The sequence below is a fragment of the Panicum virgatum genome, chromosome 8K (genome assembly GCF_016808335.1).
Source record: "Panicum virgatum strain AP13 chromosome 8K, P.virgatum_v5, whole genome shotgun sequence".
Taxonomy (NCBI): domain Eukaryota; kingdom Viridiplantae; phylum Streptophyta; class Magnoliopsida; order Poales; family Poaceae; genus Panicum; species Panicum virgatum.
In genome coordinates this window covers 14,057,095-14,201,273 of record NC_053143.1, presented here as the reverse complement: position 1 = coordinate 14,201,273, position 144,179 = coordinate 14,057,095, and the positions used below count along the sequence as shown (strand labels likewise).

Sequence of the window (144,179 nt, the reverse complement as noted above, 5' to 3'; positions counted from 1 at the left end):
TCATTATCTTGGTTTGGAAATGGAGTTGGTTATTGCTTCTTGCTCCATAAAAAAATATAAAAGTTACAAAAAAATGAGAGGAGTTGCCATGGTGACAAAGTTGAACTCTTCATTAACAAATCATTTTGGTAAGTACTCCCGATGTCCTGCTTTTGACATTAAACAAAGCCCTGCCGGGAGGTAGCCCGAGGATCACCAGAGTAAGTCTCATGGTGAGAGTAAAATTTTAGCTTCAATAAATTTTTAGAGCTCCCTGGTTCTTAAAACTGGTAGAGCCATTAGTTTGTTTCCATATTTTTGTTTTAGAATAAGCACTAGGTACAAGAACAAGTGTGGGGGAGACCTCTCGGAGCTTTCAAGCATTTACGCTCGAGATCACCCACAACACGTGCACAACACCGAATGAACCAGAATGCAACAGGCCAAGATGAACCAGAGCTAATATTGGACAGTGGAACTCCAGGTTTGCCTGACTAGCACTAGCCCCGCTCGTCTTCATTGCGACGGTTTGTGCACTCTACACCTCACTCTCCCCAACTTATGAGTTTAAATAAGAATATTCAAATCATTAAAATTAAACTCAAGGTTATCCTTTGGTAGTGTGTTTCTCTATGATTGGCTTGCATACTTTTCATTCGTAGCTAAGCCTGAGCTTGTGAATCATATCTTAGGGAACCCATAATTGTTAAGTTGTTGACTAGTGAGATATGGTTTGATGAAAGAATTCTTGCTTTATCTGCTTATACGTCTGGGAAACTTTTATCAAAAAGGAAAACCTCCATAGCTTTACAACTCCACGTGTTTGTCCTACCAAAGCCATATGTCAATCTTTGTGATGAAACCTTATACATATGTACCTTGTTGCTGCAATGAGCTTCATCAAACTTTGTGACCCTAGTGAGATGCCTTTCATACTTGCTTGATCAAGATTACGTGCACTCCACCAGCTAAACTTTTAAACGGAAAGTTAGCTATGCCATTTTTATCCATCCACAAAATAAAACTCCATGTTTAATGATCTCTCTCTCTTATCTCTCAAAAGAGGCATGGGCTATATAAAAAAAAAGAAAGAAAAGATGGCATGCCCAAGAAGCATGACGCAAAAAAAATAGGGACACATGAAGGTCCTAGTGATTAAAAATAATGGACACATGAAGGTTCAAGAAAAAAAATATATGTATATGATCATATAGCCATGCCCTCATCTTATCCAAATAAAGGAGAGAGAGATTCATGGAAAGGAGTATTTCATTCCTACCTTCCACTTTCCACACGTGTGCACAATCTTGATCAACTTGTATCATTCATCATCTCCATGGATCCATTGTTTGATTTTGCAATATATGTGACACAAGAGCGTGCTTCCATTTCTCCTACCATGAGCTCCATATAAGCCATCTTTAGAAGTAGGATGAAAAGAAGCAATGCTTTGGTGAGGATACATACACATTGAGAGACATGAGAGATCCTATTGAGAAGTAAAGCTAAGGTTGGTCTTTACAAAAATATTTTCAAAACTCTCAGTCATACAAGCAGGAAAGTGGAGGAGACTGAAGTCAGCACCGTTCCTCTCTTCAACTACCCAAACGATTATGGTAGACACATCAAAATTCACAGGTAAAGGTAAAGCTTGGAATAATTTGTATGCAAGTGTCATATCATATAGAAGGCGGGTCTGCCTTAGTTCTAGCCTTTACTCGAGGACGAGCAAAGAACTAAGTGTGGGGGATCTTGTTGACGGTCTATAATGACATAATCTGACCGTCAACTATCGTGCAATATGAGAGCATCGCAAGGAATAAATAGTAGCATAGGATGATTATCTAATGAATTCCACAGATGATAGTCTGAGAATGTGTGCAGGTGAATCTAGGCCAAAAATGCAATAAACTATCAAGTATGATCCAAGGTATAAATGATCAATCAAGTACAAGGATCAAATGGCCCATTTGCATCATCACATGAGAAGGAATGCAACTCACAAGCAAGGTGACACATCATCAATCCGAGGCAACACCTTCTCGACGAATTAGACGCATTCACGAGGATCCACGGCCCCACCAGAGCTACCAAACCACCTTAAGACAAGCCCTAACCCACATACATAAGATGGGGGCCCACCTAGCAGTGTCCAGACAAAGAATTGGGCCGTTCGGCCACCTTTTCTGGTCGGCCGGCCGACCAATGGTCGGCGCGTCTCGGGCGCTCCCTTCCACATGGCAACTCCTCATTCGATGCCAAGGTCGGTTCTAGGAGGCATGGGCCCAATCCCAGGGCTGAAGAGTCCATGGCACCCCCCTATATATATGAAAGGAGGGGGTAAGAATCAAGACATCCATCAAGTGCAACTTCAATCCTCCTCTTTGGTTTAGAGTTTACTAGCTTAGGGAGAGGGTAGAGGTACTCAGGAGGGGTGCCGGTTTGTCGGCGCTCTTCTCCATTTTGTACCTCTACGAGAGTAAGGGAGTAGTTTGGAAGAAGTGTCGGGGTGTTGGCACTCTTCTCTAGCTTGTACCTCTACGGATGCTGTTACATTCTTCGGTATTTAGTAAGCATTCATGGTTCCTATCTCTAGTTTTATACTTGGTATAGTATTTGCTAGTAGTGCTTGTAGTAGAGTGAGATCAGTTCTCTTACTCGCGGGTTCGTCGCTCTGTATTCGTACAGAGTGTTGTAGTTTGCTACGGGACATCATATGTAGTTAGACTGCAGTAGTAATCATTAGTGTAGATGTGGTGTCTAGGCTAAGGGTTATCTTTCGTTTGCCTTATATCCCACGATTTGTAGAGGTAGGCCATAGGTGGTGACAACCCAATTGGTCCTTCGTAATCCTCCACGTTCGGATATAGCGTAGACTGTTGGCCGGAGTCGATTGGCAGACCAGTTTAAGCCGGTGCCCAAAGCGAGTATTGTGCCCGAGAGATCGACCTTTGTGCCCGAGAGATCGACCTTTAACTCAGCAGTAGCACTATCTTAGGAATCCTCTCAGCCCCTTCAACCTGTCTTGGTATGTTCTTGGACTGACTAGAATAGAAGAGAGTGCACACACGTTCCCTATGGATTCGATAACCCTTGGAATACTCTGAGGTGAAAGCTACAACGGTATCCGTGCGTTTGCAGATTTATTCGTGATGCTAAAATACCCAACAATGACATCACCAGCTGTGCTCTTATCTAAATCCACCTGCATGGGCTGCACATCATGTTTCTTCTCCTTGACCCGATACTCTTGCCTTGGGGAACGAAGACGGACCGGTCCCTGACGAGACTGATCTCACTAGTTGGCGACCGGTCTGACCAGTGTGGGCTGCTGCCCCTGACCAGATTAGCAATGTCCCAACCGGTCGTGCACCAGTCATGTCAACCTATCAAACATAGGTCCTCTGGGTCTCCTCCCCTCTAGCGAGATGGTGGATGTGGCATCGGATAGCATTACATCCAAATCCCCTCATGTTCCCATGTCGGGCATGAAGAATCCGATGCCGGTGGCGCCCATGGCAATGTAGTATATACCTACTGAGGAGGGAATAGAGTAGTAAAATCACTCCTGCACTTGCTAGATTCTCCCCTGGGAGATGAAGGATTGCCTTGATGCGGAGGTGACCTTAATCTCTTTTTAAGTGGCCGATCCCTGATGAACGGCCTTTTTGTACTTGTTTATTAACTGACCAAAGGTGGGCTTCTGTTTTTCAACTCCTCCCTGCACCTCTGATTCATTCACCTTCCAAGTACCCACTTCTGGGCACTTGGGCTTGAATGTCCTTGGTCGGCCTTGAGTCTGACCGGTTGGATGAACCGGTCTGACCGGTCATGCCTGAGCAGCTGACCGACTCGTGTCTTGGGTGAACCCTCTTGCCCCTCAGGTGCACAACATTTGACAGTAATTTTTAACAACTCCTTGCCATCAGGAGTCTTTTCCAGCACCACTTCCCTGGCCAGAATCTTGTTATTAATATTTTTCAGCCTTTTTTCACCAATGGTTACATTTTTCCCTTTAGCTCCTTCGGCTTGCTCCGGTCGAATGAGCACCTTGGCGTTTTTCATATCAATGGTGTGGATAGGGAAGGTGCCTTATCAACCTTCATCTCAGGCAAAATCAATCGTCCTTCATTTATGGCCGATTGTACCTACCGACGAAAAACATTACAATCATTAGTCGCATGAGATGATGAATTATGCCACTTGCAGTATGCATGCCGCTTTAACTCCTCAAGCAGCGGTATGACATGAGATAATCGGATATAACCATTTTTAAGCAATTCACCAAATATACGATCACATTTGGAAACATCAATAGTGAACCTCACTTCATCCTGCCGATTCTTTTGAGTCAGCTTGAGTGAGCCTTCTATTAATTATGATGCTCTAGAAGCTGAAAATGACTAGTTGAAATCCAATGCCTCTATGCCTTACAATTCTTGTATTGCTTTGAATGATAATCTTGATAAGGCTAGGGATGAAATTACTTTGGTAAAATCAAATGCTTCTTTACCATGTGTTTTATGTGAGTCTTTACTTGATGAAATTAAAGAACTAAAATTGACTCACCCACATGTGTAGATGAACTTGAGCATGTTAGGGCTGAAATTTGTAAAATAAAGTCTATGCCTTGTAGCATGTGCTCTATGATTCCCAGTGATGATGCTTGCCTTACTTCTTGTGATATTCATGATATCTTGCTTGACGTAAATGATGATGCTTGTTCATGCGGACTTATTTGCACATCATGCATTGAATTGGAAAGTGAGGTTTTGGAATTGAAACAAATGCACGATGATATAAGCGCCAAGTCGGTTGAGCAAAATGAGATGAGTGCCAACCTTGAAATAGAAAATGAACTCTTGCATACCGCATATGCAAAGTGCATTGAGAAGGAGATGAATAATTTAAAAAATGCTCCATGTGGTACTTATGATCGCCTCAAGTATGCAAATGAGGTTTTGGCCAAAAGATGCAAGAGTCTTTATGCTAAGTCTTTTGATTCTCGCGATTCTTGTCACTCTGATGTTGGTGTTTCCAAAACTATTCTTTCCCAACCTGAGTTGGCTTCTTCAGTTGAGCGTGAGTCTTTGGATGTTAGCACATGTGGTAGTGCTTTGGATAGCTCTTCTATAGCTATTTCTAAGCTTGCTGCTTCTTCCGGTGTTGCCTAAAGTGAATCATTTGGCAAGGGTGCTTCTCACCTTTTTAGAACTCATATCGCTAAACCAAAGTTCCAATGCACCTTCTGCAAAAAAGATGGGCATACCGTTAAGTTTTGCTTTCGCCGTGTGAAGCACGAGTGACGTGTGCGTGCCAAAGCTATTAGGAAGCCATGTAGCCTTTCCTATGTCACGTGTGATTCTAAATTGGGCACCAAGTTGAATGTTGATGATTCTTGCTCTAAGTTCCAAGGGATTTCTCACTTTAATGAGAATGGTATTTCGTCCTCTCGGACCGTGCCTCCACATAGGCCTTTGTACCATTGTTCTTTTTGTGAGAAAGATGGGCATCAAGAGAGCTTTTGCTACCGGCATGCAAGATGCATGCGGCAAGCTCGTGCTTCAAGGCCTTTGGTTGTTCATAACCCTTCCAATGGCATGAACACTTGTGAGCCTAGTAAGAATCCGCATTTCATTGATGGGATTTATGACTCTTTTTCTAGTGGATTAGGCCATGACCATGGACATGCTTCTAGTTCTTCTTGTGCTGGTCCACGACATGGTTCTCATGGTGCTTGTATTGGATCTTCTCTTAAGACCTCAAGGGATCATTGTCGTTTTGCTAATGGTAGCTCTCGTTCTTCCAATCAAGTTGCTTCTTTGAGGCATGATTCCAAGAGTGTTTCAAAATTATCTCATTTGAACCAGTATTTGCATCATGCTAACCCACATGATAAGTTGAGTGCAATGTACGAAATAGCACGCTATAGCAGCGTAATAGCGTTTTTCAACAACTGCAGCTATAACACCGTTGTACTAAATAGTGCGCTATAGTGGCTGAGAAGAGGTCTCAGCTAATTATCATAGCCTGCTATGTTATACAGTGGTTGAGTGCATCTTTTACTCATGTGACCAAGTCTTGGGTTTCCAAGTCCATGCTTGCTAACCCTTCAGGATCCAAGACTCGGGTTTATTTGTCCTCTCGTGTGTAGGAACTGGGATACGGGTGGAGAACAGGAGCTTGAAGTGACTTGATCTTCTACTTGAGGTGATCAAGACTTGATGGTTCTCCACATCGTTTGGGTGGCCCTCCAGAGGCTTTGTACACTACGCTTTGTGAGTTTGACCCTTGTACACTTATGCTCACTTGTATATTATTTGCTTGTTTTGCTTTTGTATCATGATGTGAATATACCCTGGTAGGCTAACCACCTTTTGATGTTAGCATGTGTTATTCTTCTGTATATCTCGTCTTGCTAGCTTTGTAATATATGTTGGTGGATTAGTCACCTTTTCTTGATAGTGTGTGATCCACATGAACTTTGTGCCATGATCTCTTATATATGCTTCAAACTGTTTATATGGCATGTTTTTCATTTGATATCATTTTTGGTTTGCATATTTGTGTAGACTCTTTGTAACTAGTTGACTTGATTGCGAGCCCAAGATTTTATTCATTTAATTGGCATCATATTACAATGCTTTAATCCCTCACAATTGGTATCTTCATGACATTGTTTAACATGAGTTGAGCTTTAACTTGCTTTTGGGCTTGTCATGTCTTCGAGATGAATTTTGCTTCTTCTTTGAGTTCTCCCTCCTTTGTAATTGGTTTTGGAGATTTTAATTTGACTTTTGTGTCTCTCCTTTTCCTAGTTTTATTTTTTCTAGGTGTCTTCATTTGAGGGGGAGTTTGGGATAAGGACTTGTGTTGGTTTTAGAATCCACTTTTGATAATTTAATTGGTATCCATTTTAGTCCTTCAATTAGTATCTTTCTCATGGTACTCAATAGGGTCCTTGGACGTTCTTCACTAGCTTTTCCAGATTTGTTCCAAGGATTTGTTCAACTCCTCATGAGCTTTCTTGTTCTTGAGCTTAGCCCCGCCTCTTCTAACTTTGCAATTGCACGTGTGTCATTTTGTATACTTGAACTTTTTCTTTTGCTTTTGATTACTTTTGTGACATATTCATGCATTGCTTTGCATTTGTATCATAATGCCTTAGTATCATTCTGAGCTTCTCCTATATGCCTCTAGTATTTATCTATGCTCCTGTGAACTAATGCTTGTGGTGTTGGTGCAACCTTGAATTCTTGTGAGCTGAGCTTTTAAATTGAATCTGAATCATAAATGCTTATCACCCATGAGTAGCTTCTTGCTAAGTTTTGCTCTTGCTTAGGTTGCTAATTGTGTGATAGCTTATGTTTGGACATCATTTTCTTTACACATGGCTTATCATTGTACATGCTTTACTTTTTTAGAGGTAGTTTTGATGTTGAGATACACCTGTGCCAAAGGGCACCTCATAAACCTTGGTTGCTTACATGTTTTATATGAAAAATGGTCAAAAATATGAGTTTGCAAAAGACCTGATTGTTTACATGCTGTTTCAATTGTTTTTTTTTTTGCAAAACCCTTACCAAGTGTTGACGATCACTAACGACCCTTTTTGACCATCAACTCCTACACAAAATTCAACCATATTGTGGAATATATGCTAGAATAGGATTATTTATTAACAAATTGAACAGATGGTGTTTGAGAATGTGTGCAGGTGATTTTCAGCTAAATCTATAGAAAAAGTGGTGTGGCATGATCCAAGACGCGACGTTCCGACAAATCAGAACATGACACGTGTCAAAACATGGATTAGAGGGCCCACCAGAGCAAGAAACCGACATAACAGAGATCAAGACACGTGCCAATGACAAGTGGGCCCAGAGATCAACCCAACCAGAGAAGGCTGAGGTCGGTTGGGCCCACAGGGTGGCCGGCCGACCAGCCTGGTCGGTCGATCCGACCAGCCCATGGGCCCCACCGCCTCAAACCTTCCACATGGCGCTTGCTCATTGGATGCTTAAGTCGGTTCTTGGAGGCACACCTGCAGATCAAGCTCCCTTCGGTCGTGGCTCCCTCCTATAAATAGAAGGGAGGGGGTGAAGAAATGAAACATACACATCACACCACAACTCACCTTCCTTCTCTTGGAGCTTGGAAGTCTTCATCCTAGATGCTTTAGGCAGCCTAGGGGTGTAGAAGATTAGGAGGAGAATGAGGAGGAGTCGGGAGAAGTGCCGGGCTTGTCGGCACTCTTCTCCGCTTGTACCTCGACGGATACTTAATTGGTTGTAAGTATTCGAGTCTTCCTTATTTAGAAACAGAGTTTAGATTGCAAGTTATTCTACTGCCTTTTTATTGAATTGAGTGTATGCTTAATGGTAGCATATGATCCTAGCTTAAGACTCCGGATAGAGACGGATAATCTTGGCCAGGGTTAGAATTAGTACAGTAGAGCGTAGACGTGGTGTCTAGGCTAAACTTTACCACTTAGTTGTCTGATACGCCCACGGATTGAGAGGTAGCCGGCAGGTGGTGACAGCCCTGTCCGAGCCCGCGTAACCCTCCACGTTCGGATATTGGATAGAACATTGTTACATGAGCTACTGGCTTGCGAAAGCCAGTCGAAACCAGTAGTTCGAAGTACAAGGAGCAGAATCTCTTTTTCTAAACATAGGTTCTAAATCTTAGGAAGTCCTCTCTGTCCTATCCCTTCTGCACTAGTGTGTGCGTCCTTGGATGAGTCTGAACCCATAGATAGTGTACTCACATTTCCTAGTGGATACGATACCCTGGAATACTCCTGGGTGAAAGCTACGGCGGTATCCGTGCGCTTGCGGATTTTATTCGTGACGTTATAAAGTACCAACAAGCTTTCTGGCGCCATTGCCGGAGAACGGTAGCTACATTATCTTCGGACTCAGTCGTCCTCGTATCTTTTTCTTTTTCTTTACTTCTACCTCAACCTCCGCTATTCATGGAGAAGCTATCCCTTTTACAGCTCTCTCCACCCAAGAGCGAGTTCTATGAGCTAGCATCCTCTGCTGACCCAATTCTTTTCACTAGCTATGAACTCAGCTCAGGCTATATAGCCTTAGTTCAGGAACATTCCTTTTCAGGAAGGGATTGTGAAAATCCCTACCATCATCTGCGCGAATTTGAGCAAGTGTGTTCATGTTTAAAAATTTTAGGCATGACACATGAAACTCTCAAATGGAAGTTGTTTCCTTTCTCCCTTTTGGAGGAATCGAAACAATGGTACATTCGTGTCGTAGGATGTGTAAACGGAAGTTGGAGTGAACTTCGGAACATATTTTGTTCTGCGTTCTTCCTGCTTTCGCGAATATGTTCTCTACGAACGAAGATATCAACTTTCCGTCAGAATGATAAGGAATTGATCGGTGTAGCATGGGCTTGATTTACCTTATTGGTTCAATCAGGCCCTGATTTGTCATTAGCCGAGCATTTATTGCTCCAGCATTTTTATGCTGGTCTTGACAAGGAGTCTGCACTCTATCTCAATCTTACTTCTGGAGGATCTTTCGCTCATCTTACCCCATCCAAAGGCAGGGGAGTCCTTAACAAAATTTTGGATAGAACCTCTTTCGTTTGTATCCACGAGCTAGTTCCAACAGAACCCGAGATGCATCAAGAGGAACCCTCAGAAACCGAACCAGAACCCTTAGAAAGCCAATCCGTAGGTTCGACCTCTGAACCCTCTCCTGAACTTAAACCCGAAACACCAGAGGAAGAGGACTCTCTACCTCCGGAGTTTCTTCGAAGTATCGAGTACGATCTCTTTGAAGATTTCAGCAACACTTCACGATACTTCTGTGAGAAGCGACCATTGGTCCCTGTCATTCTTGTGGATCCCTCATAAGAGAATTATCTTCGAGTGACAATTCAAGAATTGACAACATTGATGAGCAATGAGTGGTTGCAAGAAGGAGAGCTATCTCTAAACCCAATTCAGCTTACCTTTCCGTCTTCATCATTCCGTTGCTGTCTACGAGATGAAAACGTGGACGCTCTCTACAATCCTATTGTTGGAGCCAATCTTATGTCGGATGAGTTTGCTTTAGCCTTTCTGGGTGCTAACAAGCTCACTCCAACAGATAGACAGCTCAAGAGACCTTCAGGTTCTCTTACAAACAGTTACGGGATACTCAAGGACGTGTCATTTTGGCACGACAATGTTAAGGTCCGATTGAATTTCCATGTTTTTGAAGATCTCAACTTCGATTTCATGATAGGACATCCTCTTAAAGCTCTCTTTAAGGATGTACCTAAAAACAGATGCCTAAACATCAAGATAGGGAAGGACACTCTCCACATTCCGGTGGACCGAGCATTAAAATGCTCAGTGGAAGATCTCCCTACTCTTGAGCCAATCGAGGAAATAATGGCCACTTTTGTTCTCGAGTCTCTTGACTCAGACCTCGAGGAGGATATCGAGGAAAACCCGGAAGAAGTCATCGAGGCAGATGAGGATCCTAACGAGACCTTTGAACTGCCCGAGAACGAAAAGCCATCACGACCTCCGATTGAGCTTAAGCCCTTACCTTTTGTGCTTAGATATGCTTTCCTAAATAGCGATGTAGAGTCTCCTATGATCATTAGTGATTAATTCTCAGAAGAGGAGACACACAAACTCATCGCTGTCTTAGAAAAGCACCGATCAGTCTTAGGCTATACCCTATAGGATCTCAAGGGCATCAGCCCCGCTCTTTGCACTCACCGAATCCCTCTCAATCCAGAGATAGCACCTTCTAGGGAACCCCAAAGAAGGTTGAACAATGCCATGAGGGAGGTAGTGAAGAAAGAGGTCCTCAAACTCCTAGATGCCAGAATCATCTATCCTGCTCCGCATAGTGAGTGGGTAAGCCCTGTTCAGGTCGTGCCCAAGAAAGGAGGCATGACGGTAGTGGAAAATAGCAAGAACGAGCTAATTTCACAAAGAACCGTCACGAGATGGAGGATGTCTATAGACTACAGAAAACTAAACAAGGCCACAAAGAAGGATCACTTTCCACTACCTTTCATTGATGAGATGTTAGAACGGTTGGCAAAGCACTCCTACTTTTGTTTCCTTGATGGTTATTCTGGTTACCATCAAACACCCATTCATCCTGAAGACCAAAGCAAGACTACGCTCACATGCCCATATGGAATGTATGCCTATCAACAGATGTTGTTTGGGTTATGCAATGCACCTGCATCGTTCCAAAGGTGCATGATGTCCATTTTCTCGGACATGATCGAGGAAATTATGGAAGTCTTTATGGACGATTTCTCTGTCTATGGGACGACCTTCGATCATTGCCTAGAAAATTTGGATAAAGTCTTGCAAAGATGCCAAGAAAAGGACCTAATCCTCAACTGGGAGAAATGCCATTTCATGGTCCGTGAAGGTATCGTTTTAGGACACTTGGTGTCCGAAAGAGGGATAGAGGTGGATAAGGCAAAAATCAAAGTCATCGAGCGACTTCCGCCTCCCACCAATGTGAAAGGAATCAGAAGCTTCTTAGGCCATGCGGGATTCTACCGACGGTTCATCTCGAACTTCTCTCAGATCGCTAGACCCCTCACAAGCCTTTTAGCTAAGGACGTTCCTTTCCAATTCACAGACAAGTGTCACAAAGCCTTTGAAACTCTCAAAAAGGCACTCGTCTCAGCTCCAATCATACAACCCCCAGATTGGAAGCTTCCGTTCGAGATCATGTGTGATGCTAGTGATTACGCGGTGGGGGCTGTGCTTGGTCAAACCAAGGACAAGAAGCATTACGCGATCGCGTACGCCAGCAAAACACTCACAAGAGCCCAGCTCAATTACGCCACAAAAGAAAAGGAGATCCTAGCAATTGTCTTTGCTATCGACAAGTTTAGATCCTATCTAGTGGGAGCAAAGGTCATAGTGTACACCGACCATGCAGCACTCAAGTACCTCCTCACTAAGAAGGATGCTAAACCGAGGCTTATCAGATGGATTCTCTTACTCCAAGAATTCGATCTAGAAATTAAGGATAAGAAAGGAGTAGAGAATTCAGTGGCGGATCATTTATCGTGCATGACCATTACCAGCACTCAAGAGCCGCCGATAAATGACTTCCTACGGGATGATATGCTTCTCAAAGTATCAGCTTCGCATCCCTGGTATGCAAACATCGTGAACTTCATGGTCTCAGGGTATGTACCCCCGGGGGAGAGCAGAAAGAAGTTGAACTATGAGAGCAGACGCCACTTATGGGATGCACCATACCTGTACCGAGTATGTGCTGATGGGTTACTCAGACGTTGTGTGCCTACGGCAGAAGGACACAAGATCATAGAAAGATGCCATGCAGCACCATATGGAGGTCACTATGGTGTATTTTGCACACAAGCGAAAATCTGGCAAAGTGGATTCTATTGGCCATCTATGTATGAAGATACCCGAAACTTCATCCAAAGATGTCCAAATTGCCAGAGGCAAGGAGGAATCACAGCTCGCAACGCGATGCCCCTAACCAATAACCTTCAAGTCGAATTATTCGACGTGTGGGGCATCAATTACATGGGACCGTTTGTCAAATCCCAAGGTTGCGAGTATATCTTAGTTGCTGTAGACTACGTCTCCAAATGGGTCGAAGCCATGCCATGCAGGGCTGCAGATGCAAAGCACGCCCGTAAGATGTTTCATAAGATTATCTTCCAAGGTTCGGCACACCAAGGATGGTAATCAGTGACGGAGGGTCACACTTCATTGACTCGGCCTTCCGACACTTTCTCGAGGAACTAGGGACAAGGCATAACATCGCGACCCCGTATCACCCCCAGACCAGTGGTCAAGCAGAAACATCAAATAAATAGATCAAGAACATTATGCAAAAGACTGTAAATGAAATGGGGAAGGGATGGAAGCTGAAGTTATCGGATGCTCTATGGGCATACCGTACAGCATACAAGACACCCATTGGAATGTCACCCTACCAGCTCGTCTACGGGAAGACTTGTCACTTACCCGTAGAGCTGGAGCACAAAGCGTATTGGGATATCCGGAAATGAAATGTGGACCTTGAACAAGCCAGAGAGCACCGCAAGCGCTAAATCTCGGAACTTGAGGAGTGGAGAGACAAAGCTTATCATAGTGCCTCGATCTATAAAGAAAGAACCAATAGATGGCACGATAAGCGATTGAAGCCTAAGACCTTCAACCCAGGAGACAAGGTACTACTTTTCAATTCTAGGGTCAAATTGTGTGGTCACGAGAAACTCCGAAGCAACTGGCTAGGACTGTACCACATCATCGATATTGCACCTCACGGAACTATCACAATACGAGATAACGACAGTAACACCTTTAAGGTAAACGATCAACATCTCAAGCTTTTCCTAGACCATAACAAAGCTCTTGATGAAGAAATAAACATGATCGACTTAGTTGATCACGCCTATATATCTAATTAAGAGCCACATAGGCCAAAAGGGGCAGGTGGGCCCACAATAACTAGTACATACTTAGCCCAACCTGTCGACCAGAGGAAGCTGGGGCCCACTGGGGCCCAACCATGGTCGGCCGGCCACCATGGTCGGCCGAGCATGGTCTGGCCCCAATGCGGCCTGTCTTCGGTGCTCGGCCTCTTCAGCCCATGTTGATCCCGAATCCGTCAGTCACGACGGCATTCGCGAGGAGAAAAGGAGGGTTCTCGTGCCCTTCATCCAGAAAACCTAAAACTCCTTCTTCTCCAACTTGTTTCCATCTACTCCAAACTCCTCACCAAATCCAACTGCATCCCACCATCGCTTAGCCATGGCCGGCGAGGGAACCCCGAAACCTATAGACATCGCACGAACTGCGGCTCGTCCAACAATTCCCTCGCCCTCCAACACGCCAAACCCTACTGTCGATGCAATCATGTTCAGCCTTTGGCAATGATCCCCGCCAGTGGGAACAGCGGGGGCCTGGTGGGCGCCACCCACCGGTCAGCCGACCACCCCGGTCGGCCGACCAGGGGGCATGACACCCAACGGCCCCGCTCCGCTGCAACGTCACCATCACCCATCAAGAAGGGGAGATCAGGGGCTTGTGCTCAGAGCCCTTACTAGAGGCCACCCAAGGAGATCCCATCTCCGTGGAAGTCGATCACCAAACAACTCTTCAAAGAGGATGCGGTGACGGGGTCCTCTGTGCCATCCCAGGAGATACCAGCCAGCCCGGCACCACAGAAGAACGGCTCGGTGTCTGGGCAGGGGGCAACCCCAGTACAGAACCCGGACACACAGCAGAAGAGTGTAGCCGGAAGTCCAGCCTCCAGGAGGCCAAGGTCCAGGTCGTCGCCACCCAAGCCAAAGGGCGACACTGCTCAAGAGGGACCCACCATTGCCAACCTCACCGCAATGGTTCATCAATTGCGTCTGGAGAACAGACGCCTGGAGAACCAGATTGCAGAGAGGAAGATCGAGGTGGAAGAGCTTCGGGACGATCTCCAGATCCTGCGTCGAGGGTTGAGCGCTAAGTTGAAGCGCCTTTATGAGGCTACAGGTCACAAGGACCTTTACTAGGATTTGCTTCTTAAGAAGGTCATTATCATAGGTTAGTTTGGGCGCTAGGTTAGGTTAATTCATTTAGGTTAAGTTCGGTTTAGTTAGCGCCCCAGGAATAATTTGTTTGTTTGAAAACTTTGGCTCCCCGGTGTTAATGCCGGTAGAGCCCCATTATCTTTTATATTTTGTTTTGTCTGTGATCGATGAGCAGGTCGAAAACAAGTGGGGGGGAGATCCCATGACGTTGCGCGTACGCATCACTATCATTCTCACACATCACGCACCATCCCACTCCGACTCCGGAGTTTGTATCGCCTCACTTGTTTCCTCCCAATAGCATTATTTACAACATGAGTACAATATCTGAAATATCTAAAGAATGGTTTAAAACATGCTAAAAGGGGTTCTTGATGAATGAATGCATAATTGTTATCCCAACTATGCTCAAGTTTGTGAACTAAAACTTTATAGGGAACCCATAATTATGTACTTGTTGACTTACGTGATATGCTCTGGCTCTAATTTGTTATTCTATACATGTTAACAAGCTTGGGGAAATTTATTTTTGAAAAAAAATGAAAATTAAGTTCATGGTCACACCTCCATGTACCTATTTCCTACCAGAGCCATATGACACTTTCCACATGAAACATCTTTTGCATATGTCTCTTGACTACGTGTTGAGCTTGATCAAATTTCATGACCCATCATGGTTATACTTTATTTGCATTTCTGATCAAAGGTTATATGCACAGATGAAACAAATACTCCATAAATATTGACTGGCAGTAGTATTAAAAAAATGAAAAGAGAGAGAGAAAAGATGGCATGCCAAAGAAGAATAACTCAAAGAGAGAGAGAGAGAGAGATAAAGAGAGAGAGAGGGAGAGAGAGAAAAAAGATGGCATGCCAAAGAAGCATGGCCTAATAAAATAAAGTCAGTCATAAAAAGGAGTATATAATTCTCTGTGCACTAACCTAATCAGTTTGCAAATACAAGTATGGTGCCTATGGATCCAATCTTTGATTTTGCAACAGATTCGAGTCAAGCAGATGCTTTTCTACCTTTCTTCCGTACTCCACATATATCACCATGTCAATAAGGTAGAGTAGAGGCAAGCCCTGGTAAGGAGTCACACAAGAGTGACATTGAGAGACCCATATAGGAGAATGAGACCATGAACAAATTTTGTTATGAAAATTCCTGCAAAAATCCCCAAATTTGGTAACATGGCAGCATGACACTTTAGGCCAAGATCATTCCGTTCTTCAACAATTACAGACATTGTGGTAGACACACTCAAGTTCACAAGCAAAGGCAAGGTATGGAATAACTTTTGTGCAGGATGTTCTATCAAGATGCCAAGGCACCTCAGTCCTGACCATTACTCGGGACGAGCAAAGGGCCAAGTGTGGGGGATCTTGTTGACGGTCACTAACGACCCTTTTTTACCGTCAACTCCTGCACAAAATTCAACCATATTGTGGAATAAATGCTAGAATAGGATTATTTATTAACAAATTCCACAGATGGTGTTTGAGAATGTGTGTAGGTGAGTTTTAGCTAAATCTGCAGCAAAAGTGGTGTGGCATGATCCAAGACGCGACATTCCGACAAATCAGAGCACGACACATGTCAAAACATCAATTAGAGGGCCCACCAGAGTAAGAAACTGACATGACAGAGATCAAGACACGTGCCATTGACAAGTCGGCCGACCAGCCCATGGGCCCCACCGCCTCAAACCTTCCACATGGCGCTTGCTCATTGGATGCTTAAGTCGGTTCTTGGAGGCACACTTGCATATCAAGCTCCCTCCGGCCGTGGCTCCCTCCAATAAATAGAAGGGATGGGGTGAAGAAATGAAACATACACATCACACCACAACTCACCTTCCTTCTCTTGAGGCTTGGAAGTCTTCATCCTAGATTCTTTAGGTAGCCAAGGGGTGTAGAAGATTAGGAGGAGAGTGAGGAGGAGTCGGGGGAGGTGCCGGGCTTGTCGGCACTCATCTCCGCTTGTACCTCAACGGATGCTTAATTGGTTGTAAGTATTCGAGTCTTCCTTATTTAGAAACAGGGTTTAGATTGCAATTTATTCTACTGCCTTTTATTGAATTGAGTGTATGCTTAACGGTAGCATATGATCCTAGCTTAAGACTCCGGATAGAGACAGATAATCTTGGCCAGGGTTAGGATTAGTACAGTAGAGCGTAGACGTGGTGTCTAGGCTAGACTTTACTACTTAGTTGCCTGATATGCCCACAGATTGAGAGGTAGCCGGCAGGTGGTGACAGCCCTGTCCGAGCCCGCGTAAACCTCCATGTTCGGATATTGGATAGAATATTATTACAGGAGCTATTGGCTTGCGAAAGCCAGTTGAAACCAGTAGTTCGAAGTACAAGGCGCAGAATCTCTTTTTCTAAATATAGGTTCTAAATCTTAGGAAGTCCTCTCTGTCCTATCCCTTCTGCACTAGTGTGTGCGTTCTTGGATGAGCCTGAACCCGTAGATAGTGTACTCACATTTCCCAGTGGATACGATACCCTGGAATACTCCTAGGTGAAAGCTACAGCGGTATCCGCGCGCTTGCGGATTTTATTCATGATGTTACAAAGTACCAACACCAGGTTGCTCTGCTGTTACATGTGCTTGACATAGAAGTAGGCTCATGGTTTCATTGAGTTGGGAAATGAGTAGGAATGCCTTGCATGTGTTAGCAATGGTCTTATGTTGAGAACTTGTCATCCTTATGTGAGCTTTTATGAACTTGTTGATCTTTGCCAGAGTGATCTTTTAGCTAGTTGCTTGCTCATGTGGTGATATATATCTAAAATATGCTAAACACTCATAACCATGCTTTTGCCTCCTAATTACATCATAATATTCTCATGATGGCTCTGAACACTTGCTTTTAACCCGCTTCTCATGTTTTAATTCACTTGTAGCATGTTTCAATAGTTTTGGTCTATTTGAGAAGCTTTGTAGGTTGCACCCTTTCTTTCATTCTCTCATGTGATTCTTGACGGTTGCATTGTCATCAAAGGGGAGAGTTTTTATGACATGTTGCATTAGGAGAGTTTTGCATTTCAGGGGGAGCTTATGAGTTCATTGCTCTCTTTCGTTATTTTGTCGATTATGCGTTCTTGTCTCGGTTGTGTTGAACCGTTGCCCATATCTTTGGGGACCGAGAATTTTCCAAGTTTATTTGGCAATTGTGATGCCTCTCATGCAAGTGACTTTAATATTGGCTTTTATGCGGCATTTGTTCACTTGAATATGAGTTTTACTTGCCTTTCGATCACTTGGATGATATTTTCGACTTTTGGCTCTCAAACCATTTCATGTGCTTTAATATTGTCAACACACTCATCAAGGGGGAGATAATGTGGAAATCAACTTGATATGAGCCTTGATTTAATAGTGATGAGCGTTCGACAAAATTTTTTAAACGGGTTTGATGGCATTTTGGGTGTTCATGAGCTTTGTTCATGTGTCTTTTGCTCTTTTGCTCTTGTGCGAGTTTGTGAGCTTTGTGAGACTCTGTGCGACATTTTTGCTCTATGCGAGTTGATGAGCATTGTGAGATTTTGTATATCTCTTTTGCTCTTGTGCCGGCTGTGTTGAGCTTTTACCACTTCTAGAGGAGCCGGCTTTTGGATCGAGCTTTCAATTTACACATGATTGGCGTTAAGCCATTTCTGCCTTTTTTTGAGGGATCATGTGTTTCGTCTCAGTTGTGTCGAGTTTTTGTCCTTGTCTTTAGGAACTGAGACTTCTCATTTTGGGAGATCTTGTGCTTGCCTTTTCACTTGGCTTTTGGATCACTTGAATGAGTTTTGTTTTTATTCTTCTTCCTTTAGTCTTTTTTATATGATGAAATTGTGTTGGGTGTTGTCAATGCACTTATCAAGGGAGATATTGAGGACCAATGGTGGTCACCCTTGGATGATGAGTGATTGACAACGTTGTGTGGATTTGATGTATCTCTTGGCTCGTGATATGCAGGTGTAGGATGCGGCATGGCGGTCGACGGCGCGTGGTGAAGATCAGGTGAAAGATTCATGCTGAAGGACAGTGGTGAAGGATGGACGCGAGTAGCCTCGGATAAGCGAAAGGTTCATGCGAGGGACGAAGACGGTGAAGGGTGAATGCGAGTAGGCCTGGACCGAGGGACCCGAGGAGGCCATGCGGAGCTATGGGCGGTCTACATGGTGCACGAAAGAGCAAGAGTACATAGTGATGAAGACGGCGTCGGCCAAGTCGGCGAGGACGATGGCGAGCAAGCGGCGGGCGCGCTCGAATGACTCGAAGGTGTTAAGGCTCGGCGAGAGGTCGGACACGCGTCGATATCGGCGGTTTGACCGGTTTGGCCTCAAAACCAGGAGTCAGTCACGTCGTGTAGCGGCGTGCGTAAGTGTTTGACTAATTTGGCCTTAAAACCGGGAGAGACAGGTTTGACCGGTTTGGGCCTCAAAACCGGGGGCGGACTTGCCGCGGTTAAGGTCCGGGCGAAGCTTACGTCAAGGCGAAGCGAAGTCATAAAGGCGGCGTGTCCGTCCGAGGCTTCTATAAAGATCTGGACCGTTTTGCCCCTGCGTGGATGTGTATCGAACTTAATAGCGTAGGGGTATTTTAGTCATTCGTCAGAGACTATATATTGTTAGGCATGGCTAGTTAGAGGGTGCTTTTGCCACTCTAGTTTTTCATTTGGACGTAGCTAGTCTCCCTCCTAAAATGGAAGCGGTCGTACCGCCGGTCTATATTACGGCTCCGCCGGACCGGCGGAGCCGTAATATAGGTCCGGCGGAGCCGTAATATAGACCGGCGGTACGACCGCTTCCATTTTAGGAGGGAGACAAAACCTGTATTGCTAGTTTTCTTTTTCTGGCATCACAATTTTTTATCATATCCCTAGTCATTGTTTAGTGCGCACTAAACAAGGTCCTAGCTCACATCTTGTCCGCATCGAGTAGAAATGGCATTAAATATTGCCTTTTAGATGTATTTATAGTATAAAAAACTGCTGATCAAAATTTTCTTTGCACATGTACTCTGTAGCATTCTATTGCTGGTAATTCATTCAAATCAACCAATACAATAAAGCAAATTTGAAGAACCTCATAACCAAAGTTTATATAAATTATGATCACATTAGAACATGGTCAAAAGCATTTACAACCGGGACTAACACTAGGGCCACCAATTCATCTCCTCCAGGTTAGGTAGTAACAGAGCTAGATCTGGAATCTATCTGCCCAGTTAACTTGTCATGACGCTGTTGATCTCGGACACAGACTTCGTTCCGGTACAACAAGTCGATTTTTTCCTATACTATTTTGTCAACTATTGTGAGGAAGATTCAGGCTAGAACTGCCTGGCGGGCTTGCAGCTGCTGCTTTCTGTGGTTTACTTCTTAAGAAATTCTTTGTGTACAGTGCTCCGAATACAATTGCCTGGTAATAGAGAAAGTTATTCATCACTGAAACAGAACAATGTAAGATGATTGGTGAGACACAAGATAGATGACTCACTGCACCAAGCCACTACATCCAGCTGAGAGGATGTACAAACCAGCCGCAGGACAGCAATATGCTCACCAGCTACAACATGTATGGACAACTATTGTTAGAACAAACAAAAAGTTAAATAATAGGAATATGCAAGAATACCACACTGATGAGATCAATACCTACCTGTCTAGTTGTCATTATGATAGCAAATGTGAGAGTCTCAAATGTTAGAATGGTGTAGGATATGAAGAACTGACTAGCCAGACAACCTGGAATAATACAGAATGTAAATTCCAGAGCAAAAGGATAAGTTGTCTTTGGTATTCAAACAAAAAAAATAGCATAGTTTTCTATGTGGGTGTGGGAGAGGAAAGTTCAAAAAATTGACACTATTTTGCTGATACATTTTTCCACAGCATTGGAAATTTCACGATGTCTATCCATCAATTTATTTCATCTCCATTCACCATGCTAACTCCATTACATCTATCCATCTATACTCAATTGGATTTACCTTCACATGGTCACTTGGAAAGGAGGAGCAAGCAATAGTGCAGAATTACAAATAAAGAGGTAAGCCTTACACTGTATAGGATTACGACTTCAGAGAAGCAATATGGATGACAAAACATAAAGTCCACAGCTGAATCAGATGATTATGGAGTATCAGATCTGTAAAAAGAAAGTAACAGAGATGTATAAACACAATCATCACAACTGTTAACATGTACTGAACTACTAATATATTTTAACAAAACATTGTTAGAATAATTGGATGAACAAAACTGCTAATCAAATTGCAGCATGTTAGTACAGGTCATCAAGCAATTACCAGTTAAACTAAGAAGACATGAGCACATTGTCGTGTAGAATATTTGGTTGTGTATTTCCATGTCATACACTTTGAAGAGTTTATCTATAAACGTGCTTGTGAACCAATCAAAACTACACATCCAGGAAACAAAAACATGGATCAAATTAGCAGCCTGAGTGTCAAAGGTGGCATAAGAAAGCAGCAAACCAGTGAGTTTTACAAGCCAGTAGTGCTATGTACAATCTGTATCTATAATGCAAGTCAATTTATATCTGGTTGTTTTATAAGCCTGAGTTTTATTCCAATTAAGCATTTTAGATGTCCATTCCAAGTAGTTTACTGCCTAATGAATTATATTGATTTGTATAATCTAAAATCATAATATGTCCTTATTCCCTCCCATATTGCCTAGGTGGGAACCGTAATTTTGCATAACAAAGTACATTGTTTTACCTAGTCATAACTATAAAAATTGCATAATCAGAACCATGTTATTGCCTATTGAACTATATTATTTTGGACAAAGATATAGAAAAACGGTGGACTTGTTACCCGCACCACCAAGATCGAAAACACAATAACAGAAGTGTTATGATTAGGTTCCGCTGTACTTTATGCAGAGTTAGTGTTTTTCACAAATATTTACTACATATCTTTAGTGATGAAATTTTCATACAAAACAATGCTAGACTAATAATGCACAATCTCCTTGAGTCCTTGTCGATTTAGCATAGGCAACCTACAAATAAATTCCAGTAAACCAAATGTTTAATCAATAAAATATGTTATTGTCTAATAAATACAATATTACTGCCTATACAGGATTACTAAATTGGTACTGAATAATCACTAAATTGCTTAGCTCAACTTAAATGCTAGACATGATATATATGAACATGAACAATCAGCAGGAACTGAAGTGGTCTAATATGTGATCTAAGGGGTTGAATGCTTAAGCAAAGAGGAAGAAGTGCGGGGATTTGCAAGTCAATTATGTCGCACTGCTCCAAAAATGTATCGGGAAAATAAGCAAGGAACTTTTGATTCCGAAAAAGGCAATTGCCTATTCATCTATTGGAACCTAGTCTATTTGTCCAGTGATTGTAATGATGTAAAAGATTTGGTTCCAGGAAAAATGAGAGTCCATTAGTTGTTACATGAGATGTATGAAAATGTTAAAGAAATTGCTTGAACTGGACATTTAAAATGCTTTCCGAATAGTATTTAAATGCCTACTTAATTTTATTGAAATGCTTCTAATAATGCTAGTAGAAAAGTTTGTGGGTCGCAAGCATCCAACATGTAGTTTTGCACTTGCTTAGTCAAGCCCCTACAATAGGTTCCTTTTTCTCCACCATCTAAAATGAATTGGTTTAAAATTGAATAAATATAGATGCAATTGCTTTGTCATTTTTTAGATATTTTTTACAAATATAGTGTTAATTTCAACTAGGAAAAATCAAATATAGTACCATACCTAGAAACATAAAAAACACATAGTGCAGAGGGGCTGTGGGGATAGTCTGTTGCCTCATGAGACTACAAATGCAAAAAAAAAATGATGAGGAAAGCTCACCTAGAATTCCGGCCAAAACATTACCTCCAACTAATCCCAGCGTATGTGCTTTGGTGCTACTTACAGAAGGCAACTAATAAACAAAATAAATTATGAGGAATTCCAACAAAATTGCTTTAATGAAGTGTATTGTTATGCCTCGTAGAATAATATTGTTGCTTATTGGGAACCATTATTATTGCCTCTATGGAACAATTTTATTGGGAACAATTTCTCCAATATTATTACCTAATTTAGAGCCAAGTTATTGGCCAATGAAAAATGGAATCGAAAGATATTCATTGTTCTTCAATTGTTCTGAACAAATTCAAGCTGCAGCTGCATGCATCTACAGAATACCAGTAAAAGCTACTTGATAGATCAAATGAGATGAACAAAAAGCATAAGAGCTAAAACTCATGTTATTGAATAAACTAAACAACTATTCAATTCACAGGCCAAAAGCAAGCAAGCCATGATTAAACAATGTAACCAGCAGTTGCATCACTATAGCATGAAAATGACATCTTGAAACCTTATTGATTGCTTAGCTGCTTCCTTGCCCAAGCTGATGAAGCAAGCAAGCCATGATTAAACAATGAAACCAGCAGATGGCAAAATCGAAGAAACAAGGTAGAGAGATGGATTCACCTTATTGTGCACCCCTCTTTAGGGCTCTCCAATTTCCACTACCCTTTGCATCAAAAATCATAGCCTGCTGATCTTTAGATATGTATTCATATAACTTCACAAGTCTAGCAGGGAATGCCCTGTATCCAATGTTCTGCACACATTTGGACAACAAAAAAAATACATAGGGCAGTCAGGAAAAATTGCCTAATAAGATGCATGAATTTGCTCTGCTAAAAAGAATTATTGCCTAACTGTGACTTGGGGCTATTGCATGAAAAAAGGGGGGAGAGGAGAACATACTGCATTGGATGATGCCGCACGGGCATGTCGTTGCTTCTGTGCTCTTGGCATTATAATTAGTGTGTGTTTCATAGAGACAAAAACTGCACATTACACAAATGAAGAAGTAAAATAATGGTGCTGGTGGTGCTGTTAACAAATGAATAAGCAAGTAATGGTAATAATGGTGTTGGTGGTGGTGTTAACAAATGAATAAGCAAGTAATGGTGGTGGTGGTGGTGCTGTGTGGGAGTCAATTAAAAACCTTGATCCATAGCGGGGAAATGTGCGTAGCAGGACAAGGTGTGCACTTATGCAAAATAAAACTATACATGTTCAGATAAGTGATGGCGCTGACAGTGGTGCTGTGTTCAGATAATTAAATCTGAATATGTTCATAAAAGTAAGCATGTATATAGACCACCAATTACAATGTTCAGCAAAAAAACCTTAACTTAATTGAAAAAAGCTGATAACTAGACATGCTCAGATTTAATTATCTGAAAAGAATACACAAATTTAGTAGTTCGGAAGCATCAGCAGATTCAGATTTAATTATATAACTTGTGAGACAAAAAAAGCTAAAAATCACAGAGCCATAGCAGTGCGGAAGCATCAGCAGGAACGCAGCAACATATTCTCATTTTCTCAGAGCTATAATAGTTCAGTTTTTGTCTTCTTTAATGAGCAACGACAGCAACCTGATGCTTACTTGTTGTTGGATTTACTTGTTTGAATTAGCCAATATTTAATCCATTCATTTGCCTGACCTTTCACGAGCTATTCAGTGCTCTAAGTTTTTCAATCCGACCTTTCAAGCTAATTCTTGTATGCTTGTTCGTGCTGATTGGCTAGTTCACAGTAGGAGCACACATCACAGTCTGACATCAGCAGCATGCTTGAAAATTTGATTTGGTCAGGATGGCGGGCATTGAGTTGACTCACCTAGTGAAAATTTTCCCCTGATCCGGTGTGAGCCTTCCCCTTGTGAGCAGGACTTCAACTCCACAAAACTGAAAAAATCAGACCCCAAAACACTTCACAGATGAGAGAACTCAAACGGAATCCAGTGTGGAAGCACTGGGAGACTGGGGAAATCGTTCACCTGTTTCAGACTTGAGATACCGCCAAACCCTCGGGGTGATTTGCAGTTCCAGTCGATCACGGACCCCCTGTAGATGTGCTTGCCAATGAGCTCCACCAAACCAAAAACAAACCAAAAGGATTAGATGCAGTGGGAGGGGGCGCATGGATTTGGGGGTTGGTTGGGGGGTGCACGGGGCATGACCTCACCTACACCGATCTGCAAAATTCCTGCCCGTCCCCCTCGATTTCAAATGACCTAGATGATAACCATCACCAAAAAACAACCCCAAAATCAAATCGCTGCATGCGTGATGGGGGTAATCAGATGCAGCAAAATGGGGAAAAACAACCGAAAAGGATAGGAACACCTCAGCGTGAGAAAGCCTCGAGAAATCAAACACTCCTGTGGACGAGAGACGTGGACTCGAGAGGGTGGTGCGCGGGTAATGCACTCACCTACACTGATCTGCACTTCCCTGCCAAAACTTGATTCTAAATGACCTCAACGAGGGGAGCATATGCAGCAAAATTCAAAAGAATGAACCCTAGAGGGAGTAGATGCAGTAAACGGGGCGGAAAAAAAAGGGCAACCACCAACCTGGATAGATTTGCGGTTTGATCCCACTCGGAGATGCTCTCGCGAGAGCCCAGATTCGCCCGCAGATGGTGGTGGATTGGAGCAAATGCCCCTTTGGCGGATGAGAGAGGAACCCTAGAGAGAGGGGATGAGCAGAAGAAATGACAGAGACGAAATGAAGGAGACGAAAGGGGATGAGGAGAGGAAATGAACGGGTGGGCAATCGATGCTTTGAATAAAAAATCTCGGCTGCTACTGATACGTGGGTCCGCCAAATCAAACGAGCGTGGGTGCGGCAGATGCACCCCGCCGTGCGACTGGACTAGGGCCGTGTTTGGTTTCATGAAAAATTTTCGCGCACGTTTTTCGAGAAGAGAATCTCGTACGCATGGAGTACTAAATGAAGTCTATTTGCAAAACCTTTTTAGGGACGGGTGTAACTTTTCGAGACGAATCTAATTGTTGTAATTAATTGATGATTTGCTACAGTGATGCTACAGTAACTATCCTCTAATCGCGCGGTCAAAGGCCTCATTAGATTCATCTCGAGATTTACAGGGGGGGTTGTGGAGGTGGTTTTGTAATTAGACTTCGTTTGATAGTTTAAATTTTTGGTCAAAAATGCTACAGTAAAAACGTGAAAAAGAACCAAACACGGCCTAGATTACGGCCGATTGTAATTAAGTCTTTACCTTTTCATTTTGCTCTTTTATTTTTCCTATTTTTGGATTAGGTTTTGTGTACAAATTTTGTTGGAGATTTGTTGGGAATGGAGGCCCTAACCTTCTTTTGTCCTCCGGGAGTCGAGATTTGAGTGATTTTGGTGTTCATCATCTTGTTCCTCAGGTTTTTCTTTTTCTGTGATTTTCGGGGTATTTTTTTGTACGATTTTCGATTTGCGATCTCTACTCGATCTTTTCGCAAACTTCTTTTTGGATCTGTTAATCCTTGAGGTTGCGAATATATGGCCAAGTTTCATCTCGATCCATTGAGTTAGGGAGGATTTTTGAATAAAAGTTTCGGGTGTTTTATTTTTCTACCCATCTTGTTCTTCTCGGTTCGTTCGTGAGCATCCAGTGAGGAGTGCGTGCGAGCAGCACACGCGAGGCGCGGCACGCAGCTCGGGGCGCTCGCCCGTGGCCCGCGACGCACAGGCGGCGCTCGCCCGTGGCCCGCGACGCACAGGCGGCGCTCGGCGTTTTTTTCTTTTTTATATTTTTAAAAAATCAAAATTTCAAAAATATATGTCTGTTTTGAAAAATTTCAAAAATACCCCCGGTTGCCCCCCATAGGGCAACAGGCCCTAAGTGTAATTTTTTTTCTAAATTCGCAACGAGATTCCTGGGCAAAAAAAATGCAAGGGAGCCTGTCGCCCACCCCAGGGGCGACAGGGGCCTGTCGCCCGTTGGGGGGGCGATAGGGTCCCTCCCCCTATATAAGCCCTGGCCGCCATTCGCCGCCATTCCCTTTGTCATTTGAGCCTAGAAATTTAGGAAAAAAGAGAGGGGTGAGAAGAAGCAAAGCGGTGAAGCTCTGCCGAATTGCGTACTTGTGATCTACCGGTAAGTTTCATATGAATCCATTGATATTGTGTAACAATTTAATTTAATTAGCGGATTAGCTGAATTAGATTTGGTGCTTTACAACACTCGTTTAGTATTATAATTTCAGTACTATTACAGACTTGTTTTTAAATTAATTATGAATTAAAATAGAATTATGAAAGTGCCTTATTGATCTTGCAGCATAAGGCAATGGCTGCCTCCAATTGTGGAGGATTTTCATAGACCTAAGAAAAATCTAGTATAATACTTGATATCATGACCCATCTTGTTATCAGTAAGAAGTTGGATCCGTTAGCGGATAGTACGATAGAGATGGTGATGTCCAAAGTAGTAGAGTTTAAAGATTTCACATTATTTCGAGGTATTACGACGCAAGATGTAAAGGGACACTTGCTAGAACGTCGGAATATATACATGAGAGTATGTGAACTAGCGAATCATCCTAATATCATTGGATTCTTACAAAGTTCTTGTAAGATATAGATGCGGCCAGAGGTGTATGAGATGCACATTAAGATAACTCTCATTCAGTTGTAATCCCGTCCGTTATTTCGAATCCATATTTATGAAACAGTAACATTATTTTTTAATTATATGTTAGGATTACCCCGAGGACACGGAGTTGATTAACAAAACGATACCAAATTTCCGTAAATTGGTATGTATCTTTGGTGGACTTATGCCGCAAACTAGACGAAGGAGGTGGATAAGATCTTCGGGTGATAGTACTTGGCCTGCGCAAGAACAGATGCCCGGAGGTTCGTCGAGTCATGCTTCAGCACCTCAACCACCAACTTGTGTTAACTGGGATGACGACATGGATGACTTCATGCCCTCCAAACCATGGCCTCCAACACATGATGTTCCTCCCCCTTTACATGAACCTAGAATCAGAAAAGAGACAAAGAGAAAGGCAAGAGGTTCGTCAAGTCATGTTGCACCACCTGCAGCATAAACTTGTGTTAACTGGGATGACGACATGGATGACTTCATACCCCCCAAACCATGGCCTCCAACACATGATGTTCCTCCCCCTGTACATGAACGTAGATCCAGAAAAGAGAGAAAGAGAAAGCCAAGAGGTTCGTCGAGCCATACAACACCACCTGCAGCACCACCATCTGTCAACTGGGATGACGACCTAGATGATTTCATGTCATGATCTATAACATATGATGTTCATCAGTTTAAGATGTATTCGCATTTAGTATTGTTAATGTTGTATTATGCTTGTATGTATGTCTCATACCTAACTTGCATTCACTGGACATGTACATAATGTCGAGTTTGAATCGTACTTAGTCGTAATGGAGCATCGAAGTATAAACATACCATCTATTGTATGTAATAGAAAATACAAGAGTGATCAGAGGCGAACGTTGAAGTGTATAAATAAGCGATCCACAGCTATCTCATTACAAATAAACATCAGAGATACAAAAATCAGATATATCTGACCACCCCTAGGGCGTCGGACCCTCTTAGCCCTCTGCTGGGCACGGACATGGCCCTCGGAACTTTTCATGTCACTAGAATACTAAAAAGCACACATTTAATTAATATAACGATAACAAATAAGAACTAAGAAATGCATTACATAATGTGAACCATCAAATTTTACATCATAATACAACGATAATGAAACACACATCACACATGCAGTGGCATGGCAGAACCCGTTGCAAACTACGGTAAACAGATTCCGGACTAACCTAACATGCCTTAGGTAATTTAAAAAAACAGAACAAACACAACGATGCAGCATGTCACTAGCACTAGGGTAGTCCTAGTAGCCGTACCCCCACGTAGCAAACTGCGTTGAGCCTTCTCCGCAGTATCCACCCATTGCAGGTGGTGTAGGCGGTGGTGCCGGAGGCGCAGGACCCTTCTTCTTGTCACAAGGGCAGTTGCAGTAAGGAATAGTGCATGGTTCATCATGTGAACCGGCAGCATTGCTGGTATCATCAACTTCGTTGTCTTTGTTACCCTCGCTCACTTCCTCATAATGGTTCACCTTGCATTCCAGATCAAAGATCTTTATCTGGAGGTACTCGATGAACTCCTGAACAGAATCAATTGGTGCAGGATCGACCCATGTGAATTGTAACAATTAAATTGATATATGGAATGAATACGTATTGTAAACTATAGGAACCAGGTCTTCAAAGGACCTGCTGCTCGCGGGGTTGCGGGTTGATCGGACCAGCTTCTTCCATGCGATCAACCAGGGCAAAACGGGCCTCCAGGTCATCCTTCCACGAGGCCGCCACCACACGCGGACCTACAGCCTCCCCGACGATAGGGAGGCCGAGGAGGTAGGCCACGTCCTGCAGCATAGGAGTCATCTCCCCACACGGGAGGTGGAACGTGTGTGTCTCCGGCCTCCATCTGTCAACAAGCACCGTCAGGAGGGATCGGTCGAGCTGAATAGGCCCAACCTCGACAAGACGGCTCAGAGTCAGTAGACCGGCCTCACGTAACCTGCAATAAACAAAATTGTCTAAATAAAGGAATACCGACGAATACATAAGTGATAAACAATAATATTTCATTACATACCTGTCACACCAATCGTGGTGTATAGAGATCGCCTCCCCGGGTGGACGAGAACGTAGCACCTCTAGGGCTCGGTGCTCAACAGCTGCAAAGTAAGACCTGTGGCTCGAGTCGATAACTGGGTCTAGCAAGGAGTCCATCTCCATACCTGCATTCAAAAATATATGAGAACACATAGATTCATATATGTTTCATACAAACTGGTGTCGTAATATTTATACATTACAGATAGGTTCGATACAAACTCCACACACGATTACTATATATTACAGATAGGTTCGATACAAACTCAACGCACGATATTTATACATTACAGATATGTTACATACAAACTGGACGAATGATTACTACATATTACAAATATGTTCGATACAATTGTGGATCATGACACTGAATGCCTTCCACGAGCAATTCTCGCCGATGGTCGTCTGAACGTAGGAGGTGCTCCATCTCTGGGATTTCCGGAAGGACCGACGTCAGCAGCATCATGAACTGCATTCTGAGGACACTTCTTGTAGTTGTGACCCAATGCTCCACATTGGCTGCAACGCTTTTGTGCCTTGCTTGCTTCGGACTCGTCCATACCATTCCGAATACGACGTGTCTGACGGCGGCCTTTGCCTTTCTTAGTGGCTGGATCAGGAATAAACATCTTATTCTCATTATCCTGAATGAAAGGCCCACTATTCCAATCCCGTATACCTCATGTCCCCAGATGGATATAGCTGCTTCCTTGCTGAAGTAAGGTGAAACAAATACTCCTGGCTGCAACCCAGACTCTGCACATGCCTCAATGAGATGCGAGCATGGCAAATGCAATAACTTAGACTTCATGCAGGTGCAAAAGGCTTTGCCATCTACTATAATCAAACTCTCCTGTACCACCCTATCTCTACGGATACCACGACCAGTTCTGTCCTTGCATAGAACCTCAAATCTATGCTCCATTGTACCTGTCGATATGACGCGGTGTAGTTTGGCCTTTTCAATCTTCTCTTGCATATATTGTATCACTCTTCTGCAAAACTGAATTTGGGAGTTGCTGATATTTATGCTTGCAGCCATGTAACGCTCTCTGAAATACTTCATGCACCCATACATGATGAACTCAACAATTTCCACAAGAGGAAAGGCACGACAAGAACGCATAACCATATTGAAACACTCTGCATGGTTCGTTGTCTGAATACCATACCGTATTCCGTTGGTATCATAAAGGAATGACCATTTCTCCTTAGGTGCACCTCGAATCCAGTATGAAAATAGCTTCTCAATTGAATCCCTAGCCTCTGTAGCCTGACTCGTGCCTGTTCCTGATGCCCTTACCATCACTAGCTCTGCAGTCAACTGATCAAGCATCTGCCATAATGCATTGAATTTTCTCTGTTGATTTTGAGTGCACAACCTCTTAAACAGGTTCTTAAGATCCTTGTTCTTGAAGTGGTCATAGAAGTTTGCACCCACATGCCTAATGCACCACCTGTTTTGGACATCGGGCCACAATGGAGGCGTTGTCGCAGTTCCACGTTGCAATTTCAGTATTGATTGCAGCAGACCTGCATGCCTATCACTAATAAGGCACACATCTGGACATGCAGCAACAACATGAACATTCACTCGTTCAAGGAACCAATACCAACTGTCTAAGTTCTCATTCACAACAAATGCAAATGCGAGCAGAACTATTTGGTTGTTGCAATCTACCCCGATTGCGGTGAGTATCTAACCTTTATACCTTCCAGTCAGAAATGTGCCATCAATGCAGATCACCGGAAGACAACACTGAAATGCTCTAACACAAGCACCTATGCAAAAGAAGGCTCGTTGCATAATTCTTTGCCCCCTAGTCACGGCTAGTACGAGGTATGTGTCATAAAAGCTTCCAGGATTTCTAGTAGCAACCTGGGATAACATACGAGGTAGGTTATCATATGATGCCTCGTATGTGCCGAACCGCATCTCGAACACCCTTTGTTTAGCCCGCCATGCCTTCAAATAACTAATGGTGTACTGGTAAGTCTGCTCAATGTGTCGAACAATCATTTTTTGCTCCTAATTTAGGTTGTCCATAATCAACCCATATATTTGCTTTGCAACAAAGTCACATGATATATTGCGATGCGAGGGAAGAACTTCTGACAGCAAACAAGTGTGCTCTGTCACAATGGAACATTTCCAGTTCGACTTCCATTTTCCCTTGAATGCATGTACTCACCATGGACATCCATCATTCACACACTTCACCTCATATTCTTTACTGCCAGACTTTATGACTCTAAATTCTCGTTTTAATGATATTGCCCATAGTCTCACAGCATCTTTTACGGCTTCAATGTTTGGATATGTTGCACCTTGCACTACCTCATTCCCTCTGTACTCCCACTCCTGATTTCGTACGTCTTCTGCGACATGACTGCCAAAACCATGCTCCTTCCACTCTTTTGGCAATGAGTACTGCTCGTCATCAGATGAGCCCTCATATTCTTCCATCTCTATTGCGGTTTGGTCTTCTGCCTCCATCTCATCCACAATGCTATGTATCCTCTCTCCCTCATCAGCAAGGCCATGTGGTCCCATGTTTTGGTTCTCTGTCAATTCTGACTCATCTTGCTCAACATAATTAGTCTCTCTTCGAATACTCGGAGTTGCTTGATCTGCACCATGTTGGATTTCATTTTGTGTCTTCTCCCGGATTTGAACAAGAATGGCCTGAGGCCACCCACGCTCTAGAGCTGCTTGCATGTACTTCTGCCAGTCATCAGTGCTGTGTATCATCATCAATTCCCATGAATCACTTTCTACCTCCCAATTAACAAGAGACTGGACGGTGATCACATGTGTCAACGGATAAACACCGAACCCACGCTGCAGCCACTTACATATGGAACCAAAACTCTTTTCCAGAGGTTTATCTATGGCGCTAGATGTGCACTTAAAGGCAGAAACATCTACTCCATTTGACCCATACAAAATATTGTAGTCACCATAAAATACTTGAAACTACATCTTACTCGACATATCTGTATATCACAGAATATTTATCGAGTTATACTCTTTACTTCACTACCTTATTCAATAATCCGTAAAAACTAAGTATGAAATTCAACTACAACGTATAAGTATTCATAACTACGTGATGACACTCAAATTTTATACTGCATATACCAAATTCTATTCTAAATCATAATTAATTTATAAACACGTCTCTAATAGTACTGCAGTTGTAATAATAAATGCGTAGTACTAATTTTCTAAACTAATTTACAACTACGTAACTAAAAACTAAAGTATCATTAAACTCCTACTTAAATGGTTCTACTATAGCACTAATTAAATTAAATTACTCTACAATACCAATGGAAAAATATATAAACTAAATGTACTAACCTGCAGATCACAAGTGATGAATCCGGCACGGCTTCGCCACTTCCCTTCTCCTCACCCCTCTCTTTTTTTCTGGATTTTTGGTGGAATTTTCGGGCTCAAATGAAAAGGGAGTGAGGGGTGCATGCTTATATAAGGGGGAGTACCCCGGTCGCCCGGGGGCGACAGCCCCCCTGCCGCGCCCGTGGGCGGGGCCCAGTGGTCGCCCGAGGGGGGGGCGACAGGCCCCCTGTCGCCCGTGGGGGGGCGACAGGCCCCTTTTTTTTTGTCAGGGACCTCGTTGCAAATTTGAAGAAAAAAATTACACTTAGGGCCTGTCGCCCTATGGAGGCGACCAGGGGTATTTTTGAAATTTTTCAAAAAGGACATATATTTTTGAAATTTTGATTTTTTAAAAATATAAAAAAAGCGCCGGCGCTCGCTGCAGCGCACCTGGCGGCGGCCGCGAGAACCAGCCCACAGACAGGGCAACGGCGCTCGCTGCGCACGCGCGGAACACGCGCAAGCGGAGCAGGCCGGCTCAGCGCCCACGGCCCACTCGTGGCCCAGCGTGGGAGGGGCTGACGCAGCCCAAGCGCAGCAGGCCAGCAACACAGCCATCGGGCCAGCACAACACAATCAGCCCGGTGCTAGCTCGAGCAGCTGGGCTGCGACGGGGCAAGCTGCCCAGCAGTGAATTCAGTTGACCTCTCTTTCCCCTTGCTACAGTTTCAGAGGCGAAACAGAGGCGATTTTCCTTCCTAGCGCCGATCTCGCTGGATTTCCTTCGCCTCCAGTGGCCCTTCGGTCGCCGGAGGGAAGGGAATCTTGCGATTTTGGTAGCTGGTGTGAATAACCTCTATTACTACTATAGTTTGCTAGGGTTAGAGTAGGGTTAGATTTCCTGGTGATGGCGTTGCCGGTCACCAGTTTTGGATCCCTCCATGGCGGCTCTGTTGGCGTCTGTGCAGGTGGTTTCGGTGACAGCGCTACGGAGGTTTGTTGTGTCGAGTTTCTCTGCCGTTGGTTTTGCTGGAGTGGCAGGTTCTTGTGGTGACCGTTGTTTGTGCAAGCTTGCTGATGGTGTCATATGCGGAGGTTTTGTTACCGGTGATGTTTTCTTTGATGCTTCCCTTTGCGCCGGTGATCGAATTCTCTGTGGGTTTATAGTTCGTCGACCCTGCATCCCTTGACAGATTGAATGGAGTGCAGAGGACTCAAGATGGCTTTACCGGTGGTGAAGATGACTTTGCTACTGGTGTTTTGTACCTCCAAGGGGGCTCTGGTGGTGCCAGGATTTCTCTTGAGAGGTTTTTCCTCCACCTTCTCGTGTGTACGGGTTAGTGTAGGCTCTACCAACTAGCTGAGAAATTGGGTTGGTTATCTTTTCCCATCGCTTCTGGTGGTTTTCTTTCCCTTCTGAGCGACTCGTCGTTCGGCGAGCCGGGGCTGTTGGTGATTGAGGCGCCAGATCCCCTGCTATCCGGCGATGATTGGCTTGTCTGTTCAATGTTCACAATGCATGTTGGAGTTACTGACGTGCTGCTCTTGGTGCCTCTGGAAATTTACAATGTTCTTCGTCGGGAAGGTGATCGGCTTCACGGGCGGCAGGTTCGACCGTCGGCGACGGGAACAACCGGGAGAAACTTGCAAAGATTTGGTCGTGATTTGTTTTACTTTCAGAATCATCTTTGTAAGTTATGGAATGTAAATTATCAGAAGCTTCTATGAAATATAATCCCGGTTTCCCAAAAAAAAAGCAGTGAATTCAGTTCACGTGGAAGCCAGAGGTATATTTATTCCTCTTTCTCCCTCTTCCATAACTAAACTAATTGATTATCTTTTGTTTTGCTAATTGTCACTATTGGTTATTGGCATGCTTAATTAATTTGTGTTAATTGGCTCAAATAGTCAGTCTTTGCATGCTTATTTAAAATGACTCTTTTACAGTGAGTAGCTCTAGATTTTTTTTGGTGAGACTTTTAATTGGCTTTTTAGTGAAGCTTTGCTTCTGTTTAGTTTTAAGTTGTGCTACTCTTTGTTGAATCATCAACCGCTTGCTTAAGTGAAGCTTTTCGTTGGTAACTTTGCTCAAGTCGATCGCTATGCTTTTCATCTACCTTGTGTCAAGCTTATGCCTTTTTGATTTATCTGTGCTTCCACTCTGAATCGTGATTTGCTCGAGTAAATTGTTTTTCGCTTGCTTCCGCTTTGCATCGAGTTTTGCCTAACCGTTCTTAGGGTGAGCACGTCATAAGTTGACTTGTGTCACTTTGGCGGTTAGAAGAGAGAGACGTGTTGAGTTGAATTGGGACACATGCCTTGTTCTCATCAAGGAGATTTTTTTTAAAGGTATCCCATTCACTCCCCCCCCCTCTCTAGTCGTCCATCCCGGTCCTTCTTCAATCTCTTGGTAACCAAATCTTCAATTTAGAAACCATTTCTTTGCATTGAACAATGGTTTTATTGATATGTAATCTTTGAATATGTTTTAACCTCAACGTATAGTTTCCGTCAACCATCTAACAATGAACGAGATTTTCTATCGAACAATAACAAATGGTCCAATTTATTTTAGCAAAAACCTAAATTTATATATAATCAATTGAACAAAGCTCATCACATAAGGGATCAGGTACTTGAGACAACACAATGATGCCACATTCGCGTCATGCATTGCTTGCATGTCTGTTTCTCTGTCCTATTCCTGTCTCATGAAAGTTGAGTTGTTCGTCGTCTGTCCGTGCTGCAAGAGCTTATAGCTCGCTTGGCTCTTCTACTAGTACGCCGGTAAGATGGGAGCTCTCCATGACTAGAAAAGCTCCGCAGCTCAGAGCTACAGCCTGGTGCAGAGTGCAGTACCAGTTGGGGCAGCTGTGATGACAGCTACTTGATCTGGATTGCTGCTGCCTCCTTTTCCTATGGACTTGGTAGAAACACTCGTAGTTCTCATATCCTACCTACGTTATATTTGGCTCTCTAATATACTGGTGGTATGCGTTTACAACTTAAAATATTGGATCGCTCACAATGATGAGACACGGTACATGTACGTGCATGTACTAGACAATAATCACTCAAAAAGTCAAGACTCTCCAAGCACTTAAAAAGTTTGGCGCAAAAAGGAAAATCCTTTACAAACACCACGTCACCACCTGACCAGTAGCACGCTACTGCCCTTGGGCTGATCTGCGCCCTCAGGCCTGTCTTTAACCATCTAAAGACCACTGATACTTCGAAACAATGTACTAATGCAGTGCTACTTTGAAAATATTATTGGCAGCTAGGAAGTTAATATGTTATACTCTTGTTGACTTATCTTTTTTAAACAATGTACTAATGAGTTTCAAGTGATTAGTGACATATTACGAAGCATCCGATAAGTGAGAACAGATAGGCAGGACCATCGACGCAACAACTAGATAAATCAGGTAGTACAACACAATTGAAGGAAATGTCAGGAAGTAGTAGGAAGCATGTGTGAAGCTGTAGATTATCATTGTAATGATCTCGTAACCTTTTTCCATGAACACATGCTCTCGGTAAGCTCCGAAAATCAATTTGATAGTGTTATATATCTTACATGTGTCGTACTCCTTCCATTCCAAATTATAGGTCATCATTAGCAAATCTAGATACATAGTAAAATGACATAATTTGGAGCGAAGGGAGTACTAATTTTGATCTCAGTGCAGTTTCCACACTGAGGTGGTTATTGTGACATGGTAAGACAGTATAGTACCATATTATATAGTGTAATGCTAGTAACTATACCATCAACAAATCCGAACAAATATTTTTACACAATGGAAACAGCGTATCTCTATGATGATCAAGAGTAGCTAAAGGCGGCACCTGGCGAGGATACTGAACCTTTCACATACCCATGACGAGTGTTGATTAGTGCTACTAAACTTCAGCTAGAACTACACAGCTGCTCTTGCTTGGTCTCATGACACATTGTCTGAGTTAGCACACAATAGTCTTCATCGCTAGATATGGATGAACTCCTGGTGCCTCTGTTTCCAACTTGATATAACTTGCTCACAAAACTTCCCCGTTTTTAGCTTGCCTATTATTTTGTCCCGGTCAGGGGCGGAGACAAGGGGGGGGGGGGGGCAGGGGCCTGGCCCCCCCTAATGCTCCCGTAGCACCATTATCAAAGGTGGAATTCATCCCAGCTGCAGCCTACGGCAAGACTGTTGGCCCCCTCAATTACTACTTGGCCCCCCCCCCAATGATCAAATTCTGGCTCCGCCCCTGGTCCTGGTGTTCTCAAAAGTGGAAAAAAGTGGTGGCTGGCATGCTCTACATAGTGTGGACATGGCTATGCCATTATATACCATCTTCGAGGAACTGTTGCGTGGGTGCTACAAAACATTGGATAATTACTCGAACTGTGAACCAGTCACTAACCACCTGGAGCTTTGATAGTAAAATAGACATTAAGTATGTGGATACCACGATGGTATTGAAGATATTGTGAAGGTATTTTTAATTAGGCCTGGAGGATGGTACATGGATCATATTAGTAGACTAGAGTGTGGATAGCTAGAGCTCAGATTCCTCACCTTCCTGAACACCGCCGTGTCCTTTATTACATCAATCTACAAGATGAAGGCTTACAATGATGAGGAAGTGGGTCCAATCAACATTGGAGTGGATGTCGTCCGGACGACAAATCCATCACACATTAGCTTCCTAAATGGTATTGATCAGCTCGTGGAGGCGGTTGACAGTTTGACATGTCAATTGTTGAGCAGTCGGATAAGATTCACCACTGCACGAATACCCATCACCGCCGGGTAAACAAACCTCATCAGCACCGGTTCTGAGCTCTGTTGGATCAAGGCCGATGGTGATGAGTTGAGCTATCACTACCGGTTCTAGACCCGGTGGTGATACACTTCTCAGAAAAAAAAAGAAAAATGGGACACTGCACCGCGCTGCGGCCTCCGCCACGTGCACTCTGCAGCGCGTTCGTCTTTGCGACACACTAGCCCATCTCCGCGTCGCCGCCTGTTCACTGTTTCGTGTCACGCCGCCATGGAGGGAGGAGGAGATGAGGCAGCAGTGGGTCAGAGGAGGGCAGGAGGCAGTAGCGGCGGGGAGACAACAACGGTGGGAAGAGAAGGGGAAGTGGTGGTGGCAGGGAGGAGTGGGAAGGCGGTGGCGGCAGGGGAGGAGGATTGGGAAGAGAAGGGGAAGTGGTGGTAGCAGGGAGGAGTGGGAAGGCGGTGGTGGCAGGGGAGGAGGATGAGGGAGGCAATGATGGTGGGGGAGAAGGATGCGGGAGGAGAGACAGGGAAGAGATAAGGATGAGTGATTGAGAGAAGTTAAGGGAGGGAGAGGAAGAGGGAGATAAGTATCGAGAGGAACACAATTAAAAAGTGGCAACAACTATCACCGTCGGTTCATGATTCTACCCGGCAGTGATATATATAGCGGACTATTATAGCTAGGTCATATTTTGAACTGGTGGTGATGCCCATCGAACCTTACCACCGGTTCGTAATATGTCTCGTCAGTGATATTCATTATCACCGTCGGGTCCATTAGAAACCGATGGTGATAGACTATCACCGTTGGGCGTATAAAACTAGTGGTGATGGGACGTTCGGAATAGTTTGTTCTATAGTAGTGATTAGGACATGTTGTGGCACTACTACAATAACTATTTTCCGAGGTGGTCAAAATCTATTTTCCGAGGCGGTCAACACCAAACGCCTCGGTCATAGGGTCGCGGTTAATAGATGATTTACGGAGGCAGTTTTTGCTGCCCGCCTCAATTAATCGAAAAAATTTTAAAAAAAAGAGAGAAAAAGCCCGCCAGCCCGCCAAGCCCATCGAGCGTCGCCGCCGCGCCCCGCTCCGCCGCCAACGCCCCGCTCCACCGCGCCCCTACTCCGGGCCGCCTCCGTGCTCCGTCGTCGGATCTGCCTGCGCCAGGGCTGGATCTGACCTCCCCGAGCGCCGGTCGAGCTCAAAGTAGAGGAGATCTGTCGCCACCCTGCTCCGCCGCTCTGGGCCGCTGCCGCTCCGCCGCCCTCCACGCTGGCTCGCACCGCCGCGACTAGAGGAGGGGGCTGGGCACTGCGCCATCGCTGGGGGCCGCTGCCCTCCACGCCGCCGCCGCTGGAGGAGGGTACCGGGACCGTACGCCGCAGCCACCGGCGGAGGGGGCTGAGCCCCGCACGCTGCCGCCGTCGGAGTTGGGGCCGGGCCTGGGCGCCGCCGCCACCGGAGTGGGGGGCCGGGCGCCGCACCTCCAGGGGGAGGAGGTCGTGTGAGAGAGAGAGAGAGAGAGAGAGAGAGAGAGAGAGAGAGAGAGGAGGGCAAGTGAGAGAGAGGAGGCGAGTGTGAGAGAGGTGGATGCGGAGTGAGGGAGGGAGTTGAATGATTTAAGGTTTGCTTTCTTTTATACGCTGGAAGTGCTAGTGGGCTTGGGCTAGGCCTAATTTTTTTAGGCAGATGCCTTATACATGTCCGCCTCCATAAATAATTAACCGAGGTAGTTAAGAAAACCGCCTCGATAAATAAGACAACCGTCTCGGTTAATCTATTTTGTGAGGCAGTTTTTTTAACCGTCTCGGTTAATAAAACATGACCACCAAAGTTAATCGCAGGCATTAACTGAGGCAGTTTTTTAATATGCCCGCCTCCGAGGCATTTTCAGAGCGCCTTGGTTAATTAGTTTTTGTAGTAGTGTGGGCCATTCAATCTAAGAGTTAAGCGCATCTCACCTTCCATTAAACCAACTTGAAGATCAATGGCTAAGGTAAGCTATTGACGTGTTTATTTAATTCGTGGAAGAAAAAAACCTCGGGTTCTAGCATGCAAGGCAAAACATTTGGCGTCTTCGCCAACCCATCTTTTTCTCCTATTTAGTCCAATTACTGCTGGCGAAATCATGTTTGTTCTTATTCATTCCACAATACAGGATACTACAACACGAAACTAAATAGTCATACACATTAATATATAGTGATGCAAAATCGAAAGGAAGTAAAGAAATTAAACTGGATCCAAGAGGGAACCTGAACATGACGATGGTCATTAACAACAAATAAAAGGCGTGCACATGAAGGAGACGCCGATCGACAACGCAGAAGCTAAACCAAAACATCATATGCATCAATCAGGGAACAATGTTGTAAGCTTTCATCCTGTCAATCAATGAGTTGAATGATTTGACGGCGTTCCGGAAGCCAAGGAACCGTGCTCCTTGCACGTGTTCATGCTATCGAGGAACTCCAAATCATTTGTTCATAGGCTGCGCTAGCAGTTGCTGATGTAATTTGTAGTTTGCCACACCTTATAATATATTGTTCAGGCTGGCAGCTTGCCCGTCGTAGTCCTCTTCCAAAAAAGAACAGGTTGTATATCTTCCCTTCTCAGCATTGTAAAATATAAAGGCACCCCTAGGTAAGTAATGGGGAAACTACCAACCTTGCAGCAAGGTTGGTAAAGAGATTAATCTCATCTTCATCTAAACCCTCACCAATCATATATATCACTCTTCTCATAATTTATTTTCATCCCAGCTGTTTAAAACAGGTTAGGATCCATTTAAAATTTCTAGCCTTACCCAGATTTTTTTCCAAGGAAGAGCACAGTATCATCAACATATTGCTAGCTGTAAGCATTTTAGTGAAAACATCAGCCACAAGATTGAAGAGAAGCAGGAGAGGGGATCTCTTTGCCTTAATCATTTACCAGTCTTAAAGTATGCACTACCCTCATCATTGAGTCTAATGCATAAAGATCCGTCCCTCACCACATTTCTCATCCAGCCAATCCACTTCTCACCGAAGCCCCGAGACGTTAACATCTCATCTAAGAAATCCCAGCTTACTCTATCATAGGCAGACACCACACTTAAAAATAATGATACCACAATTTTGTTATTTTGTACCTCATGAATAATTTCATAGGCAGACGCCACGCTTTCGAGTATATATCTACCTTTGATAATGTTAGACTGGTCAGAAGAGATGAGCCTGTCACACAGCTTGGTCAACCTATTGTTCATAGCCCTAGAAAAATTTTCAAGCTGCAATTAAGGAGGCTAAAAGGTCTGAACTTCTTCAGGCTTATTGCATTTGGTTCTTTTGGAATCAGAACAGAACCATAGTTGAGTCAGCCTCAAAGTTAGAGAAAAGAGCAATCCAATCCCCTTTAGTAGTATGCCAAAAGTGAGAAAAGAAAAGAAAGGTCATAACTTGCACTACTGGGAAACAGGCCTTCAGAACCAGTTGAAGAAGGTCATAGGTATCGATTTTCCAACCGGTACCCCCAAACCGAGACCATTGGCTCGGGTCTAGGATACCGGGTAATTCAGCCGGTGCCTTTGGCAGCCATAGGTACCGGTTGGAAAAACCAACCGGTTTCTTTGAGGCTGCCACGCTGATGTAAGCGTGCAGCCTCTTTGGTACCGGTTGGTTCCAACCGGTACCAAAGAGTTTCCCCATTTATCGCAAATTTCTTTTTTATTTGTTTTGTTTATTCTTTGAGAATTGCTATGCGTACCTGATCGAGCTATACAGTACTATATGTATACGTCCATCAGTCGTGTTAGAGTTCAAAGAATATTCAAAATTATCTAAAAATCAAAGGCAAGAATTTAATTAAGTTAGCTAGCAATTACAATATATATACAAATATACAAACAACACGACATCACGTTTAGAAATATTTATAAATATACAAGTCATGTTTATACTGCAGTTACTAGTCCCTCAAGAGTTTGAAGAGGAAGCTCTATTGATGTGTTCGTCATAGTAGAACTCGCCTCTAGGATCCAGAATCTCCTTCACAATGAATCCTGCAAGCTGCTCGCACACAGTGTTAATCCGATCAACATCGAAAGCAGCATTGTAGATTTGCGATATCTACCATATTTGAAAATATTGATATATATTAATTCACCATGTTAGTATAATTAATTGAATGTAGTTGAGAACGGTATGGACATACTCTGGCATCCTCCGAAGTTTCTTTCCCGCATTCTACTAGACCATATATGTAGTCGCATACATAGTACCCACACCAATCAATTGATATAACTTGCTATGGACGAACTCCTTGGCGTGCCTCTCTTTCCTATTTGATATAACTTGCTGATGACACTTCCCTGTTTTTAGCTTGCCTATTATTTTGTCCTGGTGTTATCTTATGTGGAAAAAAGTGCTGGCTGGCATGCTCTACATATATAGGGTGGGTGCTAGTGCTACAACTTTGGATAATTACTCAAAATGTGAACCAGTCACCAACCATCTGGAGCGTTGACAGCAAAATAGACATCTATCAAGTATGGAGATATTGCGATGACATTCTTAATTAGGCCCGGAGGATGGTACCACTACCGGAAAACCGACGTATGACAAGTGCCAGGGTCTTTGCCGAGTGCAGAATCTCGAGCACTCGGCAAAGGTACTATTTGCCGAGTGCCTACCAAAACGCACTCGGTGAACGACTGACCCTCGGCGGAACAAATCTTTGCCGCGTGCCGACCATATGGCACTCGGCAAACCCCCTCTTTGCCGAGTGCTGGCCTGTCGGCACTCGGCAAAGCCCATCTTTGCCGAGTGTCTAAAAAAGACACTCGGCAAACAGCATCACGTGCACCACACACGCCCGCACACGACCGTTAGCCTTCACGACCGTTATTGTTTGCCGAGTGTCCTCACAGAGGAGGACACTCGGCAAACACTGTCACGTGCACCGCACACGCCCGTTGCCATGACCGTTACCCCGTTGCCACGAACGTTCCCACGTTACCACGACCGTTACCGTTATTTTTTGCCGAGTACCAGCTAGTTGACACTCGCCAAACCTTGCTTCGCCTAGTGCCAGCTAGGGGCACTCGGCAAAGGTCTTTGAATGCCGAGTGTTATTGCCCGGGCACTCGGCATTCTAGAAACTTTGCTGAGTGTCTGCTTTGGCACTCGGCAAACAAAGACAAAAACTTTCTCCAACAACCTCCAAACTTTTTCCTCCATTTTTATACTACATATATAGGGTGGGTGCTAGTGCTACAACTTTGGATAATTACTCAAAATGTGAACCAGTCACCAACCATCTGGAGCGTTGACAGCAAAATAGACATCTATCAAGTATGGAGATATTGCAATGACATTCTTAATTAGGCCCGGAGGATGGTACATGGATCATGTCAGTGGAGTAGAGTGTAGATAGCTAGAGATCGGATTCCTCACCTTCGTCACGAACACCACCGTGTCCTTTATTACATGAAACTGGATCCAAGAGGAAACCTGAACATGACGATCGTCATTAACAACAAACAAACGGCGTGGACGAGACGCTGATCGACAGCGCAGAGGCTAATTAACCAAAGCATCAATCAGTGAACAATGTTGTATGCTTTCATCCTGTCAATCCATGAGTTGAATGATTTGACGGTGTTCCGGTCTTCCGGAAGCCAAAGAACCCGTGCTCCTTGCTCTTGTTCATGCTATCCAGAAACTCCAATTTGACACTGAACAAGGCATCGACAAACCACCAGTTAGCCACCTCGTGGAGCTGCGTCGGCACGAGCTGCTTCTCCTCGACGATCTCCGCCCACACGGCCTCCTTCCCGGCCATGGCGTCCGAGACCTTCACCCGCTTCTCTTCCCCCTCGTAACCTACCCACTCCAACCCGAAACGCCCAGCCAGTATCGGCCACAGCTGCTGCCGCCACCTGTAGACGTCCCCGTTGCTGCAGTTGAAGGCCTCGTTCTTGGCCATGGGGTCGACGGCCGCCCAGATCTGCTGCTCGGCGACGAGGTCCGCGTCGGATGCGCTGCTAAACCCCTCCCATGTCCCAAGCGATCCCGGCCACCGCAGCGGAACGCCCTCCTTGCGGCAGATGGCGGCGTACACGCACAGGCTGCAGACGATGTTCATGGCGCTCCGGGGCGACAAGCCCAAGATGAGGTTGGGGCGGTGCACGGACCAGCTGACGGCGGCACCCTCGCCGCCGCCGCGCCGGGCGAGGGCGTCGAAGAGCAGGTCCTCCTGGTTGTAGTAGAAGTTGGGCCAGTCGAGGCGCGGCATGTCCTCGGTGTATGGCAGGTCCAGCGCCGCGGTCCGGCCGAAGGCCTCCGGCGGGCCCATGTAGTGCTTGGTCCCGGTCTGGAGGGAGACGTGGGCGAGGGCGGGGCAGCTGGGGACGACGACGGCGAGGACGTTGCGGAGCATGGCGGAGTTCACCTCCCGGTTCTGCGCCTCGGTGGCGCGCGGGGACCAGGCTGCGTAGAAGACGTGGGTGACGTCGGCCAGGGCGCGAGGGCCTCGGCGACGGCGCCGGAGTCGGAGAGGTCGACGTGGAAGTGGGTGACGGAGGCCGGCGGCGGCGGGGACCATGGCGGAGGAGGCCGGCGGGAGAGGGCGTACACCTTCCACGGCCCGCCCGGGGTGCCCGGGAGCGGGAGCATGTCGACGAGGGAGGTGCCCACCAAGCTGGTGGAGCCGACGACGAGCGCGACGCTCCGGAAGGGCGGCGGCCCGGCCGCCGCGGCTACCTGCTGCTCGTCCTCGCGCTTCAGGGCGGCGCCTCTCCACCACCAGCTCCTGCTAGACGTCGTCATGGCCGGACTGCAAAACAAAATTAAACCGGCTGCTCTTGATGTCAAGTGGCGAACAATATGAACACAAATTAAGTGGGACAAATGGCTCTTAATTAGTACTATGTGCGCTTTAGTAAGTCCTGCAGTTGTTAATCTGACAAAGCATGATGGAGGACTGTATAGTTGAAAAAAATATGAAATGTCTTTCTCATGTGACGAAACGTTTTGTCCTGTTCATGCTGCGTCATCGTATTTGGGTCCATGTACTTAGACCTTGAGATTTTATCTTTTGCACGGTCTATTTATAAGTGAGTTCTTCCTATCGAATTACGCAAGAGGATTTGCATATCTTTTCATTAAGCATTTCAGCAGGCGTGAGCGCCGGAGCGAAGACGACAACAACAACCGAAGCACAGGAGAGCACGTGGGGCATATTCTAGACGACGAGATGCTTAGGAATATTTTAGTACTGAGCTCCTCAACCTTTGATAAACCATCCTGTTGCCTTTCAACTTGAAAAAAGATCTAAACTGCTCTTCAGTAGTACGTGACTGTAATACAGAAACAAAAGGAGGAAAGGGGTTTAGAAGGGAGGCCCAACCCCAATGGCCCAACCCGACAACTTGCCTCCCTTAGTCACATCCATACTCACAAAGATTCGGGTCGATGGGGTTGAGGGACGGGGTCGAGGAACGGGATACGGTTTTGCGATAGGTTTTTACAAGACAGGGATGAACATAACTCCACATTTTCGAGATGAGATCGGTCTTTCAGGGTCAAAGAACGGTACCCTCAACCTTGACCCCAATCCCCCCCCCTCGTCCTTCCATAACTGCTCTACCCTAATCCCCCTCAGTAGGTGCCAAATCCAAAGGGAAAACCCGTGCAAATCCACACTGTCGCTTCAAACAAAACCTTTAGGACTATGACAGATGCAATCTTTGTGGCCAGCACTCTGAAACCGTGGACCATCTACTTGTTTAGTGCTCTTACAGTAGAGAGGTGTGGCATCGTTTGCTCCTACCTCTAGGTTCGCAACACCTGGTTTCTAGCGCAACAGAGTTTGGCTTCGCTGACTGGTGGACAACATCTCGTAAATGCCTTGCAGCTTGCTCCTATCTCTGGGTTCGCAAATCGCAACACCCAGTTCCTAGCGCAACAGAGTTTGGCTTCGCTTACTGGTGGACTACATCTCGTAAATGCCTTGCAGCCGATTCTGGAAGGGCTTACGACTCCTTTGTTGTCCTTGTGTTTCGGTTCCAGGTATGGAAAGAGAGGAATTCCAGGTATAGACTACATAACTATATGTTTGACACAAAGGTAGTGATGCCTTGGGTGCTCTCGGGGTCCATAATCAGGTTGTGGGAGACTGCCACACCTGGTTTTTAACATGGTTTTAAATCACCGGCTAAGACATTTAGTGGCAAGGCTGCCATTACGGTGTTTAGCAGGTTATAGCCAGATTTAGTGGACTAAATGCTATAATGGTTGTCCTTCCTAGAATCTTGGCTTTTAAAAGAAAAGGCCGAATGGATAACTATATATGGATAACTATATGTATAATAGGATCAAGTTCCAACATATAGTGATGTTATAATGTAATAATCACCAACAATGTCACGAAATAGAGACCGTCACACTTGAATATGTTTGGATGATTTTATTATGGAACAATTTTTTTGAATGCGGAACAATTTTAATGTGAAGTTAGAACAATTGTTCCAACATAATAAAAAAATATTCTGTCTTCTGTGATGGATCAACTCCAAATCGCGTGCCTGACCTGGATTATTTCCAATAGAGAATGCGGATTCTAGTGTCTAGTGTGGCCCTAGATAGCTGCACGGCAAGGGTGGCCGCGGCACGACATGCCAAGAATGCGGTGGTCATGCTGTTCACGGCCTCATCCGCGCGCGAGCTGCAAATGGGCCGGGTTGGCCCTAGCTGGGCTGGGCTTGGCACCATAGATTTTTTGTATTCTTCTTTTTTAGATATTTATTTTTATCAATTTGAAAGCAAATGAAGAAATATCTAGATTATGCATTTTGAATCAAGAGAAGTATACAAAATCATTCCGAAATTCTGAGAAAAAAATCTCATAAATATTTTGGAACATGCACTACCAGAAATCAGCTATTTGCCGAGTATTTTCATGTTTGTCGAGTGCGTTCCATTGGGCAGAAAACAACATTTTTGTCGTGTGCCCGACAAAAAGCACTTAGGAAAGAGTGTTGTTTAAATCGAGGCCGAGTGAACTATGCCGAATGTGGCACTCGGCAAAGCTTTTGCCGAGTGTTTTTCTCGCTTTGCAGATTGCTAGTTGCACTCGGCAAATAAACTGTTTCCTGTAGTGGTGATGAGTCCAACTAAAATAATTGGAACTCAAGAAAAGATATTTTCAGGAATTTTGAAAAATACTGAATTTGCTCTAGGAAATTGAGAGTAAATGACAGCAAAATATGGATAATTCTCAGACGATTTAGATTTTGGATAAAATATTTAAAAAGATATTCATGTCTTAAATCAAATTTTGGGGTGTGATAGAACGTTCAGATTCAGCGTAATCTGCGAGACGACTGTTCCTTGGAGCGGAGGGGTCGAGGTCGCAAATTCCTTTCTTGAAATAGTTTCTTGTGTGAGTTAGGACCGGTTTAGCTAATCCTTGCGCTGCATATAGTTGGTGTGAATAGGTCCTCTGGACCAAAACTCCCTTCCTAATGAAACACGAGTGAAGGCAAGTTCTAAAAAAAATGATTCTGGTGTCTGCTAACTGAAGCAGAGCATCCGTTCGTTGGAGCTAATAGATTAGTTCCAACGAACAATGAGGTAGTATCTTTTATGGACATGCAAGATGGCATCATAATTTAGTATAACCATGTCATTATCAAGCTCTAACATATGTCAAGTGGAGAATAATATGATCACAAATTAAATGGGAGAAATGGCTCTCTGGGCTTTAGCCTCCATTTGGATCCATGGACTAAACTTTAGACCTAAAGTTTAGTCCATTATGTGATCCAAATAGGTGCATTAAAATGTAGACTAAAGTCTAGTTACACCTCAATTAAAGTTTAGTCCGTTAGTCCTCAAAACCCATCTAGTTTGGACTAAACCAACCCGTGAACTATGAAAAGACCAAACTACTCCTCGCTGTGTGTGTAGGCATAACAATAGTATAATCCAAGGGTAAAAATGACATTTCTATATTTCTATATATCTCACCTAAAGTTTCGTTCATAGATCCAAACTGGCGGGCTAAAGTTTAGTCACCTAAAGTTTAGTCCGGACTAAAATCTAGCCCTAAGTGATCCAAATGGGTCTTAGTAACAGTTTGTCAATTTAATGATGGAGGACTGTATAGTTAAAAAATATGAAATTGTCTTCTGGTTGATGTTCTCATATGAAGAAATGGTTTGTCTTGTTCATCATGCGTCAGTGTAGCAAGTTCATGTACTTAAGGCTTTGCCATTTATCTTTTGCACGGTGTATTACAAGTGAGTTGTATCGTACTGCAGCCTTCTACCTAAAAGAGTAAAAGACATCGCTGTAGGGCAACCATGATGGACGTTTTTGATAGTTCTTTTTCTATGCCAATTGCCAAGGGCAGAAACATACTTTGATATCTGTACCCATGTCAATGCACTGCATTCTGAAACCGATGTCATATCAGGATACAGCACGGGTGTCCACCATAACTTTCATAGAAAACCCAGTGACCCACTGATAATCAACAATGGCATACTTCATAGGTGCATATTCCAGAGATGCATATGCATATTTTAGTAATAATGAGCTCCTCAATCTATAATAAGAGCCTTCCGGGTGCCTCCATTTCCACTTGAAAAAAGATCTGAATTGCTCTTCAGTATTGACACTTGCCTCTATGAATTTAGCTTTGCGAGAAGTCAATGATGGAGACTAAATAAAGGTGGAACTTGGGTATGTTAGTATTGATCTCCGCCAGTTGGCCCAACAGCAAACTGGGCCCTTGACTCACATTCTGATCGGGGACGCCTAGCCCAAGATGAGGCTGATGGGCCCCCGTCGTGCAGCCCTATAAAGAGGAGATGGGGACTAGCGGCTCGTTGAACGAGGTTCATCGCCGCCGTTCCCACCTTCCAAACCCTAACCCGATCTCGAGAGGGGGCTGTCAGCGATGGGATGCCCATCGACGCCAACGTCCTCACTAGGACGTCCTCGTCGCCGAACGTCACTGCGCCCCATCGCTGACCGCCGCTGCACCGCAACACCCCCTGTACGACGTCACCACCACCGGCGCTCTCGGCATCACCCTATCAGCATCATCGTCAACTATGGGCCGGTTCTTTCTCCAAGAACCAGTGAGTAACCCCTCGATCTACTCCTAGTTGATCCAAAATATTCTAACAATGGTACCAGAGCCGATCTAGCAAGTAGATCGAGATGGGAAAAGAATCAAAGAAAGGATTTGGTCACGAATCGAAAGAATAAAGAAATCTTGAATTGGAAGATTCAAAGAAAGATAACCCTAGAAAGAACGGGGAGGCGGCGGAGCTCACCTGGGCCTCGCTGCCGGCCGTGGACGTGCGGGAAAGATCACCCAGAGGCGCCGGATCTCTGGCGCACTACCGTCATCACGCGGACAGGTGAACCCGAGCAGCTGCTCGGTGGACAGGCTTGGGCACCGCAGCAAGGCCGCTCGACGGCGGCGCACTCGCGCGAGGGCGAATGCGCACGACGGCGAGTGGGTCTGCGGCGGCGCCGCCACCAAACCCCTGTCCGGCTGTTTCCTAGCGGCTGTCCCTCTGTTGTCGTCTCTGTGCGCGCCATGGGGAGAGAAGGAGAAAGAACGGCGCGGGGGGGGGGGGGGGGGGGGGGGAGGCGGCTGGACTGGATCTAGCGGCGGCGTCCCTCGCCGGCGCCGACGGCCAAGGTGGCCGGTCGCCATGGGCGGCGGCTGCCGTGCGGCTGCCAGTGTGGGGTTTTTCCCCTAGTGAAATTGACGGGCGGCCGTCGGATGACATCCGACGGCCAGGAACGCCCGAGCGGTTTCGGGCCAACTCCTGGCCCATGTGGGGCGCCGCTTTCTCGGCCCAGGCCCAGGTTGCGGCCTGGGCGCGGGTGAGCGCCGCGCGCGAGCTGGGCCTTGGGCCAATTTCGGTCTGGGCCGAGCGTAGAGGCGCTGAACCGGCCCAAGCAGGGCAAATTGTTTTATTCTTTTTCAAATGCATTTCTTCAAATGAATATTGACTAGTTTTGATCTCTATTCAAATTTGAACCAACAGGATAATTTGTTTTAGAGAACAGTTAAGTTTTATAATGATATTGCTTCTGAATATTAGTATGTTTTATATGTTTCCGCTGCAAAGTAAAAGTTTCATCCTCTTTTTAAATTAGAACCAACGAGACAATTTAAATAGTAGAGAAGAAAGATATTGGTTTGAAGTTAATTATAGTATTATTATTTTCTGACCAACGTTGATGATAACAATATTATAATTTCATTATGATTTTAAGTTCAATGTTAAATCTCTGAATTTTTTGCATCAAAGTGATCAATTTTTCAGAGAAGAGAGAAAGAATCAGAAAAGTTTATGAAAGAAAGAAAAGTTCTCCGCTGCAATAATGAAAGATAGAATCAGAAGTGTTTTTCCCTGTGGGAAAAAGGTGCTTTTAAGTTTAAGGTTAAGAAAAGCTTCCACTATTGTATGTCAAAGAAAAGATGTTTTGGCACCCTTTTGGCACCATTTTGCCGTTGCAAGTGTCAAGTTGAGCATTAGTTTGCTCTTAAAAGAAAAAAAAAATTAAAGTTTATTATGTTGTCATTTTCTGACCAAAGTTGACGATGACCAAAGTTTCTTACAATTGTATGTGTTCTATTTCTGTCCAACGGTGATATAGAATTGAAAGTAAAGGAAAATTGTATGTTTAAATTTTGACCAATGTTAAATTAAGACATACAATTCTTCCCAAGTAGAGAGAAATTAATAGACAAAAGTTGATTCCGATCAATGCTATAGATAAAGTTTTGATGTTACTCAGCTGTATAGTTGAGGATAAGAAAGAAAAGTGCTTGTTCCATTCTGACTTTTAGTTGATATGGAAAAGAGATGCAACTGTTTTCGAAAAGTTTTTGGTTTCTCTCACTAAAGTTTTGCGAATATTGTAATTTGTTAAATTTTCTGATTAAATTGGAACCAATGGGAAGATTTAATCAGAAAAGAAAGTATATGTGCATGTTTTAGTCATTGTGACCAAAGTTTTATCACTATATTGTGTAATCTTGTCCTTCAACAGTAAAGATAATGGTTGAAATGAGTTTGACGCACGTACAATTTGACCAACGTTGAATTAAACATGCGTTGCAAATGCCTTTGAAGTTTTATACCGCATGTCGGAAAAGTTTTTGGCACTTGTGTCACTTATATCCTGCATGACAGGAAAAGTTGTGATGGCTCATGTGCTACTTGAGTATCACATAAAAGTAAAGAAGTCTGGGGGAGCTTTTAAAGTTATCCCTGCAATTCTCATACACTACTATAGTGGCATGTTGGATAGTGACTTGAAAAGAATCGAAGGACAAAAAAAAAGTTGTATGTAAACCAAGATTGCAAGCATGACTTGCAAAAGTATAACAAAATGAAGAACTTGATGAGTTCTTGAAAGTGCAACAAATCAAGAACTACGAGGAGCTCTTCAAAAGGAACAGGAAATGGTACTCCCATTATTTTGTATGACTTGGTCATGTGAATAAAGTTCTAGTAATGAAAGAATCCTCGTTCACAAGTGTTAAAAATAGCTTCGAAATTATGGCAGCAAAGTTTGTGCCATATTTCGAGGGGGAGAAAGATTAGAAAGAAAAGAAAGATTAAAATTTAGAGAGAATTTCCCCGCAAAGTTAAATGAGATGCATTTTTAAAACAAGAGTGATCTATTAAAGAAGAATATGACCGAAAAGGGATCAAAAAGGGAGTACAACGGTCATAACATTGATACCCCAATCACAAAAATAAGTGAAATTCTTGGGGGTTTTCAGCTCCAAATAGGAAGAAAAGATAGTTGAGCCTCAAAGCAACTGAAAAGAAAAAAAGGTGGTGCTTAAAGCACCATATGGGGCTTGTAAAGACTAAACCCAAACAAAAGCTTGAAGATATTCTATCTTTACAATAGATGCGATAATCTAGGGGGAGTAAAGTATGCCGAGAACTACGGCTTGAAGAGAAGTGGGACCGTATGTTCACTCTATGATTCAAGCACTACAATTGTCAAACATATGTTAAGGCATTGTATGAATGGAAGAAATTAAGGTGTCGCATTCATCAAAGTGGCAATAAGCTATGGAAGATGTCATGAGACCAGAGACCTAGAAGTTTCAAACTTGTTGAACATAGAGTGAGTTCCTAACGGAGCCAAGACAGTAGGCTATAATAGGTCTACAAGATTAAAATGTGACTCCAAAGGGAACATAGAAAGTTGTTAAGCATGACTTGTGGCCAAAAGATTTATGCAAAGAATAGAATAAGTTATAGTGAGACATTTTATGGAATCTCATGAAAGGATTCTTTTAGAATCATAAAATGACATTGGTCACACTATTTTTAGGATTGCATCAGATGGATACTGGAGCAATATCTCCTAACGGAGATTTGTACAAGAAAGTATATATACATGACATAACTAAATGATTTTTGTTGTGGAATAAAAAGAACATCGAGATACCATCTGATGAAATCAGATCACAGAATAGTGGTATCTAAAGTTTTATGAGAACAAAGAAAGTTTTGGGTTTTAATTAAAGGTCAAGATGACAAATTGCAAATATGCAAAGTTTAAAGATGGAAAATTATTTTCCTGCAAAGTTCAAAGAAGGTTATTATGACCTCTAGTTTTGATAAGATAATCTTGGTGAAAAATCATTCGCTCTAGAAATAGAAATTCACTGGGACAAAAGAAAAGGGGTATTAAGAACTATCGCAGAGAGCATACTTAAAAAGAGTTCTAAAAGATATATAGTATGCATGCGAGTAAGCCTACGCCTGTCCTATTGTCAAGGGTAATAGTTTTGGAATTTTCAAGATTCTAGGAACCATTATATGATCAATCAAAAGGAAAATGTTCCATGTGCTTCAGCTGTTGGAAGCAAAATTAGTGCTCAAAAGAATTTACCCTGACATAGCGCAAGTATCCGTGACATTTTGGCAGAAGTCCAGTCCAGCAATAGATCACTGGAATGGAGTTATAGAATGTTTTGCAATTTTGCAAAATATTGTCAGCCTCATGCTAAGTAAGAAAGGAACATGTACTCTCAAAAGATTGTGAGTAAAAAGAATTAAGTTTTGGCGAGATGTTTAGTGAAGCCTACAGTAGCAGCTAACACTTGCGCTTGGAGTTTTATTGTGGAAAAGCCCCAAAAGCAAAATAGTTGTGATATCGTGGGTCGTGTACCCAAAGTTTAGCATGATATGAGGCTACAGGACAAGCAAAATGGTTGAGAAAACCTTTACCCGAAATTGATAATGGTAGAAAAACAACAATATACCATTCGAATATTTTCACTCCTATGGCAACATGTCAAGTGTGTTGCCAAACACTTTGACGATGAGTTATATGTTGCAAAGTTGAAAATCCATAATCATATGAAAGCATTGAGCATCAAAGTATCGAGCAAGTGCTTGCGGATCCGCTTACCAAAGACCTACCACCCAAGTCGATATGGGTTTTACAGAAGGCCTATGATTTCTGGATTACTAAAGGGCCCGAAGAAAGATTAAGGTCTTGTTTCAATACAGAAAGATGTATTGTGACTGTTAATCTGACAGTAAGTGATAACTGTCATGATAAGGCATGCCCTACATACCGATCTACAATGAGACGAGGACCAAGAGCAAAGCAAGTAAATAAATAGTAAAGAGTTAAGTTCAAGTTGAATAGTTTAAAAGTATAAGGTGAGATCAAGGGGGGAGAATGTTAGTATTGATCTCCGCCAGTTGGCCCAACGGCAAACTGGGCCCTTGACTCGCATCCTGATCGGGGACGCCCAGCCCAAGATGAGGCTTATGGGCCCCCGTCGCGCAGCCGTATAAAGAGAAGATGAGGACTAGCGGCTCGTTGAATGAGGTTCATCGCCGCCATTCCCACCGTCCACCCTAACCCGATCTCGAGAGGGGGCTGTCAGTGACGGGATGCCCATCGACGCCAACATCCTCACCAGGACATCCTCGTTGCTGAATGTCACTGCGCCCCATCGCTGACCGCCGCTGCACCGCGACACCCCCTGTACAGCGACGTCACCACCACCGCCGCTCTCGGCATCACCCTATCAGCATCATCGTCAACTATGGGCCGGTTCTTTCTCCAAGAACTAGTGAGTAACCCCTCGATCTACTCCTAGTTGATCCAAAATGTTCCAACAGTGTAGGCTACAAGTCTCCAAGCAGGCTCAAGTACGCTACAAGCCGAAAATTAATGCAAGCCTCACCGCTCCTCTTCCTCGACACAACCTAGTGACCATGCCACGTGTTGTGCAGTAGGCTTTCATGTAGGTAAATAAAAGGAAGAAGAAACCCCAAAAAGCTGGGGAAGTATGTCCAGTGCATTTCCTGTGCGCGCGCTCGATGTTCCTTCAGTGATCCCCTGCGACAAGAACAACAGCTGTTTGAATGGAGAAAAACTATGCACATTGCGTAAGTTGCAAATCTTGGAGTTGAACTAAATCCTCCACGTTCTTAGTTACATTCAGGATGTAGCAGGAGGCCGGCTTCAAACAGATCGAGCACTGTTTCAACTTCAATGGCACCGTTGTTATTGTCGAGCACTGCCAATGACGTGAAAGCGTGCCATGGCCGTGAGGCAGCTAGAGCTTGGACAGGCATTTCGCTTGTAAGATAGGCTATCAACCATTGAGGTTTCGTACTCGGTGGGTAGTATGTTCTACCTTCAAGGAATGTGGCACACATCACATCTTGGGGATAGGAGAGGTTTCATCATTATGACTATTGTTTTTCTGTAAGAGATAAATTAAATTTGTGCTCATGATCACTCACATTGTTATTCTTACTCTTAAACAACTTCTCAAGGGCTTATTCTTAATTTATGGTGAACAAATTAAAAGATGCAACTTCTGGATAGCAAATCAAGAGATGCAATTTTATTTTTAGATAGCTGAACAATGTGAAAGTACGAACCGTATTAATAATATTTTTGAGTTCATACTTTTACGAAGTGCCTGTGCCCGGCCTGCTAGCAATAACGCAAATCCCTACACCAATGTGCCATGGAAACGGGGACTGCAGTCCTCGATCAGTTAGGAAAAGTTGGCTTACGTATGATCACTTACTCCGGAATATCGATGATGTTCTCCCACCTTCCATCAACACAGTTTCTGCCCGCTTCGGAGATGCTTTAAAAAGGTCACTGTAAATTATTTTTTGTAGTAATGTATAGTGAACTAATAAGACTACTCAAACACTGGTTGGAAAAATATACCGTGCATTTGGTATTCTTACACTTACTTAATTCGATCCCTGTTTAATTTGAAAAAGAATCCACAATCTTATTGTTCACGAACGTGGCTATACGTACAACCAACCACCATATTATTTGCCTGGCACATCGAGACTTGATAGCCCAAAAAGATGATGTTATATAGCAATTAGAAGTAGTATTCTCTATTGACAATTGTAAGTTTGTGACTCTGGCTCTAGCAGGTGGCGGATAATTATTTACATGTGAAACTTAATTGAAGGTTTTAGGCCATTCCAAGTTTCGTAGTTCCAAGAGTGCCATGTCATCCAAAGAGATGCCCAGTTTCATTTTGCAGTTTCACAAGATGGCCATATCATTTAATTACAATGATAGGATTGGATCTGGGCAGATAAAATGTAACTCTTTAGCCCCCAATGGTAGTTTCATAATCTTGGAAACAATGCACACTGTTGGAATTTTGGGCTTGGCCCATTAATTATTTCAGCTATTCCAAATAAATCTCAAAGGCCCATATAAGCACGAGGAAGTGAAGGAGTGGTGCAAACTTTTAGTCCCACCTTGCTTGTGGAAGTTGAGGATGGCTAACTTAAATAGTGAGGCCATCCATGCCTCTTCAAGCTATGTGTGTGGGGAGAGAAAGGGAACTCCACATGCGCTCGCTCGCTCACCTCGCCTGGCTGGCTCGGGCCAGGGCCGGGGCCGGGGCGAAATACGCGGGCATGCGATGTCCGCGTGAATGGTCCGCCAAATTCGGCTCCTCGCCTTCCTGACGGCAAACGCTCAGTACGTACGCTGTTATTTAGTTTAGTGTTTAATCATGTTGTCTGCTATCATGTTTTGGTTTTGCTGATGCACTGAGGCCGGACAAGTTTACCGGTGTGCACTTCTAGAGATGGCAAGTCAAGGTCCATCTCTGGCTTACTATACTGCATGTATGGGAAGCAAGACTTGGTATTCCAGCAGGTGATCATTCTTCTATGGAGAGGAGAAAGCTCACGGATGCCAATCATGTCTTTGTGGAATGCGTGATTAGTGTTCTGCATGATCGTCTGGTTGATGTGTACATGCACATAACAGATGCAAAAGAGCTGTGGGATGCATTGGTTGCTAAATATGATGTAACAGATGCGGGCAGTGAACTGTACATCATGGAGAGCTTTCATGACTACAAGATGGTGAATAACCATTCTGTTGTAGAACAGGCTTATGAGGTACAAGTTCTTGTCAAAGAGCTCGAACTCCTGAAATGTCCTATACCCGATAAGTTTGTGGCTGGATACATAATTGCAAAGCTGCCCTCCTCATGGAGGAACTTCGCCACTGCTCTGAAACACAAGAGACAGGAGATATCAGTTGAAAATTTGATAGCATCTCTTGATGTTGAGGAGAAAGCTCGGGCTAAGGATGCTTCTGAGAAAGGAGGCGAGGGTACTTCTACCACCAACATGGTGCAGAAGAACCACCCACACAGCAAGAACAGGAATGCAGCCCACAAGCCTGCCAAGACTACTACCTTCAAGAAGAAGAAGAATACAAACGTCAAAGGTGCTTGCTTCACGTGCGGTGAAGGGGGACACTTCGCAAGAGATTGTCCAAACCGTGCTGACCACAAGGCAAAGCCTAATCATGGATCAGTAGGATCCAAGGATGTCAACATGACAACTCTGAGAAGCACTAAGGATGGGTACGGTAATCTGTCTACTATTCTTTCAGTATTTCAATCCATAAGTTGGTGGTTTGATACAGGTGCTAATGTTCATGTGTATGCTGATATCTCTTTGTTTTCTTCTTATCAGGCCATCCAAGGTTCAAGCGTGCTGATGGGAAACGGGTCACATGCTTCTGTTCGTGGTGTTGGTACGATAGATCTGAAGTTTACTTCGGGGAAGATCGTGCAGCTGAAGAACGTGCAGCATGTCCCAACTATCAACAAGAATATAGTGAGCGGCTCCCTTCTATGCAAGGACGGGTTTAAGGTAGTGTTAGAGTCCAATAAATTAGTCGTGTCGAAACATGGACAATTCGTTGGTAAAGGCTATGATTGCAAAGGCTTGTTCCGCCTTTCCCTTGTAGATTTTTGTAATAAGTCAGTGAACCATATTTGCGGTGCTGTTAATGATGATGCGACTGTTTGGCACTCTCGTTTATGTCACGTTAACTTTGGCTTGATGTCTCAATTATCCAGCATGTGTTTAATTTCGAATCTTACTATTGCCAAAGGTTCAAAGTGTCATAATTATGTGCAATCGAAATAGCCTCGAAAGCCTCACAAGGCAGCTGAGGAGAGAAACTTGGCACCTCTTGAACTCATACATTCTGATCTGTGCAAGATGAATGGTGTGTTGACAAAAGGTGGAAAGAGATATTTCATGACTTTGATTGATGATGCGTCTAGATTTTGCTATGTTTAATTGTTGCAAACTAAAGATGAAGCACTAGACTACTTTAAAATCTATAAGACCGAAGTTGAAAATCAACTAGAGAGAAAAATCAAATGTTTAAGGTCAGATCATGGTGGTGAATATTTTTCCAAAATCTTTGATGAATTCTGTGAGGAACATGGCATTATTCACAAAGAGGACGCCTCCCTGCTCACCCGAGTCTAACGGGATTGCTGAGACAAAGAACCGCACATTGACTGACTTGGTTAACACCATATTAGACACTGGTGGTTTATCTAAAGCATGGTGGCAGGAGGCTTTGTTGACTGCGAGTCATGTTCTGAATAGAGTTCCTAATAGAAATAAAGAGCAGACTCCATATGAGATATGGATGGGGAGAAAATCATCGCTTTCTTACTTGCGCACATGGAGATGTTTGGCAAAGGTCAATATTCCAATCAACAAGAAGCGCAAGTTGGGACCTAAAACAGTGGATTGTGTCTTTATAGGATATGCTCAGAGGAGTATAGCTTATAGATTTTTAGTAGTTAAATCTGAGGTACCTGATATGCATGTTGATAGTATTATGGAATCTCGTGATGCAACATTTTTTGAGAATATATTACCAATGAAAGATATGCATAGCACTTCTAGATTTTCTTCTGAGATAACTCCTGAACGTGTTGCTCCTACTGTTTCTGAGACTTTTGAACAACCTGTAGAGCATGAGAAAATCCTTGAGAAGGATGACAGTGAAGCTCCTCGGAGGAGCAAGAGACAAAGGGTTGCAAAATTTTTTAGTGATGACTTCACTGTGTGCCTTGTGGATGACACACCCACTACCATTGCTTAGGCATATGCATCTCCAGATGCAGATGATTGGAAAAAAGCTGTCCAAAATGAGATGGACTCGATTCTATCTAATGGTACGTGGGAACTCATTGAGCGACACTATAGTTGTAAACCTGTGGGTTGTAAATGGGTGTTCAAGAAGAAGCTTAGGTCTGATGGTACTATTGAAAAGTACAAGGCTCGGCTTGTGGCCAAAGGTTACACACAAAAAGAAGGCGAAGACTTCTTTGACACATACTCACGGGTTGCTAGACTGACTACTATTCGAGCACTTCTTTCCCTGGCTGCCTCATATGGTCTTATCGTTCATCAGATGGACGTAAAGACAGCTTTCCTGAATGGTGAGTTGGATGAGGAGATTTATATGGATCAGCCTGACGGGTTTGTAGTGAAGAGTCAAGAAAGCAAAGTGTGCAAATTATTGAAGTCTTTGTATGGTCTGAAACAAGCGCCTAAGCAATGACATGAGAAATTTGACAGAACTTTAACTTCTGTGGGCTTTGTCATAAATGAGGCTGATAGATGTGTGTACTATTGCTATGGTGGGGGTTTAGAAATTATATTGTGTTTGTATGTAGACGATATACTGATTTTTGACACAAATATTGATGCGATCAATGAGGTCAAGTCTTTCCTATCAAAGAGTTTTGATATGAAAGATCTGGGAGAAGCTGATGTGATTCTGAACATCAAGCTGATTAAGGGTGAGAGTGGGATTACTCTTTCGCAATCTCATTATGTGGAGAAGATATTGAGTCACTTTGGCTATGTAGATAGCAAGCGTTCTCCAACCCCTTATAATCCCAGTGTGATACTCCAACAGAACAAAAAGATTCAAAAGATCAGCTGAGATACTCCCAGATGATTGGTTCACTCATGTACTTAGTTAGCGCAACGAGACCCGACATATCTTTTGCTGTGAGCAAATTGAGCAGGTTCATATCCAACCCGGGTACTAATCATTGGCATGCACTTGAAAGGGTTATGCACTATCTAGTTGGTACTATGAGTTATGTGATTCACTATTCTAGGCACCCTGTTGTGCTTGAGGGATATAGTGATTCGAACTGGATATCTGATGCTGATGAGCTTTATGCTACTAGTGGGTATGTGTTTACCCTTAGAGGTGGTGCAATATCATGGAGGTCTTGCAAACAGACCATTTTGACGAGGTCAACCATGGAAGCAGAACTTACTGCTTTAGATACAGCCACTGTTGAGGTAGAGTGGCTGCGTGAGCTCTTGATGGACTTGCCTGTGGTTGAGAAACCAGTGCCGGCTATCCTTATGAACTATGACAATCAAACGGTGATAGTCAAAGTGAACAGTGCTAAGGATAATGCAAAGTCATCAAGACATGTTAAAAGACAACTGAAGTCTGTCAGGAAGATGAGAAACTCCAGAGTGATAAGTGTGACTTATATTCAAACAGACAAAAACCTGGCAGATCCCTTTACAAAAGGGCTATCACAGAATGTGATAGAAAGTGCATTGAGGGAGATGGGTTTAAGACCCATATAGTTGCCATAGTAGTAACCCAACCTATGTGATCGGAGATCCCGTGAATTAGGACCTGAGAAGAACAAGCTATCGGTTGACTGAGGAGAGTAACTTCCTTTAGAACCCTCTTTTAGTGAAGATGCAATACTCTCAGATGCTGTATGGTAGGTTGGCTATGTGCCTTAATGTGTTTCTATTGGCTTGGTTAAGTGAAGATGCTGTCCTACAGAGCATTCTTGAAAGAAGCACACCTATATGAGCCCGACTGTTGAACATTGCAGTCTATGAGACTTGGGTAATCTCTAGCAAGCTCATGAAGAGACCAGGGAGCATGACGTATATGCTCCAACCGCGGAGTAGACTACTGGCAGCCATGTATTGGTTAGGACCTTGAGTGAAACTTGTCCGCACCAAACTTGCAATTCATGGCGTAGTCCATTGTTCAAATTGTGGATAAGTGTAGCTTGAAGTTCTAGGTGAGAGTACAACTTAACAGTCCTCCCTGAAACACTGGTATATCAAACACTAGTGAGAAACTGGCAAATCTCAAAATGGGCATTTGAGATCTGGTGGGGGGTTATTGGAATTTTGGGCTTGGCCCATTAATTATTTCAGCTATTCCAAATAAATCTCAAAGGCCCATATAAGCATGAGGAAGTGAAGAAGTGGTGCAAACCTTTAGTCCCACCTTGCTTGTGGAAGTTGAGGATGGCTAACTTAAATAGTGAGGCCATCCTTTCCTCTTAAAGCTATGTGTGTGGGGGAGAGAAAGGGAACTCCACATGCGCGCGCTTGCTCGCCTCGCCTCGCCGGGCCCGGGACGGGGTGAAATACACGGGCACGCGATGTCCGCGTGAATGGTCCGCCGAAATTCGGCTCCTCGCCTTGCAGGGGCGCAATTTATTTTTTGGTTGCTTGACTGTTAGGTTTGCGAGATATGGAAGGTCTAGTCGGTTTCCTGATCTGATTACGGATCCGATTACGACACGAGGTCGTGGGCTCTCCTATATATACAACCTATCAGCTGCCACCAAAATACATCTAATCTGAGTTAGGGTTTTCCCTCCTCTCGCTAATGCGCCGCCACCATAGTCTTCTCCATCCCGAGCACCGGCGTGCACCGGCGAACGGGAGAGCAGGTCTCCGGAACCTTTCGTCTTTGGGATCTTGCACCGGGAGAGGGCGAATAAGGTTTTTGGGGAGCACCCGTCGCGACTGCTCAGCGATCTTCGCCACGGCTCGTCCACCATCCTAGTCCGGTGCTGCGGCGTATCGACATCTGCAATGCCGTTTGCTGCGCTCCGTTCGCACAACCGCCATCATCCCGTCAGCGCCGTTCATCTTCCCGACAGCAAACGCTCAGTACGTACACTGTTATTTAGTTCAGTGTTTAATCATGTTTTCTGCTATCATGTTTTTACTGCATCTTGTTACTAGTATGATAGTGTTGTTCATGCTAGTTCTAGTCAAGTTCATGATCTATTTATTTAGAATTTAATCGGACAATTGCCTAATTATTCAACACACACAAAGTTTCATCCTAGGGCCAATCTCAATGCAAGTTTCACATAAGTTTCATACTCATTAAACAGTATACCACATTAGAAAAATAGGTGACATAACATAGAATTTATGAAGAGATAGAGGAGTTGGGTTTCATGGGGATGAAACTTGGTGTACACCGTTACCAAAACTATGAAACTAGAATGAAACCCCCTTTGAGAGCAATTAGTTTCATCATCGCAACTTCTTGATCTCATGTGCTCATGCCTAATGTGTTAGTAATTAATTTATCTACAATAATTGTTAGGGCCGGGGTTACACAATTAATGTGGCATATTTGATCTAAACACCATACAACAATTAAATGCTATGTCTAATATATGAAACGGTGAAGTGAAACTATGCATTGTGAGAGGTTGTTTCATGCATCAGCCTAAACCTCTAAGATGATGTGGCCCTCTACGTAATCGGGTAATGAAACACTCCATTGAGTTGAGAATGTCCTGATAATGAAAACTCTCTCTTCCTTCATAATTTTATTGCCATGTCATAAAAAATGATGATTGTCTTATCATTAAATGAGAATGGAACTCTCATAAAACCTCCACTACAAACGGCTAGATGCCTTCTAACATGTTATCTCATAATTTAAATAGTTGACAAGAAAATGAGCAATAGTGCTTGTGATAGTATTTGTTGGAGGCCAAAATTGGCAATAACCGAGGCCGACCGGTCTGACAGGTTAGGCCGACCGGTCAGACCGGTCTGGGTTTGTAATCCGAGTAGGGTTAGGGTTTCATGTTAAGAGTCCTATTGTAACCCGATTTTGATGGGGTACGTCCTCCCCGGCCTATAAATATAAAGGCTGCGGCCGGTTGAGGGTTTTCTAACCACAATCGAATCAATACAATCTCTTTTACCCTTTATTCAAACCCTAATCTTTTCCAACCCCTTTGCTGTTCTTTGCTCGTCTCTACGGTGTTCAAGGACGTCTTGAGTGGCCTGCTGACCTCAAGGCAACCCTAGATCTTCGAGTTCTGACGGGTCCCTCCCGAGCTTGAGGTTCTAGGTTTTTGCGTGTTTCTGCCTTAACCGATCTGACCGGTCGCCGTTTGAAGCCCGTTGGTGATTGATCGTTGTGATCTGCGCGTACTAGCACACTGGTGTGTTGACCAGATTAGCGTCAACATACTTTTTGGCGACTCCGCTGGGGACGAAGAAGCAATCTATATCGGTTACAATGACCGGTGAATTAGGAGATGCTTCCAAGATAGATCCGTTGAATGCTATCAACGTTTCTTATGAAGATCTATCTGAGGAGCAGCGCCAGAAGTTTGAGGCCAACCTCAAACAACAGAACAAGGAGCTCAAGGCGAGGATGCTAGTGTGCTATGGGAAAACTCGGCAAGGTGTGGTCGAGACAGAGAAGTTTGTCATGCCGTCGATCTCATCTACTACACCACCTCCGCCTGCTCCCGCAGTCTTCAATGTAAGTTCCGCTCCTCAAGATCTATACAGCATGTTATTATCTGATCTTGGGAAGAAGATCAACGATACGCAGCTATACACACAAAATATCTTGATTAATCTATCTGAGCGTATGGATAGGATGGAGAAGGGTAAGACTGTGGATACCACGTACTCTACAAAAGATCTTTACCCTAGTTTGGCAGCTCCTACATCTACAGTTAATGTGGAATTTGGGATGCCACCGAATTATTTTGTTGGGCAATCACCACCACCAGGCACCGTTTGGCCCACCACGGTCGAACCGGTCAGACCGGTCACGACGACCGGTCAGACCGCTGCCTCGGCGGCAGGAGCGGTCAGACCGGTCCCTCAGACCGGTCAGACTGGCGCCATGGTGATGGGCTCGACGTCTGCTCCGGCGCTTGCGCCAATTCCGAGTTCGGCTGCTCCTGGCCGAACAGATGAGTTGGAGGGTTTCGTGCCGCCGTATACTACCAGATCTTACGGTGAACCTCCTTTCCCACCCTCTATGCCGCAGGATGTTTGGGATGACTTGACAAAAAATAATCCCCATCATGCTACACAGACGATGAGTACTACTGAACCAGTAACTAATCGTCTAGCAATGAATGCCCAAACATCTAGTAGCGGGAACTATGAGGCCGATCTTGCTAGGATGAGAGCTGATTTAAATACTTTGCTTGGTACTAAACTTAGTCAGCTGGGCATAAATCCTGGTAGGCATAAATCCTTAGTCAGCTTACGATTTGGTTCCTTATCCCACGGGGTGGGGTGTTCCCGATTTTATTAAATTTAGTGGGGATGATAATCGGTCGACTTGGGAGCACATAAGTCACTATGTGGCTCAATTGGGTGAGGTTAGTTCTAGTAACTCTTTGCGGGTGCGTTTATTTTCTTTGTCGTTAACTAGAACTGCTTTTTCTTGGTTTTCTGCATTACCCCCAAATTTGGTCCGCTCTTGGAACGAATTAGAATAAAAGTTTCATGATCACTTTTATAGTGGGGATAATGAAGCGAAATTGACAGATTTAACATCGGTTAAACAAACTAGAGATGAATCGGTATCCGATTACTTCAAGAGATTTAAAGAAGTTAAAAACCGATGCTTTAATTTGTCAATTTCTGATAAGGATTTGGTAGATGTTGCTCTTAATGGTTTGCGCTCATACTTGAAAGAAAAGCTCAAACGGTTTGATTACTTTAATCTTGATGCTTTGCAACTTCGGGCAATGAACCTAGAGTATAAAATTAAAAATTCCAAGGATGCATATAAGCCTTATCGATCTAATACTCATGTTGTTGAATATGATTCTTATTCTTCGGCCGATGAGGATAATGAGGTTTACACCGCCGAATTTGTTTGGCCATCATCGGCCAAACCAACTTCTTGTGCATCACTTAAGCCGACTCAAAAGGGTCGGAAAGAAGAGATGAAATTTACATTTGATGTTTCCAAATGTGATCGCATTTTTGATGAGTTGTTGCGTTTGGGGCATATTAAGATTACTCATGTTATACCACCGCTTGAGGAGTTAAAGCGGCGTGCATATTGTAAGTTTCATAACTCTCATTCTCATGCGACTAACGATTGTAATGTATTCCGTCGCTAGGTTGAATCGGCCATGAATGAAGGACGATTGATTTTTCCTGAGATGAAAGTTGACAAGACACCGTTTCCTGTTCACACCATCGCACATACTATTGATCTGAGCAATGCAAAGGTGCTGCTTCGGCCAGAACAAGCCGAAGGTGCAGAAGGCAAAAATGTGGTGTTTGGTGAAACAAGGCCGAAGAATGCTAATGACAAGATTCTGGCCACGGAAGTGGTTCTAGGAAAGGCTCCTGATGGCAAGGAGCTAATAAAAATTACTGTCAAAGCTAAAGTGCCCGGGGGACAACAGAGTTCTTCTGCTGCTGCGAGTCGGCCCGCTGTCCAGGACCGACCGGTCAGACCGTCCGTCCCAGGGTCGACCAAGAACTTTCAAGCCCAATTGTTCGAAAGAGGGTACTTGGAAGTAGAACGTGCCAAAGATTCAAGGGAAGATGGTTGCTCAGAAACCAACCTTTGGCCAGCTTCTGATCAAGTACACGAAGGCCGTTCAACAAGATCGGCCACTAAAAAAGAGATCTTGGTCACCCCCACGTCGAGGTGGTTCCCCAATGAGGGAAGGACCTAACAAGCGCAGAGGTGATGCTGTCACCGTGTTCCCACCGCAGAGGGCATATGCTACTATGCCATGGATGCCTCCGGCATCAAATGCTACAAATCCGGCGTGGGAACACGAAGGAGTCTGGATGCAGTACTTCCCTATGCCATATCCTCTGCATTATCAAGGGGAAGGCTCCAGAATGCTGGTTCATGACCGATTGGGCTCCCGCCAATCTGGTCAGCAGCAATATGCTGCACCGGTCAGACTGGTCCAGCCCGACCGGTCAGACTGGTCCAGCCCGACCGGTCAGACTGGTCTTAGCAGAGACCGGTCCAGTCCCATCCTCCGAAGCTAGAGTATCGCATCAAGAAAAAGGAGGGTGAGGTTCAGCCCATGGAAGCGGATTCTGACAGGATCACCACCGATGATGTCATTAAAATCAGTGATGTGAATGTGGTGGTCAAGGATGTTGGAAAGAAGCTGATGATGTTTGGAAAATCGGCTCAAACAGATTCCCAAAAGTGTGTGTTGGCCAATGATCATGAGGCCAGTAGTAGCAGCTCGGCGAGCAAGTTCCACCAGCTTAGGTGGTGCCCACCGGGTTTAAGCCACTCACAAAAGTGGAGGTTACAGTGCTTGAGGCGCCAGGAGCAGAAGGAGCAAGAGGCCGAAAAACTCTGGGATGAGCACTTCAATAAATATCGGCCAATGGTTCCTCAAGAGAGAGAGTGGCGAGCCAAGCCCATTGCGCAATCAACAAGACCGGTTGAACCACCCCAGGTAACCGGTCTGACCGGTGCAGCGGACCGGTCTGACCGCCAGGCGCAACTGGTCAGACCGGTCGAGCCTGTTATCGAGTAGGTGGCCGAAGTTAATACTTCGGCTTCACGCGATGAAGTTCCAGTAGTTCTTGCAGCTTTGGCTGAAGAGGAACTAGTGGATTACGAAGCTTCTCCGATGCACAACAACACGGAGATAAATGTTGTGCGTTTCTCCAAAGAATACTACGTTGTTAATAATATTATTGTTGGATAAACCAGTATGAACCTGAAAAGGAATTAAATAAAGAGGTGTTCTCACACCGAATACTAGAATATGTATGTACATCTATGCTGTGGTTTAATTTGTTCATTTAGGTTGGTACCTATTAAACTAAAGAGACATAAATTTTCCAGCAATAAGAACAAACTAAGGACGTGAAATGAGGGCAACTAAATTTTTTAGGTTCCTTATGGTGGAACAAATACACCTAAATTTAAGTCCTAGCCTCAAAATGTGTGCTCATATTTCCCACCTATGCACTCACACATGAGTGTATAACTGTATATAGCCAAAACTCTGTTTCTATTAGAATCCGCAGTTGCAATAATCATGGTGCAAATTTGACTTAAGATATTGTTCTTGCCATCCCCACAGAAATACACCTAATTAATATGCTCGATCCGAATGCTGAAGCATTTTTTTGAAAAAAATCCTTTTCACCATGCTCACGCAATGGTTTATACTAAAATGAATCGATGGTTACTTGTGGATACTAGCGCATTTCAATATTTTTTTGCGAAGGGAGGGATTTATATTAAAAGAGAAGCACAGTACGCCCCCAAATTACAACTAAGACCCTAACAAAAAGGAAAATTACAACGAAGTCCTCCGAGCTCTGTTGTTGCTAACTCCTGTCGCTGCCGCCGGAGAAGACGACGCGCACCGGTGAGACCTCCACCGCAGCTCCGACGAGGGGCTCCAATCCTTGGAAGATGCTGCATGATCCAGCGCCCCGGCTCACCCGAGGCGCATCTTGACCACTGAAGGAGCATCGGCCACCACCCGGCGAATAGCACTGGAAGATGAAGCTGACACCACCACCGACGAGCAGCAGCAGCCTAGCACCAAATCCACATCGGCCCGCCATGGAGTGACCCAAGCAAACCGACCGGAAAGAAATCTGCCGCTAGCGAAATGAATCCCGGCGAGGAAAACAAGCCCCCAGGGGGCATACAAAAGCTCCATCCCAAACACAAAAGGATAAAGCACAACTAACCTCCTCCTTGGACCTTCGCCAGAGCCGGCGCCGTCGCCGCCGCCAGATTTGTCGGTAGATATATACTGTAAAATGAATATGTTCATAGTTAAAGTCAAAACTCGAGATTTAGATCAGATACTCTTATATGTTCCCAAGCTCTTCATACAAACAATATACCTCTGACTGAATCAGGCACCAATAATGTTTTTTATACAACAGTATATTGTCAACTTATTGTTACAGCCTAAATATAAGACTATAGATGAATAACTGATGAGGATCCCATGCGCCCTTGTGCAATACTTTTAACAAAAGAAGATAATGATGGGAAATCACCAGCACCCCTTCAGTTTTGCTAAGAATCGATGATAGGAACATGGAGTCCAGAAGTCTAACTCAACGAAACAAACATACCCACCAAGACTGACCTCCAATAATCCTCCCACGCACCTGTTCTTCGTGTCTATCCTACAGCTCTTGCTTGGTGTACTGCAAGTGGCTATTGAAATGTGCAAGTATGCCCCTGTCTTCTTGTATATGAACTCCTGATTCCTCCCATCCCTATTTGAATGTAGCATCTAATTTTCTCATGACACTTGCTTTTTACCTTCTTCGCTACTTTTCTTCCACAGTCCTTGAGACACAATGACATCAGTCGCGGGCCGGCATGCTTATATATGTACAATGCACACACGGAAAAATGGATAATGACTGAACTTCAATGCAAGGAAATTACATCATAATTTATAGTAGTGTACAATTGCACCAACCAGAGCAAGAGTCTACAGTCTAGCATGTGGACATTGGCAAGGAGTTAATGACTCATATATAAACGCACAACCAAATATGCTACTACTTGGACGTGAATATTTGCTAGACCAACGTACGATTTGGTCAAGAGCACCCCCCCTCGTCTCTCCATGTATATATGAATTCCGTATCACTAGTAGATGTTAGTTCATTTAGCTTCCGAATAATGGGTACAGAATTGCATGAAGCAACTTCTTCCTCTTAGCTGCCAGAGCTATAGGGTGCAGCCCCAGGAAAAGTAGTAGTCCATAACTGAAGTTTTCATCTTCCATCAGTTTGAAAATAACATTGATGATTCTCTGCACCTAATTTTTGAAAATTTATCTATAGTGATTTAGGGTTTGTCAACTTTGATTAAAAAAAGATGATAAAAAATGAGCTCTTTTACAATAATTGTAAAGTACCAAAGGATACTTTCAGGTACTTACTCTCTTGAATTTTTTCTGGCCGTCGATCTATGAAAATTAAATTAAATTAGTACTTGGTCCCACATTTTGGAAGTACCAGATACTTTACCCTAGGTACTTCTGGGTACTTCCTGTCTTCATCACCGTAGGATTTTACCAGATGGACGGCTCCTATTTTTTTCAATCATTGTAAATTTTTTCTAAAAAAATTGATGGAAGGGAGCACAGGAATGAAAATGACACTACTACAACCACCTTCATCACTGCTGGGTCAGAACCCTCCTTCACCATCGGCTTGAGGTGGCGTTGGATTAGAGTCGGTGAAGATGGGTCGGTCATCACCACTGGTACACATGAACCGATGGTGAAACTCAGTCTACAACAGATTAAAATTACCAGTTTGATCGCCATCAGCCCATCACCTTGGAGACAAATTCTCAGTGCCTCCTTTTCCTATTCATATATACTTCAAATCTACAACAGATGTCATGTTATTTGACTGTCTCGTTCTCCTTATAGTTTTGTCCAGGAGTACACTTTTGGAATAGATGGGCTTGGACGGAAAGACTATGGCTGTTAATTAGGTGGAGGAATGAGAACGTGCACATATAGAAATGTAGGCTCACTTGTCACAAGGTATTGGCTGGAAGCCAGATAGGGACTTTAGGTGCAAGCCAAATGTTAAAAACTCGGCCAGGTGGGGAAAGACCACCCCACCGGTATTAGTTTAAGAAGAAGCCTCGGATTCCCCGACCGAGAAAATTCCCGAACCCTGACCCCGCCCTGACACTGGGAGACGTAACCCCTGGGAACTGCGCCTGGGCCATGTAAGGGTCCTCAGGCCGACCTGGGCCGTCTCACAACCTGTGCTTTGGCACACGGGGCCAGCGAGGGGATTTTTTTTACCCTCGGTCTGAAATTCGCTCCCACAGGGAGTCGAACTCAGGACCTGAGGGGTACCGCCGGAGTGACTAACCAACTGGGCTAGCATCCTTTGGCAGACGGTATATGGCAAACTTAAGTTAATAGACTAGATTATATATTGAACTAGCTGCTTCCGGCCTTTTGAGAAGTAGATACATTGGAAAACAAAATAAGGGGAAAATGGCTCATTATATTGTCCAGTAGAATGAATCCGTTTTTTTTTCTTTCAAAGTTGTGATTTCGATGGTCCTTATTTTTCTTTTAATTTATTCATTTAGGTTGGTACCTACTTCAATTAAAGATGTATGAATACTCCTACAATAATTACAAACCTAATTAAGAAAATAAACTGAGCGTAGGTGAAACATAAATGAGCTCCTCTGAAGGAACTATACGAGTTCAGAGTCCTGTCCTGCACTGTGCGCTTTGTGATGATACAGCAGGTGAAACAATGCAACAGCTATTCCTGTCCTGCACTGCTTCCATCTCAAAAGAGTGGTGACATCTGGTTAGCCTGCAAGTCCCGGATAATGCACCCCCTTTCCGGATCCTGTAATTCACAATTTTAGCAAGAGCTGGCAGTGCCTTCCTAGCTATATGAAAGTTATCATAGCAATGTGCTTGAGTATATGGACAACGAGGAATGACCTCATTAGGCTGGTGGCTAGTGCTGATTTGTTGTGAGAAAAAAATAATGCTGGCTGACTGGTAGTTGGTGGCTAATGCTGATTTGGTATGAGAAAAAATACTATTAGCTGGTTGCAGCGAACAGAGTGATTTTCAACCAGTGACCACGCGAAGAACATCAACCTATGGGGCCAAGTTTAAGCATGAGCTTGCTCGGGTTATCCATCGAGAGCAAAGCCACATTAGGCTGCTGGGCTTAGTTCTCTCTCTTGTTTCTTTACTCTTTCCTCTCTGTTTTTTTTTTGCTCTTCTCTACAGTTTTTACTCTTTAGCTTGTAAAATTTCTCAATAATTTAATATAAAAACCTGTAGGACTGATGTTGCCCCCTCCTGTTCCATTCAAAACGAAGTTTTTTCCCCGAATTGAATCCATTTGCTCTTCTGCAAATATGTAACATGACCATTATTTCTTAGTGGGCCAAACCTCATGGATGCTTTTATCTGGAAATTCCAGAACAGGAATTTTTCTGAGGCTTGTAGGCAACTTTGCAGCTAAAGCATCAATGAAACATGCACCTTGGCAATCTATTGTAGAAGAAATGTGTAATAATATTCTGAACCTTATTAATTAATTCTTGATGCCTACATTTCCCACTGCATAACCCCCTAATCATCCCCCATTCTATTATGTACTGCATAACTTTGATTTAGGGTTTGTAAACTTTGATATAAAAAAAAGGTATCCAATGCGAAATTGTTGGGGTGAAAACATTACAATATCAGTCTAGTGTGGAAGGAAGCATAAGAACAAAATGACAAGTTTAGTACCCGCCTCATGCGGACACTCCCTCCCCTCCACTGCCAGCAAGACATGCATCGCTTTCTTCAAAACAGGAAGACATACATCGTTGGATAAAACTTTTGTCGCGGTTTGCTTCAAGAAGTCTGCTGTTTTGGTTTGACTCCTTGGCCTTGCATAGGAAATTATAAGAACATCAGTATATGGCAGAGAGCATGGCGGAGCATAGTGCTACACTGGTAGCAAAGTTGCAAATGCCAAATCCACTAAATGAACTTAGTGTTGAACTCTTTTGATTCCTCCTAATGATCTCTCAGTACCAAGCTCCCCTTGAAAGTATGGACGTGAGGCCTCATAGTCAACAGAGTTGGAGAACTGCAACAGTGTACTCATGATCATCCAGAGCGCAATGTCATCATCGTCCTTTAGGAATTGCTAATAATCGAGGCGTCTAACGATCTTGAGGTGGGGTGTGAACTATCTTGAGCTTTCGAATGCCATTCTGAGAGTCATAGGATCAAGGACACCCAACGCCATTCAATGATACGAGAAGCGACGCCACAACAATTTAAATCCAAATTCTTGGTGCCTCCATTTCCTATCAGAATGAACTGCATAATAATGTCCCTTGCCATTCTCGCCCTTCTCCATGTTCTCTCTAAAGTTTTAAGATGATGAACTAGAGGATAACTGATGGATATGCGATATATGACTCCCCAACTACATGAAGACAAATGGGTAATATAGGCCAGTGTTCCAAGTTCACTTACTAAGGTACAATGATTGGTGGAACCCTTTGTACCCCCATTAATATTTATGGAATAACTAAATCACAATCAGATGGCTACACCACTTGAAGGACGGCATTTTACCCATTTATGCAAAAAACAAACAAGGCATTGAGTGTGGTCATGTGCATATGCTGAAACTTCGTGACCCAGAGGCAAATTTAACACGCCCATGTGGAGAGGCTGGATGAGTCTCCGCTGACTTAAGTCAGCGGGACTCGGGTCACTGACCTGTGGGCTCCACGTGAGCGTGGCCCACATGTCTGCCACAGTGTCCCGCAGCGGATCTGGTTCCGGAGAGGCTTGCCTAAGAAAGAGAATATGGCTTCTCCCATGGAACTCGTACAGACAACCATTTTGTTCATTACTCCTGTCTCCAAAAGCTAGCTTTTTTAGAAGATGGGAAAAAGCGTCCCGGCCTTGACCTCCAAGAGCTAGCTGAAAAGATAAAAAAATGAAATATGAAAACCTACAGAATGGGTAGGAAACCTTGGAATAAACAATTGAATCGTCATACTGGAAGAGTAAAATTTAATTGATGGAACTATTTTGAACAGTCCATTTAGCGGGAACAAGGAAATAAAACATATTATAAACATTTCAAAGGAGCAATAAAAAAGCTAAAAACTAGATAAGAGCGACTGAATATATGCACATAATAAAGATAATAAATAATATAAACAATTCAGATTTGAAAAAATATATTGTTGCATACATCACCTCACCATGCAAATAAATAAATAAATATGAGATAATTCTTTTTTGAAAAGAAAAAAAGAGATAATTCTCACAGGAAATGGAGTGGCAAGAAACATTGCTGTCCCACACGACCCAGCCCACCAAGTCCAACAAGTGAACGACCGAGCCGAAAGCAAAACGGGCCTCTCTACGCGCGTCGACTTGTGTTCCTGTCCAGCCCATATGGTTGACTACTATGGTCCAGCCCATCTAGAAAACCCAATCCATGGCCCATAGCCCAGTACATTCCTGTCCGGCTTTCTCCACGCCTGGCAGTCGGCGGCGGCCGGCGAGGCCGAGGCTTCGTATCGTCGTCGGAATCCAAGTGCGGCTAGCTCTCCCATTCCTCCCCTCCCGACCCCATCCATCTTCGCTGAGACCGGACGAGATCGGTGCGAGAATCGAACTGCGAAGAACAAGGACATAAATCAAGCCGAGACAGCGACGAACAACAAATCCAAAAAAAATAGGGAAGAATCGATAATGGCGATCAACCGAGAGGACGAATCACCGGGGATAAGTCTGAATCTGATACCAGGTGTAACGCTCGTGGCTGACGAGATTCGTCACGTGAGAATTAGCATGAGTACAGATCGGAAGAACGAATAGAGTCGAGAACAACTTCCCATTTCCTTTCGATTCAGTTTGGGATCAGAAAATTTACATGCCTTCCATTATTTAATCCCTAGCTGAGAGGGATTGAAGGCCCTCAATCCCCTCCGATCCCTCCCATTTCGGGAATAACCGAACAAAGCCTAAAGAGGCATCAGTAGAAAACCTCGAAGCCAGTGGTTTGCCCAGACAGCCTTGAAAAGCTGAGCTTTGTTCTTGTCCAGTGATGGTTGAGTGCAGTATTGCTGAAAGTTGATCAAGATATGGTGAAATGTGCTCCTTTCTTTGTATGAGGATTACATTATAAAATTGCAGAAATAAACAGGCCATCACAGTGATAGTTTGGCATCAGTTTATTTTGTCATACTGAAATGCTTTACTAGCATATAAAAACCGGAAGTACTAGTGTGTCAAGATGTCCATTAACAAAAAAGGTATATGTCTCTTTACTTGGATATTTCCTGGAGCAAGTGGCAACTCCAAATTCTCTCTGGATGCGTACCAATGTACCAAAGAGTTTCAGTGAGATATGAGCTTCGGATAAAACTCGTCCATAGTAGGGAACTATAAAGGGAAAATTCCTTCTACGGCCCTCAAACAACTAGCACTCTCTTCTATGACCCTGAAAAGTTGAAACTCCTTTCTTTAACCCTCTTTTATCTTGCATCCTTTGCATGGCCCTACCATTACATCTTTTAGACTGCTCCCATCAAAGTTCCCCGTGGCACGTGTTTAGTAGTAGTTTTGGACCAAAGTACCCCTAGGAAGATTCACCCATGCCCCTGCCCTCAACTGCATCAATCAGTGCCCCTGAACTGCCCGTGCCCCCACACCCCATCGCCGTCCAGATTCCGTGCCCGACGGCGGCGGCGACCCCAGCCTCGCGCAGATCCAACGCCCCCATCCCATGCGCGGGCGGCGGGTGGCCAGGGACGCGCGCGCAGGGGCGGCCGCCGGCTCCACATGGCGTCCACAGGCGGGGCGTTCTCCGAGGAGGCCGTGTGCCGGGCGGACATCCGGAGCGGGGGTTTGGGTGGGTACAAGCTTTTGAATTATCTGCATAATGTATCTGACTAAGAGCATCTCCAATAAATTCTTCAAAACATACTAGCCAAATTTTTATTTAGCTATCTGTTTAGTTAAGATTGACTCTCTATATTGTGGTAGAGTCCAACCGACTAGCTATCCATTTATTCAACTCTCACCCTCCACACATGGACAAGTGGGTCCCACATTATCCTTTCTCCCTCACCTTCCCCTCACGCATGTTCTTCTTCCTTCCGCTCAAGTCTTCCACACGGCCGAGCTCCCTTCCAATCCAAAATTCGCCACCACCACTCGTTTGTTCTTCAGTTCCTTGCACCTCTAGTTTTCCCACCCCTCCAGCAAGCCATTTGAGCAGTTCCTGATCCAAACCCTTCACCATAGCTGCCTCATCGCCGCCACCTGTGGTGACCGTGATCTCAGGGGAGGTACTTGTTCTCCTTGAGCCGCTGGCCGGCAAGGTGAGGCACTACAGCGGCGAGTCATCATGTCCATCCCTTTCCGGGGAGGATGACAGCTCAGCATTGCTTCCGGGAAGGTTGGCGATGGTGCGGGTGGGCCCGGGAGACACAGGCGTGAGGGCGCGGGAGGGCCCAGGAGGGTAGATGGCGAGGTGCTCGGCTTGGGCAAAGATGGCTACCGGCTTTCCCGAGATGCCGAAGGAAAAAGCGAGCCAACGAGTTTAGCGGTTCTGTTGGAACCGTGTTTTAGCACCCCTTTTCTTGTTTTACCGATTCACAGTGTTTTATAGAGACTGTTGGAGATGCCCTAAGTGTTGCATAGATATGTGACTTCGGCAATAGTAGTTAGTTTTTCATGTTGTTATTCTCATCCCTCCTTTGGACATTCTTCTTACTTGTATGATGCTAGTGCATTGCTACGGGTGCGCGGATCTACATGAGACCACTTATTCAGTTTTTGATTGATTTGTCCAGATTCTGATTAGGATTCAGATTGATTTGCCCAGGTTCTGGTAATGATTTTGATTGACGGACCAAGAAAACATTGATTGCTTTAGAAATAGTAAAGATTTTCAGATGATTAATGTCCTGTACGTTTATAACCAAAAAGAAAAGGAGCATCAAATCACGGTCAGTCTAAGGCTTCAATCCTTAACCAGAACCACACTCCCCTCTTATTTATCTAGCAAATTCATTTCACAGATGGGCGCTCACGATATTAAAGATGCATTCGGCGCTCACGATGATATTGTTTGTGCTAGGGATATTTTTATCTTTTCACAGCCACTTAACTGGGATTTAACTAGAGATCTCACGGTAGGACTATGTAATAAGGGATGTAAGATAAAAGAGTCTATTCCGCGGATGCCATTATAAAAAGTTCATATTCCTCCTTTGCCACCGGAAAAATTTTTGCGCCTTGTGAACCACTGACTCATGTTTTTGTTTCCATCAGTGCCACTACCGTCTGCTCCATTAGGTTGAGGCTTCAATTTGTCCCACCTGTCTGCTAAAGATGAGGATGAACTGCTAGTATTGCCCTTGCCTCCCAGTTACCCCTTCAGCCGTGTGACCCGAGACCCACTCTCATCCCGTCGACTCATCATTCCCCTCTCTCTCACGGTCTCTCTCCACCTGAAACCCTAGGTCTGGAGGGCGGGGGCAGCAGCGGCGAGCAAGGGCAGCAGCGGCGGCGGCGGCAAGCAAGGGCGGTGGCGGTGAGCAAGGGAGGAGACGATGGGGTAGGGGCGACACCAGATTCGCTGCTGGGTCAAGTGGGTAGGGGCGATGCCGGATTCGCTGGGTGGAGTTGCAATGGGCCCTGAGAAACAACCGAGCTAGCTTAAAGAGGGGTAAGTGTGATCTTCCTTCACCTAATCTGCCTATGCACATGAAATTGATGTGGTCTGATAGATCTTAGGATTTGTAGACTAATTTGACTTATGGGTTTCGTGTTCATATGTAGGATGGACCCTTGCACGAGCTTCAGTTTAGAAATTAGAATTTTTAGCACGAATAGTCGATGCAGATGGTTTAGCTTTGACATGGTTATAGACTTAGACACAATAAACTTCAAAGATCTAGTTGATGTAATGTTGGACAAATACCCTTGTGGCTATGGTGACCTAGTGAAAGTGTTTTATTACTGTGCTGACACCAAATCCAACATCCAAGTCCAATCTGACAAATACTTGCTTGAGATGTTTGCTAAGAATGTTAGTACCAAGACATGTTGTCTGTCCTTTGCATACTATGCTCCTAATTGTGACCAACCAGTGGTACCACTTCGGGAAGAGGATGTCGAAGTACCATGCACCCCCTCAATGGCAGTTCCATGCCAAGTGGAACCTAGATAGGCAACTCCGAATGGTAGCTAAGATGTCCATAAACAAAACCTACAGACAACAACATATTGAACCCAGAACCTAAAAATGAGCATTTGGGTGATGATGATTTAGGTGTTGGTCAGCCAAATGTTGAGCCTTCTGATGACTTGCATGAAGTGTCTTCCTCTGACTCTGAATATGACCATGATTCTGACTCTGATTATGAAGACGTTGAGGGAGATTAGATGGTGCAAGATATTGTTCCACCTTATAATCCTGAGGTAGTGTATGAAAAGGATGACTTGCCTATGGCAGTAGGAACTATATATCCAAGCATGTCTGAATTAAGTTGCTTGTGCAGTCGATGGTCACAACTGGATGTATCCAGTTGCTGTTGGGGTCATAGATTCAGAAACCAATGATAACTGGATATGGTTCATGGAAAGGTTGAAGGAAGCAATAGGTACCCTCCTGGTCTGACATTTTGCACAGATTGTGGGTAGACTGTAATGGCAGGAGTTTCTGAAGTTTTCCCAAATCCATAGCACAGAGAGTATATGTATCATCTTGTGCACAATTTTAAGAAAAGATATACCGGCATAGTGTTTGATGAGAATTTGTGGGCAGTTGCATATTCATGGAATACATATCTGTTTCAGAAGCATTGGGATAGAACGACAGCAGCAAAGCCAGAGGCCATGGTCTATCTACAGCAGAACCATGCAAAGCTTTGGACCAGGAGTTAGTACTCAACACTTTCAAAGGTTGACTATGTAACAAATAATTTGGCAGAAAGCTTTAACAATTGGATAAAAAATGAGAAGAACAGACATTTGGATGACCTAATGGACACAATCAGACAAAAAAATATTTTGATAAAGTGGAATCATAGAAACAAGTTAGCAAGGAGTATGCATGGCAACATTCTAGAACATATTGTCAACAAATTGAAGGACCAAAACAGGAATCTGGATATTGAGGTTATTACTAGTTCATATGGTATTGTAAAGGTGTTAGCAAAAGGAGGGTCTGGTTTCAGATTTGTTGTAAACCTAGATGAGAAGACTTGTTCTTGCAGAGCTTGGCAAGTATCAGGCATACCTTGTAAGCATGCTATAGCCTTCATCACATCCATCAGCAGGGAGAAACTTGAGGATCATGTGGACCACTACTTCTCCATAGAGAGGTTCATAGAGTGTGTTGTTGTGCTTACTTCTTCTGAATTGTAGGGGGCACCTAAGAAGAAAAAGAAGGCAACACCAGTCTCAACTGAAACAAGCATGGTGTACCTAGGATGCTCTTCCCAAACTTGCCACCAACTTCAACTACAACATCCGCTGGAAAGAAGAGGCAGAAGAGTAAAAGCACAACAGCAACCACAAGTTCTGGAACTTCTGGTGAATCACTTAGGTAATTTGGCTAAATCTTTTTGTTGACCATGACTAGTAACGTGCATGTCTATGTAACTTTGATCTGACTCCAACACTTTCTGGTGTAGAAGATTAGGAACAAGCTCCAACCAAATGGAGCTTGTGCCTCTGTCTATTTTGCCACCACCTGGAGATCTAGAAGCGGAGAAGATGATGTCACCCCCTCTAGAAGCAGAGAAGACAATCGCTGAGAAGAAGAAAAAGAAAGGAGCAAAAAAGCAGAAGGTTCTGCCTCAATAGAATACAAGTCCTGCTATGAAAGAAAGGAGCAAAAAAGCAGAAGGTTCTGCCTCAATAGAATACAAGTCCTGCTATGAATACTAGAAGCAAAGTATCTACTTCCCCTTCTAGCCCTGCAATGGGAACTAGAAGCAAAACGACGGGGGCAGGGACCTGGGGTCCCCAACGGGTATGTTTCCGTCGGAGACTAGGTCGACCTATCAGCCCACGAAGGGCCCGAGCGGACGACAACAAACAGCCACGGCCCATCCAGCCCACGACCGCCCAAGGAGGAAAAGGGACACGTGGATGCCACCTGACCAGGAACGCGCCCGCACACACTCCGTACCGCGCCTCTCGAGCCGTGCTCACCAAGGGGGAGACTTGGGTCGAGGGCGTTCCGGTCAAGCTAGCCCCACTCCACCGTACACACCGCCCACTCCCGCAGAGTGCGTCTGTGTGCCCGAGCAGGACCTTCTGACAAGGTCACAGTGTAGACTGTGCCACCTACCCGTACTCACAACAGGGGACGGGAGAGGGCCATCAACTCATCTACCCCGCACGCCGTCATCATGACTGTGCTGACACCACTCCATTAAGCCGAGCGACTGTGACCGGGGCGAGGCCACCTGACAGCAGCAGGGCGCCCCTCAACGGGCGTGCCGTGCTCAGGTCAGAGGCCGCACAAGATTTGTAATCTTCACCATGGTAGTAGATTGGAGTAGATTCGATCGGCTTTACAACCAAGATCTTTCTTCCCCAGCGGAGTCGCCAAAATATGTTGGCGCAAATCTAGGGCCAACACACGAACGCGCTTGATCACGCAGTGAGCGATGGCACAGATGCAGCGTCGATGCTCAGACCGGTCAGGGTAACCGGTCAGACCGGTTCGCCGGCGAAGAACGGCGAAGTGCAACGAACGTCGCCCGCGAAGGATCCGTCGGGGCAGGCTCACGTAGGGTTGTTCTAGGATCGGCAGGCCACCAAGAACGCCTTCAGACGTCGCGAAGACGAAGGAAGAACAATAGAAAAGGGTTGGAAAATCTAGGGTTTGGAGATAAAAGTAAAGGCAATAAATGATAAAGAAAAGTAATGTATTAATGTGTTTTTGATCGATTGGATACCTCAATCGGCCGTGACCCTTTATATATACTGGGTGGGGTGGACTTATACCCGCAAGAAATCATGTTTGCAGATCTAAATCTATAAAAATCCCTAGATGAGAATTTCTTTTTCATATGATTTTGCCCCTTCCGCCGGCAGTTTTGGCTCTTCTTGCAGTTTCTCATGAACCACCTGCTCGGCTTCTAGGGCAACGCTGGCGGTCTTCACTTGATGTGTCGACTACAAATCTACAGGATGAAGAAAAATCAAGGATGATGACAGGACAAAATGGCTGCTCCAAGCCTATGATGAGACATCCTTACCAACGGAGGTGGTGGTGGCCTTCTCCAGTTCGGCTCCGCCTGAGCAGGTGTGCTCTTAGGCTAAAACAAAGTTGAGGGGGTCTCCTCGACTAGCTTGGAGACCGGGGTATGGCCCATGTCTCCAAGACCAAAATCAGCCGCTTTGCTGTTCCACACAAAATTATATCAGAAACATTAAGAACTCAATAAACTATGAAACAGAGCATATGGGCCAGGAATAAATTACTGCCTCGATCTCTTGACCGGTAGCTTTTTCGACCTCAACAATTTTGGGACCATGATTGGCCCTGGGGTACTATGTCCCTTGGCCACCCGCCCAGAATCAGTTGCGTTGGCACTATCAGGCCCCGATTTGGTGGATGCGGCTGGATTGACAGTTGCAGTCGCAACAGAACTACGTGTGGGCTTCTCTCGCGGAGGGCTGGAATTAACAAAAAAGTATGATGAGAATCTGAGGATTAGTTTCCTTATTTTCGATGGCATATATGCAAACAGACCTGTTGTCATCACCAGCTGATGATACCGTCCGCTTGCGTGACTCCAGCATTGAGATAGGGGGATCGCTGGTCGCCGCACTATGTTGGGCAGTCGGTGTTCGACTCCCATCATTCCCATCTCCTTCGGAAAGACCTGTCAATCATCCGTGAGTTTTTGGTCAGTTTCCATCGCAGATATGCATGCAAATGGAACACAAAAACAGAGAACATAGATGCAGACTTGGGTCAGCTTGTGCTGCAGGCACAACTCCAGGAAGCGGAGGCCTATGCCGATAATTTTCTAGGTTAATCTACACAACAAGTCTTGAATTCGACTACTTTAAATTATCTCAAGAGGGCGCTTGGTAATATCCGCCTGGGTAATCTTGTCGGCCGTGAATCGTGAGGGATCTTTCTCACCTATATACTGATATTCGAAATGTGCTTGTTGCTGGAGCGGTTGGATTCTTCGGTACATCCAGTTTGCAACCACCAAAGATCCACTTAAATTCTCCATTCTTTCTTTAAATGATCTATGTCGCCTAGAAGATTATTAATCTGATCCAGATTTTCTCCCCTCGAATTCCAACTTGGCCTTGGAACCGGTGCTGTAGAACTTCTTGGGGGAGGGGGGAGCTGGCACTTGATTTTCCATATAGAACCAAAAATCCTTCCAGTCAATTACTTTGGAAGTCAATTTATAGGGGATATACTTCGCCTCTACAACTTGATGCAACTGTAAACCCGCTCCTCCAACTATAACTATGGTGGTGGCATTTGGCTGGGGTTTCAGGTGGAAAAGGTGTTGGAAGAGATCGAAATGCGGTTCGATCCCCAGATATGCTTCTCAGAGATGGACAAAAATCGACATGTGGAGGATAGAGTTTGGGGTCAAGTGATGCACTTAAATCGCGCAATGATGCAAAGGGCCTCAGAAAAAAAAATCGAAGTTGGGATTTCGAGACCATGCAGAATATAAGATTGAAACATTATGGTCTCATTCAAACCTTTGCGAGGGGGCGCATCTCCTAAAGCCTTATGCCAGTGAACTATTTCGCGGGGCTGGAGAAGTTTCTCCTCAACAAGGCTAAGAAGATGGAAGTCAGAGCACTTATTTGCTCTCCATCCTTCTTTCTCTGTTAGATTCGTCGCTCCACTAGCCTTGTCCCTTCCCTTTCCAAGGCTCTTCTTGGGCACCATCTGGATGAGGGGGAGTTCCTTCTTGCTTCATGCTCTGGGGCTAGTGGTGTCTAGTTTCTCGCTATAAAGAAAGCGAGAATGGAAGAGAGCCACGACAGCGGATTCAACTGCGCAAGGGTGAAAGTGTGCTAACCCTACGTTTTACCGAATGGTTAAATAGTGGCACTTTTGTAAATATTTGAAAGTAGAAGAGCCACGTGCCAGTTAAGATTTCTTTTAAGCGGCAATTCAGGAATTATATGAGAAAGATATTTGATCAACCATTTTTTCTGTGATTATGTTCAAAAAAAAACAGGCTGTAAATACCAAAATCAATCATTCTGGATTTTGCATTAAAATAAGTTCTTTTAAACCTCAGTTTTGGATCCTTAATTCTAAACACAAGAATTTAGATTCAAGGCTCGGGGGCTGCGGGATGCGTGGCATAAATCACATGTTTTTTAAAGTAATTCAAAATATCAAATAATGATTTAGAAAATTTATTGAAAGACTGATGTGACCCTCAACCTTATTCTATGATTCAACTTAAGACTCGGGGGCTACTCCATATGAAGCGCGAGTTCATCGCTCACCATATAAAAGAAGATTCGGGGCTTGAGAACCTCATAGCCTCGATGCAGCCAAGAAAGTACTCGGAAGACTACTCGAAGCACTCGGTGAAGCATTGGAGGATTCCAGAAGCACTCGAAGCACTGGCATATGTCTTCAGAAGTATTCGATGCCTACAGGACTCGACTACGAAGAGCTCGGGGGCTTGTTAGACCTGGGGCAGCGGGACTGCTCACAGGCGTGGAATATTGTAGAGTAAGGGATAGCGCATGGATGTATGTTACCTCTTATGTAACTACCCGATTAGGCGTATGACTGGTTGATGTACGAGAAAACTAGCCGATCCTGTTGGAGTAGGACTCTACTAGTACTCGACTAGGATTTTTCATGTACTCCTGTCCCCCAGACTATATAAGGGTGGGCTGGGACCCCTCCAAACATACAACCTCATACAATCGCCTAAGAAAATACAAACCACCACACATGACGTAGGGTATTACGCTCCGGCAGCTCGAACCTATCTAAATCTTTGTATTCCTTGCACCATCGCGTTCTGATCTCGGCGAGTCCCTACCTTTAATCAATCTCCTCGGGGTATCCCTCGGAGAGTTTGGCGGCTAAACATCGACAATTTGTGCATCGACAATTGATTTTAGATTTTGCAAGAGTCAATTTTCTATGTTGCAGGTATTATTTTTTGATGTTTTCACTTATACGCGCTCAATCGCGGCTGCTATCTGCATAGAATGTTGCATGAAATATGTACTTGATGTTGCGGCGGGAAAAGAAAAAGATAGAACTATTTTCTCAAATATTTTTCAACGTTGCAGATGTAGTTTTTTGATGTTTCAAAAGTCCTATTTTGATGTTGCAACCGAGTGTCCGATGGGAAATTCCCCCCACCGGACGTCTGGGCGCTAGTATTGCCCATTAATATATCTGGTTAAACCGTGCATAACTACATTTTTCTAACTATACTAATGTGATGAATTAATATATCTAGCTTTATTTTTTCAAAGCCATAGATGATGCGAATCAAGGATGAAGTTCTCCAATGTGGATAGGATCCCGGCCGTGCCGGAGCAGCTCATAGGATTCATTGTGAACGAGATTCTAGATCCTAGAGGCAAGTTCTACCACCATGGCCATATAATAGACAATCCGCATCAATCGTTGTGAGGGGCTTAGTACTTGTAATCAGACAAAAATGATTGCTCATTTGATTTCTAGTACTTATGATCATGACACTTGTATATTTGTAAATATTATTATGTCTAAATAACTTATTTAAAAAATGAATAAAGATCCAACCTTTTGCATCATCCGATACATACGGCTATTATTGATTATTACAACATCATACCAAACAGTAATAACTTAATTACTCAATTGGCAGTGATATTTAGTTATTTACATATATTATTTAACTCGGAGACCACTAATGGATGTATAGCAATGAAAGACTAAACAATAATAAACAATTGAAATAAAATAGGATTTGAAAAAAGGGAGAAAATTTTTTTGGTACTAGTTGGAAAGGCCAACCGTCCCTTTAACACCGTCAAAAATACCGGTTGGAGAACTGGGACTAAACTGATTTCCATCTGTACTCATGGAGCTTTTTCTGGGATGTCATGCTATGGAAAGTCCAGACCACATGTCAAGACGAAATGACAAGCTATCAAAATCATAGAATTTTTTCAAATTCATACTAGCATGCCCGCTGCGGGTTGTATTAGTGGCCGCCCCGCAGCTGCTGCAGTAGGGGATTCATACTAGCCTGCCCGCTGCGGCTGCATCAGCGGCCGCCCCCACAGTGCTGTAGTAGGAGCATTTTGGCCTGCGCCAGCGGAGCGGCTAGACTGCGGGTGATTGGGCCGGCAACCGATCGGCAACGGCGGCGGACCGCAGTTGCAGCCGCAGCGATCAGGCTGAATACTTCTATTTTCTCCGTCCTAAATTATTAGCTATTTTGGCTTTCTATATTCAAAGATTTTGCTATGTATCTATATATATATTATGTTTAGGTGTATAGTAAAATTTATGAATCTAGAAAAGCTAAAACGACTAATAATTTAGGACGGAGGGAGTAAATCATAGCAATATGCAATTAAAAATCTGTAATAGCCTAGTAAGCCTCGAGAATTATAAATGCATGGTTCGTTTCCTTTTCTCCGAACTGGAACCGATTCCAAAAGCTTAAGGACTATTCTAAATTCCGGTGAGTTTTCTTTATTTGATCCAAATTAACCTTAATTATTGTGGATTGAACGAAGGGTTTATTGGGGTCCGCCAGTTCGCGGGCGCGCGCCACGACGGAAACCAACGAACGATTTCCGACAAGCAATAGTTTCTCTTTTCAATCACCCACGTACGGACAAGCCGCTCGTTTTCTTTGGTGCCACGCAAGTGCACGTGCACCCCACGGCTCTGCTAATGGGCCCACACCTGCCGGGGGATTAGGAGCGCTCCATTTCACACAGCATATAGTTTTATTTTCTGAAAAGTTTCTTTTTCCACAATTTTCTATATTTAGAAAGTTATAACTTATGTGTATAATTTGATCTTTTTGGATAATTATGAGATGGTTTTTTAGCATAACTTTTCAGATAATAATTTCTCAGCATATTTCTACGATATGCATAAGTTTTACATATAATTTTTCCAATCAAATTTTTACAGGATAATTTTTCAACATAACTTTCACGCCACGTACAACTTTTACTCATAACTCTTCTAGACTACTTGATTTAATTTTGAACATAACTTTCATGTAAAAGTTATGAGAAAAATTTCTCACACAATTTTGATACATAAGTTCTGCATATGTCTGTAAAAAGTAAGTTCTCGATATAACATTTTTAGCATGCTTTGTACAATATATTTATTAGAAGAACATCTTGGAAACACAACATAAAGAAGGTAAACAAAAAGACTGAAAAAAGGAAAAGAAAGCAACTACTAGGTATCGCAAAATGTAAAGGAAAAACTTTAGAAAGGAAAAGAAGAAAAGAAAGTAATTAATTGATACCATGCACATCACATTAATGTGAGTGCGCTTATATTAATTAACCGTATTGATGATATAGCCATGATTGCTGCACACGTGGAAAGGCAGCAATGATTGCGCTTGCGCGCGGCTGGATCAATCACTGCAAAGCTTTGCTGGCACTCGCTTGCGGGATTGGATTTGCGGGGTTTATTCTTCACCTTCCGTACTCCATGTCTCCATCTCCTACGAGTTCTCTAGAAACATTAAACAAGAAACAAGTTGCCGTACTCTATAAATTGGAACCGTTAGGGCATGTTCGGTTGCACATGGTTTCATTCCGGACCCGAAATAATAGAAACAATAAGAGATATAACAAGAGATCCAGATTTATTCCGAATCGGAAACTATTTGTAATAAAATAAACTCACAATAGATACAACAAGAGATCCGGAATCAATCCATGAGTCTAGAGATGGGGAATGAATTCGGATCTTTTGTTGTATCTATTATGAGCTTATTTTGTTATAAGTAGTTTTCGACCCGAAATAAATCCGGACCTCTTATTATATTTTTTATTATTTCTATCATTACCGGCCCGGAATGAAACCGTGCGCAACCGAAAAAGCTCTTAAGGGTCAACCGACCAAGCTGTGCCGTTATAGCAAAATACTAGAACTAGCAGTGCAAATTAAGCATCCAGTCACACAGCTAACCACTTGTCGAGCCAGCCCAAACCAAAACCAACCGAAGCAGGTTTGCCCAGTTTCGATGCTTCCCATGTTCAAAGCCTTGCATCTTGGCCGGGAAGGGTTGGGCTGGATTGGTTCATCAGAACCAGGCAAACCATCTCAACCCGTCCCAGTTCGAGCTTGCGCTGGCAGTGGTCTCAACTTCTTCTTGCCGCCGCGGCGGTGCCGGCGATCGTCTCGGCTTGTACTAGCGGAGGCAGAGAATACGATGCCCCGGTGGCCATACCTCCTAGCCAGCGGAGGTTGGATTCTGACTTCCTCACGCGGCGGAAGGTTCACGGCCGGTCGGGTAGCATGCATGGCTGATACGGCCGGCCAGTCCGATGCTGTTCCGGGGACTTTTACCGGCGACACAATGGTTGCCCCCTCCGCCGGCGACGGAGGCCCTCATGTTGAACGGGCCTGGGGCGACTTTTTTTTTTGTCACCTACACCCCTCCTCCCTCCCAGGTAATAGGGATCAAAATGGTTGGAAATGATTGACGAAAGGCTCCACCATTTTTATTTTCATATTTTTTTATCGGAAACAAAAATGATACGATATTATCAGAAATAAAAACAGCATTGGTAATGCGGTAATTTCAGAAACAAAAATATATGGTCGAGGACACATAAAAAACGATTGAAATCCATCAAAACGATATTTTAAAAAATGATATATATATATAATATATGTATATATACGACGAGACTAAAATGCAACAAGGTGCATTTGCTATAGCAAATGCACAGACCCTTCACCGGACTCGCCAACCAACCACAGCTTAATCCCGCCACCCACCAGAAAGCCGCATGCAGAGAATCTTTTATTGATTTGGATAAAAAAATACAATATCTCTTAAACCGTAGCTCCGATTTCAGATCTATTTGCATTAGGTTGTTGGAAAAAATGTGCTTAACAAAACGAGATCCATGAAGACTATATTTGATGAACTTTTTTTCCAAGTATGTAATTGCAACATCACGATACTATGAGTTACTATCATAGCTACATTACAATTGCAACTTGGCTGTAGCGTAGTTAGTACTAGTTGCGACCACTTAGAACCTTGTTTTTGCACAATTGCTACTGGTTTCAACTAATTACAATCTAGTTGCAAGTCTAGTTAGTGAATGTTGCAACAAGGTGCATTCTGTGTACAAAATATACTTATACCCTGCAATTGCAACTGAGAGACTACATCAATTACAACAAGAAGAATAGACCAACTGCAACTAGACGGAACTAATTGCAACCGGACACAAACCGGTTGCAACTCGGACAGATTTGGTTGCAACTCGGACTGACCCGGTTGCAATTGGACGCGAACTGTTGCAATTGGACACAATCCAATTGCAACTAGAACAGTCACAGTAGTTGCAACTGAGAGGGTGGGTGCATTCTCTATACAGAATGCACCCAGGTGTATTATACCATAACACTATATATATATATGTATATATATATATGTATATATATATATATGTGTATGTGTGTAGTGTAGGGCACAGATGATATATGTGTTTAGTGTTGCTTAATATAAGTCTCCCTCTCCCTCTCTCTCAATTAGGGCACAGATAATCTTGCCTGCGACGTGCCCACATCCTAACTCATTTCGTTCAGGGCCCCGAGCGTGGCCAGTTCACGGGCGGCCGAAATTTCGTCAGCCAATAATTTAGCCATGGCATACATGGGTCCGCATCAAAACGCACAACTAAAAGTCTAAAAGGCAATCCGCTATAATCTAATAGCAATTAGATAACAATACAATATAGAATAATCAAATTTGCAATAACATAACTACAAAGATCTCATAACTCAACAATGTTTTCATTCTTTATGGCTAACACAACAGCAATACAAATGGATGCAAACTAATCAATTATTAATCACGTGATTTCTGAATTCAGAAGTGAGAGAGAAAGCAGTATGAAAGTGATCGGGTGCTCTAGCCTAAGAGGGGGAGGGGGTGAATTAGGCACTAATAAAAACTTAGACCTATGGCTCCAACTAGTTTGCACAAAACTTAAACTAAAACATGCTATCAAAATGTGCAACTAGGTTGTTCTAGTGTAAAACCCCTATCCCAAAAGAGTTTAGCAACCTATAGCCTTTCCTATCAAGAAACTATTCTATGAAAGTAAAGGCATACAAATTACTAGAATGAAATGCGGAAGCTTAAAGAGCGGGATAGGAGATAGCAAACTCTTGACGCGGGTGTTTATCCCGTGGTTCGGTTAGCCACAAAGGCACACCTACATCCACGTTGTTGTAGCACTCACTAAGAGTATTACTACTCGGCCACCAAGTCTCTTCCGTGAACACAATCACGGTCACCTTGGCCCCGGGTTCCACTAAGGAGCTTCTCCACAAAGGATGGGGGTCTCCACGTCCCCCGCACAAAGGTGTCGTCGCCGCTCCACACCAAGTCGGAGGGTCGATGACGTTGCCGGCGAGCTCCACACTCCGAGGTGCCGGCGCACCAAGCTCTTGTTTTGGTTCACTAATGAACCACAGCACAAAGGCTCTAAGCCTTGCAAACTCACTCACTAAGAGCTAATCCTTTACACAACACTCTCAAAGTGTGCTAAGGGCTAAGGATATGATCTTGATGCTTTTGTATGGCTTGGAGATGTTCTTGGGTGTGTGTGGGATGTCCAGCAACTCCAGCAAGCTTCAAATGGCCGGGGTGAGGCGTATATATAGGCCACCAAGTCTTGTAGCCGTTGCTCCAACGGTTAGCTGAAAATCTGCGTACCACCGGAAGAACCGATGCCTCTTGGCGAGGTAGCGTCGGTTCATCCGGTCACTCATAACACGAAGTAGCCGTTGGACTCCTGTCGGCTGACGCAGAGACCACCGGTTGAACCGATGCTTTGCACCGATGCCTCACCGGTTCAACCGGTGCTGAAGGAATCTTCTCCTGGACGCTGACGTCATTACACCGGTGGTATGCACCGATGCACCGTCGGTTGAACCGGTGCTGAAGAAACTTCTTCTGGGCACTTGACATCGTCTCTGGTACAAAGGACGGCCATTGCACCGATGCCCTATTTTGGACCGTCGGTTCAACCGGTGCCTATAGGCTGACTTGGCTTCGATTCCCTTCTGCACCAAAGTATCAAGGCGTCGGTTCTTCCGACTACCAGCGGAACCACCGTAGGGGCAGTCCATCGGGCCTTGCTACGTCTATCTTCTCTTTCTCTTTGTTATCACTTGAACCTAAAAGCCTGAGAATGATCATCTTAACAATCATATTAGTCCAAGTGTTGTGTTGTCATTCGATCACCAAAATCACTCGAAATGACATAAATGGTGCCATGTTCGTTACACAGTACACACAACCTAAGGGAATTTCAAATTTACAATCGGAGGATTTGGAAAACCATGCCGCATCTGGAATGGCTGCTGGGCTGCTGCGCGTGCCCCTGCAGCTCGAGGTGCGTGTGCAGTACCCACACACCTGCCGCATGCCCGCGCGTTGGGGTGGGCGCTGGTCCGTACTCGCTGGGTGCGGGGCTGCGGAGTCATGCTGAGCGGCTGGGGTCAGGGGCTAAGGGCGCGGCTGCACGGGGCGCCGGTAGGAGGCGCGGGGCCACCCCGAGCAGTCCAGCTCGGCAGCTCCCAGTAGGGGTCCGCTGAAGTCGAGGGGCCGGTAGGAGGCGCCAGTCTGATGGGCAGTGGCCGACGGAGGAAGGAGCAGCCGGCGGCGGCACCGCGCAGGCGCACAGCTCCACGGGGGCGCGTAGGCTGTCGGGGACTCGGGGTCAGTAATCTGGCTAGCCACCTGTGCTTGGAAGTTGGAAGTTTGGAACCGTGAACGCCTGGACGGGCAGCGCGAATTGAGATAGACGATTTGGGTTAGGTTATTATGTTGTTGGGCCAAAATTTCAAAGTGCTAGAAATATACGTTGGGCCAAAATTTAAGGTAGTCCTAGACCTACCAGGACTACCCTTAGGGTCGCCACTGCTACTAGCTGACTAGCTCAATCCAACGATGAAGAATTAATATACTATACTAAAAGCATCTTCAAGAGTTCTCAATCTCACTTCCCCATTCTTGTTTTTTTGGAAAAGAAAAAAATCATCTCCAATAGTTTTCCATCCTACTTTCCCATCTTCTAACAATTGGTAAATTGACCTGCTTTGTGCATAAATATACGCACTGCGCGTCCCTCCTGATCGCGACTCCCCGTGGGAGTTTTCTTCGTCGCGCTTGTTCTTCCCGAGTAGGGCTTATTCGTCTCGCCGCCAGCCGTCCATGGAGATCGCAGCGAAAGGCTTTGCAAGCGGCAGCGTCCGTGACCGGCCGCCCTCGAAGCGATTCAAGTTATGTCGGCGCCCACACTGCTAGAAAAACTAGCATTTGTACCGGTCAGAAACCCCCTAGTTAGTATCTGTTTCTCAACCGGTACTGCTTCATCGGTACTAAAGTGCACGCAGTTTAGTACCTGTCACTACAACCGGTACTAAACGTGACAGTATAGTACCGGTCAGAAATCCAAACCGGTACTAAATAATTTTTTGCACAAAAAAAACAGGCTGCTTTTCCACTCCTCATCCTTTCTTTCTCCTCTCTCGTTTCTCTTTCCACGACCTTCATCGTTCTCCTCTATGTTCTTCATCTGCTCTTCAAAGAACAGAGAAGAACAAAGGAAGAGAACTAAGAGCAGAAAAAGAAAAGCGAGGAGCCGGAAAAGCTTCGGTTGGATTACACCATTCTAAGCCAAAATTACAAAGTTCCAAGATTACAAAAAAAATTATACAATAGCAAACACTCAACAGAGAAAGATTATTCAACATTCTACTAGATTCAACATTCTATTGAAAATGAAAAAAAATAGACACGACACAGCTTGACAAATCGCCTACACGGAACCTGCCGGCCGCTGCTTGCGCACGCCTGAAGCCACGACTGCCGCCCGCCAGCACCGCTGCTGGGGCTGGGCCGTGTTTGCATGTGGGGAGCAGGCCGCCGGGGGCCGCGCCCGCTGGAGCCGCCGCCGTGGCAGGGCCGCGCCCACGCGCACGAAGCTCGCCGCCGGCACCGCGTGCGCCCGCCCGCGCAAGGCTCCACCGCCGCCAGCGCGTGCCGTCACGACCGCCGGGGCATGCCTGCTGCTCGGGGCGAGCCTGCTACTCAGGGGGCTCGCTGCTTGCCGGGGGGCCGCGCCCACGCGCGCGCAGGTCGCCGCAGGCACCGCGCGCACCCGCCCGCGTGAGGCGCCGCCGCCGCCAGCCCGTGCCGCCACAACTGCTGGGGCATGCCTAATGCTCGGGGGGCTCGCCGGGGCCGCCAGGAGCTTGCCGCCCGCCTGGTCAAAGAGAGGAGAGAGAGTTTTCAAATTTGTAGCCGGTACTAAGATGGCTACGCAGCAATTTTAGTATCGAACTAAAGGTTAACCCGTACTAACATGTAGGGATGAATGTGAAGTTTTCTGGTAGTGCCAGCAAGGGTCGGCCCCGTCTCAGTTTGCCTCACAGTATAGAAAAGTAGGCCATTGTGACGCGGCCGCCGGAGAAGCCGGCGGTGGCCGTCCTATTCTGCCTTCCGGCGAAGAAGAGAGCCATTGTGGCACCTCTGCCGGAGGACGCGGTCTTGCCGGCCAAAAAGCGTGCCTACGCGCTGCCGGCGGATGCGGTCTTGCCGGCGTGCCTTCCTGCCAAGGAGCGCGCGAGTGCACAGCCGCCGAAAGATGTGGCCGCTTCCACATGAGAGTGCATCCACGAGCCGGCGCCGGTTCTGCTCTGGTGCCCCTACCGGCCAACAAGCGCGTGTGCACGGCGCCACCGGCGGATGCGGTTGCTTTGCCCTTGGTCGTGGCGCCCAAGAGGCGCATCCATGCTCCAGGGCCTCGGCACACTACTAGAAAACAGACCAAAGGACCTGGCCAAAAGTACCAGCTGCTTTTGCAACCGGTACTGATGCCATCAGTACCGGTTGCAAAAGCAGCTGGTACCTTTGGCCAGCGGCGATTAAAGGTAAGGGGTTTGGTACCGGGTTAAAGCATTACTCGGTACCAAAACCCCAGTATAGGCACCGGTGCACCGGTTAGTGCCACCAACCGGTACCAAAAGAACAAGGAGGAATAGGTACTGGTTGGTGGCACCAACCGGTGTCTAAAGGGCAAACAATGGCACCGGGTTTTGCCATGACCCGGTGCCGCCACGTGCCCACAACAAAGGCATCGGTTGGTAATTTCAACCGGTGCCTATGCCTATTGTTTTGTACCGGTTGTTGAGCACCAACCGGTGCCTTTGAGCCACGCCTATAAATACCCCAACCCCTCCCTCCTCCAAGCTGCCGTGAACTCACTATTCATGGCAGCTGAGTGAGGGGAGGGTAGGCGAATTTTTGTTTTTTTTTCAAAAAAAGGTTAGTTATTTTTTTCCATAACTTAGCAATTAGTTTTTAGAAGCAGTTATCACTTAATTTAATTTATACATGTGATAATTATTTTTAGTTGTAGCATTTTATTGTAGTTATATGCGTTATCAATTTATTTGATATGTGAATACTATCAAATTATTGTATTTATATGTTTTATCAATTTATTTGATAAGTGAATAGTATCTATTTATTTTAGTTATATGCATTATCAATTATATATTTGAATTCAAATTTTTGATGGAAGGGTGCTTTATTTAGTTCCCTTCAAAATTCCAAAACTTTACAAGATTCCACATTCGAGATGCATGCTGCGCCAATTCGAGACCCGCAGATCAGCTAGGCCAGAAGGCCACATGCGTCGTTTCTTGTACAAAAATATAAAGTTCCATATAGAAAATAAAGTTTTTACACAGTCATGCAGTCAAAAGGCCATATGCATCATTATAATTTTGTAGTTGAGTTTTATTAATAGCGTATTCAATATTAGTTATAAATTGGTAGTATGAATGAACTATTTGTACACTATAATGATGTATATAAATGTATCGTGGACCCAGATGAGTCGGCAATGGATGTACATGGCCGACCGGCGTTCAAAGGAGTTCATCGATGGCGTGCATGAATTCATAGAAGCGGCCGAGAAACACAAGTATGGCGGTTTCGTTCGTTGTCCATGCAAATTCTGTAAGAATGAGAAGGATTACTCATCATCAATAACCATCCACAGTCATTTGTTCAATAGTGGTTTCATGCCGAACTACTATGTTTGGACCAAGCATGGCGAAAGAGGAATTATGCTGGATAATAATGTAGAAGAAGAGGACAGAATTCCTGACTTTGCAGCCTATTATAATGTCTTTTTCAATGACACTGCAATGGGTGAGCCTGAAGAAGATACTGAAGGATACGTTGTAGAAGATGATCTTGGTCAGATGCTGCGCGAAACTGAGGAAGGTTGCGAAACAGAAAATGAATCGAGATATCTGAAGCGTATGTTGGAGGACTACAGAACATTATTGTAGCCTAATTGCAAACAAGACCAAAAGAAGTTAGGTACGACATTGGAATTGTTGCAATGGAAGGCATCAAATGGTTTGTCTGACAAGGGATTCAAGGAGTTGCTGAAACTTATAAAAAACTTACTCCCTGAGGGTAACACCTTGTCGGCGACAACATACGAGCTAAAAAAAGTTGTTTGTCCTTTAGGATTAGAGGCATAGAAAATACATGCTTGTCCTAATGACTGCATCCTATATCGAGGTGAGTATGAAAATTTGGATTCATGCCCTGTATGAAACGCATGCCGGTATAAGATCCCTCGAGATGATCCAGGCGACGTTGAGGGGATGCGTGCCAAGAAGAGGGTGCCTGCCAAGGTGATGTGGTATTTCCCTCTAATACCACTCTGAAATGTTTGTTCATGAACAAAACGAATGCTAAATTGATGCGATGGCACAAAGAATAACGTAAGCAAGACAATAAGTTGAGACACCCCGCTGATGGGTCGCAGTGGAGAAAAGTGGACAGAAAATTCCCAACATTTGCAAATGATGCGAGGAATATAAGGTTCGGGTTAAGTATGGATGGCATGAATGCTTTCGGTGAGCAGAGCAGTGGCCATAGTACCTGGCCTGTGACACTATGTATATACAACCTTCCTCCCTGGTTGTGTATGAAGCGGAAATTCATTATGATGCCGGTGCTTATCCCCGGCCCGAAGCAACCCGGTAACGATATAGATGTGTATCTGAAACCACTGATTGAGGATCTTCTATTGTTGTGGAAATTGGAGTGTGTTCGTATGTGGGATGCGCACGCAGAGGATCATTTTAACCTTCGTGCATTGTTTTTCGTAACCACCAGCGATTGGCTAGCACTAAGTAACCTCTCCGGACAATCCAATAAGGGTTATAGGGCATGCACCCATTGTTTAGAAGAAACCGATAGCACGTACCTCAAGCACTGTAGGAAGATCGTGTATATGGGTCATCGTCGATTTCTTCCAATCAAGCACCCATTAAGGAGGAGGCATGCTCACTACGATGGAAAGGCAGATCATCGTACCAAGGCTAGGCACCGTTGTGGGAAAATGGTGTTTGAAATGGACAAAGATATAAAAGTAGTATTTGGAAAAGGACCCGGCAGCAGATCAGTGCAGAGTGATGACGGACGTGCACCTATGTGGAAGAAGAAGAGTATTTTTTGGGAGTTACCTTATTGGGAAGTCTTAGATGTCCACCACGCAATTGATGTGATGCACCTAACAAAAAATCTTTGTGTGAACCTTCTAGGCTTCCTTGGTGTCTACGGTAAGCCAAAGGATACATTGGAAGCGCGGCAAGATCTTCAACGTATGAAACAACGGGCCGCCCTACATCCAGAAAAAAGGGATAAAGACGTCATTATCTAGGTCCTGTGTGCTACACTCTTAGTAAGGAAGATAAGCAAAGTATGTTTGACTGTTTGAATAGTATCAAGGTCCCATTAGGCTACTCTTCGAATATAAAGAGGCTACTGAACTTGAAAGAGAAGAAATTTGCACACGTAAAGTCTCATGACTGTCACGTGTTGATGACGCAATTGATTCCAGTTGCACATAGATGTATTCTACCAGCTAATGTTCGAGTAACAATTATAAAGCTATGCGCCTTTCTCAACATAATTTCTCAGAAGGCAATCGATCCATCGAGTTTAAGCAGGCTACAAGGGGATGCTGTCCAAAGTTTCGTCAGTCTTGAAATGATATTTCCTCCATCATTCTTTAATATTATGACGCATCTTCTAGTTCACCTGGTCAAAGAGATTGGTATTCTCGGTCCTGTTTTCCTTCATAATATGTTCCCTTTTGAACGATACATTGTTGTCCTAAAGAAATATGTTTGTAATCGGGCTCGTCCAAAAGGAAGCATTGCGAAGGGTTACGTCACAAAGGAGGTCATTGAGTTTTGTGTTGACTATGTGGAAGAACTCCGCCCAATTGGGATTCTAGTATCACGTCATGAGGGGCGGCTGATTGGAAAGGGCACACTTGGAAGGAAATCAGTAAATGCCACAGATCATGCCACGTTGAGCAAAGCATATCTCACAGTTCTGCAACAATCAGCCTTGGTGGCTCCATACATGGAGGAGCACATGCAAATTGTGCGAAGAGCCCATACATGGGTCCGGCAAATTCAATCCTAAGGTACCAAGGATATGAAATTAATGGTTACACATTTTATACAAGAGCCCAAGATAACAAGAGCACCAATCAAAATAGTGGTGTCCGTATAGATGCCACCGACTCTAGTGGCCAAACGAACTCATATTTTGGTTACATTGAAGAGATCTGGGAACTTGACTATGGGCCGTTGAAGATACCTCTATTTCGTTGTCAATGGGTAAAACTCATAGGAAAAGGTGTCGATATCGACGAGTACGGAATGACAACGGTAGACCTCAAAGAGCTTGGCTATCGAGACGAACCATTCGTCCTAGCTAAAGATGTCACTCAAGTTTTCTATGTGCAGGACATGTCTAGAAAACCGAGAAAGGACAAGTCCAGGAATAAATCAAGTTTTTTAGGTGCCGGAGATGAGCCAAAGCGCCATATTGTTCTGGCAGGAAAAAGGAAAATTGTAGGAGTCGACGATGTCACAGATGATGAAGAATACAATAAGGTTGAAGATATGACTCCGTTCGCATTGGAGGTTGACACAGGTATTTTTTTAGCCGAAGAGGAGGCTCCGTACGCACGTCATGACCATAATGAAGGGATGATTGTAAAGCGAACCATCGTTAATATTCCCTTAGTTGAATGATTATGTCTTGTAATATTTTCTGTGAACATTATCAGATTTCTTATCTAATGAATTGATTTATTGGGCAATTAAATGATTTATTATGCAATTATTTAATTTATTATGATTTATTTTGCAATTAAAATAATTAGTTATGCACCTAAACAATTTATCATGTAGTAATTAGAATTATTGTGCATTTAAATGATTTATTATGCAAATATTTGATTGATTATGCAATTAAAATAACTAGTTATGCACCTAAATGATTTATTATGTAGTAATTAGAATTATTGTGCATTTAAATGATTTATTATACAATTATTTGATTTATTATGATTTATTATGCAATTAAAATAATTAGTTATGCACCTAAATTATTTATTATGTAGCAACTAAAATTATTGTGCATTTAAACGATTTATTATGCAATTATTTGATTTATTATGCAATTAAAATAATTATTTATGCACCTAAATGATTTATTATGTAGCAATTAAAATTATTGTGCATTAAATGATTTATTATGCAATTAAAATAATTAGTTATGCACCTAAATAATTTATTATGTAGCAATTATTTGATTTATTATTATTAGGGAATTAACAGATTTATTAGGAAATTAAAAGATTTATTAGTGAATTAATAGATTTATTAGAAACCGAGAAAGCCTTAGGTACTGGTTAGAATTATCAACCGGTACCTAAGGCAGGCCATAAGAAAAAAAAAGGGGTTGGGCGCGGGTTCGAATCGTGGCGGCGGTGCACAAATTACACAGAGTTACCATTGAGCTATCGAGGGATTTCAGATCTCATCCCGCTAGCAATCTACAAAAGCAAATTTCAAAGACCCTAAGGCACCGGTTTTGCTTCTCCACCCGGTGCCAAAGGGAAATTTCATTCCCGACTGTTGGGCCCCTAAGGCACCGGGTGGAACTGCAACCGGTGCCTAAGGGTTCACTAAGGCACCGGGTGGAACATCAACCGGTACCTAAGGAGCTCTTAGGTACCGGTTGAAATTATCACCCGGTGCCAAAAGGCTTAGGGTATTTAAGCCCCGGCCCTTCTTCCTCCATCCCCTCCTCTCGCGATTGCCGCCAACCTCCGATCGTCCACCTCGCCGCCTCACTGCGCCGCCGGCCTCGACGACGCTCGCACCCTCTGCTCCGGCCGCCGTGGCATCTCCTCGACCCGCCACCTCGACCTCCGCGCGTGCCCTCGGCACCTCGACGCCCCCTCGACCGCCGCGTATGAGAGGTGCCGCCGCCCACCGGCCTCGACGCAGCTCCGGTCCACCTCCACACGAATCGAGCTCGTGGTGAGCTTCCCCACGCCCTCCTCATCCTTCCGACCCCTTTCCCCTCTCTTTTCGGCGTCGCATTGCCGGGGCGCAGTTGCACCGCCGTGGTTGGCGTCCCGCCGCCGCACGCACATCGCGGGCAGCCCCTACGCGGGGCTGCACGCCGCCGCCGCGCACCCCGAAGCCACCTTGCCTCCCTGGCCGTGGGTGCACACCGCACTCCCGCCGCCCGGCTCTACGCCGGCCGGAACGCCGCCGCCGCTGTGCCATGGCGTGCGCGAGCTGGGGCTGGGCTGGGCCTCTCACTGACCTATGGGGCCCAGCTGTCAGCCCCTGTTTAGGGTTTAGGGTTTTCCAAAATTGTTTAATTCGGCTGAGATTTTGTAAAACGAATAACAAATCACAGAAAAATGGTAAAAATACAAAATCAACTTTGTTAGTTTAGTTGCATCTAGATCTTCGAAGGAAAATACTCGTGCACGTTAGATGTCAGTGTTATCTGTGTTAATTTAGTTTTAGATATAGTGTTGCCATTACTATATATTTACTAGAATTTAATTATAGAGATATTTTTAGAATTTAATGATAGATGTAGTATTTTTAGAATTTGATGTCCTTATTCAATGTCCTCCACCACGCCGCCCCTTCACCCTATAGTATTTTTAAAAAAATTCTGTATAATTAGTTTGTATTATATATGTATATATGTATATAGTATTTAGATGTGTAATTTATTACTTTTTTTACATGTGTAATTTATTACTTTAATCATGTATTTAATGGTTAGACGACGACAACATGTATTTCTGTAATGACGACGACGAGTAATGACGACGACAATGAGTAATGACGACGACGAGTAATGACGAGTAACGACGACGAGTAATAATTTTATGTACAATTCTTGATTACATGTATTGCATTTGTAATTTAGATTGATTTAAATTAATTCTCGAGATCGAACCCGTTCGTATTCGCTCTCTAACTCACTCACACATTCGCCGTCCCTCGACTCTTGACCTCGACCCTCGACCCCGACTCTCAACCCCGTCCCTCGACTCTAGACCTCGACCCTCAACTCTCAACCCCATTCCTCGACCCGGTTCCTCGACCCCGTTCCACGACACACACACTCCCACTAACACACACACACGCACACACACACACTCACACTCTAAGACAATTGTATAAAGTATCGACCCTCGACACACACACTCACACTAACACACACACACTCTAACACACACACAAACACACCCTAACACACTCTAACACATTTATATAAAGTATCGACCCTCGACCCTTGACACACACACACTCACTCACACACACTCACACACTGACTCACACACACACTAACTCTCTCTCTCTCTTTCTCTATCCCACTAACACACAAACACACAGACACACACACACTCCCACACACACACTGACTCACTCACACACTCACTAACTCTCTCTCTTTCTCTGTCCCTCTAACACACGCACACACACTCTCTCTATCAAACACGCATATTCGTTCAAAGAATTGAATTCTCCTACTTCATTTAAGGATGGACACATACTCTAACACATTTTTACGGTTTCAGTTAAGGATGGACTCCTTCGGTGATGACGAGGTCGCCAAGCAATACATGTTGGACGCAATAAACGAAGATACGAGGGCCAACACCACCCAGCCAATTGCTGAAGAAGATGCTCGGACAGCTGATTCGTTCCTGAATATGTCTGGAGATGCCGATGAAGAAGATGATGACTTTGCGCCGCCGCCCAATCAACAGCAGCATGTTCCAGTACGAATCTTAAAACTATATGCATGGTGGCTTCGGTAGATTAGTTTTGCGATTAACATATCTTTTCTGTAATTTAGTCGATCTCCGCATCGACTTCGTTGAGCTAGTCAAAAGGGTGACGCCGGCCAACCAAGAAAATGGAGGGAAGACAGATCGTCATAGAAGTGGACGCATAGGGTTGTCCAAGTACTCCAGAGGCTGCTAGCACAAAATTTGTCAACCAATGTGGGGTTATTGTTCGGGCAAGAATTCCGATCACCACGAGACTATGGAAAACAAGCAAACCCGAAGAACAGCAACACGCCGTGCCTGCACATCCGAAGGAAATGCTATGGGCAGAACTCAATTATATGTTCACTCTTCCTAAAGGAGTTGACCAAGAACTTGTGAAGAAATGTGCCTTGAAAAAGATGGCCCTTGCCTTTGCAACTTTCAAGAAGAAGTTGTACATCAATTATATCAAGAAGGATAAGGAGCTGAACTGGGACGATCTTCCTCAAGTTAAACCATACTGGGAGGAGTTCAAACAATACAAACTATCAGAGGAAGCCCAAGAAAAATCCAAACAGGCCAAGGTGAATGCAGCAAATAAGTACAGCCACCACCTTGGGGCTGCCGGGTACAAGAAGTCAGTTAAAAATGGCAGAAGATGGAGCAGGACCTTATGGATAGAGGCATCAGGCTGACAACTTGGGATTGGCCGGATAGATCCAAGTGGTGGTTATTTGCTAATGGCGTGACACTAAACCAGTTGGATGGAAATTTGGTCGTGCCCGAGCATATGCAAGAAGTGTCCCGCGATCTAGTCGCTGCAATAGATGAGACCCAACAAGGAATATTCCAGCCTCAAAGGGAGAATGATGTGCTGATAAGGGCATTAAAGAATCCGGAACACCCTAGACGAGTCCGCGGCATCGGCGTGGTCCCATGGAAAGTTACTTGGGCCGGAGATTCCTCTTACAAGACTCACGAAAGAGCAAAGCCGAACAAGAAGAGAAATTTCGTGCCATAAAAGAAGAGATGAACATGAAGTATGCGTCCTTGGAATCTCAGATGGACGCCAGGGTCAATGAGGCAGTGCAGCTAGCTCTGAGCCAAAGGGCCACTGTTGGGTCGCACCCGGATGTTGTGATAAGCCCAGCCTCTCAGCGATGCAGCAGTTGTGCATCCACGGCGGCGCCCGACTTACAAGCAGAACAGCAACCCCAGATTGAGCCAATGGCGGTAGATGACCAGAGGTATCCAGTGGATGATGTCACCATGCCGACACCGTGCGAGCTTCATGTGCGAGCAAGAAATATATCCATTCTTGTCGCATATGGGTCAGCCCTGCCCCTGAATCCTTCTACTACAATTCATGGAAGGCTGATACCCCCTGGCTACACCTCCGTCATAGTCGAGCAGATAGTTGGAAACAATGAGGATCTTGAGCTCGACTTCGTTGGAGGGGATGGAGAGAAGACATTGGGAGACGCACTGCATGGGGTCGTTCTATGGCACAAGGCCGACATCAAACTTACTGCAAGCACAACAGCTCCCGTGCAGACCGATCGCCCGTCTCTGCGGCCTCCCTCACCGCCTTCCCCACAACCACCTCCTTCACCACCGTCTCCGCCGGTGCAAAGGGCCACAAGTACTCCAACTCCTCTTGCACCAGAAAAAGGAAAGAAAAAGACAGCATCCCTCCCAGCGGCTGGACCCTCAAAGGAGAAGCAGAAAACGGTCGAAAGAAAATTAACCTACTAGAAAACCACTGAGGAGTTGGAAGAGGAGACTGCTCGATATATAAAAGAACAATTGAAGCCTAAAGTCCCCCCGCCGAGGGAAAAGGTGCATCTAGAACTAGGGAAAAAGCTTCTCGCAAACCTAGACAACCCACCAATACCGAAAAGCTTACCCTCGGACTATGATCGTACTCTGACAAAGGCACACAAGGTGAGAAATCTGAAGAAAAAATGTAGCAAGAACATTCCTCAGCTTGGCACACAACAAAAAGAACTCGGGCTCCTCCGGGTGCCAGGGTTGCCACTCCTACACCCGACGGACGTACAACTCCAGGCGGGCCTACAGGCCGCGATATTTCTTTCTGAAACTGGATTAATGCTAGAGGAGGCAACGGGGCAAGTGGAGGCGGAAATCCCTGCCGCTCCCGTTCTTACTCCATTCCCGCATGGAAAACCTTTTGTCACTGAGGAAGAGGAGAAAAGTCTAGGCACGCAGATGTTCAATTTGCATAGATGGTACCTGCGAATGTCGAATGACGAAGGAAAATGTTTGGAGTCAAGTATCGTGACCATGATTTCTTCCGCGGGGAGGACGACTTCTGGGTGTACTTCGAAAATTTATATCACATTTACCATCGGCAAGCCCTCGACGCCTCTATCATCACCATTTGGGTTTTGTAAGTATCACTTATCTCTACATTAATACTTTTTGTTAACAAGAACATAATTATATGTGTGCATTGTAAAATTTCTATTGTATCGTTTAGACAGGAGACCCAAAGAAGCCGAAAACACGGATGGCACCATCAGATCGGCTTCATGTCTCCTTTGCTAGTCAACCAGAAAGTGCTCAACGAAAATTATAAGGAAACATGCCAAAACATGTACGATTCGTTGACTAGGCAAAATTACAAATCCTATATATTCATACCATACAACTTTGGGTAAGGCTTGGTCGACTCAATCCTCTGTTATATTACTAAATAAATACTAAGTCGTCTAATGCATGTATGTATATATCCTATCTATATCTACAGTTATCATTGGATTTTACTCATACTTTCCGTATAGACCGGCAATCTTATAGTCTTTGACTCAATGAGAAATCCAAATTCCGCAATCCAACATATCCTAGATCCCTTGAACAGGTAAGTTCAGTTTGCACAGTCAAATCATTTTTATGTTAATAACAATTCCTGAATATCAAACTTAACTTTGAGCGCAGGGTTTGGAAAAAATTTGCGAAAATAACAAAGGACGTGGTCAATGGAGGCCCGAACTGAACGTTAACATGGATTTTCCGGTATGTTGATTGATAAAGATTTGTCTAGTTAAGTATGTAATCCTAAATTGTTCTAAATTGAGTAATTTATTTGCTTCTCCTTAAGTGTGCGAAACAACAACAAGAAACTGATTGGTACGGGTACTATGCATGCGACTACTTGCACATCATGACTCCATGCGGGAAGGCTACTGATGAAGATACGAGAGTACGTCCAAACCGTTCACTAGTACATTTTCATATTTGTACTAACACACATGATGTTAATCCTTTTCTCCTAAATGATAGATGTCTCAAATGGGGGATAAATGTTACTCTACTGATCGGATCAACGCCGTGTGCGAGCAGCTCACCGGATTTATTTTGAACGAGATCTTGGATCCTAGAGGCGAGTTCTACCATGACGGTCACATCCATAGAGGACTTCCATCGAGCTCCTGAGGGGACCAGTAGTTGGACTACAAACATGACTTGTACATTTGTAAATATTTTTAAATGTTATGCCTTGATGTTTGTAAATTTGTAAATATATTAGTTCATCTAATTAGCTTAATTATATGCTCGCATTTCACTTTTAGTTAGTTTCAAATATTATCTGAAAACGAACACGAACGACTAATGAACGTGTAGTACTGTAGAGCTTGAGTGTGTTTAGCAATTATAAAAGAATAAACAATAATAAATATAACAAACAAAACTAGATTTGGAAAAAAAAGAAAAAAGTCATTGGTACCGGTTGGAAATACCAACCGGTACCAAAGGGGCTGCCACCTTGCGTCAGCGTGGCAGTCTCTTTGGTACCGGTTGGTCTTTCCAACCGGTACCAATGGAAGCCTAAGGCACCGGTTGAAAAAGCCGGTGTCTAAAGGCGAGGCCATTGGTCTCGGTTTGCGGGAACAGGTTAGAAAACTGGTGCATAAGGGTGTTTCCAACCGGTTCCCATGGCGTGTTTTCTAGTAGTGGCAAGAGGGCGTGCGTTCTGTCCCGGTGTGCTTACCAGCCAACAAGCGCGTGATGCCGCCTCCATTCATGGACTCAGATGGTCCTCAGTTTGGCACCACCAAAGAAGCCAGGCCTCAAGGATCCAACAAACACGGCGGCGGCGCAATCATTCCCTGAGTGGCAAATGTAAAGGATCGTGCTCGATCGGCAAAACAAGATGCGCCATGCTCAAGCTAGTGTAGTGCATGCATTGCTTGCTCGTGGGAGTAGCCGGCTGGAGGGATGGGCGACCAAGAGGCGGCGGCGACGAAGAATCGCGGGAGCAGAAAATATTTCCCGCAGAATTCATCTCGTGGGGTCACAATTTTTTATTTTTGAAAGTAAAAATGGAGTACTCTTGGAAATGACCTCTTTTTTGCCTCCCCATATTTATTTGGGGAGTTGTCAAACAACAAAATTTGGAAGAAAAAATTTCAAACTCTTCGAGATGCTCTAAGCGGCCAAGATTTGGGGCTCCTCATGTGGCCCACTACTGTTCATGTGGGGGTCCATGTGGGACCTGCATACTGTTTAGGTGGGACCCAGGTACTGTTTAAGTGTGGGTCCCACATGGACCCCACATGAACAGTGCATGGGACCAACATACTATTTAATTGGGACTCACACATATAATATATTTAATTATTCTATATATATGAAAATAATAAAATAATTTTGTATACTACTTTTAGCTCTACTATTTATTCGATTTTGTTTTCACTTGGTAAACTTGCAAAATATAATTGAATCATCCATTCATTTCTAGTTTTATCTTCTTTTCTACCAAAATCAACAATTAGTGTAAGCCAATCCATCAACTATACCTACTAACATACAAAAAATGAATTCCTACATGTACTATTTATGCAGGACCCACATGGGTCCAGCGTGCTATTCAGGTTCTACCCACGTAGTATTCAGTTGGGATCCACCCACAAAATATATTTAATTATTTTCTATATATGAAAATAATAACCAGACTTCATATACTACTATTGGATTTTGATTTCACTTGGCAAACTCGCAAAATATAATTGAATCATCCATTGATTTGTAATCTTATCTTTTTTCCTAACCAAAGCCAGTAATTAATGTAAACAATCCATCAACTATACCTACTATAAATTTCTAATCTTATCTTCCCTACGAAAGCCAATAATAAATGTAAGTCAATCCATCAACTGTACCTACTAACATAAAACAAAAAATTTCTAAGAAAAACATATCCATACATTTAGCGCGCTCTCGGACTTTAAATTACTATGCCTATCTACCGTAACTTTCAGAATTCTTTCAATACATCAACACGTTGTTAAAATACATGAACACGATGTTGCTTTGACTATAGTGAATGATAATATATTTTTATTATTGCGAGAATCAATTAGTGCTAAATATAGGTAGTAAATAAGAGCAAACACGGTCATTTTACCTTCCTGTTAGTTTATCCTAGAATCCTTAGGATGACTTGCTTTTTAGAACGGAGGGAGTAGTAGTTAATGTCGTTAGTAATTACGCATACCACTTAATTTTGATTCAGGAGTACGTACTAGACGTAAAGTATTGTTTCACGCACCCAAGCTATAGATTAGCATTATAAATTATACTGTACCAATTTGAGTTTGACCGCATATTTTACTTTTGCCTCTTCGGTTTTATAATCTAGCTATATGTGTGTGCATAAGCAGAGGTCAGAAAAATGGATGAGAGAGAGGGCAGATCAACTCAAGGGTCAAGTGCGCCGGATGTTTGTGCCCAGCAAATCTATGAGCGTAGCCGACACGTTGAGTTTGGTGGACACGCTTGAACGCCTTGGCATAGACAACCATTTCCATAAGGAGATCGACGCGGCATTGAGCCGTATCAACACCGAGAAGGATTTTGACAGCTACAACGACCTGCATACTGTTGCGCTCAGGTTTTGTCTGCTTAGACAACATGGCTTCTGGGTATAAGCAGGTATGACTGGGCTGGGTGTATCTACATGCTTGCATGGCTACAGGAAGCTATATATATTATAGCCAATGTTATATTTTTATCCGATCATCACTTCACAAATTTGTTTTGTTTGATGGCATGTAACTTTTTACAACCGTGGAAAGTCAAAAGTGAAATACTTTTTACATGATTATATTAATTGAACACTTTTGATGAATATATGCAGATGTATTTGACAAATTCAAAGATAGTACGGGCAATTTCAAAATGGATTTGACCACTGATCCTAGGGGGCTGCTTAGCCTGTACAACGCAGCTCACATGGCGGTTCCTGGTGAGACGGCCCTAGATGATGCCATCGCTTTTGCTAGGGGCCACCTAGAGCTTGTAATAGGCAAGCTCAGGTCACCGATGGCGGAGCAGGTGTCTCGCGCCCTCGAGATACCACGCCCTCGGTTCGCGCGACGATTGGAGGCCATGCACTACATCACAGAGTACGAGCAAGAAGATGCGCACGACACCGCAATGCTCGAGCTCGCGAAGCTGGACTTCAACATAGCCAGGTCTTTCCACCTCAAGGAGCTCATGAGCCTCTCCTTGTAAGTCCTCCATACCTTCTTTTCCTTCCATCGTTTAATCATCATTTATTTATATATCTTAGGTTCCATTTAGATCTATAAACTAAACTTAAAATTTAATCCAGTAGGTGATCCCAATAGGTAGATTAAAATATATAAAAAAAATTAAGTTTACACCCTCAAACTATCATAAAAGTCTAATTTCAACCTTCAACTACGAAACTGGATAACAGAGGCTATCAAATTGTTGAAACCAGAAAAAGTTGGCCCGAAGGTGGTTTCACATTTTGTGAGAACTAAAAATATTTAAATTTGAAATAAAAAATTATAAGTAATTCATTATAAATAAAAAATATGAAATATGTATCGGAAGTTTTCTAAAAATATAATCTATCTATTGGAATGATACTTGTCGGTTATTCAGATCAAACTTTTTTGTATTCATAATATCTGGTTGCTTCTAGTTATTTCTATTATTTTTAAATAACTAATATCTAGTTATGATTTAAAACGAATTAGTTTTGATTTTTTAGAATTTTTATTTTCAAAAAAAATTTAAAGCCACCTTCGGAACCATCCTAAGGGTCAAATTTATCCAGTTTTGATAGTTGGATGGCCTTTGTCATCCATTTTGTAGTTGAAGGTTGAAAATTGAAGTGTACGACAGTTTGAGCATGTAAAATGAACTTTTTTCAAATATAAAATATAGACTAAAGTTTAAGTTTAGTTCTACTCCAACTAAAGTTTAGTCCATTTACCCTCAAAACTCATCTATTTTGGACTAAGCAATCAGCGGACTGCGAAAAAACCAAACTACCCCTCACTATGGGCATGCGAGTACAATAGCAGCAAAATCCAATGGCAAAAAAGTACTTTTTTATTTCTATATGGGTTACACATAAAGTTTAGTCCATAAATCCAAACATATTTTACTAAAGTTTAGTCACCTAAAATTTGGTTCGTACTAAAGTTTAGTCCTAAATAATTCAAACAAGGCGCTAGATGCATGCATTAGATTCAAACCGGATCTTATTATTAGCTGGATGCATGTGTTAGTTTCTAATTTTATCTGAAGGTGGTGGAGGGGTCTTTATGAAGATGTGAACCTAACCTACACTCGGAGTCGCATCGTGGAGTTATACTTCTACGCCAATGGATTGTTCCATGAGGAGGAACACTCGCGCGCAAGAATAATACTCGCCAAGGTGTTTGCTGTTGTTAGGCTCTCCGCACTCGTCACTCTCTAAATTCACTCTATAAAACGAATATTCCTACCTGGTCATCAAGATTCTCCTCTCTATATTCAGTTTCTCCGCGTTCATTCACTCACTAAATTTCTACTCTATACCAACTACCACGAGTGGGGCCGACGTGTCATAATTATTTTTCCTTTTTTTACCCCCCTCCCTCCCCACTCTCTCTTTCTCTCCGACCGCGGCCCCACTCTCTCTCCCTCCGCCACCGCGCCCCTCCTCCCCCTACCACCACCGCCGGCCACCTCCTCCGGCCTCCGCCGCCGTCCACCTCCTCCTCCGGCGGCGGGCCTCACGATGCGGCGGCGAGATCCGGGCGCGGAGGCCGAGGCCCGTGCGGCCGGTGCCCGAGCGGGCCCACGCTCCGCCCCTGCCCCCCGTGGCCATGGCGGCGGCGCTGCCCGACTGCTGGCGCCAGCCTCAGGGCGGGACGGCGCTCCCCGACTGCCTCCCTCCGTCGCGGTGCACGCGTGGCACTCGCGGACGCCGCGTCGCCGCCATGTCGATCGGGCAAGGCTCGCCCGCGCCGGCGACCCACGCGGCGCGGCGGCTCGGCCATGGAGCGGCGGGGCGGGGCGGCCTCCGCCTGCACCCCTCCTCCTCCCTCCTCCCTCCCTCCCTCCTCCCACGCCGGCCGAGCGCACCGCGGCGGCCATGGCGAGGCGCCGCGGCGTTCGCCCCCCTCCCTCACTATCCGGCGGTGCAGGGGGCGGGGGGGAGGAGCAAGGGCGCGCGTCCCCATGACGGCCGGCCCGCGTGGGTCCTCCATCTGTTGCGAGCTTGGCCCGCGCCGGCGAATCGAATGGCGCCGCCCGCTCGGCCTCGGCTCCCTGGCGCGGGGCCGGCGGAGCTCGCCGCCGCCCCCGCTCGTCGCCGCGTCCCCGGCTGCCGGCGCCGGACTCAGGGTGGGACGGCGCGAGGTCGGCCATGGCAGGGCCGCGCGCGTGCCCCTCCTCCCTCCCTACCTTGACGCGGGAGCGGGCGCGGCGCAAAGGCCTCGGCGCGCCGGCGTGGCCACGGCGCGGTGGCCTCGGCAGGGTGGAGCTACCGCGGCCTCCCTCGCCGGCCGCGGCCACTCCTTCGCCTCTCTCTCTCTCTCTCTCTCTCTCTCTCTCCTCTCCCCATCTCTTCTTCCACCGGCGGCTGCCTCCCCAAGCCCGCCGGCCGCGCCCTCCTCCCTCCCTCCCGGCCGTGGAGCTCCCTCCGCGCGGCGGCTCATGGGACGGCGGCACAGCGGCCGAGCTCCGTGCGCGGCAGGGTAGGGAGGTCAGTGCGCGGCGCACGGCGGCCATCCCTCCCCGGCGGCCCGCCCTCCCTCCTCTCCGGCGGCCCCCTCCGCGCTCGTCGGCCGCGTGGTTGGGATGGCGCGCGAGTTTTCGTTTTCAACCCTAGCGCCTAGGCACAGCTGCAGTGGGCGGGCACGGCGCTGGCGTCGGAGCGCTGCCCGGCGCAGGAGGAGGAGGGGGAGCAACGGCGCCTCGCCACAGTGGCAGGTCCAGTACGTCCGCTTCTTGCTCTGGAAATAGCGAGCGGAGGGGCACCCTGAATCATAGAGAGTGGATTACAGCACCCCGCTGCGGGGATTTTTTCGCTAAAGCGGTACTCCATCCCGGTACAGAGTGGGATGCAGTAGCCCACTGTGGAGAGCCTTACCCTGATCGATGACACCTACGATACTCAAGCCACCTTGGAAGATGCCCGGATACTAAATGAAGCAATACAAAGGCACGATAAGTTAATTTATTTACTTCAATTTGGCTAATATCTACTGCAGGCTATAGATAGGGTGTTAATTGGTGACCTTTAGGTATACCTCCATCTCTTTTAGTTCAAAATTTTCTACTACTTCTTCAAAATGAGATCTTAATTTAGAAAATTAGTATAAAACTTTGAACTAAAAAGAGTTGGAGGTGCACCTAAGAATCATCAATTAACACCCCTAGCTATAAACTTACTCACTTATCTTATATAACTAACGGTGATGACACTCTCTTTTTGCTAACTATGCATTCTACCCCCAAGGATAGATCCGGAGCCAACTATTATGGGGAATTATTTGGTTTCAGTTTGAGAAGCCATCTTACCCTACATGCATGTGCACATAATTTCCATTTATAAAGGAAATTATTCAAGACAAATATTATATAACCAAATATCTATATACATATATATTATTGGAGTTCATATATATATATGTTTACATACACATACATAGATATGCTTAGATATATACACATATATATTTACATACACATATTTTTAATTACATATATACAAAGTGCCTGAAAAGTTTTACACAATATTATCGTATTTGCTCCTATTGTCAATGTTCGACTCTCCATCATAGTAGAATTCGCCCTTTTCTGTCGAGGACTTGCTTAACAATAAATCCACACAAGGCTTCTTGAATCGCTAGAATCCTTTCCTTTGGTATAAGTTGATCGTACAACGCCTGGACCTATGGAAAAGTGGGAATATTAATTGCGACTATTTACTATACGAGTTTAAACATTGACAAAGTTTTTTACTTACTTCCCTCTCCCAATCTCTATACTTCTTTCGAGGACCAACTAGACCATGGATGTTCCCGCAAACATAGTATCTGCATAAATTATTGCCTTGTGCCTGCCTCATACACTTTAAGAGAAAAGAAGTTATTAGGTATCTATATGAATATATAATAAAAGTAATGAAACGTGCAAAGAATCATCCAGTACGTACCGAAAAATCTGTCTTGAATTTTAGTTTGTTGCTGTATTTACCTTTATGATTTTTGATGAATTTTTTCCAAACCCTGTGCATGATTGAGAACAATTAAATTGATGTAACGAATGATTTCAAAGTAACGGTGGCTGAGGGAGTAGTAGTAGAATTGCATTTTCAAAATGTCAGTCATGTCTTTGTATTGTTCTGGATCTCTTGAGTCCATAACTATCACTAAGCTCTTCTTGGGAATTATGATAAGTAGTACCCAGTGATCAATGCAAGATTATACGGAGGCAGTTCTTGGTAGGGTTTAAACAATTCAATTATATAGAATTAGAAAGAGTTAGATGGTAGGAAATACTCGCGCAAAGTTGTAATAAGGAAACAGTATTTTATGCTTATAATGTTGAATGGATAAGTACTTGGATAAGCAGTCAAATATCTTATGAGGCTTGTCACGAGATTCTTACAATTTACAGTCATTGGTGTTTCCAACCGGGACCAAAGGCCCCTGCACCCCCCCCCCCCCGCCCGGGTAGCCGTTGGGCCTGAGACAAAAGCCCCTTTTGGTCCCAGGCCCAACAGCGGCTGGGACAAATGTGCCGGATCAAAGGCCTATTCTGTAGTAGCGTGGAATGATGACTCTACCATCATGTTGATACTAATCATATATGCATGTGATGCTACTCCCTCTGTTTCTTTTTATACCACATATACTACAATTCAAGAAAAAATTAAACTTGATAAGTTTTGGTTAACAGATAACCAAATTGTGCAAGCTAACTTATATGTTATTATCAGCAGATGGGATGAAAGTATGGTTACCACTCTACCAGAATACCTGCGGGTGTTGTACATCAAACTTCTGGAGACTATCAATGAAATTGAGGACCTTTTGGAACCTTGCGAGATGTACCGCATGCCTCACCTGATAGAAATGGTACTTATTACTATCTGGTATTCATCACGCTGTCGAGTATTAGCTCCTAATTTTAGGAAGAAAACGTAAAGTACATAGTTTATAGTCCATGTCCTTCCAAGGCCGTATCTTGTGATGTATAAGTTTCTAGTACGTTCAGTTGCTGCCATTCAAGTTTCTAGTATGTTGCTGGTTGGCTCTCGAGCAAAAGTTTTATAAGTTTATGATTTTCTCTGGTTACAAACACGCAAAGTATATCTTGGAAATTAAAGTATTTTCCTAGTCTTAATTATGGATTTCTTAGATATTATAACTAAATTCTTATATAAAATAGTGGTCAAAGTTGCACAATGAAGACCACAAAAATCAATAGCATTTTTTACTATACTAGTGGAGATGTACATGCCACATGCACGTATTTAATTTTCCTTCCATCAAGAATATTATTTATTTTCTTTCCAAAAATAATACACGTCTTTTATTTCCTTCCATAAAATAATAATATCAATTATTATCCTTCCAAAACAAATAATGCCGCGAATTATGGGCATGTGCAAAAGAAAGTAAAGTGTGTGCCAAAGGAAACTAATACGCGGGTACAAAAGGTGGGTATAGAAAATTACTACTGTAAAAAGTATTAGCTTTTCGGTAGAAACATTTTTCTAATATAAAAAAATGGGTCTGCAGCCTCTTTCGTCAAACCTTTTGGCCCGATAAAAGGAACCTTCGTGAGTGATATGATGGGCCTAATTTTGGTGAGAAAGAGTTTCAAGTATTTCACATAGGTTGCTATTAATAACATGAGGGGAACGTCCCCACAGGCACGTCACTCCGCTCTTGTGCGAAGGAGTGCACGGATCTTTGAAGAATGATCTTTATATACACACGTACACAAGCTCACGCTATGAACAAATACATGTCCTACCTCTCTGAAAGACTAGACCGGCATATTTCGAGATTGACAAAGTCATAGCTAGTAAACGTGTCTTGTTGTTAACTAGCTCATCACGTTAATATTACAAGCTATTAATCGCACATCTCTGTAATCGTACGTGTGCAGTTAAAATTGCTAAGCGGATATTACTTTAAGGAGGCGGAATGGTTTCACAGAAACTATATGCCAAGCTTCAAAGAGAGTGTAGATTAGTACGTTATGTCGTCGGCAGCGCCGGCAGTATTCATTGTGGCCCTTGCTGGCTTGGGCAAACGGGTAACCAAAGAAGCATTCGACTGGGCAGTCAACATACCTGACATGGTGCTTGGATCTGCAGAGACCGGTCGCTTCCTCAATGACATTGCATGTTACAAAAGAGAAGAAGAAAGTAAGTTTGCTGCACTTCTTCTCCTGCGAGCACCTTCTTCTCTAGCCACCTCCTCCTCTTCTCGTGAGCACCTCATCTTCTCCGGCGAGCTCCATTCGGGTTAGAATTTTGGGTTTGGGTTTGGGTTAGGGTTTTAGATTGAGGGAAGGATTGGTGTATATCGTATCTAAAGGAAAGCCCAGAGAGCCCGCTGGATCGGCGGTGGTTGCGGGTTGTGGGCAGTGAGGCTGGTGGCGGTGGTGCCGCCGGGCGGGTGGTGGAGGACGGCAGTTGGGCGGTGGTGGGGCGGAGGCAGGTGGCAAGGCAGGCGAGGTCGAATATCTTAGAGGAGGGGAAGGGAGGGATTGGAGTAGGGCGGCGCTCGTCGGCGTCGAAGGCGACGCTAGCGAGGCAGGCGGTGGGGGTGAGGGTGGGGGTGGAGAAGGATCGAGGACGGGGAGGGCGTGCGCCACGGATGGCATGAGCTAGCAGCGGGGGCGGTGGCTCTGGCAGCAGCGGCGGGGCGGAGAGGTGGGAGCGTCGGGGGCAGGAGGGTGCGATGCGGAAGAAAACCGTGCGGGGAGGAAGCTGAGGGAGGAAGAAGATGATAAGGTATAGGGCCCACGCGGGATTTAATATGGTGGGGGCCTCGCGATAGCAATATACAGAGAGAGTTCTCAGCCTAGTTGCCTCCTATATGAAAATGTTATTATAGATGTTTTATAAATTACTTAAGCATAACTACAGTTTTGTTTTTTTCATAATAATACACTTAAAAGTTGGTAAGTTATATATGCACAGCTAGGACGAAAGAGCAAATTGGATCCGAGCAGTTCGTTCGAGTGCTACATTGAGGAGCATGGCGTCACAATGGAGAATGCAATGGTGACATTTGACATGATGGTAGAGCATGCGTGGAGGAGGATCAATCTGGAATGTATGGAGGTTGACCGCGGAATACTACCGACGGCACGGGTAGTGGTGGACATGACAAGGCTGATCAAGCTGTGGTACTTTCAGGGCAGGGATGCCTACACTTTCAATGTCAGCCTCAAGGAGACTCTTATCTCCCTGTTCCTGAAGGACTTCCTTGCCTAATAAGCCTAGTCAATATACTGTTCCTGAAGGACTTCCTGTTTAATAAGCCTAGGCAATATATAGTTCCTGAAGGACTTCCCTGTTTAATAAGCCTAGGTAATATACTCTTTCTTGTTTTTGAAAGGGCCATATGTGTTCTTGCCCCTACTTTATAGTGTAATCGTAACTTTATCCTTATTTTTCAAAACTTTGTGATTTTGCACTTATATTAAAAAGTCAACATGATTTTGACCCTAGTCAATGCGATTTTGCTCCTAGTTAGTGATCAAAATAGGGGAAAAATCATGTTAAATAGGGGCAAAATCATAATGAATTGCAAATAGTAACGGTAAAATCACACAGACAAGAAAAATGAAGGTATAATCACAATTGCACTTCAAAGTAGAAACAAGAACACCGCTTATCTCAACTGTATATTGTCCGTCCAGTTGCAGTAGAAACTCGGTGACATGGTCGAGTCAAATACAGCTTTCGAGCTCTTTCCCGTGAAAACATCTGTTCACTAGAGTTTTATCTTATCGATACCCTTACCCTAAGTTACTACCAGACTAGCTACTAACAAAGATGGAATATACCCCAAAGTTAAAAGCCGGTTAAAACATGGTACCTGGGACCTTTCCTTTATAGTTCTTTTTGGAAGAAAACCTTTCCTTCTGTTGACACCCAAAATTGGCACGACTCAGGTTGTCTGGACAATCTGGGCAGACAGGTCAGACCTCTTGTACAAACCGGTCAGACCGGTCAAGAAAAGTTTGTCAAATCATCAATTGGACTGCACCATTACGTAGATCTCATCGAGACGATCGAAATTCATATATGGAACGTCCAATTTGGAGTCCGGATGAGAAAGTTATGCCTCCCAGAAAACCTGCTGTAACACCCGAAATTTAAAATTGTTTGAAATAAAAAAAAAGTCAAATGATGTTTGTGTTTGTAAAAAAAACAACAAACTTTCTTTCTGAGTGACTCTCTTCTTCCAGCCCGGCCCAGTTCTCCCTTCCTTCCCTCCCTTTCTTTCTCTCCTGCTCAACTCCCGCTTGACCCAACAACAATCCTGGCCCAACCTCTCTCAGGCCCAACTGGCCTCCCTCCTCTCCCTCTCACCGACATGTGGGGCCCACCTGTCGGGCTTGTCTTCCTCCTCCAGCGCCTCGCCTCCCCCACTGTCTTGAGCGCCGTCGGCCGTCCCCCTTCGCGCCGGCCGCTCCCCTCTCGTGGCCGCTCGCCTTCCCCTTCCCCCACTCCGGCTCGCATCCAGTGCACAGTGAAGTGCCGCCGCAGTCCCCTCGCTTCCTCTTCTTCCTCGGCCGGTAACGGTCGCGCCTCATGGCCTTAATGGTCGGGCAAGCTCTCCCGTGCCCTCTCCTCTTCCTCTCCCTGCCGACCTTCCCTCTCCCCTTCTTCGGCCTATAAAGCATGCGCCGAAGCCCCCTTGCCCGCTCCTTTCCCCGCTCCTCGCTCCCTCTTGCACGCGCAGCGCCGCCGCTGTGCTCGGAGCGCCGCCGCACCGTCGATCTCCCTCTCCGCCGCCTTTCCTCGCTAACCAAGCGCCACTGGAGCTCCGCCTTGAGGTGAGAAAGGTAGCCATCTCGTTTCCCTCTCGTTCTCCCTCTCCTGCACTGAGGATTGCTCGCCGGAGCACCACATCCGCCCCTCGCCGCCAAGCGCCTCTCTTCGTACGCCAAGTCCCCTCCCCGACCCCACCATCTTCTTCCCCGTGCTCTCCTCTCTCTCCTCGGCCAAACCCCACGCGAAATGGAGGCCAGACGCTCAATTTCGAGCAAGTCCGGCAAGGCGCTGCCGCCTCTGCTCGCCGCCGGCGATCTGTGCCGCCGCCTGCGCCGCTCGCTCCGCCCCGAGCCACCAGCCGCGTGCTCATCCGCGCGAGCCGAGCCCTGCCTGCCAAGCCGAGCCGCGAGCCGCCTACCGAGCCGCCGAGCCGCCCAAACCCGATCTGTGCCGTTGGATCGAGATCCAGCGGTACAGAATCAATATAATCTGAGTCAATTCCATCAACATACCGGTCAACCCTTGGCCTTTGTGCAAAAGAGCCCCTGGGTTTTCTGATAATTAACCCGCGCTCCGCAGCAGTTCAAAAATAATTCTAAAAAGGTCCTTTCTTTTCTGTTTTAGCCCCTAAACTTTCTAAAATTTGTACCCGCCGTCCAGGACTTTTGCAAGCTAGTCCCTGTATCTAATGTTTATTTGCAATCTAGTCCCTGGTTTCTTCAGATCTAACCCCAGGAAGTTCTGTTTCTTCGCAAATAAGCCCTCTGAAACCTTGTTTTAGCCATAACTTCCTCGTTTCAACTCCGATTTCAGCAATTCTTGCGCTCACGCAATCCATGGAACGCGTACAACATCTTTATCACCATATCTTTATCTATTTTAACAATTTTATGTCTTGTTTCTTATTTTGTTGTATGTTTTGCTTGTGTGATCGTGTAGATGACACGCTGTTCGAGGGAAATCAAGAGCAGCGGTTCGAGGAAGAGACTCAGAAGTTTGGCAAGAAAGGCAAGTGGATTTCTCCCCCTTCACATTTCGTTTTGTCCCAATAATAGCATGATAATTCACTTTATTTTATTATTGAATTGCATAAATTTGATGGCACTCCTATTAAGGACTTTACCTAGACTTTTACCCCAAAACCTTGAACATCGGGTTTAATATCTCTGTTCGGTAGAAATGCTTAGATGCTTAACATTGGGAATGGTTATATCATAATATTTTAAGAATTGTTAATCATGCTTTATATATGCTGTTATGTTGTGGTTAATTACAAGATCATATGATTTGATTGGAACATAGAGAACCACCCAGGAAAATAGTACAACCACAAGGACCACATGGCTCTGGTCTTGGCTGAATAATTAGAGACTCTAGTTTAAAGCGGTCTTACCGAAAGGGCAAGAGGGGCGGCGGTTGTCGGGGTATAACCCGGTCCTCTTGGGAAGTGGGCTTTGCTAAGACACTATGCCCATTAGGGAGGTTTATACTCTACTACTGCTCCGGAAACCTTAGCGGACTACTTCTTACTAGGGAATCTTTGTAAAGGCTTCGTAGCGTCCCTATGCAATCACACATCGGAAGTGTGGTATTGTGCCTGATTAGCACAGCGTGGTTGGGTCCAAAGTTCTTCGAAACTTTTACGCGACTTGTGGATAAAGTGTACAACCTCTGCAGAGTGTTTAAAACTGATATATCAGCCATGCTCACGGTCATGAGCGGCCTGGACCCCTCACATGATAATTGAACTTGAAGAATAAATTAAATTGGTTCGTTGGTATGTGTTGGATCCTTTATGGTTATATGTTTAAGTGGGTTGGTATAAACTTACATCTAGTAAATAGGTGCCTGCTAATAAAATTTGACCAACTAAAATGCTACCTGCTATAAACCTCAGCCTTTTCTTGATAGCCTTGCATTTTCCCCCACTTGTTGAGTACCAACCATAAGTGTATTCACCATTGTCTAATTGCTGCTCAGAAGAGAACATCGGAATGGAGAACTACAACAACTTCAAGGAGTTCTTGGCGTGCGTTCACCAGTCAATTGCCCGTGGGATTGGATGAAGCTTTGTTGAAGATTTTGTTTAGGATATCGGTGGAACTTCTAAAGACCTTTGTGTCTATTTATCAGAGTGTAATAATGTTATGTACTCTCTCTTGCTTACGTTTTGGACATTGTCTTTGATATATTTCACTTATGACGTCTATCATATGTGTGTAAACTTGATCCTGGCGCACATATGAGATGCATCTGGTTTCTTTCTGAAATCGGGTGTGACAGAAGTGGTATCAGAGCTGTGTTGACTGTAGGACGCTAGCCTAGATAGAAATGGTCGAAATTAAGGACTCATTTTCTAGCCAGCCATGTCAGCTTCCTAAAACATCTTATGTTCTCGTAAAAATCTATTTTATTTTCTTGTTCTTTGTTTCCTTTTTGGTTTTCCAATTATTCTGAGTTTTGGGTTCTTGTCTGGATCAAGAAGACTGCTCGCAAAAGCACCAGACTTTCTAAGGTTCACATCTCTCCCGCTTAGCCAGCTTCCTCAGCTGCCCGTCAAAGAACGAAGCTGAAGAAAAAGAAAAGGAAGAAGTCTGCCTCTACTTGAGACAAAGGATGGCCATATCATGGAACTTGAGTCAGATGGAAACCTCTTGACCTCGGTAGCATCACCATCACCAACAACACCAGGACCCCTCACCGTTGGTCTAGACTAGGTTCTTAGGTTGGTTATCCCTCTAAGTCTGTCTCGTTAGAACCGTTCTTGTGAGGGCGTGCGATGTAATAATGCATGATTTGTGAACAAGTGTTTGTTTTGGAGTTTTGTTTTTGCTTCTTTAAATAAAATGTTTAAAACATGTTTTGGGTTCATATCTTGGCTCTCTTCTACCTCATCCACCTTTATCGGTTCACCATTCTTATCCAAGACTCATCCCTCTAACAGTCATATGGTAAACACCAGGTCAGGAGGAGGTCAAAACATCCCAAGCACGAGACGTGCTCACATAATTAACCAGCAGAACCAAGTGCCACCTCCACCACCAAACCCAGAAATGGAATAGTTCCTAGCAGCTCAGATGCAGCTTTTGCAAAATCTCACCACCACTATTCAGAACCTGCAAGCTCAGCAAAACCAGCAACCACACCAGATGCACCAGCCACCCAGAGATAAGCATCGCGAGTTCATGAGCCATCATCCTCCAACATACTCTCACTCGGTGGATCCTTTGGATGCTGATGATTGGTTGAAGATCATAAGTAATAAGTTAGAGATAACGCAGTGCAATGACCGTGAGAAGGTCTTATATGCCTCAGGACGTTTAGAAGGATCTGTAGCTGATTGGTGGGATGCTTATACTACGAAGCACGCCAATGCAGATGCCATCACTTGGGAGGAATTCAGGAATAGTTTCCGTGAACATCATATCTCAGCAGGTGTAATTAAGCTCAAGCAGAAGGAGTTTTTGGCTTTGAAGCAAGGCAACATGTCAGTCAGTGAGTATCGGGACAAGTTCATTCAATTGTCTCGTTACGTGCCTAACGAAGTTGATACTGATGCAAAGAGACAGGATCGCTTCCTGGATGGTCTTATAGGTCCACTCAACTTTCAACTGTAGAGTCACACATTCCCGAATTTCTAGGCACTGTTGGACAAGGCTATAGGCTTGGAAAGCAAGTGTAATGAACTTGGTGAACAAAAGAGAAAGTTCCAATCTCAGGGACAGTCCAGCAGCAATACTCGTCCCCGCTACAACTCATCGCAGAGAATTCAGTCTCATTCCAGAGGACAAAGTGAAGGCTATCAACAGAATCAGCAATCTCCCCATACACCTCAACAGTCCCAGTACTCCAACCAGCAAACGCAACACACCCCGAACCAGCAACAGAACCATTCGGGCAATACAATTGGAGCACCAGTACGGCCTAACAATCCAATTATGCCAGTTCATCCCAATGGTTGTTTCAGATGTGGTGAATTGGGGCATTATGCCAACATCTGCCCAACGCGCAACATGCAGACTCCTCAGATTCAGAAGAACAGTGGTCAGAGAACTGGACAACAATCGTCTCAAGTGCGCACTAGAAATTCCAACTCTCCAGGCAACAAGGGTCAATAGAACTACATACATGGTTGAGTAAATAATGTGATAGTGGAGACAACTCAAGATGCTTCAAATGTTGTGTTCGGTACGTTCCTTGTCAATTTATAACCTGCATCAGTTTTATGAGCATGAAGCTACTTGAGAAAGAGAAGACGAGTTTATCGCAGAATTCCCTCAAATGTTCTCTAATCTTTCCGAATCTCGAGGATGAGATTCTCTTTAAGGAGGGTAGAGTTTGTAACACCCGAATTTTAAAATTGTTTGAAATAAAAAAAAGTCAAATGATGTGTGTGTTTGTACAAAAAAACAACAAACTTTATTTCTCTTTGACTCTCTTCTTCCAACCCGGCCCAGTTCTCCCTTCCTTCCCTCCCTTTCTTTCTCTCCTGCTCAGCTTCCGCTTGGCCCAACAACAATCCTGGCCCAACCTCTCTATCAGGCCCAACTGGCCTCCCTCCTCTCCCTCTCATCGATAGGTGGGGCCCACCTATCGGGCTTGTCTTCCTCCTCCAGCGCCTCGCCTCCCCCACTGTCTTGAGTGTCGTCGGCCGTCCCCCTTCGCGCCGGCCGCTCCCCTCTCGTGGCCGCTCACCTTCCGCTTCCCCCACTCCGGCTCGCATTCAGTGCACAGTGAAGTGCTGCCGCAGTCCCCTCGCTTCCTCTTCTTCCTCGGCTGGTAACGGTCGCGCCTCATGGCTGGCCAAGCTATCCCCTTCCTCTCCCTGCCAACCTTCCCTCTCCCCTTCTTCGGCCTATATAGCATGCGCCGAGGCCCCCTAGCCCGCTCCTTTCCCCGCTCCTCGCTCCCTCTTGCACGCGCAGTACCGCCGCTGTGCTCGGAGTGCCGCCGCGCCGTCGATCTACCTCTCCGCCGCCTTTCCTCGCTAACCAAGCGCCGCCGGAGCTCCGCCTTGAGGTGAGAAAGGTAGCCACCTCATTTCCCTCTCGTTCTCCCTCTCCAACAACGAGGATTGCTCGCCGGAGCACCACATTCGCCCCTCGCTACCAAGCGCCTCTCTTCGTCCGCCAAGTCGCCTCCCCGACCCCACCATCTTCTTCCCCGTGCTCTCCTCTCTCTCCTCGGCCAAACCCCACGTGAAATGGAGGCCGGACGCTCGATTTCGAGCAAGTCCGGCAAGGCGCCGCCGCCTCTGCTCGCCGCCGGCGACCTGCGCCGCCGCCTGAGCCGCTCGCTCTACCCGAGCCGCCAGCCGCGTGCTTACCCGCGCGAGCCGAGCCCTGCCTGCCAAGCCGAGCTGCGAGCCGCCTACCGAGCCGCCGAGTCGCCCAAACCCGATCTGTGCCGTTGGATCGAGATCCAGCAGTCCAGAATCAATATAATCTGAGTCAATTCCATCAACATACCAGTCAACCCTTGGGCTTTTTTCAAAAGAGCCTCTAGGTTTTCTAATAATCAACCCGCGCTCTGCAGCAGTTCAAAAATAATTCTAAAAAGGTCCTTTCTTTTCTGTTTTAGCCCCTGAACTTTCTAAAATTTGTACCCACCATCCAGGACCTATTCTTTTGCAAGCTAGTCCCTATATCTAATGTTTATTTGCGCTCTAGTCCCTGGTTTCCTAAGATCTAACCCTAGGAAGTTCTATTTCTTCGCAAATAAGCCCTCTAAAACCTTGTTTTAGCCATAACTTCCTCGTTTCAACTCCGATTTCAGTGATTCTTGCGCTCACGCAATCCTTGCAACGCGTACAACATCTTTATCACCATATCTTTCTTTGTTTTAACTATTTTATGTCTTGTTTCTTATTTTATTGTATGTTTTGCTTGTGTGATCGTGTAGACAACACGCTGTTCGAGGGAAATCAAGAGCAGCGGTTCGAGGAAGAGACTTAGAAGTTTGGCAAGGAAGGCAAGTGGACTTCTCCCCCTGTATATTCCGTTTTGTCCCAATAATAGCATGATAATTCACTTTATTTTATTATTGAATTGCATAAATTTGATGGGACTCCTATTAAGGACTTTACCTAGTCTTTTACCCCAAAACCCTGAACACCGGGTTTAATATCTCTGTTGGGTAGAGATGCTTAGTTGCTTAACATTGGGAATGGTTATATCATAATCTTTTAAGAATTGTTAATCATGATTTATATATGCTGTTATGTTGTGGTTAATTACAAGATCATATGATTTAATTGGAACATGGAGAACCACCCAGGAAAATAGTACAACCACAAGGACCACATGGCTCTGGTCTTGGCTGAATAATTAGAGACTCTAGTTTGAAGCAGTCTTACCAAAAGGGCAAGAGGGGCGGCGGTTGTCGGGGCAAACCCAATCCTCTTGGGAAGTGGGCTTTGCTAAGACACTATGCCCATTAGGGAGGTTTATACTATGCTACTGCTCCGGAAACCTTAGCGGACTACTTCTTACTAGGGAATCTTTGTAAAGGCCTCGTAGCGTCCCTATGCAATCACACCTCGAAAGTGTGGTATTGTGCCTGATCAGCACAGCGTGGTTGGGTCCAAAGTTCTTCAGAACTTTTACGCGACTTGTGGGTAAAGTGTACAACCTCTGCAGAGTGTTTAAAACAGATATATCAGCCGTATTCACGGTTATGAGCGGCCTGGACCCTCACATGATAATTGAACTTGAAGAATAAATTAAATTGGTTCTTTGGTATGTGTTATATCCTTTATGGTTATATGTTTAAGTGGGTTGGTATAAACTTACATCTAGTAAATAGGTGCCTGCTAATAAAACTTGACCAACTAAAATGCTACCTGCTATAAACCTCAGCCTTTCCTTGATAGCCTTGCATTTTCTCCCACTTGCTGAGTACCAACCATAAGTGTACTCACCCTTGCCTAATTGCTGCTTAGAAGAGAACATCGGAATGGTGGACTACAACAACTTCAAGGAGTTCCAGGCGTGCGTTCACCAGTCAATTGCCTGTGGGATTGGATGAAGCTTTGTTGAAGATCTCGTTTAGGATATCGGTGGAACGTCTAAAGACCTTTGTGTCGATTTATCGGAGTGTAATAATGTTATGTACTCTCTCTTGCTTATGTTTTGGTCATTGTCTTTGATATATTTCACTTATGACGTCTATCATATGTGTGTAAACTTGATCCTGGCGCACATATGAGTTGCATCTGGTTTCTTTCTGAAATCGGGTGTGACACCTACACCCCGGTCTGACAGGTCAGACCGGTCCAGGGGCGGTCAGACCGGTCCGAAACGCAGAATCCAAGTTAGGAGTTGTATTTTGAGACGAGATTTGTAAGGGTTTCGACTCCTAATGGGTACAGACCTCCCCATACTATATATATGAAGGGCCACGATGGATTGAGGGTAATCCCAATCGATTCAACAAATCATACCTTACTTTTATCCTCTAAACCCTAGCTTTTCCAACCCCATCTGCTATTCTTCGCTCGTCTCTACGGTGTTCGATTGCGTTCTGAGTGGCCTGCCGACCTCAGAGCAACCCTAGCTCCATTAGCTCCGACGGGGTCCCTCCCAAGCTCTTGGTTCTAGGTCTTCGCCGTCTTCCTGGAGCACCGGTCTGCTATACCGGTCTGACCAGTCGGCGCAGGGAGGCTGCTGGTGTTGATCATTTTGACGATCTTGTTGTGCGTTCTAGCGCGTTCGAGTGTGTGACCAGATTTTGCGTCAACACACTTTTTGGCGACTCCGCTGGGGTACGATTAATTTGGTTATTCAAAACCAATCTAATCTACTTCCTAGAAAAAGATGGGCGTCATCACCGACCTCAACGAAGGCAACATCTCCGCATCTATCAAGGATCTAAGTGAGGAGGAGAGTCAAGATTACTTGGTGGCCAGGAAACACTTCATGTCACAATTCTTGAAAGGATTCAAGAAAGATGAAAAAGGCCAAGTTACAAGGATTCAAGACTTAGTGATACCCTCCTTCACGCTTAAGGATAAGCAAGTCGAGGTAATAAGCAATGTAAACACTTCATCTCCCGACTTGTTTAGCCAATTATCATCTATGATAGATCAGAAAATTGCTGATATGTATAAACCCACGAATGATTTGTTTGGTGATTTAAAGGGTCAAGTAGAAATTATGAAAAAAGGCAAATCTATAGATGATAATTGTGCTTTCCAAACTCCTTGCTTATCGGCTATGCCAGCATATTCTCAGCAACCATAATACGGCATGCCGATAGATTATTTTGCAGGGCAAACACCACCTCCTTCATCGGTCCACGTATGACCGATCAAACCGGTCCATGTGACCGGTCAGACCGGTCAAACGGGTGAGATGACCGATCTGACCAATGCTTTGGTAGTCAGCCTGCCGATTGCGTCAACTCCTTGTTCGGCAGCTTCTAGCCGAATAAATGAGTTGAAAAATTATGTGCCACCTCTGCTTTCACAAGAATCTGGTTCTCTACACAAATCGATTTTTGATAATGTACATGGAAATTCTCTGGGGCGTGCACCAAAGAGTTCGATTCAGACGATGGAACAAGATGATCCCATAGCACATCGTCTTAATTCTGCATCACAAGCATCCACGAGTAGTAGATGTGAAGCCGATCTTGCTAAATTAAAAGAAGATCTGGCTGGTCACAATGAAGCTAAGTTTTCAGGTTTGACATCGGTTAGGCAAGGTCAGAATGAGTCTGTCTTGGATTATTTCCAAAGATTCAAGGCTATAAAAAACCAATGCTTTAATTTGACAATTTCTGAAAAAGATTTGGCGAACTTGGCTTACAATGGTTTGTGTTCTTACTTGAAAGAAACACTCGATGGTTTTGATTTTATTACTGTTAATCATTTGCAAATGAGAGCCATTGGTTTAGAATTTAAATTTAAGAATGCAAAAGATACTTTCAAAACTCATCAGTCCATGCATGTTGATTGTAAATTTGATTCAGATGATGAGAAAAAGGAAGTTGCTGAGTTCATATGGCCATCAGAAGCTAAGCCATACGCTTGTTCATCGCTTAAGCTGATTCCGAAGAATCGGCAAGAACAAGTTCGTTTTACATTTGATGTTTTTAAGTGTGATCGCATATTTGATGAATTGCTTAAAAGTGGAAACATCAAGTGTTCTCATGTCATACTGCCGCTTGAGGACTAGAAACGGCATGCATATTGCAAGTGGCATAATTTTTTTTCTCGTGCAACTAATTATTGCAATGCTTTTCGTCGAAGAGTCCAATCGGCCGTTAATGAAGGACGATTGGAGATGCATGAGATCCAAGTTGACAAGACGTCATCCCCAGTTCATACCATTGATCTAGATAATGCCAAGGTACTCATTCGGCCAGAACAAGCCGAAGGAGCTAAAAGAAAAAAATGTCATTATTGGTGAGCCAAGGCTGAAGAATGTCAATGACAAGATTCTGGCTAGGGAAGTGACATTGGAGAAAGGTCCTGATGGTAAGGAGCCATTAAAAATTACTGTCAAAGCTTCAAAACCCGGGGGGCAAGAAAGTTCCTCGCGACACATGAGTTGGCGTGCTGCCCAGGCACGACCGGTCAGACCGGTCCGCCAAAAAGCCGACCCAAAACTTTCAAACCTAAGAGCCCGAAAGTTGGTACTTGGAAGGTTAATGAATCAAAGGTGCGGGAAAAGGTTGAGAAGCAGAAACTTACTTTTGATCAATTACTGAACAAGTATACGAAGGCCGTTCCAAAAGATCGGCCACTAAAAAAAGAATCAAGTTCATCTCTGCGTCAAGGCAAGCGTTCTTCTCCTAGGAGAGAATCCAGCAAGTGTAGGAGTGATAGCACTACGATGTTCCCTCCTTAGAAGGTGTATGCTACTATGCCGTGGGAACCACCGGCATCGGGTTTTTCTTATCCTGCTTGGGAGCATGAAGGATTTTGGATGTATTGTTATCCGATGCTACACCCACCATCTCACTACAGGGAGGAGGATCACAGAAGACCTGTGTTTGACAGGATGATACGACCAGTGCATGACCGATTGGGACCCCACCAATCAGGTCAGAGGCGGCAGCCTACACCGGTCAGACCGGTCATAGCTGACCGGTCAGACCGGTCTCGCCAGAGGCCGAGCAAAGCTCCTTTCCCAAGACAAGAGTACCGTGTCAAGGGAAGCAAAGTGGAACTGCAGCCTACTGTTGATCCAGAGAAGCTTAAAACCGTTGCTATTGTTCAGATCGGTGATACTAAAGTGGCTGTTGATAATGTGGGTAAAAAACCGATAATGTTTGATAAATCGATTAATTCTCCTGTTCAGAGGCCGATCAGGGCTAATGATCATCAGGCCGGCAGCAGTAGTTCAGCATCGAAGTACTTTCAACCAAGGTGGTGTCCTCTGGGGTTGACTCGTACTCAAAAGAGGATGCTGCAACGCCTACGCTTTCAAGAGAAGAAGGAGCAGGAGATCCAGAAGCTGAGAGACAAACAATTCAATCAGTGCAGACCCATAGTCCCTCAGGGCAAGGTATGGAGGGTCAAATCAGCTGACCAGCCAGCACGACCGATCAAGCCATCTCAGGCAACCGGTCTGACTGCCCTGAATAGCCGGTCAGACCATTTGACCCATCAATTCAGCAGAAAGCCGAATTAGCAATGCCTGTTTCGGTTTCTTGCGATGGAGATACACCACTATCATTCTCGGCACAAGGTGGTGAGGAGGTAGTGGATCATGAGGTCACACCAAAAACGCAACAATATGGGGCTCAACGATATTTAAGTGCTCGGGGGGCAAAATATTGGCAGGTGATAATTTAACTCATGAAGTTTTTATTCAATAGATCAGTTTGCAAAAGGCTCTCAAGATCTTGACTATGCTGTGTTTCAAAATCTTGAGCTGTTTGAAAGGTTTAACATCAGTAAATAAAGTCGAATTAGAAGTTTATTCAATTCGAGCTAGAAAGTTGGCAAACTGTTAGTAATAAGACATATTGATGCTCTTACTCCTATTCTTCGGTTAAAGAATGAAGCCGAATTTGCTTGGGGGGCAAAACAGCAAGAGGCATTTTAGAAAATTAAACATTACTTGTCTTCGCCGCCGGTTCTTAAAGCACCTAGGAGAGATGTTCCTTTTAAACTTTATATATCAGCCGAAGATAAGGTTATTGGAGCTGTTTTGACTCAAGAGTCCGAAGGGAAGGAGTATGTTGTTACCTACATAGGCCGGCAACTTATTGATGCGGAGACAAGGTATACTTTTATTGAAAAGTTATGTTTATCTTTATCTTTATATCATGCTTGTACTAAATTGCGACATTATCTACTATATAGTACTTGCATAGTAGTGTGTCAATCCGATGTGATAAAACATATATTACAAAAGCCGATTTTGAGCGGTAAAATCGGCAAGTGGGCATATGTTTTGATAGAATATGATTTGGCTTGTGAACCCTTGAAATCAATGAAAGGCCAAATTGTAGTGGATTTCATTATTTAGCATCAGATTAATGATGAGCATGATTTAGAAATTGGCCATATTTTTTGCACACCATGGAAGTTATATTTCGATGGATCGATTTGTGATAATGGTCAAGGATTTGGTGTTGTCTTAATTTCTTCAAGTGGTGCTATCTTTGGGTTCTCAAACCGATTGAAAGAGTATTGCACAAATAATCAAAGTTGAGAATGAAGCCCTTTTATTTGGCTTCGAATTTCTGCAATCTATGGGCATAAAACATGTTGAAGCCTTTGGTGATTTACTTCTGTTGGTGCAGAAAGTATCCAAGGTATGCTAATGTTACAATGGATCTTTAAATGCATATCTTGACAAGTGCCTCGATATTATTTCTTCCTTTGATGAATATATTATTAGACACATGCCCGGGGAAGAAAATGGACAGACTAATGCTCTGGCTCAGCAAGCATCTGACTACGCAATTGTGAAGAAATATCACATTCGAAAGCCGATGCAAGCAAAAACCGAGCTCAAGCTTCTGGACGAACCGGTCCGACGCAACCGGTCCGACCGCCCAGAATACTGGAGACGCCAAATTCGGCTAAGAAAGATGATGCAATCACTAAAAGCCGAAGATCAAATTTGGAGAGTTCCTATAATTTCTTATCTAAAGATTTTGGTCACGATGCAGAGAGGAATATTCGGCGTATGAAACTCGAATATTGTTTGATCCATACTGAGCTCTATCTTTGAACCGCCGAATATTTGTCTCCCAAGTGTTTAGACTCAGATCAGACTAGAATTGCCATAAGGAAAGATCATGAAGGCATTGGTGTGTACGGCAATCGGCTCCCAAGATGAAGTGATTGTTTAGAAGAGCCGATTTTTACCCTACCATGATGTCAGATTGTTTCAAATAATATAAGGGTTGTAAAGGATGTTGGCAGTTTGGTGATTTACAGTTGGTGCCCGCTGCATTGGTACATCCTATTATCAAATTATGGTCTTTCCGAGGTTGAGGATTGGAGTTCATTGGTCAGATTAATCCTCTATACTCAAAGGTGCATTGCTTTGTGTTAATTGCTACATATTATTTTACTAAATAAATCGAAGCAGTTCCCTTGAAAAGCATGATTTAGAGCCGAGGTAATATATACTTAGGCTTGTCTCATTTATATGTGATTGGTGCGTAGGTGCTTTGCATTATTTCAGTGCAGATTAGTTCTTCACAATAATCTAATATTGGCCATTTGCATCATGATTGTGCCATATTCATTTATGAGGCCGATTGGAATATTTTGCACTAACAAGCAAGCTGAATATGGTTCTTTTATTTTGGCTAGAAGTTTATGATTCATGGATATAAGGCTGGTGGATGCTATATATATTCATTATACGCTCTCAGCTGTGATTATAGGAGACAAAAGACCAATTGCTATTCATTGTAATTGGGTCGGTTTGTGCATCCATGGTCATTTGAAGTGTGAGATTGACTTTGGACCGTATTCCAAACAATAATAGCCGAAGTGGTGTGTACTTAGGTTCATATCTTACGGGAGATGCAGGAGTATGAGCAGCAAGGTGAAACCATCGTCTTGAGCCACATCAAGATATGTGGTTAATTGGATTCCTTCATCATTAGAGACAAGATGTGACTGGTGCACAAGTGCTTTTCATTGTTTCAATGCAGTTTTTGGCTTGGAGAAATGTTTCTTGGCACGCAAGCTTTACCAAGAAATAGGGGTGCATATGTTGACACCCAAAATTGGCACGACTCAGGTTTTTTGGATAATCTGGGCAAACCGGTCAGACCTCTTGTACAAATCGGTCAGACCGGTCAGGAAAAATTTGTCAAATCATCAATTAGACTGCACTATTGCGTAGATCTCATCGAGATGATCGAAATGTATATATGGAATGTCCAATTTGGAGTCCGGATGAGGAAGTTATGCCTCCCGGAAGACCTGCACCCCGGTCAGACCGGTCCGAAACGCAGAATCCGAGTTAGGAGTTGTATTTTGACACGAGATTTGATAGGGTTTTGACTCCTAATGGGTATAGACCTCCCCACCGTATATATATGAAGGGCCACGGCCGATTGATGGTAATCCCAATCGATTCAACAAATCATACCTTATTTTTATCCTCTAAACCCTAGCTTTTTCAACCCCATTGTTCTTCGCTCGTCTCTACGGCATTCAATGGCGTTCTGAGTGGCCTGCCGACCTCAGAGCAACCCTAGCTCCATTAGCTTCGACGGGTCCCTCCCGAGCTCTTGGTTCTAGGTCTTCGCCATCTTCCTAGAGCACCAGTTTGACCGGTCTGCTATATCGGTCTGACCGGTCGGCGCAGGGAGGCTGCTGGTGTTGATCGTTTTGACGATCTTGCTGTGCGTTCTAGCGCGTTCGAGTGTGTGACTAGATTTTGCGTCAACACCTTCTAGTTCCAATCTAGACAAAAATCACAAGATAAAAAAAGCACTAAGACCATGTTCGTTTACAGAATGTTGCCCCCTTTAAGCCAGGCCACACACGCTCTCACGCCACGGGCACAGGCCCACCTGTCATTGCAGGTTACACAGTGCTCTACTTTACGCCTTCCCCCACCCGAGACGCCTCCATGCCGTAGTCGTGACCAGGGTTCACCAAACCGGTGGGAACCGGTCCGGTTTGACCAGTTACCGGTCAAACCGGTCCGGACCGGTTCCGGTTTGGGCCGGTACCAAACCGGCCCAAATTCAAAATTTAAATTTAAATTTAAAAAAATGAAAAATTCCCAAAAAAATTCTTAAAAATACTTCAAGGTGCGACGAATCTAATGGTGTCAAATTTTCTCAAAATTTCGTTCATTTAGTATAGTTTGCGGGGATTTGAAGTTAAACAAAAAAAAGCATGCATACAAAAGTATACAAATACAATGTAAAAGTAGTACAAAAGAGGGTTGGAGGGTTCATTTAGGCTAAAATATGTTATACAAACATTTATTTAGTATACTTTGCGGGCATTTGAATTTAAACCAAAAAAGAAAAAAAATTGAATTTGACCGGTTACCAGTCAAACTGACCGGTAAACTGGTCGGTAAACCGGTCTAACCGGCCGGTATACCGGTACGAACCGGTTGAACTGCGAAATTTGAATTCAAATTTGAATTCCACCGGTACCGACCGGTTTCCGACCAAACCGGACCGGTATACCGGTACCGGACCCGGCCGGTTTGGCCGGTCCGGTCGGTAATCAAAACCCTGGTCATGACATGCCGGCTCTTCCCTTCCTCTAGGCCTGCTAATGGGTGTTCACCCACCCCACTCCCTGCCCCTACCCATTGTCAGAGCAAATATTTTGTCACCCGCCCCACCCCGCCCAAATATTTTAAAACCCGCCCCAACCCGCCCCGCGGTTGTGGGTTAAACATCAAGTTGCAGGCAGGCACACATGCAGGTTGCCTGCAGGCTCCCCGCAACCCACCCCGCGATGGCATCCAAAATAAGTGACTTGAAATATGCCAGTATATTTCCATGATATTCTCACAGTTTACAGGAACTTGGTCAATCAATTTAAATCATAAACCTTCAGACACATACAAACACAAATAATCACAGTACATGGCCCGTACATGGCCCTTCTGTTCTAATAGGAAAGGAAAGCTACAATCTTTTATCTTTTATCAAATGGAAAGCACAAGATGTATGATATCCAATGGGATCCTCAACTCATCTCCAAAGATTCAATCCTGCAACAAAATTAGTTTCAGAACGTCCATGGCTTTTGCCGTCTCGACGTTGAAGGCCCGAAAGGTGAATGCAGCCTTGCGCATGGCTGGGGGCAGGTGGAGGTGGTGGTAGTCATAGCTGCGGACTTGCTTAACGCAGTATGAGAGAGCTGCTTGTAGGCTACTGCTTGCTGCAGGTGTGGCGCTCATGAATCCTGTATCAGGTGTGAACAAGGTCCTGCAGGACACTGAAGAGGAAGATGCACACAGTTAGATGCAATGTAGAACACCTGAAGATAACAAGGTGTGGTAAGTTACTGACAAAGGAAATTAACAGGTAACACGAGTTTTGACCCAAGGAAAAGGAAAGAAATTTCCGATCCAGTTTAAGGGGTTACACTATTAAATGTCTGAACTTCTGAATTTGCCCAAATCAAACATGGCATGCCCATAGGTAATTTGCAACTGATTTGAAGCTGAATAACATACTATGCAACATACATAGAGAGGGTATAGAACAATTTGACATGCATACTCGGTGGACAGATATATGACAACAGAGATGGAGAAACCAGCTGCAGTTTTAGAGAAGGATGCCCTGGCTGAACCAGTTTTAGAGGAACTCTACATATGCATGGGACATAGTTTCAGAACTATAGAAGTCATTTGTCGGGCAATCAGTTAAATGCTTATAGAAGCTTATGCTTGGGGCAAATTTCAGAGAACTACAGAAGAATGCAGGTTACTCAGTTAAATGCTTATAGAAGCTTATGCTTGGGGCATTGAAGCACATGATGATTGTTTTTTTGGATACTCAAAGGAGAGCTACAGTAAAGATTCAACTACCGAATAGGAAAGGAAAATGAAAAGCATGCAGTCTCTGGATAGTTAAGTACAGACTACAGACATTATAGTTCAAAAAGAAAAGAAGATTACCTTGCATTGGCTGTTCATGGCATTGCACTTATTGGCAGCAGAACTGAGTCTTAGAAAGAAAGCAGCGGCATCTGAATACCTGTCACAGGACAAAAAGATGGATAAATATAAGATGATTATGTAGGTTTAAAACATTTTCTGCTACATTTCGGTTAACTGAAAAGAACTAAGAGCAGGGATAAGAAGTCTGACCGTGCAAAGGATAAGCTTCTCAGAATTCCCTAACTCACTTCATTGGTGGGATATGTGTACAACCAATCTTTGCAACAGACCAAAGATTGAAGAGTTTCTGATTTCATTGAGCTTCGATTGTCACTAAGAATCCGACCGCTCAAGCTGAATGCAGATTCAGACGAAACAGTGCTGAGTGGAATTGCTAAAAAATCACGTGCCATTGCTGATAGCACAGGATACTTGTTGGAGTTTGTTTTCCACCAAGTCAGAATTTCAAATCTTTCATCTGGTCTCACTGGTGGCTCTTCTAGATATGCATCAAGTTTGATTTTTCAATCCTAGTCCCTCTCCTCCGATTCCTGTATTCAGCAAATTCTTGTTCCAGTCTTCTTTTTCCAAGCACTAGCACTGGAGAACGGTTCACCATGCTTGTGGACTGTGTAGTTTGTGACACCACATTTGTTTCATTTCTTCTTATAACCTCTTCATACTTCTTAAAATACTTGTGAAGCCACTCTTTAACCATATTTGTGCTAATTTCAATGTCAATAAAGTTGCTGCACACCTTCTCATAGAAGAAGTCAAGGAGGTCAAGTTTCTTTCTTGGATCAAGTATGCTGCAAATAGGAAGGAGCATATTGTAATTTCCATTCCAATACTTATCAAATTTCTTATCCATTGCATTTGCCAAATCAGTGATAAACTGATCCTTGTGCCATTCTGGACTTCTCAGAGTTTGATGGATGCAAAGCACATTATCCAGGAACATGTGGGATGTTGGATATCTATCAGCTGAGAACGCCCTGGTAGTTTCTTCATAAACTCCAAGGAATTCACCAATGGACTCAACTATACTAAACTCAGATTCGGTTGGAAATGGTTGCTGGTTTGCTGTGGCATATCGCTTCAAGACGGTCTTGTACTTTGCTGCCTCCATAATCATGGCATATGTTGAGTTCCAACGATTTGGAACATCAAGGACTAAACCAGCGTTTGCAGCAAGACCTTCTCTTTGAGCTATCTCATTGAAATTCTGGATACACGCTGGTGATGAGTTAATGTTCCTAATCAGGTCTCTTATCAATTCTATCACAGCACTAGCAACATTCATACCGTCTTGCACAAGAATGTTGAGTATATGAGCACAACATCTAACAAGAAGATGCTCACCACCAAATAACATGTCTTGCTTTCCGCTTTCTTGCAGAAGATCGCAAGCTGTCTTGTTGTTTGCTGCATTGTCTAGTGTTATTGTGAACATCTTCTCTTTGATTCCATAGTCTGTCAGAACAGTTGTAATGGCTTCCTCAATAGCAACACCTGTATGTGGATACTTCACATCCTTAAATGCAATTATCTTTTTCTTCAAAACAAAATCAGGGCCAATATAGTGGGCTGTAACACAAAGATATCCCAACTTTTGGTTTGATGTCCAAAGATCCGAAGTGAAGCATATGCGAGAGCTAAGACTCTGAAGTTCACTTCGTAATTCTATCTTTGCTCTCTCAAACTTAGCAACACAATCATTACGAATCGTTTGTCTCCCTATGCCGCTAAAAGTGGGTTGCAGTAACTCCATCCAAGGCTCAAAACCTTCATCATCAAACTTGTTGAATGCTACATCAGCTCTAACAATCCATGCAATCATCAGGTCGCGACTTCTCTGCTTATTAAAGGTGAATGGACCATCTGGCTTTTTCTTCATTGTAGCGACAAATCTGTTCCTATCATCACTAGGGACTTTGGGGCAGTACTCTGCAATGTGAGTTCTAAGGTTGTTTGTACCTGATTTCCTGTTTGCAATCAACTTTGTTCCACAGTACTTGCAAATTGCTTTTAGTGCACCATCTATCCTGACCAATTCCGGCTCATAATACTCCCAGATTGGTGCCCTTCTATTTGGTGTTTGTGAAGAACTATTATCAGTGCTCTCACTTGTGCCAGAGGCCCCTAACTGAAGAGAAGACATCTATTTTGAAAAGGCATATTTTTAGAAGTTAAACATGCATGGGTTACCTTGTTGTAGAGCTCTTAAACTCTAAAGGAGACCTTTCAGTACTATAGCAGTCTAGTACTAGCAGCAATATCAGCAGTGCCAAGTGCAGCAATATCAGCAGCTATACACAGCAATATACATGAAATGCAGCAATATCAGCAGCTATTTGAACAGCAAAAATAGCTACCAGTCTGAAAAATAATTAATGGTTATGCCAATCATTGATTTCACAAACTAGTACTAATAGAAAACAATCACGTGTTCTACTGATTTCACTGAAAAGTAAAAGCTTAAACTTGCAACAGCTGAGAGTATACTCTATCTGCCAATCATAGTTCTACTAGATTCATAGGTGCATGCAGTAGCTTAGATGGAAACATGTAAAATTCATATATAAGATGGGGAGAAATACTTAAAGTTGGGATTACCTCGAGATGTTTCTCTGTGACTCTATGATCTGTTGGTGCAGATGAATCCGGGTCAGCGGCGGCTTGGCCGTCGGCGCGGTCGGCGGCAGCTTGGCGTACCCTTGGTTGTATTGATTTAAAACAGAACTGTAACAAAATAAAAGGAATGTTGTTCAAATATAGGTTCAGAGATACTGCTTGTATAGAAAAGATAAGCTACATTGGCCGGACGAACAACTTCCCAGCAAAAATGCAAGTATTAGGTTTCTTATGCTGTTCCCAGCAAAAATGCAACTACAGTGTTATAAAATAGTGCTATTCAATATCACAACCTATCTCTGCTGCTTCAGCAGTAATAGAAAATGCATTGTTCAAAATTACATGCAGGCATAATATCTTCGGTGTTTTCTTATCTCTATTTTTGAAGCATATGTTCAGTGTTCTATTCAGAAAAAGTTAAATAAATCAAATGGACTGTAGATGGATTTATATTGTGGGAGCATTTGATAAGCTGTTCTCGAAGAAAGATAATACAATTTGCCAGGTTGAGAAGACACTACCTGACCCAGAGCTTGCAGGCTTAGAGCTGCTGGTTGAGTCTTTAGCTTCCAGAATATTGTGAGCCTAAGTAGTAATAGTAATTAGTACTGGCGCACTGCTTGATTTTAGAAGGGTACCAAACTGCACCATCTAATGTTTGCAGAGCTGTATGCTATTCTTTTTGGACTAGCATGCTTCCAGTTCTACAACTAATTGCCAGGTCATTCAATTAGTCTCACAGCTAGCAGCAAGCAAATGTGGATGACTTATGATTACTCCATGGCAAGCACTACCTCTGTTCTTACAATATTTATGAATGAAATAATTCTGACCTCTTGCCCCCACTTTTAAGTTGGATCTTAATACTAGAGAGCAAGCAACAAGCATGCATCTCCTATCTGCATGTCGAAGGAGGATGCAGAGAGAGAGCAAGGCAAGAAGCAGTGGACTGGACTCACCCGGCCTTGCAGTGGAGGAGACCTTGTTGACGTAGGAGTAGGAGCTGCCCCCTAAGCAGTTCCCCATGGGAAACACTCCTTATCCCTTCCGATCTCTATCTCCACCTTCACCTCCTCTTTCTTCCCCAGGCAATCCGCTGGTTGTCTCTCTCTGGCCGGCCCGGCTAAGAGCAGCAGCAGCGAAACAGGGAGAGACAGAGCATGCCGAGCGGCCGAGAAAGAAGACGGTGGCCGGCCTCTCGGTTCCCCAGATACGGTGGCAGCCTGGAAGAAGGCGAAGCCGGCGGCCACAGATCCGGCGATCCCGTCGTGCCTACAGCACCTCCCCCACAGATCTTGGCATCTTGCAAGAAGAGGAGAAAGGAAGCCAGTGAGCCGTTGAGGAAGAGGAAGGGGTGATGCGGAGGAGATGGAGATGCAAGGTGGAAGAGGAGTACCTCGATCTGTGGACGTCGGAGGAGGAGAGGTGCGGCGGCGACGGTGGCCGGCAGCGGCGACGTCGACAGCGGTGGTGTCGCCTTCTTGCAGGAGTAGGACGTGGCTGATCTGTTTTCTTCCCACCCACCCCGCCCCAACTCACAAATGCAGCCCACCCCGCCCCAACCCGTTGGTCTCTAAACCCGTTACTACCCCACAAACGAATCACCATTCAAAAACCCGTCCCAAAATCCCCATGTGAGCCCGCCCCGCTAGCAGGGCTACCTTCCTCCCCTCCCGACTCCCATCCATCGCCGCGCCCTCGCGGCAGGTAGGTCGCCCGCGGCGGAGCCGATACCCGGGAGGACGCGCTTCTCCGACCTCCACGACGATCTCGTCGCCGCCATCCTCGCCCGCCTCCCTCTCCGCCAGATCGCCCGCGCGCGGCTCGTGTGCAGGCGGTGGCGCGCCCTCACCGCGGACCACAGCTTCCTCTGCCGCACCGCCTCGCGGCAAGCCGCCGCCGGCTTCTTCGTCGACGACCATTTCAGCGTCAGGGCCGACTACGTCCCCTTCCCCCACGGCTGCTCGACCAGCGTCAGGGCCGACTACGTCCCCTTCCCCCACGGCTGCTCGACGGCCGCTGAGGACGGCCCCGCCCCGGATCTATCCTTCATCCCCAGCGCCGCCCCGCCCGGGGACCCACCGCGCGGCGGCGTCCATGTCTCCGGCTCCTGCAACGGGCTCCTGCTCCTCTGGTTCCCGCTGCGCCACCCGACGGCGGGGTACTACGCCTGCAACCCGCTGACCAGGGAGCTCGCCCGGATCCCGGCGGTGGCCGAGCTCGTGCACAGCTTCAACCTCGCCTTCGACCCCTCGGTGTCGCCGCACTACAAGGTGGTCGGGTTCGGGCACAAGTCCCTGGTCCAATTTGTTCTGGAAGGGGGGCATCTGAAGACGATACCGATGCCGCCCAATAGGAAGAAAGGGTGGTTCTGCGCCTACATCGGAGAGTCGGCCGGGCATCTTCAGATGATTGGCTACACCAAGGAGGAGAAGCTCACTGCCTGCTTCGAAATCCTGGAGATGCAGCGTGGTCGGCCCGAGTGGTCGCATCTGTGCCGTGTTGATCTTGATCGGGTGCAAGAACTGCATCCTGAGATCGAATGGCCAACATGGGATACCCGGTCCAAGGAGCACAAGGTGATTGGCTACCTCGCGCTTTCGCCAGTCTGTGTCGTCAGAGGAACCGGGGAGGCTGGGAAGCATGGGGTCTTGATTTTCAGCATACCAGGAAAGATCATGCTCTACGACATGAAGGACCAGAGGATTTCAGTTGTTGGAGAAGTTGAGAGCTCTGCTAGGGAACTGCGCTCCCGGTGCCACTTCGAGTGCCCTTGGTATTACTTCTATGCTTACAGTCCTAGCTTGTTTACTTTGTAGTCATTACTTGCCTTAACAAGGATGTATCGTGTATGTGGTCCTTTCGTGTTATAAGGGCATCTGAAGATGCCCTCAAAAAAGATGGTAGTGTTGCTACTCCCTTGACAAGAGAGAGAGGCCAGGGAAGAGATAAATCAGAAATGTTAACTAGCGAACTCTCTTTTTTGCTGACAATTTTTTGCTGACTTTAGTGTTTTATCTGCTAGTGGGAGCTCAAATGTTTAGCAATTAAATCTAGAAAGTAGGATTTCCTGCACACTGCAGCAGTGTTTACTAGGATGATGGTAATAAGCTAGCATCATGTGCTGTGGTCCCAGTGGTAAGAAAGGATCAAGGAAACAACAGACAACCATTGGAATCAAGTGAATTTCATGATTCAATGTCAGAAGTAGGAATAGTAAAACATGGCCAAGGGAATCACTTGTTATCTTTAGCAGTTGGATTCATTAGCTAGGAACAGATATCTGGGTAGGAATATGAAGATTGGAACATTTATGACAGACAGATATATAATTATTTTAGAGTTACAGGGCTTAAACGCCCCAGTCTTCATGCAAGCAGAATGACTTTACAGCACAGGTTTTGACAGTAAAAATTCTGCTAAACAGAGCAACCTCTCAACTCTCAGCTATCCTATTACAATGCCATCTTGGATGCTCAGCATCAGGTTCAGATGTTCACAGCTCCATTGACGCCCCCTCCAGAACTGCTTCAGGAGAGAGGTTGGAGAGGGTGTCTGAACCACAGCAGAGCTTCAAGTTGATCCACTTGCCTGATCCCACCACCGTGTCCTGTTGTTGTCTTTGCTGAACAGATGCTCTTGCTTGGCTCCTGTTCCATTTCCCAGTCAGAGCCGTGTTCTTTCAGGAAGAGAACCACCTGTTGCTGTTGGCAATTCCCTACCCAGTAATCCTCCCAGCAGAGTTTGCAGACCTTCTGACTTTCCAGACAGTGATCTAGGTTCTGCAGCATTTCTGTGGGGCATAAAATTCTACAGTTTTGAACCCGACCAGCTATTTGGTGGAGAAGAGTCTGCCCATTTTTACAGCATCCATTCTGAAAACAAAGAGAGTTTCTTAGCTTCCAGAAGCCCCACAGGGAAGCAGATGTGAAATTGTTTGCTACAGCCTACAGTATGTTTTTGCTAGCATGTTTGGGAGCACTCCAGCTCCAGAAAAATAGCTCTGGAGTAGCAACTCTACATTTTTGCAGCTCCAGTCCACTAACTCCACAAAAATATGGAGTTATTGTACGTGTTTGGCTTATTACAGTGCTCCAACTCCAGAAATCAACTGACTTGTGAATAGTCTATTTTAACCCTTGTGAATGGGCCCACATGTCAATCTCTCTTCTCCCCCTTCCTCTCTCTCTCCACAGGTAGCAGCGTAGCTAGACATGCGCTAGGGCGGCGGCGGCGGGGGGAAGGAGCGGCGGGTAGCAGGCGCGCAAGCAAAGCGGCGGTGGGAAGCAGGGGCCGCGGGTAGCAGGCGCGGCAAGCAAGGCGGTGGCGACACGGCACGCAAGGCGGCGGGTAGTAGGCGCGGCGGGCAAAGCAACAGCAGGCAGGTGGGGGCGACGGCGGTAGGCAGGCACAGCAGCGGCGGGAGGCAAGCATGTCAGGCAAGGGCGGCAGCAGAAGGCACAACAGGCAAGGTGGCGGTGGCGGTGGGAGGTAGGGGCCACGATGGCAGCGCCAGGCAGGGGCTGCAGGCATGGTGGCTGTGAGGAAGAAGGTTGGGTTGGGGGGGTTACATATTTACCATTCTAACGGATGGCACTTGTCCGATTAGCACTCTTAAAATGACGCCTACATATTTACCATTCTTATCTCACGGCTCCTTCATTTTTACCACATTTGCCTACGTGGCACGCCACGTCGGCATGACACGGTGGCGCACAGTCAGATCAGGGTGCAAAATGTCCTCCCTACCCCTCATCTCCTCTCTCTTCCTCTCCGACAGCTGGGTCCCGCAGATGCTCTCACTGCCAGGTTGACCCCACTCATCAGCTTCATCTTCTACCTCCGGTACCACGTCTAGACCTTCAGCCCCTCCGAGCCTCATGGCCGCGTGCCTCGGGCGCCTGAGCTTGGCGGTGGGGAGCGTCAGCTCGGGCAGATTGCGTGGGGAGCGCACGGCGCGGCCTCGCGGGGAGCTACGGCAGGCGGCCTGCTACTGGGCGCTTTGCGTTTCCATGCCCACGCGCCTCGCGTCGGCCGTCGACGAGGGGGGCAGGAGGAGCGCCCAGCTCGGGGGGGGAGGGGGGAGGGAGGAGGTGGCCGCGGGCGGGGACTTCAACCTTTGGGCGCCGCCGCCGTTCGGGCTGGCGGAGATCCGCGCATCGACAGCTGACTCGTCTGGCCGCTCTACTGGGCCGCGCAGGGCACCAATCGAACCCGGACGAATTGAACGCCCCTCACTCTATCTCTCTGATCCTGAGCCAATCGCCTGTTCCCTTCTGACGACAATAGCCTGCGCCTAGCTAGGCACCCTAGCTTAGCTAGCCAATCATGTGATGTGGCGCCTCCGCCCAGAACCCAGGCCCCGTGGCCTTCACGCCACCAGTCGGGATTAGGCGCCTCCTGATTCGGCTAAACTCCAGAGCTGGATGGAAGGGATGGACGTGGATGTGGCGGTGGCAGTGCTAAAGCAGACCGAGAGGCCAAGCTCCCTGAGGTGTTCGGGTCTTCGAGAGGATCCAGGGGTTCCGCGTGCTTGATGTCTCGCGCAACCATCTAGAGGTAGAAGACGATGATGACAAGTGGGGTACGCCTGGAAGTGAGAGGAGCTATGAGACCCGGCTGTCAGAGAGGGGCAGAGAGGACATTTCAAATGCCCCTGTTGACGATCCGCCCACGTGTTGTGCCGTCGTGGCGTGCCACGTAGGCAAATATGGTAAAAATAAAGGAGTCACGAGACAAGAGTGGTAAATATGTATGCGTCATTTTAAGAGTGCTAATCGGATGAGTGCCATCCGGTAGAATGGTAAATATGTAAAAAACCCTGGGTGGGGGCTAGGAAAAATAGAAACGAAGGGGTATGTTGTGTAATTAGTGGCAATGGTGGGTAAATAACATCTAACTCCACGAGTTTGTGTGAAACTGGTGTTTTTGGAGCACCCCTTTAGGAGCTCCAAGAAAAACATGGAGTTGGCCCCAAACTCCAGGTTTTTTTTGGAGTTGGAGTTGCTGGAGCTGGACGCGTTTGGTATGACACGTTGGTGGAGTTGGTGGAGTTTTTGGAGCGGAGCTCTCCCAAACACGCCTATTGAAACCAGATTCATAGTCATCTCTAAAACTGATACCTAAAATAATTGAGATATGAGCCTGGCTTGTTTAATTACTACACAGTCAAAGAACAAGTGGTGAGCAGTTTCTTTTCTGCACAGAACAAGCATGTTTCATCCAAAATCTCTTCTTTACTAACATTATCCCTAGTCAAAACTCTATTCTGGGACATTAGCCATAAAAAGAATTGTATTCTGGTGGAACTTTTAGTGACCATACAGCGGGAAGAAAGACGGTATAAAGACTGGAAAGAATACAAACCACTGCAGTTGAAACTCCAAGTCATATGTAGCATCCTCTTCATCGCTAAACTGAATAGTTGGCGGGAGCTGCACCACCTCCCACTGTTGCAACAACCTAGGCTCTACAGCCCTGATTGTGCATTTCAGATTGATGCCATCCCAAAGATCATACACAATATTATTTTTCTCGTTAACTAGAACAGAAACATCCCAAAGTTATGTTTTAGTGACGGCTTTTTACCTTTAAGGGGCTGTATGTTAAGTCTATAATTCTGCTGTATTGCTATCCTCATCAGTTTCCCTCAGGACCTTGAATGAAATTGCCAAAAACTACTGACTTCTTCAACACTCTCTCGGTCCCAAAACAGTCATGGCGAAGCTATAGATGCAAGGAATTCGTTTTTTTTTATCTGTGGATCTGATCAATGTATTCTCCGGTTAGTCTGTCAGGAGATGAGTAATGCTCCCGTGGAGAGATAATAACTAAGAAATTGATTGATGCATGTGCAAGAAACAGTGCAAAATGCTGTCCTTTCATATAGCTCCAGCTCATGATCATCACGAAATTGCTAAAGAAAATTTTGCCTGCCTTGTTCTTCGGGACTCGATGAATTGATCTTGTAAGGAAAAAGAGATCTTTTCTTTTTAGGTTGTGGTAGCTTGTGTATCTGAAATGACGAAATTAATGGATGGGTACGGTTTGATTCAATTGACTGTCCAAGAAAATAGATTTGCTGTTCCTTTAGAACAATATCAAGGAAGGATCCCACCTACTTCATTTCATTGCTCGAGAGCGGAGTCGAATAGGCACAACGGATGCCTGGCATACCAAACAGAGATTACAGCGGTCTCAAACCCAACGGCGAGGGGAAAGAAGAACCAGAGATAAGAAAGAAAAAAGAATGACACCTATCAAAATCAAGGCCACATCTTTTGTAGCGACATCTCCAGAAGTCCATGTCTTTGATCATCCTGCAAAGTATATCCGTTGGAAGGGAGCTCACCTTTTCGAAAATAAGGGCGTTGCGAGATTTCCAAATTTGCCAAAGGAGGAGCAGCATTACATATTTACATGTCATCCATATGAACCGACGGAGGCAGTTGGAGTTCACATCCCAGAGTCCAGGGTTTCTGATGCATGCCGTCGCGGACAGTGATCCCCAGAAAATTCTAAGCAGCACGGGCTCAAGGACAAGCAAAGAAAATATATGCTCATCTGTTTCAAGAACCCCAGGGCATAGCTCTCGCAGCTCTGAATCTTCCGGCTTACAAATGTTTCGGTAGAGCATATTAGCATGAGTGTTCAGTCAGCCGTGATGAAGAAGCCTGCCAAAGAAGCGGATTTTGGAAGGAAGCTTAGTATTCCAAAGACTTGATGTCTTTGGATACTGTCACCTTGTGATTTTGTATTGTCGTCAACATCTCTACTTTTCGAGGGTATGCTGGAGACCTTTACGAATTCTGTGATCTCTATGATTTTCTCACGCCTTTACATCTTGCTGACGGCCACGAGTACTACATAGCGACATTCCACAAGGCCTCTGCTCGTGAGAAGATTTTTGTGCTAAGACACACTCTGTAGTAGACTTATTGTATCATGCTTCCTCCATACAGATTTCACAACGATCATAAGCTCTGGAACTACGAAAGGACAGCGTTTTGCGCGGTTTCAACTGTTTCTCGTACATGCATCAATCAATTTCTTACTTAGTATCCCTCCATGTGATTAACAGTTTAGTGAAAAAACAAATTCCTTCAATGCTGGTAAAGACGAACGATCCATCCATGCCCCTCATATCATAGCTAATTTGTTCTCATAAATTCAGTAAAAAAGTGAAAATTTTGGCCCATGGAATTTCATAAACCCAATAACCACATAGTATGGAAGTGGGTACTTATATTTTTGGTAATATGAGGAAGGCTTCAATAAATTCATCAAACTACAAAGCACTCACCTATATTAACTATATAAGGTTGACGTGTGTCGTCTGTCCAAACCCAGCAACAATTCACATGTCACTAGTCATATATGCATGCTCTATATAACATCCATATATACATGTGACAAGGGAGCCAACATTTCTATATGTGCACCTTCTCACTACTCCAATTGATTAACATCTATACTCCTTCGGAGCAAACTCGTCTTTTTCAAGAGCATAGGCCTGAAGCAAATTGTAACCCTCCATCGTTTCGCTGTAGTGATTCTCACAATAGTTTTCATACGTTTACTAACAGTCATCTTTTGGAATCCGGCAGAGACAGGAGTGATGAATTAGCAAATTTAAAAAGACCTCAAAGTATAGATGTGCCGTGTGGTAGATTAGCATTAATTAAACATTAGTTAATAAGATTTGGACCTTCAGTGAACCGATTAGCCAGTTCAGGGACCTAAAACTACAAATTAAGAGGTTAGAGACCTAAATGACACCCGTGGACAAGTTTAGAGACAGTGGCAGAGCCACCAGTATGGCGAGCCCTGGCGGCCACCGTACCTGGTGGCCCACGAACTTCTTAGTTCCTGCGAGATACAGCCATAAATAGAGGCCTGTTCGGCTGAAAATTGAAGGAAGAAGATAAAATATTTAGAGCATCTTCACCAGATTACTCATTCGTTGCCCCAATACTAAAAATATGTTCTTTTGGAAATGGGAGGTGCTCCAACAGATTACCAATTCCATTGCTAATACTTAAATTTTTTTTGGTGATCGCCAAAACACACTTCCCTCTTACACAAATATAGGGGGATTCCTCCCTCCACACTGTTTGAGTAATCTGCTACAGCACTAGCTACTAAAAATGTAAATAATATTATTAGTAATGGAGAGTGAAAATATATAGGATATAAAAGATAAGTATTCTGCTGGACATGTTCTTAGTCTTTAGACTTTTAGGCCATTAGCCTGTGACCAACTCATTTCCCTGAAGCTAAACCTTCAAAAATTGACATACGAAGGCATTGTCGCACGTCGGTTCATCGCCCTTGGCTACCTCTGCAGTTCCTCGCCTTTCGCCGCTCCTCTCCTCCGCCATAGATAGAATTTAATCCTGGCTCCGCCACTGTTTAGAGACCGCAAGTGTATTTCACTCTTTATTGTTTTATTAAAATTATATTTGGCACCAAAACATTTTAATATTTGGTGAATATAAATTACTAATAAATTTGCAAAAAAATTAAAATTTGAACTAAAATTTGGTGAGAAAACTACTTCCAGAGGGCCAGTCAGAACACTTGTGCCTCTGAAAATAGTTTTCCCACCGGGGTGACAGGACGACGGAGGGGAACACCATTTATAGATGTGGGGGCAACACTGTGCTTGCCTCAGTTCACATTATTTGCGGAGGTGGGTGGTGTTCTGCCTATCTCTGTAAATGGTGAACACCGCCCGCCTATGTAAATGTCCTTCACAGAGGTGTCACCTCTGTAAAACGATTTTGACCATCTCTGAAAATTTTATATATGCTGCTGAAAACTTTAGATGTGGTATAGGTAGTATAGGTGAGTGATATAGGTAGTTAAGGGCGTTTTAGAAAAAAAATACAAATGGCATATCTGTAGTTAAAACTTTAGATGTGGTATAGGTAGTATACGTGAGTGGTATAGGTAGTTAAGGGCGTTTAAAAAAAATACAAATGGCATATCTATAGTTATAATCAAACATGAGGCTGAATTGGTTATTATACTTCGTTTCTATTAAGGATGGTAGCAGATCAGGTTCGGGAGGAATATCCACGGTTTTTGGGTTTTGGGTTCGGGTTTTGATTTTTGCCCGCAGATTTGCGGTTCAGATACCCAAAAAAATTCAGGTTTGGGGCGGATTCTAAATCAAACCCACGGAGCTTCATCGGCCCCGATACAATCAGCTCAATAGAAGCCCACTAAAAACCCTAGGTATATAATCTGAAAATCCCCTTCACCCACCCTTAGTCCCTCTCGCCTCTCCCTCACCCCGTCGACCAGTCAGCCACCATCCCCTCCTTGGCTGCTGGATCACTCATTCTCTCACCAATCCGGCAATCCCAGCAGTGCTTGGTGGCTCCGAGGCCGCATGAACAAAGGTCGCGCGCTGCCGCGGCCGCAGTCAGGCCGTCTTGCTGTGGCTCGCATTGGCGCCGCCCACCCCGCTCACGCGGGCGCCGCCTGCCCCGCCCGCTCACCGGCTCGCACGGGCGCCGCCGGCTCGCGCTAGCGTCGCTCGTCCCGCCTCGCCGCCTGTTCGCGCGGGCTCCGCCCGCCATGCCCCCGCGCGTAGGCCGGCAGGCGTCGGGCGCAGCCTACCCCGCACCCAGCCCCCACATGGTGGAGGACCAGAGCCTGCCCGTTCCCAGCACGTAGGCGCGGAGGCGCCCCGCACGGCAGCCTCGGTCGCTTGGTCACCGCTAGAAAATCTAGCATTAGCATCGGTCAGCAACCCTCTTTTAGTACCGGGCGGCTGACCGGTACCGCTTGATCGAAAGGGACCATTTAGTATTGGTCAGTTTTGTGCCCAAAGATTAAAGAAAAAAGTGATAGCAGCTAGGAGGCCCCGCACACGCGCATCTTCGCAAGTCACACGTGAATTTCGCGCGTAATATGTGCTTGCGCGGTCCGTGGGAATTGAACTCACGACCTCCGGCCTCGCGCGAGTCTTCCTTACCATCCCACCTATACATCACTTGTGACTGGGTCGTAGATGCATTCCTTTTGACGTAACCCCTAGAGGACCATTTAGTACCGGACCAAGCCACCGGCTGGTACTAAATGTTGCATTTTAGTACTGGTCGGTGTTACCGGCCGGTAAAATGGCGCAATGTTACTAAAATGCGACATCGCGCCATTTTAGTACCGGCCGGTACTAAAATGCGACATTTAATACTGGTCGGTGGCTTGGCCTGATACTAAAATGGATTTGGGGACTTTCAAATTTGGACCCAGTACTAAAGTGGCGTCGAGACAACTTTAGTACCGGACCAAAGCATGACCGGTACTAACGGCCGGGGACGAATGAGCCATTTTCTAGTAGTGGGTGGCAACCTGGACGAGCGAGCAACCTGTTATCCTTGTTGCTAGAACGCTTGTTTGTAAAAAAAATTAAGTTTTGGATTATCCGTCGGGTTTTGGGTATCCGCGAGTTTCGGTTTTGGGGATGATATTTAACCGGAATTGGAGTTGGGGCAGATTCGGATTTCAAGTTTGGGATTTGATTTTGAGTGTCCAAGCATTCCACCCGAATCGAACCTGACTCGTTGCCATCCTTAGTTTCTATTCACTTAAGTTTCTTTTTGTCCTCTCCCGTAAGTGGCGGCGACCAGCGACCTAGTAACAGATTACTAAATTACCCTTGACCTATACCTTATAGCACTACGACCGGTCTCAGTTGGAGTTTCATGGGCACAGTTACCTAGACTGAGAACTAGGTAATTGTGCCAGATGAGTTTCATGGTGATGAAACTCTCCTCATATTCTATGAAACTGCATTCTTCTCTCTCCTTGCCATGTCAGCAAAATTGATGGTATTTAATGTCATAAAACCCTGCATAAAACTCCCATTGAGACTGGCCTAAGTAGTAGTATAATGTGTTGTCACACAAGTGACGCATAACGGTGTTCAATTCGTCGGCGCAGAGCCCCAATAGCTACTCCAGCTGCGCCATTGCTGCCATGTCCATGTGACCATGTCTACGTCCCGGCACTGCAACTAAGGGTCTGTTTGGCAGGGCTCCGGCTCTTCCAAAAACAGCTCCGGCTCCGGCTTCTCTGGTGGAGTTGGAGCCGTTTTAGAAAATGTTTGGCAAAACAGCTTCACTTGTTAGATTGATGTGTAAGCCGCGTGAAGCCACGATTTCATGGCTTCACCTTGCCTGTGTAATCCGCCGATGGCTTCAGAACCGGCTTCACACGTGAAGCCGGTTACAAAACAAACGTTTGGAAGGGCTTCACCTGGAGCCGCTCGTGAAGCCGCTGGTGAAGCCCTCCCAAACGGGGCCTAAGAATCATTGCCACGCACGTCAGAATAGAAAAAGAATCTGAAAACAAAAAGAATGTCTGTGTCCTATCCGTTTATATCCGAGTATTCTCTATTTTTTTTACTTATTTTCATCTCATTTTTCTGAATGATTTATGTACTTGTTTTAACTCAGATTTTGAAATGGATCCGTGCCTGATGTGTCAA

At 44.8% G+C, this 144,179-nt stretch overlaps 2 protein-coding genes, 1 long non-coding RNA gene and 2 pseudogenes across 53 annotated transcripts; 2 read left to right on the top strand and 3 right to left on the bottom strand.

Moving 5' to 3' along the window:
* Positions 1-19,603: 19,603 nt before the first annotated feature.
* LOC120644008 lies at positions 19,604-25,272 on the bottom strand. 50 transcript variants are annotated; one of them, XR_005663324.1, is made up of 13 exons: positions 24,981-25,240; positions 24,590-24,858; positions 24,402-24,491; positions 24,242-24,309; positions 23,318-23,400; positions 22,920-23,168; positions 22,307-22,368; positions 21,506-21,568; positions 20,848-20,960; positions 20,600-20,687; positions 20,199-20,284; positions 20,037-20,105; positions 19,604-19,958 (listed from the first exon to the last, which is right to left on the bottom strand). It is a non-coding gene; the product is annotated as an uncharacterized LOC120644008 (long non-coding RNA). The 50 variants fall into 50 exon arrangements; XR_005663333.1 differs by lacking the exon at positions 21,506-21,568 and having other exon boundaries at positions 22,920-22,952; positions 23,036-23,168; positions 24,981-25,236; XR_005663339.1 differs by lacking the exons at positions 21,506-21,568; positions 22,307-22,368 and having other exon boundaries at positions 22,920-22,952; positions 23,036-23,168; positions 24,590-24,638; positions 24,751-24,858; positions 24,981-25,231.
* Positions 25,273-42,806: 17,534 nt separating this feature from the next.
* On the bottom strand, positions 42,807-44,034 carry LOC120645481 (annotated as a pseudogene).
* A 17,919-nt stretch (positions 44,035-61,953) lies between these two features.
* LOC120645480 lies at positions 61,954-111,473 on the top strand (annotated as a pseudogene).
* Positions 111,474-127,907: 16,434 nt separating this feature from the next.
* Positions 127,908-133,188, bottom strand: LOC120644007 (zinc finger BED domain-containing protein RICESLEEPER 2-like). 2 transcript variants are annotated; one of them, XR_005663295.1, is made up of 5 exons: positions 133,077-133,188; positions 132,640-132,982; positions 132,202-132,265; positions 131,663-131,788; positions 127,908-128,376 (listed from the first exon to the last, which is right to left on the bottom strand). XR_005663295.1 is itself a non-coding variant. In XM_039920538.1 (3 exons), the coding sequence occupies exon 1, from the start codon at positions 131,205-131,207 to the stop codon at positions 129,546-129,548; it is 1,662 nt and encodes a 553-aa protein (XP_039776472.1). In that variant the 5' UTR covers positions 131,208-131,222; the 3' UTR covers positions 127,908-128,376; positions 129,065-129,143; positions 129,257-129,545. The 2 variants fall into 2 exon arrangements, 1 of the variants encoding a protein (XP_039776472.1); XM_039920538.1 differs by lacking the exons at positions 131,663-131,788; positions 132,202-132,265; positions 132,640-132,982; positions 133,077-133,188 and adding exons at positions 129,065-129,143; positions 129,257-131,222.
* A 131-nt stretch (positions 133,189-133,319) lies between these two features.
* On the top strand, positions 133,320-134,673 carry LOC120646181. The gene has a single exon (XM_039922873.1). The coding sequence runs from the start codon at positions 134,023-134,025 to the stop codon at positions 134,497-134,499; it is 477 nt and encodes a 158-aa protein (XP_039778807.1). The 5' UTR covers positions 133,320-134,022; the 3' UTR covers positions 134,500-134,673.
* Positions 134,674-144,179: the final 9,506 nt, after the last annotated feature.

Excerpts from the sequence above, each read along its gene's own strand:
- LOC120644007 (XM_039920538.1), bottom strand. The coding sequence starts at position 131,207 with ATGTCTTCTCTTCAGTTAGGGGCCTCTGGCACAAGTGAGAGCACTGAT.
- LOC120646181 (XM_039922873.1), top strand. The coding sequence starts at position 134,023 with ATGCCGCCCAATAGGAAGAAAGGGTGGTTCTGCGCCTACATCGGAGAG.